General features: G+C 44.9%; 1 protein-coding gene and 1 pseudogene across 3 annotated transcripts; one reads left to right on the top strand and one right to left on the bottom strand.

The window, feature by feature from the left end:
- The first annotated feature begins 32,024 nt into the window (after nucleotides 1-32,024).
- On the top strand, nucleotides 32,025-44,594 carry LOC310780463 (neurotrophic factor BDNF precursor form pseudogene; annotated as a pseudogene). Its single transcript has 2 exons — nucleotides 32,025-32,681; nucleotides 44,475-44,594. The product of its transcript is annotated as a neurotrophic factor BDNF precursor form pseudogene (transcript).
- A 26,057-nt stretch (nucleotides 44,595-70,651) lies between these two features.
- LOC310780836 (1-acyl-sn-glycerol-3-phosphate acyltransferase gamma-like) lies at nucleotides 70,652-121,374 on the bottom strand. Of its 2 annotated transcripts, XM_083641342.1 has the most exons (12): nucleotides 121,323-121,374; nucleotides 120,706-120,826; nucleotides 120,359-120,472; nucleotides 89,096-89,153; nucleotides 86,942-87,172; nucleotides 83,096-83,265; nucleotides 81,752-81,913; nucleotides 79,192-79,345; nucleotides 78,994-79,096; nucleotides 77,565-77,640; nucleotides 73,990-74,188; nucleotides 70,652-73,779 (listed from the first exon to the last, which is right to left on the bottom strand). In XM_083641342.1, the coding sequence occupies exons 5-12, from the start codon at nucleotides 87,117-87,119 to the stop codon at nucleotides 73,688-73,690; spliced, it is 1,134 nt and encodes a 377-aa protein (XP_083497468.1). In that variant the 5' UTR covers nucleotides 87,120-87,172; nucleotides 89,096-89,153; nucleotides 120,359-120,472; nucleotides 120,706-120,826; nucleotides 121,323-121,374; the 3' UTR covers nucleotides 70,652-73,687. The 2 variants fall into 2 exon arrangements, with proteins under 2 accessions (XP_083497468.1, XP_083497467.1); XM_083641341.1 differs by lacking the exons at nucleotides 120,706-120,826; nucleotides 121,323-121,374 and having other exon boundaries at nucleotides 120,359-120,584.
- Between the last annotated feature and the right edge of the window lie 522 nt (nucleotides 121,375-121,896).

A 121,896-nucleotide genomic window follows, 5' to 3' on the forward strand; every position in this document is an offset into this window, starting at 1 on the left:
CCTCTTCCTCCGCCTCTTGCACGCGCTCGTCCTCCCGTCCCCCTCCCCCAGGGGGGAGCGTGTTCAGGTCAGTGGGGGGAACACAACCGTCAGCGATCTCCACCTCGGCTTCCTGCACCGCAATTGTGGGGGGTGTGGAGCAGTCAGGTTGGGCTGGTTCCTCCGGCGTTGACCCCTCTCGCTCACCCGGAGACAGGAGCGTTGCTCTCCCGACTGTAACAGCGTTGCAGATGATGTCCTCTACCGTGGGGGTTGCAGAGCAGCTAGGCTCCTCCGGCGTTAGCAACACCCGTCCATCTGGACACGCAGTCCACACTCTCCTGACCTGAATGACCTCTTCCCCCCGGCTGCACACATTCTCCTCTGGAGACACAATCGTCAGTCCCCTGACTCTAATAACGTTCTCTTCAGCCTGTGTCCCTCCTTCGTCCTCCACAGACTCAGTGCAGTTCCTGGCCAAATGTCTAGGCTTCTTACACGACCAACAGAGTCTCACCTGCCAGCCGCCTGCGCATCTCTCCTCTCTCGCTGTCCTCTGTCCTCTGACAGCCTCCGGACACTCCCTGGCCAGATGTCCAAACGCCCCGCACGACCAACAGACACCCGGGCGCCCCCAGTACCGTTGCTCCACGTACCTGGTTTGCCCCGAATGAATGCTGTGACACCACCTCGCCAGATGACCCTGTGCTCCACAAGTCCAACACAGTCTCTGCGGCTCCTCCGTCCGCTTTTCTCCGTGCTGCGTGACCTCCTGCAGCCGTTTCATAAGCTCCTCTGCCCAGACAGGCGTCGCTTCCAACAGCCGTCTGATCTCCTGCATCAAGCGGGCCTCCACGCCGGCAAGCACCGCGCTGAACTCCTGCTTCAGGCGTGTCTCCATGCCAGCCAGTACCGCGCTGAACTCCGGAGTCGGTAGCTCCTCCCTCCCCCCGTCCAACGACGAGGGTCCACCAACGTGTGCCATTCCACGTGGTGTTTGTAGCAGTTAGCACACCAGCTAACCCCCAGCTAGCACACCAGCTAGCCTCCAGCTAGCACGCACAGCTAGCCTTGCAGCAGTTTAGCAGACACAGCTAACCTTTCAGCAGCTAGCAGACACAGCTAGCCGCCCACGCCTGGCCGATCCTCCAAGGCGTTAATTTTCACTTCTTCTCCGCTCCACTTCTCTCCGCGCTGCCTCTTCACCCGCCCACTGTAGCACTCCAGCCGACTTACTTGAGGGAAATCCAGCCCGATTAGCTTGCAGCTGGCTGGAACCTCCGCGACGAGCAGCAACAGTCCGTCTCTCCGTTCCTCTTTTTTTGATGTTACCGCACGAGGCGAGCGGCAAAGTTCGTAGTTAACACTTCTGTACACCAATGTAATAATCCGCTCCCGGGATCATTAAGTGAGGAGGAGAAGAGGCAATACTTGGTACAATCTTTATTCCCGGTTCACACTCATAGCTTCTAGCTACACACACAGCTCCTAGCTACACACACGTCCTGTCCGCTTCCTCGTATTTCCAGACTCTCTCCCCAGCCGAGACCGGAAGTCCCCTACTACCCTGGCTGGTCCGCTGCCTTCACATGCCGTCGTAATCGCCACCGACATGTCAAACTCTGGGTCGCCACAATATATACAGATCCTTTCCAAAAACAAATTATATCATAGATTCATTACACACAAAGTGAAATATTTCTAGCCTTTATTTGTTTCATTTTTCATAAGTTTGGCCTACAGCTTCAGAAAAAAAACCCAAAACAGTATTTCAAGAAATTAGAATACTGTGAAGAAAATCAGCAGTTACTTCTCAGTTTCCTCCTCCCCCACTTCCCCTTCCCCCCGACTTTTTTTATCCCATTTTTATCCCCCATTAGTGCTAATTTTAATTTATTTATCCTGGTTGCTGCTCCACCCTCTGCCGATCTGGGGAGAGCCAAAAATGGCTCCATGCTTCCTCCGAGACATGGGCAGTAGCCAGCCGCTTCTTTTCACCTGACAGGGGGAAGTTACTTCTCAGTTATGACTGACTTCAGCCTCAGTCCACTCCCTCTGAATCTCCGCCAAATTTTGGAATCGTCTTTGCTTGACAATCCGCTGAAGCCCACGGTCATCCATGGTATTTCCATGATATTCTAATTTTTTGGAAAGGATCTGTGTGTATATATATATATATATGTGTATATATATATATGTGTATATATATATATGTGTATATATATATATATATATATATATACAGTGTTGGGGAGTAGCTTACAAGTAGCGAAGCTACATAGCTTAACTACATTTCTCGGTAACACTTTACAATAACGTACACAAATACTATAGTAGTTACTAGTAAACTAACCATTAACTAATAGCCAGTTAATGAGTAGCTAATGAAAAATTTGGCATTAGTCAATCACTAGTTAATCATAGTTAATGAGTAGGTAGTCATTAGTTAATGATTAGTATCTAATTTCCTGAGTAGAGTAGTTAATCATTACCTAATGATTACTAAATGTCAGCTCGTGAATAGAGTAGTTAATCATTACTTAATGATTCCAAAATGTCAGTGCGTGAATGTATTAGTTAATCATTAGTTAATCATTAGTTAAGGTCACATTGTGAGTATAGTCCTTTTGTGTACCCTATTGTAAAGTGGTGCATCATACTCAGTAGTTTATGAATACTGAATCATTACTTAATTATTACCTGTCCATTAGTTACTCTTTTTGTGTACCCTATTGTAAAGTGGTGCATCATACTCAGTAGTTTATGAATACTGAATCATTACTTAATTATTATCTGTCTATTAGTTAGTCCTTTTGTGTACCCTATTGTAAAGTGGTGCATCATACTCAGTAGTTTATGAGTACTGAATCATTACCTGTCCATTTGTTACTCTTTTTGCACCCTAATATAAAGTGAAAGATATTCTTATCAAATTAACACTCCCTCCAGGTGAGATTTGAACCCTGAACCCCAAGATTGTTAAATTGTAAGTCTGGTTCTCTACCATCTGAGCTAACCAGCTTGTTATTTGGTAGAGCCATACTATAGGTCTGTAGAGTCAGAGACTAAGTATTATGTCCTATCCACATACTACTTTCTGTTCAAGTACTTATAGTTTTTAAGATATATTCCACCCAAATACTACCTTCTCTCCAAATACTTATAGTTTTAAAGGTATATTCCATCCAAATACTACTTCATGTCCAAGTACTTAGGTATGTTTCAGCCAAATACTACTTATGTCTAAGTACTTGTAAGTACTTGGACAGAAAGTAGTATTTGGGTGGAATATACCTTTAAACTATAATACTTGGTATCCGGCTCTACATTCGATAGTATGGCTCTAACAAGCAACAGGCTGGTTAGCTCAGATGGTAGAGAACCAGACTTACAATTTAAAGTCCCTGGAAACCAAAATCCACAAAAACGTTCTAACTATGTTATTTAGGGTCTTATGTTAGTAATTTTGTGCCTCCGAAATTATTATACATTACTTTCAACCCAAAGCCTTAAAATCGCCACTTTTCTACAAGATTCTACAAAGTACTTCCTCATTGAAGACAGCAGTGCGCGAGGTGCTAAAACGCAGGAGCTTATGACGTCATAAGCTCTATATAACCTTTGTACACGTGCGCAATCCGCACCCACCCTCCTTTTGTCCGTTCTTTGCCCCCAGTGACAGCGCTCCCTCGCTGTCCGTCTCCCTCCCACTCTGTGTGCCGTCGTGCGCTATGCCTCTCTCTCTCTCTCTCTCTCTCTCTCTCTCTCTCTCTCTCTCTCTCTCTCTCTCTCTCTCTCTCTCTCTCTCTCTCTCTCTCTCTCTCTCTCTCTCTCTCTCTCTGGACTAGAGAGAGCGAGAGACACAAAGGCTGGTGACGCAGGTTACTCTCTCTCTCACACACACACACACACACACACTCGTGCTGTGTACACAGCACGAGTGCTGTGTAACTCGATCTCTTTCTCCGTTTCCCTCCCCCCTCTGTCTCGCGCTCTCTCTCTCGGAAAACCTGCTGCAGATGGGACACGCCCACACAGTCCGCGGGAGAAATACACTCTAAAAAATAATGATTTTCTCATGAGTTTTGCCACGACTGTCAAACCTAAATTTATATACTTTGCGACGTTCATCATCGTTCAAATTTGGCTGGTGGCTTATTAACATAGGGTCCTGTGATGTGATGAACTCAAAATGCTAAATAATAAAGAAATATTTCTGGTTTCCAGGGACTTTAACAATCTTGGGGTTCAGGGTTCGAATCTCTCCTGGAGGGAGTGTTTGTTTGATAAGGATATCTTTCACTTTATATTAGGGTGCAAAAAGAGTAACAAATGGACAGGTAATGATTCAGTACTCATAAACTACAGAGTATGATGCACCACTTTACAATAGGGTACACAAAAAGAGTAACTAATGGACAGGTAATAATTAAGTAATGATTCAGTATTCATAAACTACTGAGTATGATGCACCACTTTACAATAGGGTACACAAAAAGACTAACTAATAGACAGATAATAATTAAGTAATGATTCAGTATTCATAAACTACTGAGTATGATGCACCACTTTACAATAGGGTACACAAAAAGAGTAACTAATGGACAGGTAATAATTAAGTAATTAAGTAATGAATAACTACCAATTAACTATATACTCCCAAACTGACCATTGACTAACCATTAACTAATGAGCAATTACTCTACTAAGGAACTAACAACTAATCATGAACTAATGATTAACTACTATACTCACAATGTGACCTTAACTAATGATTAACTAATGATTAACTAATACATTCACGCACTGACATTTTGGAATCATTAAGTAATGATTAACTACTCTATTCACGAGCTGACATTTAGTAATCATTAGGTAATGATTAACTATTCTACTCAGGAAATTAGATACTAATCATTAACTAATGACTACCTACTCATTAACTATGATTAACTAGTGATTGACTAATGCCAAATTTTTCATTAGCTACTCATTAACTGGCTATTAGTTAATGGTTAGTTTACTAGTAATTACTATAGTATTTGTGTACGTTATTGTAAAGTGTTACCCATTTCTCAGTAGCTTGGTGGTAGCTTCACTACTTTTGAACCAAGGAGCTTTTTCAGTAGCTAAGCTATTTATAGACCCAAGTAGCTTGTAGCTTCCCGCAAAAGCTACAAGCTACTCGCCAGAGAGCAAAGCATGCAGTGGAGATTTCTGCTGTGGTTTGGATTAAACAGGAGGAGACATTGCATATGTCAAGTGTGCCTGTGTAGCCAATAAAGCACTTCCAGTTCCATTATGACAGACAACAAGTGTTGTTGTCTCACCCTGCCTCTCTTGCAGCAAGACCCGGCACTACTCTGCCTCTGATTGGGTTGGGTTTAGGCATGAAGACTGATGATTGGTTAAGGGTAGGGCAAAATATGTCATGTGCTAGCGAAGTCACATCAGCAACGAACTTTGAAAGATGGCAGAGCCAGAGGGAGCCACTGGCAGTGATGAAGAAGACGTTCTGTTTTTGAATATTGTGCCAGTGAGAGTTTCAGTAAGGTGACCAGATTTTTCAAATGAAAATCGGGGACAGTCCGGCAATCAATATATCATTAAAATATCCAATGTTATTACCCATGAAATAGAAAAGGGGGATGATTCCCGTTTCATTTATTAATAAATTAATAAACAGTGTCGGCTTCACGAAGAGGCCCCTGGTGCCCCCCCCCCCCCCCTCCCCCCCACACACACACACACACTCACACACACACACACACACACACACACACACACACACACGTGTTGTGATGCTTTTATATGCTTTTAACCGCCCGTAAGCCTCCCGCAACCTTCCTGATTGAGTGGTTGGCAGTGATGTCTGTAAAGGGGAGACTCATTTGTAGCCTACTCATAGAATCCATTCTCATTGAGATATCTTGAGGTGAGAGCGGTCAGGGGTCCCCTTTGAAATTTGACCATGCTGGTTTTTCAAAATTAATTATTTCGCCCCCTTCCTTCCCGACAAGGTAGCATGGCATTGTTGCTCCCAATATGCTGTAGATCTTACAGTTTCATAGCCTATAAGTATCTTCACTCTAGATTTAAGATTGAGCCCACTACAGCTAGAGTCATATTGACCACAGACCACAGACCGGGCTGCACTTCACGCCCGGACCACCGCCTTCAAGTCCGGGACGCCAGAACAATACAAGCAGACGAAATACGTCCTCCGAGCTACAATAAAAAAAGCGCGGAGAGAATATGGAAGGCAGCTGGAGGCAAAACTGGACTCCAACAACCCCAGACACCTGTGGAGAGGCCTCCATGCTGCAACAGACTTCAAAGGGGAAAGGCAGCAAAACGCCAACGTGTCACCCACCCTGCCAGACGAACTCAACGCGTTCTACGCCAGGTTCGACCCCTCTGCCAGAGCGCCTCCCCTCATCCCCCCCTCCTCCCCCACCCCTCTCCTCCCCACCGCCCCACCTCCACCTCTCCCCCCCATCACCCCTCCTCCTCTCCTCCTCCCCATCACCCCCCCTCTCTCCTCCCCCCCACCACCCCTCCTCCTCTCCTCCCCCTCATCACCCCCCCCTCTCTCCTCCCCCCCACCACCCCTCCTCCTCTCTCCCCCCCCACCACCCCCCCTCTCTCCTCCCCCCCACCACCCCCCCTCCTCTCCTCCCCCCCCTGCCACCTCTCCCCCCCATCACCCCTCCTCCTCCCCAACAACCAACCCCCCCCACCTCCCACCCCCCACAGACCCAGACCGCCCTCTCACCATCACTGAGGATGAGGTGCGCCGGACGTTCCTGCGCATCAACCCACGCAAGGCGGCCGGCCCGGACGGCATCCCCGGGCAAGGCCTGCGCCCACCAGCTGGCAGGCGTATTCACAGACATTTTCAACCAGTCTCTCTCCCTCCGACAAGTTCCCTCCTGCTTCAAAGCAGCGACAATCATCCCCATTCCCAAGCAGCAGAAAGTGACCAGCCTCAATGACTGGCGCCCAATAGCCCTCACGCCAATAGCCAGCAAGTGCTTTGAGAAGCTGGTCATATCACAGATCCGCCCCACACTCCCCCCGGACCACGACCCGCTACAATTTGCATACCGCCCCAACAGGAGCACAGCGGATGCAGTAGCACACGTGCTCCACACCGCCCTGTCCCACCTGGAGGGGAAGGACACCTATGTAAGAATGCTGTTCGTGGACTACAGCTCAGCATTCAACACCATAGTACCCTCCAGGCTGGTACACAAGCTCAAGGATCTGGGACTAAACACAGCAATGTGCGACTGGATCCTGGATTTCCTGACAGACCGCCGCCAGGTGGTGAGGGTGGGCAACCTCACCTCCTCCCCACTGACCATCAGCATAGGAGCGCCCCAGGGGTGCGTCTCCAGCCCCTTCTGGTACGACCTCTACACCCACGACTGCGTGGCGACTCAAACTTCGAACACCATCGTGAAGTTTGCAGACGACACAGCAGTCGTGGGGCTGATCTCGGGGGGCGACGAGACGGCCTACAGAGAGGAGGTGGGGGCCCTGGAACAATGGTGCCAGGACAACCACCTCTCTCTGAACGTCTCCAAGACCAAGGAGATCATTGTAGACTACAGGAGGGGGGGGGGGCACACACCCCCCAATCACCATCAACGGCACAGTGGTGGAAAGGGTGGACAGCTTCAAGTACCTGGGAGTCAACATCCACCAGGACCTGACTTGGGCCGGCCACACCGCCACTGTTGTCAAAAAGGCCCAACAGCAAATACACAGACTCAGGCGCCTGAAGAAATTTGGGCTAAGGCCAGAAATCCTTACGGACTTCTACAGAGGCACCATTGAAATCCTGCTGACTGGCTGCTTCACCACCTGGTACGGGAACTGTACCACCATGGACCGCAGGGCGCTACGGAGAGTGAGACGCGCGGCCCAGCGCGTAACAGGATGTGAGTTGCCAGAACTGCATGAACTGTATAAACAGCGGTGCCTCAGGAGGTCCCTGAAGATCATCAAAGACACAAACCATCCCCACAACAGCCTGTTCTCCCTGTTACCATCAGGGAGAAGATACAGGGTTCCAAAAGCACGCACAAATCGCTTGAGGAACAGTTTCTTCCCGCAGGCCACGAGACTCCTTAACATACACAAACAGTGAAGTAGCCATACTGTATCGGTCCGTACTGTAGCCGCTACCATTACGTATGTCTAATGTTTAATTGTATGTTTAATAAGGAATATGCTATTTGCACCTGTATGTCAAATACGCCGAAGTTAAAACGCAGAGTTTAATTGTATGTTTAATAAGGAGTATGCTATTGGCACCTGTATGTCAAATACGCCGAATTTAAAATGTTTAAGCACGTTTAAAGTATGCACACGACATGTGCACCTATGTGCAGTGAATATGCCACTGTCTCTGACTTGTCTTATCACTATACTGCCTTATTGCTTGTTGTGTGTCTTGTTGTTTTTGCACTCAATGCCCTGTTATATTTGTACTATGTTGTAAACGGAGTTCACAGCACAAGAATTTCACATGTGATACTTGTACCATGGAGTGACAATAAAAATCTTGAATCTTGAGACGCCAGTAGAAAATCGGGGACATTTTCGGGGACAGCTCCAAAACGGGGACTGTCCCTGAAAATCGGGGACGTCTGGTCACCTTAATTTCAGTGTGTTTTATATAAACAATCAAAATGAGTTTTTTTTTGCCTGCCTATTTGTTTAGTGGAAAGTTGTTCTTTGACAAGAAGTTGATTTCAATGTGAGAAAAAAGTAGCTTTGATGTAGCAAGCTGCTTTTGCCATGTTGCTCGTAGCTTAGCTTGCTACATTTCTCTGGGGATAGCTTCAATGTAGTTTAGCTATATTTAATCGAGAGTAACTGATAGCTTAGCTTACTACATTTTAGTAGTAGCAAGTAGCTTGCCCATCACTGTATATATATACAGATCCTTTCCAAAAACAAATTATATCATAGATTCATTACACACAAAGTGAAATATTTCTAGACTTTATTTGTTTCATTTTTCATAAGTTTGGCCTACAGCTTCAGAAAAAACCCCAAAACAGTATTTCAAGAAATTAGAATACTGTGAAGAAAATCAGCAGTTACTTCTGTTTCCTCCTCCCCCACTTCCCCTTCCCCCCGACTTTTTTTATCCCATTTTTATCCCCCATTAGTGCTAATTTTAATTTATTTATCCTGGTTGCTGCTCCACCCTCTGCCGATCTGGGGAGAGCCAAAAATGGCTCCATGCTTCCTCCGAGACATGGGCAGTAGCCAGCCGCTTCTTTTCACCTGACAGGGGGAAGTTACTTCTCAGTTATGACTGACTTCAGCCTCAGTCCACTCCCTCTGAATCTCCGCCAAATTTTGGAATCGTCTTTGCTTGACAATCCGCTGAAGCCCACGGTCATCCATGGTATTTCCATGATATTCTAATTTTTTGGAAAGGATCTGTGTGTATACATATATATATATGTGTGTGTATATATATATATATATATATATGTGTGTGTATATATATATATATATATATATATATTATGTGTGTGTATGTGTATATATATATATATGTGTATATATATATATATATATACGTGTGTATATATATATATATATATATATATGTATATATATATATATATATATATATATATATATATATATGTAAGGGATAATGTATATTGAGGTGGTGATTACAGGGGAAATAATGACCGACAGGTGATGATTGAGCCCGATGCGCAGCGGAGGGCTTAATGATTCACCTGAAGGTCATTATTTCCCAGTAATCACCGCCTCAATATACATTATCCCGCTTAGAACACGGCCTACAACTAAATCATTCAATAATCTGAGAAATAATGACCGGTGAATCTTGTTGATTGACCAATCAGAATCGAGTATTCAAGAGAGCCGTGTTCTAAATATATATATATATATATATATATATATATATATATATATGAAGAGTTAATTTGCAAAAATATGTGTGTGTGTGTGTGTGTGTGTGATATATGTATAAATTATATATACAGTATATATATACATGTATATATTGTGTTGTGCAGACAGTGCAGTTGATCACTTTTAAAGTAGTTTATGCGTCACTTTTCTGTAGCACTTTTCCAAAAATCGTCCTAGAGCTGCAGTCACCCGCCTGCCCGGACAACCCGATCTCCAAAAAAATTGTAAAATAGCAACGTTTGTGGACAAACGTTGGTATTTTACAATGTCGGCTAAGAAATTGTAAAATGGGAACGTATGTGTCTACAGCGGTGGGCGTGGTTTGGGCGTGTTTTACGGAGATTTTCTGTTTCTAACCCCTCCCCCTACTCTAATCCTAACCCTAAAATCTCAGAACGTTACTATTTTACAATTTTCGAGCCGAAATTGTAAAATAGCAACGTTGGTCCATATCGTTGGTATTATACAATTTTCTGTGAGACTGTGTTGGCCCGGAGAGAGGGTCCACCATCGACGCTCCTGTTTCATCTCCTGGGAATGATCCCGAACCAGCTGCCGCGGATGCTGTCTCGTCTCCCGAGAACGAACCCGGACCTGCTCCCCACCCCCACCCCGGGGGCCACGGTGATGTCTCACCAATCCCGAGGCCGGTCGACACAGCAGGAGAACGGAGGAGCGGAGCCGCGCTTGGAGCTGCCATCTCTCGTTGTCGTTCCCACCCGCCCCCCCATCATCTCCCCCGTTGCTAATTCTTCTTCATCAGACTTTCCGGTATTTGAAACTCTTATTATTGGAGACTCTATTCTGCGTCATGTCTCCGTGGCAGACTGTGAAACCAGATATCACCCAGGTGCCAAGGTGGCAGACATGAGCGATATGCTTCCGCGGATCATACCTGATTTATCTCGGGTTAGCACGCTGGTTATCCATGCTGGCACAAATAACGTTGCAGATGGCAAATCTGAACTGCTTAAAAAAGCGTACACTGACCTGATCGAATGTCTCACGTGGACTGGTAAAGACTATATCATCTCGGGCCCACTGCCGTGTTTATACTCAGGAGACATGAAGTTCAGTCGTCTTCGCCAGCTTCATTTATGGCTTAAAGGGATCTGTGCCTATTGGAATATCCCGTACATTGATAACTTTCTACTGTTCTGTAATAGGCAGGATCTTTTCATTAAGGATGGACTCCACTTAAATAGAAAAGGTGCTAAAATGCTGTCTGCCAACATCAATTCTACACTGGTCTCATTTAGATGGGAGCCAGACACCAAATGACGGGACTCACATCCAAGCCTCCTAACCAATCAGTCTCTCGCACTCTCTCAGCTCGGGCTTGGGTTACTGTTAAACCCAGAACAGTCATATCTAGACCCATTAACTAGCTATGTATCTTCTAGTGCTGATGGCTGTTTTGCTAGTACAAATGGCTGTATTAATAATGACTGTTCTGATTGGGATGCTATGTGTGATTCATATAGTATTGCTATGTGTGACTCGTATAATATTGCTATGTGTGAATCCTATAATATTGCTGTTCTATTCCCGTGTATGGTACGACTGTCTCGCCGCTCTTCAAGACCAAGGGGAGTCACAAAGGGCAATCTGAAAATTGTACCCATCTCTCCTGCCCCTCCTGTCCCCTCAAATAGTCTCATTTTATGGTCCATTCAGGAGTTTCATGCTACATCGGGGCTGAAATTCCTGCATCTCAATGTTAGGAGCTTGCTGCCTAAAATGGATTTTATCAATGTATTAATTAATGATACTTTGCCTGATATCCTTGTCATTTCAGAATCATGGCTCTCTAGCAGAACCCCGGATTCGGATATTTCCATAAATGGGTTTAACCTTTTTAGAATTGACAGGAAGGCTAAAGGGGGAGGAGTAGTGATTTTTGTAAGAGATCATTTAACAGCTTCTGTTCTAACTGCCTCCTCTGTCCCAAAATGTTTTGAGTGTATTATTTTAGATGTCTGTGTCGGGGGCGATATTCACCTTTCAGTAGCTTTCAACATCACTGCCCACCCTCCGCACCGAAATCAGCTTTTGAAGATCTTGGAAAAATATTATCCAACTTCACCGCAGGTGAACTGTTAATGTTGGGTGACCTAAATTCCGATTGGTTATCTGAAACATCTGCCAGTCTGAAACACCTGTGCCTAGAATTAGATCTATTCCAGCTCATCCAACATCCCACTAGACCGAATGTAAAAAACCCATCTAAATCCACTCTCATAGACATCATCCTGACTAATAGACCAGTTAAGTACCCTCTGAGAGGGGTTTTTGCACAGGGAATCAGTGATCATTGCCCCATAGCATGTGTCAGATTGACCAAAAGTTTTAAATCTAGTGGTAAGTTTATAAGAAAACGTAATTTTTTTTTTTTTTCAGATCAAGCCTTTTTACACGATTTATTTTATTCTGACCTGGAGAGATCGTGTCTGATTCCTGACCCGGAGTTAGCATTAGATTATTTTTCTTGTGTTTTCAATCTGATCGCAGACAAGCACGCCCCCTACAAAAAACTGAGAGTAAAAAATCGCTCCAGTCCATGGTTCTCAGGGGTCATCAAATCAGCATTGCGACTTAACTCATTGAGTGCCAAGGACGTCGATCGACGTCAAAGTAAATAGTGACGTAGAGTGCCAAGGACGTCGATCAACGTCAAATACGTTTTTTTGACGGTGGGACGTGGATTAAAGCCAGATCCATCTCCTGTGAAAGTATGGTGGATGTTGAATCTGTAAAAGCTATTTTAGGGACCCATTAGGTGGCGACAGTGCTCTCCAGATTAGAGAAAGGCGAGGAAAAAAGAGAGAAGAAGTAATGGGGAAACGGAAATCGCATCGCATCCGTATGCATCGATATGCATGAAGCATAACGTTAGCTGTGCCTGCAGCAGCCAATCTGCTGCCACAATTTAGCCCCTCCGTGTCCGCTGCGATAGCCCATCCGCATGATCAGCCGTGGAGTTGTTATTATTCTCAACTGGAAGCATGGGAGCCGGTGACAAACACACGCGGAATGCTGTAAAAAAGCTGGATGTAGCGCACCCTTCACTGTGCACTGGGGGGGGCACGCAGAGCAGCACACAACACTGACCCAGACAGACCCAGACAGCAGGACAGGATTGGCAAACGCAAGCCAGAATATCCGATGCCCACCAGCAGTAAATCAAGACCAGCAAGAAGCTGCAACCAGCAAGAAGCTGCAACCAGCAGCGCACGCAGGCGCCAGCGCTGCTGGTTGCAGCTAAAAAATATTATTCTGCCAAACAAAATTCCCTGGCCTTCACTGTTTTATTGAAGGAAATTATTTTTGAGGTGTGACTACATCAGAAAATATTAGCTTCAGAGTCAGTGATGTGCTTGAAATGTTTAATTTCACAAAAGGCTCATTATCTCATCTTCTAGAAAAAAACTGCTGTTTTTGGTTAAATCAAGCTATCTTCTCCGGCTGATAACTAAAGAACGGAAAATGATATCAATAAACCTGTTTTTTCTGATGATAGAAGAGAGTCTCATCGTTCTTTTTGCGTGTTCGGTGTTTACATAGTAATATCACACAATATTCTGTGGGCCTCGAGAAATCACTGAAAAAAGCTCTGAAACTCTGGCACTGGGAGCGTCCGTTCTCCAAAAGTGGCTGGCACTCAATGAGTTAAAGACTCTGCTTGGGCAAATGCTAATTCCACTGGTGATCCTGCAGATTGGCTTCACTTTAGGAAAGTGAGAAAAAAATCCATTTGTATAATCAGAAAAGCCAAAGCGGATTATTATCTAGCTTCTAGCTGTAACACTTCCAACTTCTGGAAAACAGTTAAAACTCTCAAAGCCACACCTACCTCTGCTCTCCCCCCCCAGATAAACATTGATGGTAAAATAATCTCAGACAAACTTAATATGTGCAATACTTTTAACCAGCACTTTGTATCCGCGAGCTATTTGTTTGAGAGGCTCACTGATAACACGGCCCCCTCGACCCCCGCCCCCATTGATGACCGCCCGCCTCCGCTGGCGATCCCCGCCTCAGTTGGCGACCGTCCGCCCTCACTGGCGACCCCCGCCCCTGTTGGCGAGCGACCGCCTCCGTTGGCAACCCCCGCCTCCATTGGCGACCGTCCGCCCTCGTTAGCGACCCCTGCTGGCGAGTGCCCGCCTCCGTTGGCGATCCCCGCCTCCGTTACCGACTCTACCGACTCTCCGCCTCCGCCGGTGACCCCCACCTCCACCAGCGACCACCCGCCTCTGTTGGCGACCTCTGCCTTCGTAGCCGACCGCCCGCCTCCGATGGCGATTTCCGCCTCCTCAGACGACCGCTTTTCCTTTAGACCAGTAAGTAGTCATGAAGTCTATGAGGCTCTCTCCAAATTGAATGCCAGGAAATCCAAGGGTGAGGACGACATTCCACCGTTCCTTTTACGCCTTGGCGCTGACCTGGTCGCCCCCTCAATTGCCCATATATTTAATTTAACATTTGTCACGGGCGAGATCCCGGCCATATGGAAAACTGCTCAAGTTACACCCCTCTTTAAAGGTGGTGACTTGAGCGATCTAAATAATTACCGTCCCATTTCTAAATTGTGCTGCCTAGCCAAGGTGCTTGAAACCTTGGCGAACGTACAGCTCCGTGCATTTCTAGATACATACAACATTCTTCAGCCTCATCAATATGGTTTTAGACCCGGCCATAGCACGGTCACTGCCACATCCCTCGTTTTGAATAACATTTTGAATGGCCTGGATAGCCGCCAGCACTGTGCGGCTCTCTTTGTAGACCTCTCCAAGGCCTTCGATACAGTGGACCACAACATCCTGATTGCTCAGTTGTCCGCCATCGGATTAGATGACCCCTCAGTCAAATGGTTTACTAACTATCTGACTGGAAGGAAACAGTCTGTAATAGCGGAAAATATCAAATCCATTTCATTGGACATCGGGAAGGGCGTGCCCCAAGGTTCCATTTCCGGGCCTATCCTGTTCACTCTTTATATAAATAACATTTTTCTTCCTTCTGATCTCTGCAACGTCCATTATTATGCGGACGACACAATCTTATATTGCTTCGGACCCACCCCGGCACAGGCCGTCTTATCTTTGCAGGCCGCTTTCGATTCATTGCAGCGGGCCCTGTTCGATCTTAAATTAGTTTTGAACTCCACTAAGACAAAGTGGATGTTGTTCTCAAGATCTATAAACAGAAATGATAATTTGTGTATCCGTACGCTTCAAGGCGACCAAATTCAATCAGTACATTCTTACAAGTATCTTGGTATTTGGTTGGACACCAAACTTTCTTTTCATGTACATGTAGAACATCTCACAAAGAAATTGAGGAGAAAAATCGGCTTTTTGTATAGAAACAAGTCTTGTTTTTCACTATTGGCCAGAAAAACTGTTAATAATGTCAGTTTTTGATTATGGTGATGTGATTTACATGTATGCCTCTCCTTCCGTCTTAAAGCCTCTTGATGCTGTATATCATAGCGCTCTGCGTTTTATTACAGGTGATGCTTTCAGTACACATCATTGTATTCTGTATGAAAATGTGGGTTGGTCCTCCCTGTCGGAGCGTAGAGATCAGCACTGTCTCATATTTATTTATAAAGCATTAATTGGGAAACTTCCATCTTACTTATCCTCACTCCTTTCTTGTAACAGTGGAGGTTATCAAACACGATCGCGGTCCTATATCAGACTGTCTGTCCCACGGGTGGAAAGGAAAGACCGCTTTTTCTTGGTTTGCCCCCAACAAATGGAATGTGCTCCAGGAAAACTTAAAAATGGATCACTTGATCCCGCTTGCTTCTTTTAAAGCACTTTTAGAAAGCATTCCTCGTAGGGTGTGTTCATGTTTTCTTTGAAATTATTTAATTATGCTCTTGTTGTTTTTATTGTCTGTCTTGTTAACCTGTAATTTTGTATATGCTGTATATGTTCTTTGTCCACCAGGGCTCCCTTGTAAATGAGAGCTTGCTCTCAAGGGACTCTCCCTGTATAAATAAAGGTAAAATAAACAGCAGTTCAAATATTGACCAGAGTAACAGTGTTACTCTGCCACTAATTTATCTGTAGTTGCTTTTCAGTTTGATACAAAGAGTGGCTCCAGAACCAAAACCTGGGTGATGCAGATGTGGAAGCTCGAGTGGGGAAGCCTGGATGCTACATCACAGAGAAAACAATGGACATAAACAAACAAGCAAGCAAAAAATGCCACTTAAAGGGACACTACCAAAAAACAATGCTGATTTATTTTGCACATAATCTCACACATATCCAAAAATTGTAAACAGTTTTACAGGCATTCATTTAGTTTGACAGTTATTGAGAGTTGTGATTTGTGAATGACAATCACTGGTCCATGACTTAACTCAAATCAACTCTCAATAACTGAAATTAATTAATTAAATGAATGCCTGCAAAACGGTTCAAATTTTTCGGATTATGTGAGATTTTGTGTAAAATAAATCAGCATTGTTTTTCAGTGGAGTTCTCCTTTAATTTATCCACTTCTGACTTGACTTAAGGCCTTTGCTCCTCAAGGGAGCATAGGCCATTGACAAAATGTCCTCCACCTCACTCCATCTCCCCAATTGAGCCCGCTCCCAGACATTTCTGCCTGTACACCTCTTCTCCAGCTGTTCCTGGGGCGACCTCTTTTCTTGTCGGGTGATGTTGCCTGTTTGTTTTTATTGTTAATTAGTCAGTAGTAGTTTTATTATTTAATTAGTCTTTAATTGCTTTCAGCACATTAGTTGAGTTGAGTCACAGTTTTACTTGTATTACTTTTTATATAAAGACAGGTACAGGCTGACTGTTCAGGGGCACTGCTGTACGCATTGTTCTCTCTCCCACTCCCTCTCTGTGTTGCTTTTATTTAATAAATAATTATATTGTTATGTAAACCTGAAATAGTCTTCATTTAACTAGTTCAAGAAAGATTAATTTTGTGATGTTTATCTGGTCTGACTACTCTCAGCTTGGGGTGCTGGTTAACAAGCATTCAACCATAGACCAGCATGTTGTGTTTTGACACCAGCAAGACCAGCATAGCTGGTGTATGCTGGTCACACCATGGCGTTGTGACCCCCATGCCTTTTTTCCTTTTTTAGCCATATTTAGAGTAATATATCATTTTAAATTAAAACAAATGTTGTGTTTTTTCCTTTTTTAGCCATATTTAGAGGAATATCTCATTCTAAATCAACATTAGGATTATACTGTTGTGATGTCATTATTCAGTATTCACTCTTTCACCTGCTCAGCTCTCCTGTCATTTTTCTCATTTTTCTAATTTATTCGGATCCCCATTAGCTTCCACAACAGTGGTTGCTAGTCTTCCTGGGGTCCACATAAAATATACATTACAATACGTTTACATACAAATACAAATACATAAAAACATGACATTTACAATACACATACAAGCATCATAAAAGTTTTAAAAATAGTACGGTAATACACATTACATTAAAGGAGGTTATCAATACAGATTATTAAATTGAGGCACAACAAGCATGGCTGATAGTACGAGTATCATTCCTGTTGTGTAAATTCATGCAATAGCTTCTGTTTCAGAGATCTTTTAAATGGATATTTACCTTTGATGTGTTTCATATGAGTGGGTAATGAATTCCAAAGACTGGTTGCTCTATAAATTATTGCATTTTTGAGTTGATTTGTTCTAGGCTTTGGAAGGTCATAAGAGCATACACTGACCTGTCTAGTATGATGAGTATGCCTTAGACCTGTTTGTACCATTTGCTATAAAAAACCTCTGGTTTTCCATCGACAATAGCATTTCGAGTAAACATAGCAAGACTAGATATTATTTTTGCCTCAACAGTCAGCCATGACACCCGACGGTGCATCTCTCTGACATTGGTTCTGAAAGAACACTGAAGAGCTAATCTTGCAGCTCTGTTTTGTGCGAGCTGGAGTTTCTTAATGTGTTTTTGTGCAGCGCTGGACGAGTGCCTGTGTCACCTGATTCCTTATTGACGATGTAACATAGTGTGAGCATTTTCTAGTCATGGCAATACCCTGCCCCATTTTTACTGCTGTATGGTCAATATGGTCAGACCATGCCAAGTGATTGTCAATTATGACTCCAAGCAGCTTAATTTTCCTCACTTGTTCAATTGGGGTTCCCCCCATAGATAGATTTAAGCACGAGTCTCTTGCAAGCCTTCTACTGGTACCAATTACCATGCACTTTGTTTTACTTAAGTTCAGAACCAATTTGTTTTGCTCTACCCAATCAGACACAGTTTGTAATTCTTCACATAGTACATCATTCAGCTCTTTACATGTTGACGCTGCACAGAACATAGTCGAATCATCAGCATACATAACTACATTAGTCTTTTCTAGAACACAGGGCAGGTCATTGGTAAATATGGAGTATAAAAGTGGACCCAGGCAACTTCCCTGTGGAACTCCACAGAGGACGTCTTTGCTGGCAGATAAGCTCCCATTGAAAAACACTCTCTGCTTTCTCCCAGACAGATAACTCTCCATCCAAGAGAGGGCAGTGTCTGAGAAACCGTAGCCCTTCAGTTTGGCTTTTAACAGAACATGATCAATGATATCGAAAGCCGCACTAAAGTCCAGCATGACAGTACCAACTATTCTTTTGTTGTCCATTTCTTTAAGCCACTCATCAGTCATATGAACAATAGCAGAGTTTGTTGAGTGACCAACTCGATATGCATGCTGAGATTTTGTTATTAGTTCATTACTAAGAAAATAATCTTGAATTTGGTCAAAAACAATCCTCTCCAATATCTTGCTTAGAACCGGTAGCAGACTTATGGGTCTATTAGCTCCAGAAAAAGCTGCTTTTTTATTTTTTGGCAAGGGGATCACTTTAGCTTCTTTCCATAGTGTGGGGCATATGGAGTTGGTCAAACATCTATTCAAAATATGACATATAGGAACACACAGCTCTCTGGCTGCAGCTTTAAGTAGTTTGCCATCCACATTGTCAATTCCTGGAGATGTGTCATCAGAAAGGTGAGACAACATTTTCTCAACCATGCCAGCATCAACACATTTAAACTCAAATGAACACTTTTTCTCCTTCATAATATTCACAATCAAAGCATGTGACAGAGTGCCATGTTTCGGAGCCATAGTGGCTCTTAGTTTTTCAATTTTATTGATAAAAAAATCATTAAAATAGTTAGCAATTTCCAGCGGTTTTGTTATAAAAACACCCTCACAGTCAACATAAGTGTAACCCATGTTTGACTTCCTTTTCATAATCTCATTCAGTGTTTTCCATATTTCCTTGCTATTGTTTTTAGCATCGCTGAGTTTTTGTTGATAATGATCTCTTTTTGTATTTTTGTTCAATTTGGTAACAATGTTTCTCAATTTACAGTATGTCTGCCTATCCTTCAGGCAACCCAATTGATTAGCAACCTTCTTAGCATTATCACGCTGAGTCATCAAAGCCTTCAATTCGTCACTAAGCCATGGGGCTCTATTATGCCTAGCTGTGTGCTTCCTTAAGGGGGCGTGCTTGTCAGCCAACTTAGTTAGTTTTTCCATGAACTTGTTCAAAGCGATTTCTGGATCATTTTCCATACACACTTCTGACCACTGCTCGTCTCTGACTTCCCTCACATAGGCTACAGGTCATGATTGAACTTCTTAAATGACCGGCGGAATATGATCTTATGTCCTGCCTTAGGTACCTTGATCTTCCTTGCAATGGCAACCAGGTTGTGATCAGTAAAGCCCATAGCTATAGAAACAGCTTTTGAGCAATGCTCAGCAACATTAGTATAGATGTGATCTATGCAGGTTGATGAGTTAGCTTGATGATTAGTTGATGATTAGTTACATAATTGTAACTAACAAACACAAACTGTTTTAGCAAAATTCATATCAAAATGACACCTACAAACACAGGTACACAACCCAAGCCGTACACAACATACAAAGTCATCATCTATAATCAAAAAACATACAGAGGGACCTGTTGGCTGGCAAGAACATGTATTTATTAAGTGTCATTGACCAAAATGACCACTAGGGAGCAGCCTCTTCTTGAATATCTCACATTCTCTCCTACCCCTGTGTTAAGGTGACCAGATCTCAGCAAACCAAAATGTGGGACAAATAAGCTATTTTCACACATGAACTCCGGATCAGGTGAGGGTTGCTCCCCACTGAGCCTGCCCCACGTGAAGTGTACCCTTTCACACATGAGGCATGTTGCATTCACACATGAGTAGCACCTCCGCAGAGTTTGTAAAGTAGAGAGGAGGCGGGGGTGGGGGAATTTGGGCATGACCACACAGTTGTGAAAACTAAAAATACATAATGGGCGATAACTGCGTAACGTTCACGGCATATAATCGTTTGCGCATAACGTTAGTAAGTAATTAATTAAACAACCCTACAACTCACGCCCAGATGCATCGATTTCCTCGAGTCGCAAGCACTACAAACAAAACAGGTCTTTGCTATTGAAATAAACCTTGTCTCAAATGTGAGAATGTAGAGCGCCCAAAAACAATATATGCTGTGCTGAAATGGAAAGATGAGGAAACCAATGGTTAACAAAATATAACAATCTTTATTAATAACTTAAGGCACCACCAGCCTTACACACAGGTAAGGGACACAGTCTGCATTCTCAATCCCCCCTTTTGAATGCCAGCAACATAGGCCGTATAGGCTACTCCCGTGTATGGGCTAATTGCCAAAACCACAGCAAATCCACCCCTTTTGTTTAGGGCACTGCAAATGAGCACTGCAACTCACACCACAAATCTCACCCCACAAGGGCACACTAATCAGATTGCACTGCAAACGTCATCACTTAACTGCAAATGTATAGGAAGATCAGGCTATCCGGCGCACATGCGCAGCATCCGCAGGAACATTTAAATAACCCAGCTGCTTCCCCCCCCCCGCAATGTGTGGCTATAAGTGCGACTTTAAAACACATATAACATTCATCTACACATCACATAAAAGACAAGAGGACATAAATCAAAATGTATATTTCTTGTTAAAAGCACTTACTGTCCACAAGTGCAAGACCCCCCCCCGGGGTCTGAGCTTTGGCGCTGGTCCCGGCTTCAACGTTCGCTGTGGGTAAAGCCACCGGTCCAGCGCAGTGAGGCGTCTCCACAAACGGCAGGAGAGCCTCTGCCACAGGCTGTAGAGCGGCGGAGAAAGCACTCCTATAGGGTTCCCTCTAGCTCCACAATGCCCTGCCTACCGCAGGAACCTGGCCCTTTCCACCCACCCAGATACTACCTGTCTTCACCGCCGGCAGCCTTAACCTAACGGCGTGCGAACGGCACCACCCTCCACTACAGTGCAAAAGCTGTTTGCTTGGCTGGGCTTCTGCCCTGTAACGTCCACCAAGTCCGCTCTCCAGAGACAAAAATGCCTCCTCGACTTTGCCTTTTCAATCCCACCTGCTTGCTCCAGCACAGGTGCGATCACTTGCCTCATCAAGGACGGGTGCAATTCCCCCCCACCCCCAAACATACAGCGTCACTCATTACACTCCCCCCTCCCTTAAATGTGACTCGTCCCAGAGTTAAAACATCTCAAAGTCCCTGGACCAGACCGGTGGCCGCCTCTGCCGTCCTTGGCGCGTCTCCTGCAATGTCTGTTGTCCCGTCTGCTGCCGTCCTTCCCTGGCAAGCTGACTGGGGGTCGATGTGCTCCTCTGCGATGTTGATGCTCCACTCTGTCGCGCTCCATCACGGGCGGCCTGGCTGGCGATCTCTGCGTCCTCAATCCCTGGGTCTGCCGGCTGCTGGACACTCCGCGCCGGCCCTCCCATCTGCCTCCCTCTCTCGACCACCCTCTGGCTGGGGACGGATGCACTCTCTGGCCCTGGATCCGCTGGCTGCTGGACACTCCGCGCCGGTCCTCCCGTCTGCCTCCCTCTCTCGACCACCCTCTGGCTGGGGACGGATGCACTCTCCGGCCCTGGATCCGCTGGCTGCTGGACACTCCGCGCCGGTCCTCCCGTCTGCCTCCCTCTCTCGATCACCCTCTGGCTGGGGACGGATGCACTCTCCGGCCCTGGACCTGCTGGCTGCTGAACACTCCATGCCGGTCCTGGATCTACTGGCCGAAGGGCTTCTCCGGACCTTACAGTGGAACCAGGGGCTTGCCAACGGGACCAGCCAGCACCGCCACTGGCTCCTGGACATGGAGGCATAGTATGCAGCCTCTGTGTGTCGCCCTGGTTACTTGCCCCCGTTACAGGGGAAAGGAAAGGTTTGAGCCGGTTGTAATGCAGAATCACCTCAGGCCCTCCCTCAACCAATACTACCCGATATAGGACTTCCGTGATTCTCTCTATGACCTTATAAGGGCCCCTAAATCTCCTCTGCAGCTTGGGACAAATACCCCTCTTCCTAGCCTTAGAGCGAACCCAAACCAACTCCCCCTCTGAGTAATACTGCCACTTAACCTTGACATCAAAGGCCTCCTTCTGCCTACCGGAGGCCCTCGCCTGATGGCCCCTCACAGCTCCCACTACTGTGGACAATGTGTCACTTAGCCTAGAAACGTACTGAGTCGCTGCAGTGAACCTCTCCCCCCCATCAAGGCCCAACATAACATCCACTGGGAGCACTATCTCCTGTCCAAACACCACCTTATATGACGTAAAGCCTGTACTCGAATGTACACTGCTTCTATACGCCAGCATCACGTAGGGCAAAAGCGCATCCCAATTGGTCTGGTTCTCCTCCACAAACATGGACAACATTGACAGCAATGTCCTATTAAATCTTTCCACCATCCCATCAGACTGGGGGTGGTAGGGCGACGTGCGAGTTTTATGAATGTTTAGCAGCTGGCACATTTCTTTAAATACATTTGACTCAAAATTACGCCCTTGATCAGTGTGAATGGTACGGGGGGCCCCCAGTCGACAGACCCACTGCTCTACCATGACCTTGGCCACTGTCTGAGCTTCCTGGTTAGGGAGGGGAAAAGCTTCTGTCCATTTTGAAAAGTAATCCCCAATAACTAGTATGTATTTATTTCGGTTGGGGGTTTCTGGCAGTGGCCCTAAGATGTCTAATGCCACCCGCTCGTATGGTCTTGAGGCCACTATCGACTGGAGAGGGGCACACAACTGCTGTCCAGTTGTCTTGCGGGAACCACAGTCCACGCATTCCCGGCACCACTGTTTGACATCCCCAAACCACCCCGGCCAGTAGAAACGGTCCTTCACCTTGGCTTGTAACTTCTGGACCCCTAAGTGGCCTGCGGTAACTGAATTGTGCAACTGTTCCAATACTTTTGGCACCAGGGCTTTGGGGAGAACAACCTGAGTCTGTTTAGCTGCATCCGAGTTTACAGGTGGTATTCTCACCAATCTAGCATCCTGTACCTGCAGCTGAGCCCACACAGGTGCGAACCTCTGTAACTCATTAGGAGGCCGCAGGCACTCTTCCCCACCCCCCTTAAGAGCAATGACCTGTTGCAACTCAACATCCTCTCTCTGAGCCTGCGACAACTCATCCCCTTCCTCTGGACCTGGGGGCACCACAGGACTGACACACTGTACCGAACCTATGGTCTGAACCACTGGATGTCCCTCCACTGTGGAGGTGGGCGAGATGGCTGGCAGGAATGCAGGCAGCCTAGAGAGGGCTTCAGCATTAGCATGTACTCGCCCAGGACGGTGCACAATCTGGTACTGGAAGTTGGCTAACTGCTCTAGCCACCTGGCTAGCTGTCCCTCTAGGCCCTGGAAGTTATGCAACCACCTCAAAGAGTTATGGTCTGTCCTCAGCACAAATTCCTTGCCCAGCAGGTAGTGCTTAAAGTATTTGGTGAACGCAACCATGCTCAACAACTCCTTCTTGGTGGTTGCATATTTCCTTTCTTCTTTAGTCAGAGCCCTACTAGCATAAGCTATGACATGCTCTTGACCCGCCTCTTCCTGTGACAGGACCGCCCCAATCCCTGCATCACTAGCATCGGTGTCTAGAATGAAAGTTTTGTGGGGGTCAGGATACGCCAGAATAGGGGCAGACATCAAGCCAAGCTTAAGGTGTTCGAAAGCTGACTGACAGTCTCCTGTCCATTTAAACCGCCTACCCTTCTCTGTAAGTTGATGAAGGGGGCGAGCGATCTCCGCAAAACCCTTCACAAACCTACTATAATAAGAGGCTAGGCCAACGAAGCTCCTGACCTCCGTCTGGTTTTTTGGCACTGGCCACTGTCGCACTGCTTCTATCTTTGCAGGGTCAGCTTCCACACCCCTCGCTGAGATTATATGGCCCAAGTACTGCACCTGGGTGGAAAACAAGTTACATTTAACTGGCTTTACCTTGAGGTTAGCGTGGCGCAACTTGGTCAGCACATCATCTAGCCGAGATAAATGCTCATGGAAAGTCCGGCCAAACACTATGATGTCGTCTAAATAGACTAAACAAGTTGTCCACTGCAAATCTGCCAGCACCAGGTCCATTAATCTCTGAAAGGTACTGGGGCTATTGCACAGGCCAAAACTCATCACATTAAACTCAAAAAGGCCTTGACGCGTAATGAACGCCGTTTTAGGTTTATCTTTTGGGTCCATCTCGACCTGCCAGTAACCACTGGCTAAGTCGAGAGTGGAGAACCAACAAGCATTATGCAAGCTATCCAGGGCATCATCAATGCGGGGCAGGGGGTAGGCATCTTTTCGGGTCAAATCATTAAATTTACGGTAATCGACACAAAAGCGGAGACCTCCATCCCGCTTGCGGACAAGAACTATGGGCGCTGCCCAAGGGCTGTGAGAGGGCTGAATAATCTCATTTTCAAGCATCTGCTTTAAATGTTCTGATACCTCATGCTGTAAATGGAGAGGGACACGACGAGGGGGCAACTTTACTGGCCTCTCTCCATCTGTGTCGATCTGTGAGGTGAGGTGAGTTCTGCCCAAGTCATTATCCCCCGAACTGAATACTGATAAGTTGCGGTGTAGCAAGTCACGGATGGCTGGCAGTTCAGGGGCTTCAAAACCTTTCTGTTGTAACCCCAGATGTGCTAGCAGTGTGTCAACTGTCCAGGGTCCCCTTGAACCCCCCCCTGTCTTGGCCACTCCCAATGTTCTGCCTTACTCCCAACTTCAATATCAGTGTGCAGCATACCCACTTTCATTCCTCCCTTTAAAGTCAGCGGCTCATCAGTTACATTGATAACCCGAACTGGTAGGGTGCCCTGTTCCACTCTACAGACCACCCGGGCCACCATGACATCACACTGATTGGACACTGATTCAGCAGGCTCCAGCATTCCCTCCCGACCAGGCCCAAGAGCATTAGCTACCCTACCTGTAATGATGATTTCACTGCGGGGGGGGGATGACTGTGTCAACCGGGACTGTGACGGCTTGTGGCTTCTCTGCATCTGCTGGTACAATGAGGGGAAGTGATTTACCCATTATCCTACATTCCTTTGTGCCAAAGTCTACCACCGCTCCATACTTGCTGAGGAAGTCAAATCCTAGTAGGATCTCCTGAGATGGCACATCAGCCACTAAAAACTCAGCAACTAATGCCAGAGAGTCGAACTGACACACAGTGTGCCACTTTCCTAGGATTCCCATCCCCCCACCATTTGCAGCCGAAACATCCCCTTGGTGCCCAAACAACTCTGACCCCCCCTTAGTGACAGCCAGCCACACCTCCTTTGGGATCACAGACACTGCTGCCCCACTATCCACCAATAGGATGGAGTCTACCCCCCCTACTTTCGCTGCAACGTAACCCGAACCCCCATGTTTGCTAGCAGAGGCCACAGTTATACCAGTGTAGTATTCGGGGGCAGGCAATTGGCCTGCTGTACCGGCCCCCTCTAGTTTCCCTGCAAGTATGGGCAATCACGTCTGAGATGCCTGTTACAGCCACATTCCCAACACCCCCCCCCCCCCTGCATCTTTATACCCACGACTGGGCACTCCACGAGGTGCCGCACTACCTCTGTAGTCCCCATCTGGGCTTTCTGTGGGCCTGGAGGGGATTTGAACCTTTTGGGCCGATTGTATGTTTTTAACAGTGATTTGGAGACCCCGCACCTCCTGTCTCAACTCCTCCACCACCCCCAACAACACCCCCATCTGTTCATCACTGCTGGACTTAGCCACAGACACGCCCATCACTTTGGCCTCCGGAGGCATATGAGTGTGCTCCAGGTTTCTAAGCAGCTCCATTTCTGAGGACAGATCAATGGCATCTTCTAGAGTTTTGGGCTTAGCACCCCGTAAGCTGACCCGGAAATCGCCTGTTGCAAAGTGTAAAATAAACTGATCCCTGGCCAGCATATCCTGAGTGTGCTCATCAGCTGTGGGGTATGCTCTAGTAGCCAGCCTCCTCAAAGCGTTCCCAAACTCCCTGGCCGTTTCATTGGGTCGTCTGCGACGGGCAGTAAAGCTAGCTCTGCTCCAGTCATCACTGTCACATGGTTCAAAACATTGTGTCATTGCTGCTTTTAACAGGTCATAGTTGTTCTTAGCCTCCCTGGGCAGACCACTATACATGTCCCTAGCACGACCTGCTAACAAGAGAGACATAAACTTAACTTTTAGTGCCTCATCCCATTGGTTCACCTCAGCCGCCAAGTCAAACTGTTCCGACCAATCAGACCACTCGCGGCCTGCTCCAGTAAATGTCTCCGGCATGAAGACTGGACGGGGAGTCCCACTGTGTGCTACACGATGCCCAGCACTAGGAGCAGCCGGAGTGCCGTTACCCACATTGCTGTCATTACTACTCCCAGGCAGGACCTGTGGCTGATCACCATCCATTTTAGAGGGCCACACTCAAAAGGCTTATTGTAATTATTTAGAGATACAAGATCCCACCGCTGCCACCAGTGAAATAAACCTTGTCTCAAATGTGAGAATGTAGAGCGCCCAAACACAATATATGCTGTGCTGAAATGGAAAGATGAGGAAACCAATGGTTTAGCAAAATATAACAATCTTTATTAATAACTTAAGGCACCACCAGCCTTACACACAGGTAAGGGACACAGTCTGCGTTCTCAATCCCCCCTTTTGAATGCCAGCAACATAGGCCGTATAGGCTACTCCCGTGTATGGGCTAATTGCCAAAACCACAGCAAATCCACCCCTTTTGTTTAGGGCACTGCAAATGAGCACTGCAACTCACACCACAAATCTCACCCCACAAGGGCACACTAATCAGATTGCACTGCAAACGTCATCACTTCACTGCAAATGTATAGGAAGATCAGGCTATCCGGCGCACATGCGCAGCATCCGCAGGAACATTTAAATAACCCAGCTGCTTCCCCCCCCCGCAATGTGTGGCTATAAGTGTGACTTTAAAACACATAACATTCATCTACACATCACATAAAAGACAAGAGGACATAAATCAAAATGTATATTTCTTGTTAAAAGCACTTAACTGTCCACAAGTGCAAGACCCCCCCCCCCCCCCCCGGGGTCTGAGCTTTGGCGCTGGTCCCGGCTTCAACGTTCGCTGTGGGTAAAGCCACCGGTCCAGCGCAGTGAGGCGTCTCCACAAACGGCAGGAGAGCCTCTGCCACAGGCTGGAGAGCGGCGGAGAAAGCACTCCTATAGGGTTCCCTCTAGCTCCACAATGCCCTGCCTACCGCAGGAACCTGGCCCTTTCCACCCACCCAGATACTACCTGTCTTCACCGCCGGCAGCCTTAACCTAACGGCGTGCGAACGGCACCACCCGTCCACCCGTCCACCCTCCACTACAGTGCAAAAGCTGTTTGCTTGGCTGGGCTTCTGCCCTGTAACGTCCACCAAGCTCCGCTCTCCAGAGACAAAAATGCCTCCTCGACTTTGCCTTTTCAATCCCACCTGCTTGCTCCAGCACAGGTGCGATCACTTGCCTCATCAAGGACGGGTGCAATTCCCCCCCACCCCCAAACATACAGCGTCACTCATTACACTATGTTCAGTCCTAAAATGCATCAAACCTACTAGAATTATACAGAATACAGGAAGCAAGACGTTTTTACCTTCAAAATAAAATAAATGTTGTATTACTTAGTAACAAAAAATCTGAATGGTCGACTCCGGGTTAAAATTTACTTTTCGAAGGGAGCAGATATTCTTCCAGTTTATCTCCGTTCTGTATCTTTCGAAACACACACAAAAAAACATTACACGTGCATTTACTTTATTTAATTGCCATTATTGCGAAGGTTATACCCGGAAGTTTTCGTTTTATACTGCCTGACTTGACGCTACTTGGAATTTGCGGTTCTGCCATTGAATCTTCACAAACGCTGTGTTAATGTTAAATCAAAGGCATGAACGCAACCAGATCCAGATACCCTACCTAGCGATGTCCAATACTGGGAAGCGAGACGACCCTCGTGTCTAAAAATGCTTATTAAATGTGTGTGCTGTGCGAAGCAGACATGAAATCAGATCAGAGCCATGACAGCCAATTGCTGGATTGAAAGGCTCATGATGAGCCTTTCAATCCAGCAATTGGCTGTCGCACACGGAGCAGGTTTGAGCTTCATTTGGAAACACTGAAATGGCATGTTGTTTTTTTTGCTCGCTCATTCACATTGACTATTTATATAATAATTATCTGTCACGCTGGCTTTCTGTCTCTGTCCTCACTGACCTGGCTTCCTCACTGACCTGGCTACTTCACGGAGCTCTGGAGGGGGGGGGGGGACAATCCGCCCCTGTGTGTACCCTAAACCCAAGACTTCCCTCTGGCTAGGAGGAGGCTCGCGGGAGCGCGCATGAGCCACCAAAATGTTTTCACACATACAAGGCCATCCGGATGCCCTCTAGATAACTGCTGAATTCCAGGCATGTGTGAAAGTGGCTATAGTGTGTTTGTGTGGGACAACGTGGGACACATTGCCATTGATGAGTAGGGCTGCAACAAACGATTACTTTCATTATCGATCAATCTGTCGATTATTTTTACACTAATCGATTCATCTTTTGGTCTATAAAATGTCACCAAATGGTGAAAAATGACCCCCCCCAAAGTGGCAGTGGCATGTGCCAGGGCATTTTGACTGGGGTGGCCCAGGTGGGGCACAGACTCAAGCAAGGGTGGCACTGCACGGCATTTTGGGAGGATGTAGACTGCTTTTTCCCCTCGCCAAAGTTTACCCTAACTTTGGAGTTATAATGACATGGTTGGTAGAGGGAGGTACAACACAAGACAGGGAGGTATGAGGGAAACATAATGTCCTTGGCTATGGTGAAATTTCTAAAGAAAGTGTTAATAGCCATATCCCTCTGTGTGAAGAGAGGAGCTGCAGATGGAGGGAGGTCCAGTAATAATTAAGAATCAAATATCTTTTTTCCAGAGTCTTATTGTCTGCCTTCAGTCCAAAGAAGTGCTTACAGGTTCTGCGACTAGCTGGGATATTACCATTCATTCCAAATCACCACTCTCTCTGACTGTGGGAAGTAATTCTGACATCTACAGACAGGCTCTTTGAAAAGCCTTCTATGGACTCACTGGTGTTAGAGCAGGCCGCAGGCCACGAGACTCCTTAACATACACAAATAGCGTAGTAGCTGTACTGTACCGCACTGTAGATGCTACCATTATGTATGTCTAATGTTTAATTGTATGTTTAATTAGGTATATGCTATTTGCACCTGTACGTCAAATACGTCGAATTTAAAATGTTTAAGTACATCCAAAGTATGCACATGACATGTGCACCTATGTGCAGTGAATATGCCACTGTCTCTGACTTGTCTTATCACTCTACTGCCTTATTGCTTGTTGTGTCTCTTGTTGTTTTTGCACTCATATGCCCTGTTATATTTGTACTATGTTGTAAACGGAGTTCACAGCACAAGAATTTCACACGTGATACTTGTAGTAGTTAGAGTATAACTACACTCCTTAAACCCCGTAGTTATACTCTAACTACACTCCTTAAACCCCGTTGTTATACTATAACTACACTCCTTAAACCCCGTTGTTATACTCTAACTACACTCCTTAAACCCCGTTGTTATACTCTAACTACACTCCTTAAACCCCGTTGTTATACTCTAACTACACTCCTTAAACCCCGTTGTTATACTCTAACTACACTCCTTAAACCCCGTTATACTATAACTACACTCCTTAAACCCCGTTGTTATACTCTAACTACACTCCTTAAACCCCGTTGTTATACTCTAACTACACTCCTTAAACCCCGTTGTTATACTCTAACTACACTCATTAAACCCCGTTGTTATACTCTAACTACACTCCTTAAACCCAGTTGTTATACTCTAACTACACTCCTTAAACCCCGTTGTTATACTCTAACTACACTCCTTAAACCCCGTTGTTATACTATAACTACACTCCTTAAACCCCGTAGTTACCCTGTAAGTACAGTGTGGTACCCCGTAATTAGCCTATAAGTACAAACATTTGTCCCCTGCTTCATAATACAGCCCGCAACCCCGTAGTTAGACTAGTACAGAGTACAGATCTTGTTACCCTCTAGTTAAAGTATTTTTTCACTCCTTAAACCCCGTAGTTAGACTATAACTACACTCCTTAAAACCCGTTGTTATACTATAACTACACTCCTTAAACCCCGTAGTTAGACTATAACTACACTCCTTAAACCCTGTTGTTATACCATAACTACACTCCTTAAACCCCGTTGTTATACCATAACTACACTCCTTAAACCCCGTTGTTATACTATAACTACACTCCTTAAACCCCGTAGTTAGACTATAAGTACAGATCTTGTTACCCTCTAGTTAAAGTATTAATTCACTCCTTAAACCCCGTAGTTAGACTATAATTACAGCCCTAAACCCAGTTGTTATACTATAACTACATGCTTATTTGCGGGCTGTATTCTAAAGCGTTACCCTTTTAGCTAACGCTACGTTGTTTTTTCATCAAGGCAATGTCCAGAAGATATGGGTTAATGAGTTTCTGCAAATGCAGATAGATAGGCTACAGTAGGAGCATGCATGCATGTTGTCTGTTTCAATAATGAAAGCATCCTTTACCGAGAACGACGTGCCGACCAATTAAATATTCTTGCTGCGAAATCGGCCTCTTAATGACAACACTGGAATAAATAAGATCGACTACGACTATAGAGGCCATAAAGAATGGACTATAAAGAAATAAATGGATTCAAAACGTTTATTTAGGAAACATAGGCTATCAAACTTTTGTGGGGAGAAATACATTTAAAACTAGTCAGATATGACTAGTTGCCACTTGTAAAATAAATCACCCACAGTGATTGACGACGGTGCGACCACTATTTTGACTGCCTCATAGCTAAAGCTGTTTCCTATCACATTTCTTGTGTTTGATACATGCTACCGCCCCCCCCCCCCCCCCCCCCCGCCCACTGGCAGAAAAAACGGCTCATATCCAGTTGTTTCTTAACAAAGACCCCTCATGTTTAGAAAGGCAAAACCTGAAAATATCCTGTTCTCTGTAGCCTGACATGATCCAGAGTCCATGTTTAAAAGGCACTATAGAAACATGTAAAAGTGCCTTTAACTGAATATCTAGGCTAATTATAGTCCCTTTTGAGCCATGTCTTTAGGCTGGACTTGAATCTATCCGCACTGTTCACTATTTTCAGGTCACTGGGCAGACTGTTCCATGATAACTAATGGTCAGTTCTTAAGTAACTACCATTAAGGATCATTAGGGAACTACCATTAAAGGTCATTAAGGAACTACCCATTAACTACTCATGAACTAGCGAAAGAAAATAATTATAGGCTATATATATAGATTTTTAAGGAAGTAATTATTACTTACTGGTTCGTTAACATGGTAACTAATGCTCAGTTCTTAATTAAGTAACTACCATTAAGGAACTACCACTATTAATGAACTAATCATTATTCATGAACTAATGGTTCTTCCTGACTCGTTCCTCAGTAACTACCCAGTTTATGTGTTACAGCATTATAAAGTGTTGGGATTTCTGCATTTCCCATATTGGGAAATGTTCTTTGACTGACCACCATGCCCTCTCTTCCCTTCCTCCCCTTTTCTGTCTGTCTTTCTCCATGCAGTTCCACCAGGTTAGAGTGATGATGACCATCCTGTTCCTTACTATGGTTATTGCATTCTTCAGCTGCATAAGAGCTGCGCCTATGGAAGACGCCCCGGGCGTCGCTGCGAGTGCATTGGCCTCAGTCACAGAGATGTTTGAGCAAGTGACAGAGGAGCTGCTGGAGGTGGAGGGAGAGGCGGCACAACTGGGACAGGGCGGTGATAAGAGCCAGGGCGGTGGCGGCCCATCCTCTGTAGTCGCCACGGAGACGAAGGATGTCGACGAGTCACGGCGGGTGGAGTTCCTGGAGGAATACAAAAACCATCTGGATGCCGCTAACATGTCCATGAGGATGCGACGAAGCTCCGGTCAGTCGCGGTGCAGAGAGCTCGATGTGTGTGACAAAATTAGCCAGTGGGTGACAGCTGTGGATAAAAAGACGGCAATAGACATATCTGGGCAGACAGTTACCGTGATGGAAAAGTTCCCTGTCCCCAATGGCCAACTGAACCAATACTTTTATGAGACCAAATGCAACCCCATGGGGGACACAAAGGAGAGGTGCCGAGGAATAGACAAGCAACATAGTAATTCCCAATGCAGGACAACACAGTCCTACGTGCGAGCGCTTACCATGGATAGCAAAAAGAAGATTGGCTGGCGGTTTATAAGGATAGACACTTCATGCGACTGCGTCGTCAGTGGCATTTCAGCAAAATCAAGGCATGGGTCTTGCAAGGCATCCGGGGGGGGGGGGGTGGGGGGGGGGGGCGAAAAACCGGACAAGGTTCGCGGATCGGTGGGGGTTTTGGGATGTGTGAAGGGGGTAGGGGATTTCCTCTCCCTCCCTTCATGGAATTTTTCACACCTCAAAACACCCGAAACCATGGCAATTATCTATATAATATATATATATATATATAGATAATGAGTCATCCATCAAAATGCTTAAAATACACTAGAAGAGTTTCCCTCTGATTTTACATAGGATTTGTGGCGAACCGTGCCTATCAGAACCGGGCCTTCGAAACCGTAACCACCCCCCCGAACTGCATGTAAACGAAGCGTAAAGTTCCCAGTTGCTAGCCTGGAAATGATTTCAAGAGCTGCTTTCACACACAGATCGCGCAAAATTGCAGTTCAGAAGGCCCGCAAAGTAATGTTAATTTCGTCTACGAAAACTATGACGAAAAATGTTAGTCGACTACTTTTTTCCCCAAGACTAAGACGAGACTAAAATGTTCAGACTTTTAGTTTCATTGACTAAGACGAGACTAAAATTATAAATACTCAAACTTTTAGTCGACTAAAACTTGACTAAACCAAAAGACGATGAGTTTGAGTAAATATGATAAAAACTAACAAGGACATTTGACACAGGACTAAGGCCCAATCCCAATTCTTTTCTTAACCCTCAATCTTAACCCTCAAGCTCAACCCTCAATCTTAGTAGCCCTCAAAACTAAGTGTTAAGGGCTATCTTGCGACTTTAAAATGGGACAGCCCTTAAAGGCAGATACGTCTTCAGACTGTGGGGGGCAGCAGTATGCCAAAGCTCCGTCCAGTCTGTCAATTCAAAAGGAGAGGAAAAAAGCATCCCTACAAATATTTCCTTGATAATATAGATGTAGAAATTACGATAACCATTGTATTATCTTAGTTTAAATGTCATTTTATGACATTTAATGTCTGCAAATGACATTAAACTAAGCTAATACAATGGTTATCGTAATTTGTACATCTCTATTAACAAGGAAATACTTAACTTTGTAGGGCTGCTTTTCCTCCTTTCGCCGCCATCTTCCATCTGAATGGATCTAGCTGATGACACGCAAGGGATTCTGGGATCGCACTCACCGCCAAGGGTGGTCTTGGAAAATCTTAAAACTGAGGGCCGTACAGCCCTCAAACTCGACCCTTAACTTAACACACGGATAATCGGGACAGCACTAGCACTTCGCGGGAGTGCGCATTTTTGAGACTGAGGGTTAAGATTGAGGGTTAAGATAGGAATTGGGATTGGGCCTAAGACTACGACTACATTTAAAAATAGACGACAAAATTAACACTAATTATAGACTGTTTCCCCCCTCAATGCAGCAGTTCAGGTTCCTGTGCTGCAGCATCATAGATCTAGCTGACATTTAGCTGTCTTAAAAACATTTGCAGTAGTTACAACAGTACCCGCCCAGTCTTAGCTAAGGGTCTTATCTATAGGTGTATGAGGCATTGTGTTCCCAAAATGTACAGCTACTTGCTTGTCTACATTATATCCAGAGAAGTCTGAGTGCTTTCCACACAGCAGAGCCAGCCTCCCTCCATTCTCCCCTCAGCTGCGGGCTGAGCAGGGACTGTAAATACGGTCCACTTGTCTTGCTACCGCCGTACGCCGACACTGGCCTGGGTGGGCAGAATCAACATTAGCTACTTTCCCTGGGAAAGAGTTGCCAACACTGCTTAGAAATACCATTACTAGTGCAAGCGCATCAGCAGATTCAACAGTTTTCATTGACTAAAACTAGACTAAAATGTTAACAGTTTTCGGTCCACAGGTTCCTCCTTGCTGCCGATAGAGAAACAGTCGCCTCTCTGCTTGCTCCTGCTTCTCTGCCAGCTTTTTGCTTTTTAACTACGAAACTTTCTTTTTTCTTTTATCCCCCTGATTTTACTACTACGCCACTTTCTAGTAACGATCTTTCATTTTGAATCGTTAACCTATTTTTATGGAATCACCACTAACAGCACTTTCGGAGCTCACCCAGGCTAAGTATAGCCTAGCATAGCCTAGCACTCCAGAGACTGTCGGACAATATGCCTCATATAAGCTGCTGTGATCATCTTCAAAGGATTGCCGTACTGGAAACAACGATATTTCATCTCTCAAATAACTCACTGCCATCGAGTCAAATTGCACGGAATGTCACGAGCAACGTGAGTACATTATCATTAGCTCTCAGGGATGCTGACTCACTGCTACCGAGTCAAACTGCTATGGCTACCAACCTAGAGCTAGCTGATGCGGCTAGCCTGCCAGCTCCGGAGAAAGCCTGTGCTAACATCGCTAACCAAACTGCGAGCCCGAAGCATAAACAAAGACATATCCCAAAGAGATTAGTGATTTCCGAATCCACAACTACTCCACAAAACCCAGAAATCAGCTCAGCAACAGGCTGGCCCTCCCTAAATTCCAGCCTGCGGTGCTCGGCTCGGCAAGCTAATGGCCTGACACGGGCTCTCCGCACGAGAGATGAGGGTCGTCAACTGCTTAACCACAAACACCAAAACGAGCGGTCATGGACTACTGTCACGAGAGGAGGAACAGCCCCCCCTCCTCCGCTAATGGAATTGCAACTTGAGAATCGTTTTGGCCTGCTTCGATCACCTCCAGCTGACATAGCTGCCCAGCTCCATGAGAAGGAAAATCAGGCTAGCGCTAGCACAAGGCCTCAGGGAAGAAACACTGTCTCAAAGCCCAAGGACACTCAAGCCATAACAACCCTGATAGTAGGCGATTACACCGTGAAAAACATCAGGAGTTGGAGAAACTCCAAAACATACTGCTTCCCTCAAGACGCAATCTCAGACATAACAGGAAAAATCACAGAGCTACTTACATCTCACAAAGCTGTGACTAGGGTGATCCTGCACATTGGAAAAAATGTTATTTATAAGCAAGAATCAGAGAAACTTAAATCTGATTTTACCAATCTGCTGAATATGCTAGCCTCTCTAAACATTGAGGCTTTTATCAGTGGTCCTTTACCATCTCAGGGCACGAACCGCTTCAGCAGACTACTAGGCCTAAGCTCATGGCTTTCCACCGCCTGCCCACTACATAAAGTAAACTTTATTGAGAATTTTAATTTGTTCTGGCAGCGTGAGCACCTCTTCACTACGGACGGGCGCTATCTCAATAGTGCTGGCGAGGCTTTACTGAGTTCTAATCTACTATACACGGTGGACTATTACAAGGTCAAGATCCCTCTAAAGCCTCCCCAAGACAGACAGCCTGACGCAGCGGCCACAGAGCTCTCCTCCAGCCCTGCTCCACCTGCAGCCACTGACCATGCTCAGATCGACGCAGCTTCCGGCCCAGCTGCCGACCCTGCCCAACTGACCAATGACGCCACACCTCCGGCAGTCGCCACACCTCCGGCTCTACAGGTCGCCGCCCCACCTCCTGCCGCCGCCCCGGCCCAACTGACCAAAGACGCCCCACCTCCTGCCGCCGCCCCGGCCCAACTGACCAACGCCACACATCCGGCAGCCGCTGTCCTGGCTCTACAGGTCGACGCCGCGGCTCAACTGGTCAACGCTCCACCAAACGACGACGACTTCATCTTCTCCCCTCCCCTCCTCTCTTCCACCCCCCCTTTCTCCTCCACCCCCCCTTCCCCACTCTTTCCCCCTCCCCTCCACTCTCCCACCTCCCTCTTCTCGCCCCCCACCGCAGCTCAACGGCCTGATGACCCGGCGGAGAGCGACGCCCCCCCAGGTGTTTACCCGGCGGGGAGCGACGCCCCCCCAGCTGTTTCCTTGGAGACCTCATTTTCCCCCCCCTCCACTCCTCCACCTCCCTCTCATCGCCCTCCTCCCTTTCCCCCTCCCTCCACCTACTGCCATTCTCAGCTGGCATGAACAAGCTAATTGAGGAGGTTAATGTTAGTCTAGCTAGCCCGCTCCGCACCTCCAACAAACTGTTTGAGCGGGCTGACGCTGGACTAGCTAGCCTGCAGTGCACCCCTCCGCCTGGCCTAAAAGAACTGGCTAATCAGCCCTCTCCATCTGTCATGAACACACTGGCCGAACAGACTCCTGGCCTAAAAGAACTGGCTAATCAGCCCTCTCCATCTGTCATGAACACACTGGCTGAACAGACTCACGCCAGAATAGCCAGCGCCCCCTGCTCCTCCCCACCCTCAACATCTCCCCCTCCTCGCCCCCCCCCATCCCAAAGACCCCCTCGCTCCAGCACCCCCTGCTCCTCCCCACCCCAAATACCCCCTCGCTCCTCCCCACCCCCAAGACCTCCTTGTTCCGACCCCCCACCCTCAAAACCACCTCCCCCTCCCACCCGCTCACCCTTCCCTCAATCTCCCTGCCCGCCCCAAAGGGGAAAACTGAAGAAAAAAGCATTTTCTGCTCCAAAAACAAGGTCACAGAGGATCATGAAACGATCAGATGTCTAACTATCCCCACCCTGATTAGCTACAGAACAAACAAAGATTATCTCTCAGCACGTCCTGTTCCAGGACCAAGCCTAGTATCTGTTCTCCAGGGACACTCTGAAAAGCATTTACAAATTCAACCTAGCAGTGCAGCTATCAAGGCTGCACTGCTAAATATTAGGTCACTTGTAAGCAAGTCGCTTCTAATAAACGATCTGATTACGAGTCATAAACTGGACCTCATGTTCCTCACAGAGACCTGGCTTGATCTAAACAACAGGGAATATGTTCTTAATGAGTCAGCCCCACCTAACTTTAACTACATTGACGCCCCCAGAGTCGGTAAGAAAGGGGGAGGAGTAGCTATTATTTTCTCTGATGCTTTTCAATGCAAGCAGGTATCGTTTGGCGACTTTTCATCATTTGAATATCTGGCCGCTGTTCTGAAGTGCTCTCCCTCTATTTTACTACTGATTATATACAGACCACCTAAGTACTCTAGTAGTTTTTTTGATGAATTTTCAGAACTCCTTTCTATAATCTCCATAGAACATGACTGTTTAACTATTGCAGGAGATTTTAATATTCATATTGACAACCCCAATGATAATAATGCCAAAGAATTGAATAACCTCCTTGACACTTTTGACCTGTTACAACATGTCTCTGGGCCCACTCACAATCGAGGCCATACCCTAGATTTATTTATCACCAAGGGCTTTGAGTCATCGTTTCTTTCAGCTAGTGATGTTGCTCTGTCCGACCATCTCTGTATTTTTCTTGAACTAAAGATCACCCCTATCGCTCTTACTCGGTCAAAAACCATCAAAAAGCGTTACATCAACGAGAGCACTAGCACACGGTTCATGGAGGCTTTCTCGCTGGCCCCTTCCCTCTCCTCAGCCTCTGTCAATGATCTCCTAGATAACTTCAATTCTAAAACCCTAAAGGCTATTGATGCTGTAGCTCCCATTAGATCTAAACTAATCTCCGGTAAGAAAAAAGCACCATGGAGAAACGCTCCCTCTGTAAATAACAAAAAAAGAGATTGTAGGAAAGCCGAGCGCAAATGGCGGAAAACTAAACTTCACATCGATTATGACATCTATAAAAATAGTCTTCACTCCTACAACCAGGAACTAAAAAATTCCAGAAAATTCTTCTTCTCCGACATTATCAGCAAAAACACCAATGACGCTCGCACTCTTTTTGCCACTGTTGACAGGCTGACAAACCCCCCCCCACAAATTGCCCCTGATCTTCTATCCAATGTCAAATGCAATGAATTTGCGACCTTCTTTAGGGATAAAATTATAAATATCAGACTAACTATTTCCACATCAAGAACAAATGTGGCTCCGCCGCACCCACAGAATAGGTGCTTAATTAACATGACTCAGTTCAATGTCATTGACCACAAGAAACTAGAAGAAACGATACGAGGCCTTAAATCCTCATCGTGTTGCCTAGACACCCTGCCAACAAGCTTTCTAAAAAATGTCTACAGTTGCCTGGCGACCGACATACTGAAGATAATTAATACCTCTCTTCTTACAGGCATTTTCCCAAAATCTCTAAAAACTGCAGTTGTTAAGCCCTTGCTAAAGAAGCGTAGCCTCGACCCCTCTATAATCAGCAATTACAGACCAATATCAAATCTTCCCTTTATTAGCAAAATACTCGAAAAAACTGTCTACCAACAACTCAATACCTTTCTATCCTCCAATGACCTCCTAGATCCTTTCCAATCAGGCTTCCGACCCCATCATAGCACCGAAACTGCGCTTATCAGAGTTATAAATGACATCCGAATGAACACTGATTCAGGTAAAATCTCAATCTTAGTGTTACTAGACCTCAGCGCTGCCTTTGATACGGTTGACCACGAAATTCTATTGGACAGACTGGAAAACTGGGTCGGGCTTTCCGGCACGGTCCTAGAGTGGTTCAGATCTTATCTGCAAGACAGGAACTACTTTGTCTCCATTGGCAACTACACATCTGACCAAACCAAAATGACATGTGGGGTACCCCAAGGATCAATTTTAGGTCCTGTCCTGTTTAACCTTTATATGCTCTCTCTGGGCCTAATTATGCAAAAAAACAAAATAGCTTATCATAGCTATGCAGATGACACCCAACTCTACATAGCCCTCTCATCGGATGACTATGCCCCCATAGAGTCACTGTGTCAGTGCCTTGCGCAAATTAATGATTGGATGTGCCAGAATTTTCTCCAACTTAATAAAGACAAAACAGAGATAATTGTCTTCGGCAAAAAAGAAGATAGGCTCAAAGTTACTGCTCACCTCGAATCCCTATCTCTGAAGCCAAAGGACCAGGTAAAAAATCTTGGCATTATTATTGACTCTGATCTAAATTTCAACTCCCACATCAAGCTTATAAGAAAATCTGCCTTCTATCATCTAAAAAATATAGCAAGGATTAGAGGCTATATGTCCAAACAAGATCTTGAAAAACTAATTCATGCTTTCATTTCTAGCAGGCTAGACTACTGCAACAGTCTTTTCAATGGTCTTCCCAAAAAAGCTGTTAAACAACTTCAGCTCATTCAGAATGCGGCTGCTAGAGTTCTAACAAGAACCAAGAAAGCTGAACACATTACACCAGTTCTCAAATCCCTGCATTGGCTGCCAGTAAATCTTAGAATAGACTTTAAAATTCTGCTAATAGTTTACAAATCTCTCAACGGGTCAGGCCCACACTACATCTCTGAAATGCTTCTACACTATGAACCATCCAGATCCCTGAGATCTTCAGGCACTGGTCTACTAATTGTCCCAAGGACCAAATCTAAACATGGTGAAGCCGCGTTCTCCCACTATGCCTCTCATAACTGGAACAAACTCCCTGAACACATTAGATCTGCCCCTACTCTGCCTATTTTTAAATCCAAGCTAAAGACCTTTATGTTTACTCTTGCTTTTAACTGCTACTAAACTACTGCCTCTCTCGGCCTGTAATTTTAAAAAGATTTTTCCTGTACATTTCCAACAAATGGACTGTACATGTAATAATAATACTGAAGAGTGCCTTGTAACTTATTTAAAACAGAAATAATGTTTCATGTTTGTTAATTTGAGTATATATTTTAACTAAAACTGTCGGCTGTGTTTTTTATGTGTTTTTTATATGTGCATTGCTTTGCTGCTTGTTTTTTCGATTATTTTTTTGTAAAGCACCTTGAATTGCCTTTGTGTATGAAAGGTGCTATATAAATAAAATTTGACTTGACTTGACTTGACTTCGTTGACTAAAACTAGACTAAAATACTTATGGTTTTATTTGACTAAGCTGAGACTAAAATGCTCAAACTTTTAGTTGACTAAATAAAAACAGGATGAGGTTGACTAAATATGACAAATACTAACAAGGACATTTAACACGGGACTAAGACTAAGACTAAATTAAAAAATAGCCGACAAAATTAACACTACCGCAAAGCCAGCAGCCTCGTCACAGAAATTGCTTTCACACACAACCAAGCAGCACCACCACATTCCCGTCCTGGGGTGTGCTTTCAGGTGACAGCCACCCCTCCCGGATTGAAAGGCGAGCAGAGGCATTTCCACCCAGCTCCTCCTTGCCCAAATGAATATTTTCATAGGTTAGTGTAGCCTAGGCTACTGTATGCTGAACAAATTCATTCAACAACCAAACATTGCCGATGTATACCAGCCAACGAAGTGATTAGTGATAAAACACGAAAGTGTTGTCCACATGCAGCATGGTAAGGCTTTCAATAAATCTGATCGACTGGATCACAGATGCACCATCATGTAGCCTATTAGGTAGGTACAAGGCTAATTCTTAGCTTTTGGTTCCAGTTTTTTGTAAAGCAAATTATTCCCATGAAGTAGCCTAATTAGCGTCCATTCTGAAAGACTATAAATGCACATGACTACTATAACGTTAGTAGTTTTTGTAAGGGAATGCACAACTAGCTAGACAGATTGCAGTTCTGGAGCTGGTTTCCAGAGGGAATATCCTCAGACCAACTCGCCACAGACAGCTATAGTCCTCTGAAGCGTATTATTATATCCGTTAATTTTCCCTACTAATGTCAACATCGTTTGAGCACAAAGCCTAACCTACTTATAGGCACGGAGCATTCCTCCTGGCGCCCCTGCTGTCATGATTGTATAGGCTACTTTTTTTACTTTCACTCATGCCTTTCTTATTGCTGCATGAGGTGATTTCCCCTGTAATTTTTTTTATGAATGAGCTGACCATTCGCCCCGTTCCGGCTTGCCGCTCCTACGCTTTCAAGTGGAGGTGGGTTGCCTGGTAACCCAGCGCTGTGACTAGGTCCACTGGCGGAACGAAAGGCGTAAAACAATTACCCACCAACCCGTGTTCACAACTTTCAAATCGGAGGCGCGGATCCGATTTTCCGTGCATTTTGCGGCTTTCAAGGCCGGTGTGAAAGCGGCTAAGCATTGAAATACTCCTTGAAAACTACCGCTGCTGCGTCCATTTCTCACATCATCATAAACTCCTCCCTCCTTGTCGTTTGTCTCATCTCCTGGTTGGCTTGTCTTCGCGAATGCCTGGAAATATCCCACCCACAACTCAATGGAATTCTGATTGGTTAAAACACCTGTCATCAAAATTGTCGTCCCCGTGTCATGACCAGAGCTGTGTATTCGCGAAGGGTTGCTGGCTTGCTGTCAATCAAATACCATTTGCCTGTGGGGGCTGGTCTAAATATTTAACCCCATATTTGCTGAAACAAAGTGAGTCCAAGATCATAGCAATTTAGGGACGTTATTACTGTTATTTCAGTGAATAAAAACTAATAAATCAACAAATAAAAATTATTTATTAGGGGGGGAATTATTTTCTTTTCAATTTCTTCTTGGGCCTTCACTGAATACCTAGAAGGCCCAGACGGTTCCCCTCATTTAGTTGGGCTCAGTCTGTCTTTGTTGACTCAAACTAGTCTGCAGTTGTTGTGGGCAGTTGTTGTGCCAATTAGCAGCATAATCTGTTAGTGTATTATGGGTACAGATTTCTAATCGTCAAGTGTAAACTGCCTCCCGACGCCAGTCGGAGCCACAACGGTTACATCAAACATGTTTGAATTTCTCGCGTTGAGTCGGGTAGTGTAAACTGGTCCAATGACCCGACTCAACTCAACTCATGTGGTGACTTAGCCTCAACGCGAGACTCATCAGTCGTTGAGGCTAGTGGTGACTCAACTCAACTCACACGTGCATGTGGAATCCTGTCAATATCCAATGAAAAACTATGAGGCAATGAGCCAAAAGCAGTCAAATAGCTAGTGTTCATACAATAGATATTTATGATACCAAGGCACACGTGAATAATAGGGAAGCATCAAAGACGCTAGTATAATACCGGTTGCTCACGGTTAAGTCAGAAAGATTTCCCGTAACTTCCCGTTACAAATTTCAAAATAAAAGTATACCATTGCAACCGTTTCGTGTGTGTGTGATCCGAAATACCCTAAGTACCAAAGAGGAAATAAAGGACACATTTGCATAGAAACCTGTTTTAAATTAACATAATGTTGTGGCTTCGAAAAGTCAATTTTAAACCGTAGTGAGTCATGCAGTAATATAGTGGCGCTTTTTTTTAACTAAAATTGTCTAGCTTCCGTATGGTTAGTATGGTCATGTCAGTTTGCTGGTTATTTGTGTTGTGGGTTAAAGGCACCGTCTTATAACTTGAAAGACGTGAGTTTGCTGGGCGCACAGTCCGGTAGTGTATTTTGATCTGTGATTCCAGTCGTGTAATGTATTTCAGTGAGTTTTTCAGTTGTGATAAACAATCTTAATGAAAAAGTCGTGTAGTATAAACTCCCCACTCCCCAGAGATTTCAAAGTCATCTAGTAGTATATCTATCTAGGCCAGTGGTTCTCAAATGGGGGTCCGGAGACCCCCAGGGGTCCGTGGCACTTTGCCAGGGGGCCCGCATAAAGTTTTCAGGAAAATAAAAATAAAAACTTTTTATTTTTGCAAAAGCTTCATAGTTCAAGGAAAATATTTTCTGCTTTGAATCTAAAATGGTTCATGGATTACATTCTATAATCTAACAAACCTATACATTTAAAAGTCAAGCACATTACCATGGAAACAATTAAGCTTAGCCCAAAATCACAAATCAGAATGAGGGGGTCCCCGGTATATTTTCTATATGTAAGGGGTCCTTGGCTGAAAAACATTTGCTAACCTCTGATCTAGGCTAGCTGTCATTGATTGTGTTGCATAGTTGTTTACTGTAGCCTACTGTTGACAAAATGTGATATTGAGTCGCTTTGGACAAAATCGTCTGCTAGCCTAAATTACATAATTTAATGTAATGTGCCAAACAAATATAATCAAGAACTATATCACATCGCTTAATATTTTGACATTCTGAGTGATAGCAGAAGTAGCTCAAGAGTTTGATGTATAGCCTAATATATGCATGTTTAGTTAAAGTTGTGTGAACTGTCGCAGTTTGTTTCCACGCAGTGACGCCGTTTGTTTACAAAAATGCTGATCAGCTGATTCCTCATATAGTCAATTTTGGTGAGTTGTTTCTAGATGCTATAGGACGAATCAGTGTGACGTCACTGCCACCCAAAAATGCGTAACCCCGCGGCAGTTAACTAGTAGCCTATGAGTTGTGCCAAACAAACGTTAAATCTCAAGAAGTATAGGCTACATCACATCGCTTATATTTTGACATTCTAAGTGAGAGCAGAATTAGCTGAAGAGTTTGATGTATAATACATTCATGTCGTGTTAAAGTTGTGTGAACTGTCACAGTTTTAAAATTGGAAACACGGTCAGCCGGCTAGAGTCAGACGGTCAAACTCAGGCTCCATAGGATTCCATTGCCGTTGCCACCCAGTGACGTGGTTTGTTTACCAAAATGCTGCTCGGCTGATCCCTCGTATTCAGACTGAATTGCAAGGATAACCTACATTAGCATGAACAACATTAATATTGAGAAAAATCCTTATGATTATCATGATATTGATTTCAACCAGCCCAATTTTTGGTATTAGCCTATAGAGCCTCCCTGGGCAAAAATCTACCAGTCAGTCATAGTTGACCGTCTGCAAGTTAAATACTAAACAAATGACATAATTGGTAGAATGTAAGGTAACACTTTACAATAAGGTAGCCTCTCAAGCCAGCAGTATCAGTATACATCTAGACTTGATTTTGTAGTATAGTATCACTTGTCCCAGCAGTATAGACAGGAAATGATTAGCTGCCAAACTTAGTTCCACCTCTGTGCAGATTCCTCCGTAGTGGCTCTCCCCCCTTCTCTCTCTCCTCCTCAGGTGTCCTTCACTGGCCTGACTTACACCCCCACCCGCCCGCAGCCCTCGATCCGATCGTCATCGTCCTGGCCACCTGTCTTCACTCTGGCCCATCTACCCACTACTCCTTTGCCTGCCTGACGCCCTCCCCCCCTTCCCCGGCCTCATCATCACCACCAACCCCTATCCTTGCCTCCTCTCTTCTTGGTCGATGCCACCAATGCAGACTCATGGATCCCTCAGATCACCCTCATGGAACTCCTGATCTTTTTCCCCCTTTTCACCTAGCTAATTAGCTAGTATTACCAGAACTTACGAACACTTAAAGACTCAATTTTCTATTTCTTTTTGGACTCTACCTTTTTACATTTTCAACTTTCTTCCCTGATCTTAGGATCATTTAAAGACTAAATGTTCATATTCCTTTTGTTGGACTCATATTTATATTTAAAATTTTCTGTTCTTTTGTAAATTTTATTTCTATAATCTGAAACTCTGTAAATGGTTTAGCCCGGCATCATCTCGGCCTATCCCGGAGGGGGGTCCCCAGATGGGGTCCATAGCTGGGCCCCTACAGTACATCGGCCCTCACAAGGTTCCTCCTCAGCCATCAAGTCACTGAGGCAATCCATGTGGTGGAAAGGTTTCCTTGTGCGCACTGGGGGTGGAGGGGGGCGCCGCTGTGTCCCGGGGTGGGGGTGGGGGGCATCGGTGCTCTCCATCACTGGTCGAGGGATGCCGGTAGGTTAGAATAGCTTAGGTTAGGCGATACATTAGCTACAGCCTAACTGTAGGCTGCAGACCTGTTATAGTGTTCAGGCTAAAATCAGACTAGAGCAGAATAGGACAGGGCAGACTAGGCTGTAGATTAGCTAGATTCCCTGTGTTCTAGTTAGTTCCAGTTAATGGCTAGAGTAGTCAGATTGTCTGATTTGCTCCCCCCTTTTCCTGCTCTCTCCTCTCTCACACCCTAAAGCAGTGGTTCTCAACTGGTGTAGCCTCAGGACCCACTATTTTCCTTGTCATGAAGTCGTGACCCAAATTTCAGATTTTTTTTTAAACCACTCAAATTTATTGCACAAAAAATAGCGCATTCATTTAATACACAATGCCTTCATGCACTGTTATAAACCTCAAATGAACGAAAAAGTGCAACAGAAGTGCAACTAGGGCTAAAAACCAATTGAAATAAGGCAGACTTGAATTACAGGGCTATTAAATGTAAACAAGTCAAACTGGTCATGCTCAGAAAGTCTTGTTTGAACTGTATGAAATATGAAATAAAAGGCAGACTTATCTTGAATTACATGCCTATGTTTTTAAACAAGTTAATAATAATAATAATAATAATAATAATAATAATAATAATAATAAAACAAGTTAACCTGGTCATGCTAATCCAGTTTCAATAGTCTGAATTTAACTAATATGAAATAAAAAGGCAGACTTTTCTTGAATCACAGGCAGGCTATATGCTTTTTAGTTAAACTGGTCATAACTTTTAATTAAACTGGGGCCATGCTAATCCAGTTTCAATCATCTGAATTGAACTAAAATTAAATATGAAATTAAAAGGCAGACTTCTCTTGAATTACAGGCAGAGCATATGCTTCAGCTTGTTAAACAAGTAAAACTGGTCAGGCTAATCCAGTTTCAATAATCTGAATTTAACTCAAATGAAATATATATATATATATATATATATATATATATATATATATTTTTTTTTTTTCTTTTCTTTTTGGGCCAATGTCCGCGACCCAATCAAAACGGCCCCGCGACCCACCTTTGGGCCGCGACCCACCAGTTGAGAAACGCTGCTCTAAAGCATGGCACTCATTCTACTCTAAAGCATGGCATCCCCTCCTTTCCCTGTTCTCTCCACATACTCTCTCTCATACTCCCCCTGCTCTCCCTCCCCACCTCCTCCGCTTCGCGAACTCTCCCCACTATTCTAAAGCATGGCACCCATTCTATTCTAAAGCATGGCACCCATTATCTTTCTCTTTCCCCCTTCCCCTGCTCCTTCCCCACCTATCCTTCCCTGCTCTCCTCCCCCACATTTCCCATTCCCTCCCCACCTCCTCCCTTTCCCTGCTCTCTCCTCCCCCACATCCCCCCGCTCTCCCACCCCCTCCGTTCTCCTGCTCTCTCATCTTTCCCCCTTACCCTGCTCCTTCCCCACTTCCTCTCCTCCTCAACATTTCCCATTCCCTCCCCACCTCATCACTTTCCAGCTCTCTCCTCTCTCACATTCCCCCTGCTCTCCCTCCCCCACTATTCTAAAGCATGGCACCCATTCTATTCTATATTTTCTATATTTCTCCATCATATGATTGTTCAATGTGTTATTATTACTACTGTAATTTGCTACTGTTGTGTCAGCTAGAATTAGCTAGACATATTTTCTGTGAAGCCCTCTGAGACATGCTTGTGAATTAGGTTTATACAAATAAACTTGACTTGACTTGACAAATAATAGAGGCTAGTAGTTACTAGTAAACTAATGAGAAATGAACTTTTAGTTAATGAATAGTTAATGATTAGCTAATGGCCTTTAATCATTAGTTAATCATTCATTAATTATTAGTTGTCAGTTCCTTAGTAGGCTAGAGTAATTACTCATAAGTTAATGGTTAGTTAATGGTCAGTTTGTGAGTATAGTAGTTAATTGTTAGTTAATCATTACTTAATTATTACCTGTCCATTAGTTAGTCTTTTTGTGTACCCTATTGTAAAGTGGTGCATCATACTGAGTAGTGTATGAGTACTCAATCATTACTTAATTATTACCTGTCCATTTGTTACTCTTTTTGTGTACCCTAATATATAATATAAAGTCAAGTCAAGTTCATTTGTATAGCCCTAATTCACAAGCATGTCTCAGAGGACTTCACAGAAAATATGTCTAGCTAAATCTAGCTGACACAACAGTAGCAATTAGTAATAATAACAAGATTGAACAATAATATGATAGAGAAAGGCAGAGAGAAAGGGAGAAAAGGGGGATGGAATGTGGGGGAGGAGAGAACAGGGAAGGAGATGGGGAGGGAACATGGGAATGTGGGGGAGGGGAGAGCAGGGAAAGGGAGGAGGTGGGGGGAGCAAGGGAGGGAGAGTGGGGGAGGAGAGATCAGGAAAAGGGAGGAGGTGGGAGGGAGAGCGGGGGAATGTGGGGGAGGAGAGAGCAGGAAAAGGGAAGAGGTGGGGAGGGAGAGCGGGGTATGTGGGGGAGGAGAGAGCAGGGAAGGGAGGAGGTGGGGAGGGAATGGGAAATGTGGGGGAGGAGAGAGCAGGGAAGGGGAGGGGTTGAGGAAGGAGCAGGGGAAGGGGGAAAGAGGAGAGAGCAGGAAAAGAGTAGTATAAAGTATATAGAGTAGTTTAAAGCTGCAAATTGCTCTCAGCTGACATCAGGTGAGCAGCCGCTGTGAACGACCGATTGATTGTGTAGGCGGAGCTTAGAGCCCCTGTTGAACCAGTATTTCTTAGCATAGTCAGTCTAGAGCGGCAGCCTCTGGGCACGAAGACTCTGGGCATAAACCCCATGGAGTCTATCTGTGGGAGTCCATCGAGGGTAGGCCAGAGAATAGGGCTTCTGTTACTTCTCTACTACTTTGACTAACTACCTGCTCATATACCTAACTGTGTCGTTTCCTCATCCCTGTTGTAACCTCAGCCCATAGGCGCCGTAGACACAGCGTCTTCAGGTGTAGTAACCCAGGTAATCGTTCCTACCCTAAGCGCACAAGTAGTCCTTTTACTATTTCCGGAGGACTCTGGAACTGCCAGTTGGCTGTTAAGAAAACCGAGACCATCTCAGCTCATGCTCTATCTCAATCCCTCCACTTTCTAGCCCTCACAGAGACCTGGATTATACCTGAAAACACTGCTACGCCAGCAGCTCTCTCTGCTGGGTACTCCTTCTCTCACACCCCAGAGCCTCTGGCCGTGGGGGAGGCACTGGTCTCCTCATCTCTCCCAAATGGACCTACACTGTCACTCCTCTCTCTCATCTCTCTATATGCTCTTTTGAGTCCCATGCAGTTGCCGTATCCCTACCCATCAAGCTCAACATTGTGGTAATCTACCGCCCACCTGGTCAGCTTGGTGACTTCCTCGATGAGATGGACACCCTTCTCTCAGTCTTTCCTGAGGATGGTACACCACTCATTCTCCTGGGCGACTTCAACATCCAGTCGGTAACCTTGCAATCTCTGCCTTTCTTGAACTTCTTCTCATCTTTCAACCTCTACCTCTCCCAATCCCCTGCAACTCACAAAGCAGGGAACGTGCTTGACCTGGTCTTCACCAGATGCTGCTCCACCTCCAACCTCACTGTGACCCCTCTTCCTGTATCCGACCACCACTTTCCTTCCCATCTCCCTCCCCACCTCCCACCCATCACCACTCGTCGCAACCTAAAAACTCTCTCGCCTAACTCCCTCTCTTCTGCCGTCCTCTCCTTACTTCCCTCAGCCAGGCAGTTCTCTCTCCTGTCTGCTGGGCTTCCACCACTCTTCTATCCTCTCTCTCCTCCGCCCTTGATTATCTTTGCCCACTCACCACTAAGCCTGCCCGATCCTCTCCCCCTGCTCCTTGGCTGACTGAATCTCTGCGAACTCATCGAACAGTGCTTCGGGCAGCTGAGAGGAAATGGAGAAAATCACACCACCCTGAAGATCTCTCTTCCTACCACCTTATCCACTCCAACTTTACCTCTGCTCTCTCAAAAGCAAAAACCTCCTTCTTCATCTCTGAAATCCAGTCCTCCGCGTCCAACCCCAGCAAACTATTTTCCACCTTCTCCACCCTCCTCAACCCTCCCTCTCTGCTGATGATTTTGTAACCTTCTTTACTAAGAATAATAATAATAATAATAATACATTGGATTTATATAGCGCTTTTCCAAGTGCTCAAAGACGCTTCACAATACAAAAAAATACAATACAATAACTTAAGAATAGAGAAGAAAATAAAGAAAATAAATAAAAGGTGAGAGAGGAAGGAGTTCATGGGTTGAAAGCAAGGGTGAAAAGGTGGGTTTTGAGGGCGTGTTTGAATGATGACAGAGTGTCTGCTTGACGGATATGGCTGGGGAGGGCGTTCCAGAGGGTGGGGGCAGCTGCAGCGAAGGCCCTGTCGCCCCAGGTCCGGAGCTTCGTTCTGGTGGTTTGGAGGAGGTTAGCATCTGCGGACCTGAGGCGACGGGTAGGCGTGTGGAGATGAAGGAGGTCAGAGAGATAGGAGGGGGCCAGGTTGTTGAGGGCTTTGAAGGTGATGAATAATAATTTGAATTGAATCCTCTACGTGATGGGGAGCCAGTGGAGATCGTGGAGGATGGGGGTGATGTGGTCGGAGCGGCGGGTGGAGGTGAGCATGCAAGCAGCGGAGTTTTGGACATATTGGAGTTTTTTGAGGGTTTTGGTGGGTGTGCCGTATAGGATGCTGTTGCAGTAGTCCAGTCGGGATGTGATGAAAGCGTGAGTCAGTGTTTCGGCAGCAGAGAAGGATAGTGAGGGGCGTAGACGGGCAATGTTCCTGAGGTGAAAGAAGGCAGTTTTGGTGATCTGGTTGACATGCGGGATGAAGGAGAGGGTGGGGTCGAGAATGATTCCAAGGTTGCGGACTTGGGTGGAGGGGGTTACAGTGGAGCCGTCAATGTTGACAGAAAAATCCTGGGTGAGGGAATTTGGGCCAATGATGATCATTTCGGATTTGTCACAGTTGAGTTTCAGAAAGTTTTTTTGCATCCAGATTTTAATGTCAGAAAGGCAGGTGATGAGGGTGGAGTGGGTGGCGGCAGTGATGGTCTTGGTGGAAAGGTAGAGCTGTGTATCATCTGCGTAACAGTGGAATTGGAGGCCATGTTTACGGAGGATGTGCCCAAGTGGTAGGATGTAGAGGATAAATAGTAGGGGACCAAGTATTGAACCCTGGGGGACACCGTGGGGGACTGGGGCAGTGGGGGATTTGGAGTTATTGGTGAAGATGAATTGGTGTCTGTCGGAGAGGTATGATTTGAACCAGGAGAGGGCAGTGTCGGTGATTCCAATGGTGGACTGGAGGCGAGAGATGAGGATGGAGTGGTTGATGGTGTCGAAGGCGGCGCTGAGGTCAAGGAGGATGAGGATGGAGAGGGAACCAGAGTCAGCGGAAAGTAATATGTCATTGGTGACCTTTAATAGAGCGGTTTTGTGCGAAAGCCGGATTGGAGGGCGGGGGGGGACAAGGCCAGTGGACAGAGAGGAGTTTATGATGGTAGTGATCAGAGGAGAGAGTGAGGGGAGGCAGGCCTTGACTAGGGAGGAGGGGATGGGGTCCAGGATGCAGGTTGTTGATTTCATGCCAGTCATGATGGTGGTTAGGTCGGATGCTGTGATTTCAGAGAAGGATGAGAGTGGGGGATTTGGAGGCGGGGGGAAGTCGGGTTCCGGATCAGAGACAATGGAGGTGGAGGAATTGGCCAGTTGATTGTGAATGGTGTCGATTTTGGTTTGAAAGTGCGAGAGAAATGAGTTGCATTGACTGACGGTAAATGAGTTGGAGATGGTGTCCATGGGTTTGAGGAGTTTGTTTATGGTGAAGAAAAGTGTCCTTGGGTTGTTGCTGCCAGATTGTATGACGGAGGAATAGTGGGAGGAGCGTGCATTATTGAGAGCTTCCTTGTAGTGCTGTTGGTGGATTTTGTAGACATCTTTATGAACAGTGAGACCGGTTTTGTGGGCGAGGCGTTCAAGCTGGCGGCCCTTGGATTTGAGCTGATGGAGATGGTCGGTGTACCAGGGGGTGGAGTGAGTGAAGGAGACAGATTTGTTTTTTAGGGGAGCGAGTTGATTGAGACAGGAGGTGAGGGTGTGGTTGTATGTGTTAACCAGTTCAGTGGGGCAGAAATTCTGGATGAGGGCGGGGTCAGGGAGAGTGTCGGCCAGTAGGGAGGTTGGTTTTAAGGTTACGGAAGGTTATGGAGCGCTTCTGTTTCACGAGGGGGGTGGGAATGAGAATGTCCAGGGTGATGGCTAGATGGTCAGAGATGGTGAGGTCATGGGTGGTTAGATTGTTAATGGGGAGGCCGGAGGTGCAGATCAGATCCAGAGTGTGTCCTTTGTTGTGGGTGGGGAAATCTACATGTTGGGTGATATTGAAAAAGTTGAGAATGTCCAGGAGTTCAGTAGCTGGTTTGGAGGCAGTCGAGTCGATATGAATGTTAAAGTCACCAAGTAGTAAGATGGATGGAGAGATGGCACAGAGTTGTGTGAGAACAGACAGTTCAGAGGGAAAGGCAGGGTTTGGTTTGGGGCGGGGCGGTAGATGACTGCAGTAACCAGGGGTTTAGGACCAGACAGTTTAAAAACAAGGTGTTCAAATGAGGAGACGGCCGGGATGGTTATTGCAGTTGTTTTGATGTTTTGCCGATGAATTATTGCAATACCACCACCAAGCTTATGGAGGCGTGGTTTGTCCATGTAGGTGTATCCGGGGGGTGAGGTCTGGTTCAGGGAGAAATATTCTTGAGGTTTTTGCCATGTTTCAGTAATGCACAGGAAGTCCAGATTATTGTCAATTATGAATTAATTTACAATGAGGGCTTTGTTATTGATGGACCGGGCGTTAAACAGAGCAACTTTCAGAAGTGGTTGAGTTTGAGTGGGCTGTGGTGCTTTGGCCAGGGGGCGGAGGTTCAAAGCATTCACGTGAGTGTTGTACTGATGACGCGTCGTGTTGTTGTGGTGACGGAATGAGGAAGTGCGGGAGCTGTTGTCGGACCACAGAGATGGGATGTTGTTGGTAGCGGTGGAATTATGAATAAACTTGCGACGGGAGCCTCTATGGATGTAACGTGGCGACGAAGAAAGTGGACGACGTCAGCTTCCATCCTCCGGATACCATTAACAGCACTCCAGACTCCAACCCTGCTTCTCTGCCCCCTGTCCCCAGATTTACTTCCTTCTCACCCATTTCTCCCGGTGAGGTGCTTAAACACATCAGCTCTAACCGAGCCACTTACTGCCCCCTCGATCCTATCCCTTCCTCTCTCCTCCAAACCATCTGCCCTGACCTATCTCCCTTCCTCACTACCCTCATCAACTCCTCTCTGTCCTCAGGTCTTGTTCCGGCTACCCTAAAGAATGCTAGAGTCATGCCTCTGCTTAAGAAACCCTTCCTTGATCCTACTGCTATTCAGAACTACAGACCTGTCTCTCTTCTCTCATTTCTTTCCAAAACCCTTGAACGAGCAGCTTCCGATCAACTTTCGCACTATCTATCCCATAACGACCTCCTTGACCCTCTGCAGTCCGGTTTCAAGGCTTCTCACTCTAATGAGACAGCTCTCCTTGCAGTCACAGAGGCCCTTCACATTGCTAAGGCCTCATCCCTCTCCTCTGTCCTTGTCCTCCTTGACCTGTCCGCTGCTTTTGACACAGTCAATCACCAAATCCTTCTCTCCATCCTGTCTGACCTCGGCATCTCAGGATCTGCAAACTCCGGGTTTGCTTCCTATCTCTCTAACCGATCATACTGGCTCTTATGGAGAGGATCTCTCTCCAGATCCTGCCCTCTTACCACCGGTGTCCCCCAGGGCTCTGTCCTGGGCCCCTTGCTTTTCCTTCTCTATATCAGATCTCTTGGTCATGTCATCTCATGGCTTTTCCTATCACTGCTACGCCGATGACATTCAGCTTTACCTTTCCTTCCCCCCCTCAGACACCCAAATCGAGGCACGCATCTCTGCATGCCTCAAAGACATTGGTGACTGGATGTCTGCCCACCACCTTAAGCTCAATCTTGGTAAGACAGAGCTACTCTTCCTCCCAGGAAAGACTGCCCTCTAGCAGACCTCTCCATCTCCATTGACAATACCACTGTACTTCCCTCCCAAACAGCTAAGAACCTTGGGGTGATCATTGACAACCAGCTGTCTTGCTCGGCCTACATTGCTGCGACAGCACGCTCCTGTAGGTTCTCCTTGTACAACATCCGCAAAATCCACCCGTTTCTCACCAGGAAAGCAACACAACTCCTGGTCCAGTCACTTATCATCTCCTGTCTGGACTACTGCAACGTGCTTCTGGCCGGCCTTCCTGCCGCTGACATCCGTCCGCTTGAGCTCATTCAGAACGTTGCAGCCCATCTGGTATTCAACCAACCCAAATTCTCTCATGTCACTCCCCTCTTCCGGGACCTTCACTGGCTTCCCATCTCGGCACACATTAAATTCAAAACACTGGTTGTGGCCTACAGGGCAGTACACCAGACAGCCCCTATGTACTTACAATCTATGGTCAGGCTCCAAATCTCTCACCGTTCCCTCCGCTCCTCCACCTGCGCAGGACGCCTCGCCCCTCCTCCGCTACGGGGGCTCAAAAGTCCCTCATCCCGTTCGCGACTCTTCTCGTCCCTGGCACCTCAATGGTGGAACGAGCTTCCACCTTCGGTCAGGACGACGGAATCACTGCCGATCGTTCGGAAAAGACTAAAGACACACCTTTTCAGGCTCCATCTGGGCCCTTCTTGAACTAACTTCTTTCTCTCTCACAAAAAAAACAAAAAAACATACCAACTACTTACTAACTTAACTTTACCACTATTCCTTCAGAAGTTGTAGCTGTCATAGACGATGTTGCATAGTTGATTCCTCTATTGCTGACACAAATGTGTTATTGTAAGTCGCTTTGGATAAAAGCGTCTGCCAAATGACGTAATGGGGGGGGGGGGGGGATCAAGCAGGCGAAGGAGTAGCGGGTAATGGGCCAGGGTGACGACGGCTGGCCGGGATGGCGGGCAGGGACGTGAGTCAGGCCGCCAGTGAAGGACACCTGAGGAGAAGAGAGAGAAGGGGGGAGAGCCAGTATGGAGGAATCTGCGCAGAGGTGGAAATAGGTTTGGCAGCTAATAACTTCCTGCCTATAGAGATATAATGGGACAACTGACACTATACTACAAAATCAAGTCTAGATTTATACTGATACTGCTGGCTTGAGACAGCCCACTCAGCAGTTCAGAACTACATTTATTCAGCAGCTATTCGATATTCCGTCCATGCTACTGAGACAACTATTACTATTCTGTTCATTCAAGTTTAAGTCTAAGTTGAACACTAAAGTGAAACATCATATCCTTATACCTAACAAATAAATTCAACACTCGCTCCAGGTTGACCGCTCTAGGTTGAACCCTCGGCCCCAAGAGTGTTAAATTGTAAATCTGGTTCTCTACCAACTGAGCTAAGCAGTCAGGTTCATCGGTAGAGCCATACTATGGATCTGTAGAGCCGGAGACCTATCCACATACTACTTTCTGTTCAAGTACTTATAGTTTTGAAGATATATTCCACCCAAATACTACCTTCTCTCCAAATAGCCTACTTATAGTTTTAAAGGTATATTTCAGCCAAATACTACTTCTGTCTAAGTACTTGTGTTTTAAAGCACAGAACAGCACAGTACTTGGACAGAAAGTAGTATTTGGGTTGAATATACCTTCAAAACTATAATACTTGGTCTTACAACAGACTTACAACCTTGGGGCTGAAGGTTCAAACCTCACCTGGAACAAGTCTTGAATTTATTACATATAAGTATACAGTATGATCTTTCACTTTATATTAGGGGACACAAAAAGAGTAACTAATGGACAGGTAATGATTCAGTACTCATTAACTACTGAGTATGATGCACCACTTTACAATAGGGTACACAAAAAGAATAACTAATCGACAGGTAATAATTAAGTAATGATTAACTACTATACTCACAAACTGACCATTAACTAACCATTAACAATGAGTAATTACTCCACTAAGGAACTAACAACTAATCATTAATAATCATTAACGATACTCACAATGTGTTATGGCCATTTTGAATTTTCCTATAATGTCCATTCCACTGGCCATACACAGGTAGGTTGGTTGGAGTGATCTTACGCAGACCCAAAGACAACCCAAGACAATAAAAGAAACAAGATTTTCCAGACATGATATGTGGTTTAGTTGGGTGGTTTATTGTAGAGAGATGAGCATACCAGTTGTCTCCAGTTGGTTTCCAGTACAAGTTTCCAATGCTGTTCTTGTCTGTGGTCTGTCTGGTCTGTGCCTTGTCTGTCTGGTGAGAACTGTTTGAGCTCCACCTCACCTGTGCCTAATGATCTCCTGTTACCTGTGCCTATATTATACAACTCTGTGATCCCGTGACCGCCACCAAGTGTCCAAAAAATAATAGTGCAACATATCTAAACAAAATAGTATGACATGCTAACACACCAAACTTAAATGGCTCCTACACAATGTGACCTTAACTAATGATTAACTAATGATTAACTGCTATACTCAGAACTGACTAACTAATCATTAATTAATGATTAACTAATGATTAAAGGCCATTCGCTAGTCATTAACTATTCATTAACTAAAAGTTTGTTTCTCATTAGTGTACGGTGTAAGGTACATGCTATTTGCACATGTATGTATAAAACGTCGAATTTTGGAATGTCTGAACACGTCTAACGTATGCACATGACATGTGCACCTATGTGCAATGAATATGCCACTGTCGTATAAGCCACCGACTTGTCTTATTGCTTATAGATGCCTATTTCGTATTGCCTTATTGCTTATTGATGCCTATTTCTTATTGCCTATTACTTATTGCTTGTTGCCTATTTGTACTATGTCGTAAACGGAGTCCACTGCACAAGAATTTCACACGTGGTACTTGTACCATGGAGTGACAATAAAAATCTTGAATCTTGAATCTTGAATCTAGTGGGTTTGTAACTACTAGATTATTTGTGTACCTTATTGTAAAGTGTTACCAGGGTGTATTCACACCTGTGGGTCGTTTGCTTTGTTTCCGATTCGGGGCTTAATTGATACAATTGTTGCATTTGTGCCTTGGTTCGTTTGTGTTCACACAGCCACAAATCAAACGATCCAAATAGTATTGCCAAGCCTCCTGGATTGGCCAGGAGACACTCTGCTAGGCTAATAGCCTCCCGGGATGGAAAAAAGAATTCCCAGAGATTTTATATGATTATAATAATGTGTTTTGTTAGACCTACATTGTAGGTTACGTCGGGCGTGCGTGTGCGAGGAGAGAGAAAGAAAGAGGGGGGGATCGGGAGAGAGAGAGAGGGAGAAAGTTATTTATTTATTTATTTATTTAGGCTATCTATCCAGAATTTGGAGATAGAAGATCAAAGACCCTCGCAACTTCTGTTATTACTATCATGGAGACTTCAGAGGATTAGCCGACACATAGGCTATATGAACACCTGTCTTGTCAGGAATAAAATATTAATAAATAATTTAATAATAGCCTACGGACATTTCAAGGAATACATGCAATCAGTCCGATTGTCTGATTGAACCAGACAATCTTATCACAAAGAAGGCTAGCTCTGATTACCACGATTTGTTATTTAATGGAGACCAGAGGTAAGATGATCGAGTTCAAACTGCTTATGTGATGATGCACGTTTTTTAAACAATAAAAATGTTTGTTCTTCAGGCCATTACGCACAGCGCAGCTGACTATGGCAGCTGTTTTATCCAAAAATGCACACTGTTTCCTGCTTTGTGTCGGATCGAGGTCGGATCACGTTCTCTTGGCTTCTTCTTCTTCTTCTTTTTTGAGTTTTATGGCGGTTGGCAAACATATGTGCATTACCGCCACCTACTGGAGTTTCGGCGGTTGGCAGTGGAGCATTGGAGGTTAAAAAAAAAGAGACGCTAATGCTATCAACACGAATAAGAAGAACTTCCGCTGCAGAGGTCACGTGACTTCCTGTCAGTTGCGGAGGCGTGAGTTCCCCCTACTGTCTGCAGCCAGACCCTTCTCAATCCACGATGTGGAAGTTGTCTCCTTATACGCGGCTGGTGATTTTGGACATAGGTTTTGAGTGTGAAAATGCAATTGGGCCAGACTAATGCTATATTGGGGGACTGTAAGGGAGGTGGACAGTATGTGTGAACATTGATAGTGGTGGCCCAAGGTGTATAATGCCTCCATATTGCACCCCAAACCTGAGTGTTTAGACAGGAAGTGGATTTGAATAAGGAGAGAGTTTTTGTCCATTCCAGAGGTGTATTAAACCATGAAAATCAGTCTGGGCCAAACTGCACTCCACATAATCAGACCAGGGCCGGATCTAGAGGGGGTCAGGGGTGGGCTATGCCCACCCAAAAATGAATTTTGCCCACCCCCCATTTTTTTTTTTTTTAATCTCAGGCGACCCTTTTTGAATTCCAGGCGACCCCACTTAGGGTCGCGACCCGAATGTTGGAGACCACTGGATTAGTTAGTTTAGGGCACCTAACAGTTATAGCTTTAATTTGATTTGAGAAATAACCTCATCCAATGAAAAGAATATTATGGAGTTGATTATTTTAAACTATGGATGAAGGATTGTTGTTTATTTTTTAGGGTAACGAAGTCAATCTGCTTTCAAAGTTTTAATTTCAGTTTGAGTTTGAATAAGACTAAAAGTCTTGTAAATATAGGTTTGAAGGCTAAATGGCAAATAGTTTTTTAGCTATGGTTAAGTCTCACTGCACTAGTCTTTAATTTGATTTGAGAAATAAGGTCATCCAATGAAAATAACTGTGATGGAGTTGATTATTGAAATTATGGATGAAGGATGTTTTTAAGTTTTATGGTAAATCAATCTGCTTTCAAAGTTGTTTTCTTTTCACTTTTAAGACTAAAAGTCTTGTGAATATAATAACAGTTTTGTAAATAGTTAGTTTGCATGTACATAGTTTGCAAATAGTTTTAATAATAGGAGTTTTGTAAACATTGGCCTGTCCCCTGAGTGAAAGTTCATACTTAGGTTACCCACAGCACAATGTGGACACCTAGTGGAACAGTTTAGTGTTAGAATATAATGCAACTTAATCCACATCCCCAAACCGAGAACCTTTGGGCAATCTACCGCCAAAGATGTAACAGGCTAAAAATGGACCTGGTACCAGCTACTGTATGGCTTACCAGCTTGTCGGCAATAATGTTCCAAAGTTAGGCACATTTTTGGCGAGTTTTTTTTTGATATGGCTATTTTCATTGCCCCCCCAAAATGTTCAATTGCCCACCCAGTAACCTCACCCTAGATACGGGCCTGAATCAGACAGTCTATGTCCCTGTTAAAAGTTGTGTTTTGACTGGCCCAAGGCGATTTAACCCTTGAAATCCTGACCTGAAAAAGGTCATAGAGCCATTTTGGACGTAGGTTTTGAGTGTGAAAATGCAATTGGGCCAGACTAAATGCTATATTGGGGGACTGTAAGGGAGGTGGACAGTATGTGTGAACATAACATTGATATTTGTGGCGCAAGGTGTATAATGCCTCCATATTGCAGTCCAAACCTAAGTTTTGTGACAGGAAGTGAATTTGAATAAGGAGAGAGTTTGTGTGCATTCCAGAGGTCTATTAAACCATGAAAATCAGTCTGGGCCAGACTGTACTCCACATAATCAGACATAATCAGGTCTATGGCCCTGTTATTATGTAAGAGTTGTGTTTTGACTGGCCCAAGGCGATTTAACCCTGGAAAACCTGGCCTGAATAAGGCCATAGAGCCATTTTGGACATAGGTTTTATGAGCTGTGTCTTTATGGTTGTCTATTATTCTTATTCGTATTTATTATTACAAATATATTGTTTTTTATCATAAATATGTTTTTTTCATCAATAAACATGTCACAGTAACAGTGGTGTGGAGGTTTTAACAGTGTGTGATTGAAAAAGCTCTGTTCAAAAAGATTGAGTCGTTTTGGGTCGCACATCACCAGCCGCGAATAAGGAGACGCGAATAAGGAGACAACTTCCACGTCGTTCTCAATCCAGGAGGCTTGGCATTATGGGATCAGTAGATCCCATATGGCAATACTATTTGGATCGTTTGATTTGTGGCTCTGTGAACACAAACGAACCAATACACAAAATGCAACAATTGTATCAATTAAGCCCCGGAATCGGAACAAAGCAAATGACCCAGAGGTGTGAATACAAATGTCCTATATCCTTACACACTTCAGGTAGCCTATCAGTTTCATGGTTTTCGCAACAGCAGGAAAAAATATCTGGTCGTTAAGGAGCTTTAGAACACGGCTCTCTTGAATACTCGATTCTGATTGGTCAATCAACAAGATTCACCAGTCATTATTTCTCGACAACCGACCGCTGCTCTGCCACACCTGGATTAATCAGTTGATAAGAGCTTTGTCAGCAAGACACTACTAATTAGGCCAACCAGTTGCAGCTGTGGTGTCTTGTGTGCCAATTATGAATGGAACCGCTTTGTCGTTGAAAACGCTATTAAAAAATCTATTTGAATAATTATTTTTGTCAGATTATTGAATGATTTAGTTGTAGGCCGTGTTCTAAGCGGGATAATGGATAGTGAGCCGGTGATTACTGGAAATAATGACCTTCAGGTGAATGATTAAGCCCTCCGCTGCGCGTCGGGCTCAATATCAGCTGTCGGTCATTATTTCGCCAGTAATCACCAGCTCACTATCCATTATCCCTTACTTATACCATGGTCTGCATGGGTGAATACTCGATTCTGATTGGCTGCAGGGTGTATAAGTAAGGGTTAATGCCCGACGAGGTGTACATTATCACTTTTTAAGGGACGACGCTGAAGCGAGAACCGGGCCGAGGCACAGCCGAGGACCGGTTGCTTCAGCGAAGTCCCTTAAAAAGTGATAATGTACACCTCGTCGGGCATTAACCCACTTATACCATGGTCACTTGCCAACAAAACTTCGCTGAAGCAACCGGTCCTCGGCTGTGCCTCGGCCCGGTTCTCGCTTCAGCGTCGTCCCTTAAAAAGTGATAATGTACACCTCGTCGGGCATTAACCCTTACTTGATCTGCGCACTATGCATCTCTCTCCTCTCTCTCAAATTTGGCTAGAAGCCAAGGTATGGTGCCATCAGAGGTCCTTAGAGCCTGTTTTTGAAGCATCTCGCTACACAGGCTATTTGCTATTGTTTATTGATGGAGTCTTCTATGCCGTGTGTAACTTGTAAACGGAACATTTCTGTAACAGTGTTTCTTTACAACGATATTCTTCTGTGGTTACTTGGTGTTTTTGTATAATGCTTTATTGAATAATTGAATGTACTTCCGGTATGACTGTATATATTGTAGCTGTGATTTCCGCCTTATACAACGCTGAAAAAGGCCTGTGCTGAAACGTCCGTTGTTGTTACTGCCCAGATGATGGAATAAACCTGTGAAAGGACATTTCGTATGCTGGCTTATTCTTGGTTCTAGACATTTGTTTTTGCCCTGAACCTGAGTTTTTATCGATTATTTGAGTGTGCTCGCTATTGGTGAGGTTGGAGAGTGCCATAGGCTACATTGCCATACCAAATTGACTCCTATGTGCACATTGACCATTCAAAGAGGGAGATTGTGTTGCCTATAAAAAGTTTAAAAAAAAAAAGAAAAAAAAAAAGTAGAATGAAGATAAATTGTCTATTTGTGTAGGCTATACAGCAGTGGAGGTCCTAAATGTAGTACAAGAGAGGATGGTCCTTGGTATGGTATTTTTTTAGAAGAGATGGGGGATTTTATATAATTTTTTTTTTTTAATAAAATATCAATCAAATGTGTTTTTTCTTAAATGCTTCGACAGTGACACCTGTACCGCCTGAAGCAGGAGCTCAGCGCGGTACTTGCCGGCGTGGAGGCCCGCTTGATGCAGGAGATCAGACGGCTGTTGGAGGCAACGCCTGCCTGGGCAGAGGGGCTTATGAAGCTGCTACGGGGGGTCGCGCAGCGCGGAGAGAAGCAAAGAGAGTGTTGGACTTGTGGGGGACATGGACACCTGGCGAGGTGGTGTCGCAGCGGTTCCGGGGGACAGACGGGGTACGCGGAGCAACAATACTGGGGACGGCCGGGTGTCTGCTGGTCGTGCGGAGCCTTCGGGCATATGGCCAGGGGGTGTCCGGAGGCTGTCGGGGAGCAGAGGACGGCAGGAGAGGAGAGACGTGCAGGCGGCTGGCAGGTGAGACTCTGCTGGTCGTGTAAGAGGCCTGGACATTTGGCCAGAGACTGCACTGAGACAGTGGAGGTCAGGGAAGAGACACGGGTTGGGGAGAGTGTGGAAAGCCGGGGGGAAGAGAACGTTGTTAGGATCGGGAGAGCAACGCTCATATTTCCAGGTGAGCGGGTGTCGCTACTAACGCCGGAGGGACCGGCACAGCCGAGCTGCCCTACACCCCCCACGGTTGCTGTGCAGGAAGCGGAGGTGGTGATCGCAGCTGGTTGTGTTATTCCCACTGACCTGAACACGCCGCCCCCTGGGGGAGGGGGACGGGAGGACGGTCGAGTGCAAGAGGCGGAGGAAGAGGAGTACTGTTCAGATGAAGAGGAGTTCTGTTCAGATGTGGACCTGGAGGACGACAACATGACCATCATGGATGTCGACGCGGATGAGTGGCAATACAGGCAGGCGGAGGACGTGGATATCGGTCCCGCGTATACATGGGTGGTGGCCAGACGCCGGCCCCCTGTGGAGGAGATTCACAGGTGTTCCGGTGTCACAAAGGAACTGTGGGAGATGTTTACCGACCTGCATCTGGATGAAGACGGAGTTTTGGGGAGGGGGGAACATGGGAAGAGAGGGTTCCGGGCGGTGGTACCCAGCTACCTGCAGGAGTTAGTGTTACGGTGGGCACACAGGGGCCCGGGACCCGGTCATCAGGGGACTGAGGAGGCGGTCCGCGGTGTTCGGGCGCTGTTCTATTGGAACCAGTATGAGGGGGATGTGCGGAACTACTGCAGTGCGTGTGATGACTGTGGGACACAGGGGGGGGGCTGAGGAGAGTCACCCGGCGGAGGAGTGACCCCACTGGGGGGGGGAGAGGGACTAGTGTGCTTCTGGTGGGCCAGAAGCTTTGATGTGAGGGGGAAGTGTAACGGGTTGGGTTTGTGTGCTACTGTTGTGTGTTATACTGTTCTGTGCATGGGAGTTAACACTGGGATTGACATGTCTGTGGGGATTTACGGGGGGTCTGTGAAGGCGACATTTAGCCAATGGGGGGGGGTGAGAGAGGGGTTCACCTGTGATTGGCTGGGGGGAGGGGAGCTGTGAGAGCGGGGGACAGCTCGGCGAGTTGGAGCGTGAGCCTGAGGGGAGACGGCTGTGTTTGGGAAGAGCGGAGAAGCTAGGAGAGATAGCGGGGTTTTGGTGTGTGTTGTGGGGTTTGTTTTGGCGTGGACTACGGCTGACAGTAGCCCCCGGACCTGTGTGAAACAGAATAAAGTGGGTAACTAGATCCTGACTCTCGCCTGGTTCCTGACAATGCTACAGTACAAAAACATTCCCCCCTAGGGCGTTTCTTTCCTTGGTATTTTATCTCATGCTAATCTATGATTGGTTGAAAAACAAATGCATTTCACAGGGAACAGTGAAGCCTAAATCGCCCTCACCAATCACTACTAATCAATTAATGTATTCAACCTAATTGGTTGTTAATTGGATAGATCGGTAAGATTGACATTGTATTGTCCAATGATGAATGAGTCTCTCAACGCTGAATCCAGCTCCCTACTAGGAAGTGATGACATCAAAATTCCACTTTGCTGTGATGACCTGACAGTAATATAGACTTATAGTAGGGTCATCTGTGGCACTTCCGTGACCGTGGAGAGCGAAGGTCCGTTTCTCAATGGATTTGTCATCTAGGAGGGTTAATAAACAAATTTAGCCGGGGTGTATTTTTTAAAAAGGCGGGGGAAATATTTGAGAGACCAAAATCCAAAATGGCTGCTGTGGAAATGAACTTTTTAATGCTTTGACCTACAATGATGCACAATAGATGGTTTCAGAGCTTATTCTGGTCAAGGAATACATATTTGGTGTTTATATAATGATTTGACTTATTTTTTACCTTCAAATCCAAGATGGCTGCCAATTTCGAGCTCTAAAAGGCAGTTTTTTCAAAATCGTCATAGAGCCTTCATATTAGGCTTGAATGACAGGTCTTCTCATGATGAGTTGAATAATATACAGTATAAGTACACAGAAGTAATCTCTGAGGTCATTAAAGTCAATGTTTGTGTGTAAACAACAGTGGTAACGCTTTAGAATACAGCCCGCAAATAAGCATGTAGTTAGAGTATAACAACGGGGTTTAGGGCTGTAGTTATAGTCTAACTACGGGGTTTAAGGAGTGAATTATAAGATCTGTACTTATAGTCTAACTACGGGGTTTAAGGAGTGTAGTTATAGTATAACAACGGGGTTTAAGGAGTGTAGTTATGGTATAACAACGGGGTTTAAGGAGTGTAGTTATAGTCTAACAACAGGGTTTAAGGAGTGTAGTTAGAGTATAACAACGGGGTTTAAGGAGTCTAGTTAGAGTATAACAACGGGGTTTAAGGAGTCTAGTTAGAGTATAACAACGGGGTTTAAGGAGTCTAGTTAGAGTATAACAACGGGGTTTAAGGAGTCTAGTTAGAGTATAACAACGGGGTTTAAGGAGTCTAGTTAGAGTATAACAACGGGGTTTAAGGAGTCTAGTTAGAGTATAACAACGGGGTTTAAGGAGTCTAGTTAGAGTATAACAACGGGGTTTAAGGAGTGTAGTTAGAGTATAACAACGGGGTTTAAGGAGTCTAGTTAGAGTATAACAACAGGGTTTAAGGAGTGTAGTTAGAGTATAACAACGGGGTTTAAGGAGTCTAGTTAGAGTATAACAACGGGGTTTAAGGAGTCTAGTTAGAGTATAACAACGGGGTTTAAGGAGTGTAGTTAGAGTATAACAACGGGGTTTAAGGAGTCTAGTTAAGAGTATAACAACGGGGTTTAAGGAGTCTAGTTAGAGTATAACAACGGGGTTTAAGGAGTCTAGTTAGAGTATAACAACGGGGTTTAAGGAGTCTAGTTAGAGTATAACAACGGGGTTTAAGGGGGGGGGGGGGGGGGGGACATAATGTAAAGAGAACATACCCCAGCAAACATTTTCACGTATAACGACCGTCTGCTGCACGTCAAACCACTACATCTAGTCAGGGTCTAATTATATATCCTAAATGGAAATCTTAGCGACGTAATTCCTCTACTTCCCCACAACGAAAGAAAAAAGATGGCACCTCATGGGGGATGCGGCGCCCGCTTCGCAGTCCTGTGTCTTATCCATTAGGCCACGGAATTAGTTACAAATACTACGGATTTGGTCATATATAGAGATACTTAACATTGAGCACTTGGCATTCTGACATGACATGTTGCATTGATAGGCTAGCTGCCTCGCTAATTCTGTTTCATGATTTCAACCAGCGATGAGACAGGTATATTTATATAATTTACGATAATGTAACCAACGTGACTTTAGCAGACAGCATAGCACATTCAAAACCCACAACACTGCGTTTAGTTACGGCAAGAGAAATGGGACAATACCACAGGATTCAGGAAGTTTGTGATAAATACAAGCCCATAGCAAGAGACACTGCACTTATATGACATAAACGTTTTTCCATATTAAAAAAAGAAAAGGGCGTTCAATAAAAGTCGTCATTGCAGGTGGAGTACACTGTGACTATCTGATCACATAACAGGTAAATTGTCAATCAAATGTCATTTTATTCAACAAATACACAAAAGACACCTACATGTGGTGTTTTCAAAGCAATATGAGATCAATATTTTTTGTTTTGAAGTGACAGTCTAAACGTTACTTTGGAGGAACGTGGAGAGAACGTCAGACTTAGATGGTAGATGCCAAACCACAATTCTATCGTCTGGTGACGTCGCGGTCAAGACGATGTTTGCTGGGATGTGCAGTGCAAGTAATTCTGCTGTGTGTGTGTGTGTGTGTGTGTGTGTGTGTGTGCATGTGCGCGTGTGTGTGTGTGTGTGTGCGCGCGCGTGCGTGCGTGCGGAGGGAGGATACTACTTCTACTAGCAAAGTTTTTGTTTTGTGCAGTATGTGTGGTATCAACCAACCAGACAGACAGACAGACAGACAGGATAGATAGATAGATAGATTTTCAGCGTCCTTCTCACCTTTTTCCACCTAACCAGTTTGCATTCCTGAATAATAACAATAAGGCCTACGACGTGATAAGTACCCTAGCCTACAGTACTAGACACTGTGGGTGGGGCTGTTATGATCATTGTATTCACTGAGACACCAAGAGCTATAAATTAGCCCACAGGTAGCTGAGTAGTTGAGCAGTCTGTGTTCATTATTTACAATGCGTCCTGGAGGCAGGAGCAGAGAGCGCTACAGACGGAGACACTGGACGCCAGAGCAATTACTGGCCTTTATACAGAGTGTTTCAGAGGGGGAATCTGATGGCGAAGCAGAGGAATTGGCATGCGACCTAGAGAGTGATGATGAGAGAGATGATGATGGAAGTGGCGTTGTTATAGAATCTGATTCAGGTTCAGAATCAGAACCTGAGGCGACCACATCCATGGAAGAGACATCACCATCCATGCAAGAGACAGCACGAGATGGTACCGTATGGATTGAACAACCCCCTGGCTGTTCGAGAGGCAGAGCACCAGCGGCCAACATCATGAGAGAACCTCCAGGGCCCACACCTCACGCCAAGGAAAATATCACAAATCCACTGAGCAGTTTACTGTGTTTGCTTGACACAGAAATGTGGGAACAGATTCTAAAGTATACTCAGGCCGAGGCTGACCGAAACAATGCTGATATGTTCAATGTGACAATGGACCAACTAAAAGCATTTGTGGGTCTGGTTTATTTGAGAGGTATTACCGGTGGCAAAAGCCAGAAACTGGACGACTTCTGGTCTGCTGAAATGGGAAATCCTGTTTTCAAGGAGACAATGTCTCGCCAGAAATTCAAAGATATCATGCGCTATCTACGCTTTGATGACAAGAGCACAAGGGCTGCCCGCCTTGTCGAGGACAAATTTGCGATGATATCAGAGACATTTGATCGATTTGTGAAAAACAGCACTGCTTCTTACACGCCTGGGGAGAACATAACTGTTGATGAACAATTGTTCCCCACCAAGGCGCGCTGTCGTTTCACACAGTACATGGCCAATAAACCGGATAAATTCGGCATAAAATTCTGGGTAGCCGCTGATGTTGAAACCAAATACATGTTGAATTCCCATCCCTATCTAGGGAAAGACAACAGTAGGCCACCTGGACAGCGCTTATCGGACAATGTTGTGCTTCGTCTGATGGAGCCATTCCTGGAGAAAGGAATAAATGTAACGACAGACAATTACTTTACCTCGTTACCACTGGCAAACACTCTTTTGGCGCACAAAACCACCATTGTTGGCACAATGAATAGAATCAGACGAGAGATGCCCCCGTGTACAAAGGCACAGATGGAAAGATTTGCCTCCAAGGTGCTGAGGGCTGGACAAGCCACACTCACCGTTTACCAGGCAAAACCACGGAAAAACGTCTGCCTCCTCAGCACAATGCACCAGACCGTTTCAACTGACAATGGCCCCAAGAAACTGCCCGAAACTGTTTCCCACTACAACAGCACTAAATATGGTGTTGATGTTATGGACCAGATGGCACGCTTGTATTCAGTAAAGGGAGGGACCAGGCGTTGGCCTGTAGCTGTGTTCTACAACATCCTAGACCTGGCTGCAATCAATGCACACATTCTGTACAAACAGTGCATGGACGTCAACATAACCAGAAAGAGATTTATTCTGGAGCTGGTGAAAGAGCTGTGTGCGCCTCAGAGAAGGGCCAGGGCTGTGCGATCAGTGGCACCATCAGTGGCACGTCGTAGGCTGCTTGAAACTCCTTCCCCTCCTACCAAACGAAAAAAGTGTCAAGTCGCCAGATGCAGTGGTAACAAGACTTGTGACATCTGTGAGGCATGTAGGCGACTTGTCTGTGGGAAATGTACTAAGCCACCAACACCAACACCAAAGATCTGCTGCGAATGTTGATCAGAAGACAGCCAGTTGAGCCGACTGTGCTGAACCGAAAGATAAAAAGACTGCTGTCACGAAAGACATTTTTCACCTAGTTCATGCAAAGTCAGCTGTATTTTTTTGTTTTATTTTACTGAATGTCAATGCACATTGTATTGTATGCTGCAGTAGAACCTACAAAATAAACCTGAACTTGCCCCAAGTTTCAAAATCAGCTTTTTGTATATTTATTGTTTATATAATGTATTATGTGTTTAGCTTTATTCAACATACACAAACTTGTGACATCTGTGAGGGACCATTTCAAGGTTCAAGGTTTTTAGCAGTGAAATTTGGGCCGCGGCCACTCTTGAGCCAGGTCGTAACACAGACCGATAAATAAATACATACAGACAGACAGACAGACAGACAGGTAGATACAGACAGACAGTCAGACAGACAGACAGACAGGCAGACAGACAGACAGACAGGATAGATAGATAGATCAGACAGGCAGACCTTCTCACCATTTCACACAAAATTACACCCCCCCCCCCCCGGCCAGTACATTTTGCATTTGAATAGAATTCCATCCCTTCACACAAAGGACAGAGAGACTCTCTCAGATTCCACACAAGAAGCGCCATCTAGTGATCATTATGTGCAAATGCACAGCCTCTCATTCAAATGACTTAGGGGTCACTCGACCCCTGTTGTGGCCCTGATAGTAGGTAAAAATGGCCCGGCTTTTCTAGTGTTAAGGAGTCTAGTTAGAGTATAACAACGGGGTTTAAGGAGTCTAGTTAGAGTATAACAACGGGGTTTAAGGAGTCTAGTTAGAGTATAACAACGGGGTTTAAGGAGTCTAGTTAGAGTCTAACTATAATTTTTTCACTCCTTAAACCCCGTTGTTATACTCTAACTAGACTCCTTAAACCCCGTTGTTATACTCTAACTACACTCCTTAAACCCCGTTGTTATACTCTAACTAGACTCCTTAAACCCCGTTGTTATACTCTAACTAGACTCCTTAAACCCCGTTGTTATACTCTAACTAGACTCCTTAAACCCCGTTGTTATACTCTAACTAGACTCCTTAAACCCCGTTGTTATACTATAACTACACTCCTTAAACCCCGTTGTTATACTCTAACTACACTCCTTAAACCCCGTTGTTATACTCTACTACACTCCTTAAACCCCGTTGTTATACTCTACTACACTCCTTAAACCCCGTTGTTATACTATAACTACACTCCTTAAACCCCGTAGTTAGACTATAAGTACAGATCTTATAATTCACTCCTTAAACCCCGTAGTTAGACTATAACTACAGCCCTAAACCCCGTTGTTATACTCTAACTACATGCTTATTTGCGGGCTGTATTCTAAAGCGTTACCACAACAGTTGCTGATTTGCGGTTTCCCATTAAATAGGGTAGGCTACTGAGAATATGGTGTCCAGTTCATCCCATCACATTTTCATAATGAACCAAAAACAATTTTGCACTATAGCCTAACATAAAATAGTATTCTGTATGCAAAGCTAGCAAGGTTAGTTGCTTGAGCTGAATTTAAAGGTCAACTCAAAACAAACAATGAAATTAACTTTGAAATTAAAACTGAATCCTAGGCTACTAAATTTCATCAGCACACAGTAAAGGAAACTTGTCTTTGAACTCAGCTGACTGTCTAGTCCTAATCCCTGTTGTGCAATGTCCCTTTTCAGTGAAGTTTTTGTTTTTGTTAAGAGTATGGACTTTTAATCTTGACCTTGTTGGTAGGCAACGGCCCTTTTTCAGTCAAGCATTTTCAGATGGGATTAGCTCAGTCAGTCTGTGAAGCAGTCAGTGTCAGCACTTGCGCGAGCTCGCTTTTTCTCTAACTAATGTTAACATTACACACTTTAACACATTCACTGCCAGCCGTTTTTTTTTACTGTAGGTAGCTTCTGCCAGAGGGTTTTTTTGGGGATTCTGGCTCATCTTTCAAGACCCGAGGATTCTTTTCTGCTAAGATTTTGTGAACACAAAATATCTCAAAAGAACTAATAGAATGTGTGCTTTCTCTATCTAAAAGAGTTAGTTTGTAGAGTTCATCACTTTTATCATTTTTTATTAAGTCGGCCTGAATGTTTTTTATATCTCATATATATATATATATATATATATATATATATATAAAATTATAAAGTCGGTCTGAATGTTTTTATGATTTTTATTGTCATAAATTGTTTCTAACATTTTTATCATTGGTTCTACATTTTTTATCATTGGTTTTATCATTGAATAAACTAAAAACTAAATCAAACGCTTACTGTGTGGTTTTTGCGGTAAGAGTGGCTCTCCTCTTGACTTTGACCGGCTAGTGTGGCTCTCATGGAGAAAATAGTGAGGATCACTGGTCTAGCTGCACACTAGAATAGATGATTGCCAAAGGCAACAAGGAGCATTGGAGCTGAACAGCATGTCACTGTTCCTCACCAAAGAACCTTCAGACACTCAAAGGACATCATCAATCAATCACCCACAGGTGTTCGACAGTATACAAGACCATGTGCGTCAGGTAGCCTAATCATGGCGCTTTTATGGAAAGCTGGCATAAAGGGAGACAAGTGTGAGAGTACGACTCATGAGGCGCAAGCATCGAGCTGCTGCTGGAGCATATGGAACATTTTGTTCTCATCATTCTCCTTCATTCTTTTTTCTTTTGCTGAATCCACACAGGGCAGGCTTCTTTAATTGTGCAATGCGAAGTCCTTTTCCTGCGGGGTGCTCGCCCCCTCCCCAACATATTGACGGTCAACCTGACATCTAGCAAAGGCCAGTCTCTCTTTATTTTCCCATAGACATTTCGTAAAATGCTTATAAAAACTTTTACTTGGTCAAACCAAACGGTTCAGCAATATTTAGAATCGGGAGAGACCATAGAACATTTCACTCAGACCGAAACTTAAAAAAAACTAGATCAAAAAGATATTTTCTTTACGTTTTGGCCTGAGTGAAATGTTATGTGGTCTCTCCTGTTTCTACATACATCTGAACCGTTTGGTTTAAACAAATAAAACTATTTTTATAAGCATTTTACAAAATTATATTAACTATCCCTTGGATGCGTAATAAGAAGCGATGATGGATTGATGATGGATTGGATAGTGACGGTGCCTCTGTGAAAATGGTGGTGTGGAAAGACGACCGCCCTGTGTGGATTCAGCTGCACCTGCACCCTCACCCCGCAGCGTGGACTAAACTGTAGTGCGCAGAGAAACTCACACAAATCCAAATAACGCAAGAGTGAGAATCTCTTTGTGATTAAATTCTTTAATATTCTTAAATGTTTTAATTGAACAAAACAGATACAAATAGACTTAGAAAAAAAAGACAAATAAATAAAAGCTGACTCAAGAGGTGCCACTAACCAATTTACTTTCAAGCTGAAAAAGGTCATGTAGCAGTGTCAATTTTCTGACGTTATTTGATTCCATTTCGAGAACTCTGAACACAAAACAATTTTGACTATAAATTACAATGGGATTTTTATTTATCTGAATTCAAAAAACCTCCAGTGTAAGAAAATGTTCAAACGAACAAACTTCTCCGGGTCCTTTTTGCTCTTGAATAAACTCCTTTTTTTGCTGAATACCTGTGGGGAGGGGTGGGGGGCTGCACTAGCATCTGATGCTGTGTAACTGGGACCAAAACGAAAGAGTGAAAGATGAATCTCTTGAGAAAAAAAAATCCTCTAGGCTAGCATCCTAAAGCTTTTAACTTGCAGACGTTTGAGGCGATGCAACTCAAAGTACCAGCAGGTAAACAGTGTGGGTTATGAACGAAGATAATGAACTTTAAAGTCTAAGAGCAGATTTTCACTGGACATCTTTAATCCTTTGTGTTCCGACGTTAGAAGCCTACAGCATCGAGTGACTGGGTTTCCAGCTTGAGGAATCGTTTGATCCCCCCTCTTCAAATTCCTTGCTACCCACGGGGGCTCGGGATGCATCTACGCATTCACACCAAATAAACCAAGCAGCTGTCTGTCTCTTAAGGCTTGCATGAATCTGGCCTGGTTCAGATTAACCCTGGGTGCTAGATTAACCTTAGATTAGCCCTAGAAAATAATGGACTAAATGTGGTGGGAGAGCCTTGGTGTATGGAAACCTCTACAGGAGACAAACACAAGCTATCACTGTAGAGAAGTGGTATTGCCACAGCTTCCCACAAAAAGAAAGCAAAAAGCAAAATTAGCCATTCAAACTAAGTGCGGCAGACGATGGGGTGGAAGGGGGGAATGGGATACAAGATACCCCCTCAGTGTCTTGCTTCCATTGCATGTGGGACCAGGTCACATAGGGAGAGGTCCACTCATGTGCTGCAGCAGCCAGTGTGGAATCAGGGTCACAGTAAAAAAAACTACAGGATGGATGATCCGATATGAAATGGATTGAATTGCAAGTGCAGTACCGATGTCTGAGCCTAGGTGTCGCTGTGTTTTCCTATAGCAACAGGAAAACTTAAGAAGAAGGGCGGGGGGGGGGGGAGCTGCCCAGTACAGGTCTGTAAGCAGCTTAAGTCCTTAGTGCTGTGGAGGCCAAACCGACAGCTTCCCGGGCCGACCACTTGGTGGATAAAAAAAACAGATTTTCAACACTTCACTCACTCCGGCGCTCTCCAAACGTGCTATTCTGCCGTGCGCTGCTGTTAACGGGAGGAAGAGGGCGACAGAGAAATAAAGCCTAGGGAAGGGGCGACAGTTGTCTTTTTAAAGGGGCGGCAAACGAACGGTTCTTTGCCTGAGCAAGCTTGAATTAAGGCAAAGGTTAAATATGACTACTGTACAGTTGGGACCCGAAGAAAAGAAAAACACTAACAGCTGTGAGGCGACATGAGGACAGTAGATGGTGGTAGCTGGTAGGTGGCTTGTTTCTGTAAGCTGGTCCCACTGCCTTTTCAACAACGGCAGCAGCACTTCACATTAATTATATGAACTCATTGGTGTACTGCATCTCAACTGTCAACAGGCGCGAGAGGAGGGTGTTATAAGTGTGCTATATAAATTTAAAAACCGGATTGTTGGATTGTTTCAGTGTATGGACTGCCATTGCTGGTCAAAATAAGATCACATTGAGGGTTCAGAGATGGTCGTAATCATTGGTTCGTCTGAAATGCATGGCAACATGCAAGTTTCTATTTGTGTGCAAGCGAGTGAAAATGGGAAGAAGAAGCATTGGGGGGGGGGGGTCGGACAAATTAAATTGGTCAGAATGGCGTGGAGAGGGTGTTGGTACTGCATGCTGCCAGTAGGGGACCTGCAACAGATAGTAGGTGTCCTTGATGAGGACAGTTATCAGATTCAGAGCCCTTACTGTAGTTTAGCACAGGTAGTTACTTACGGTAGTTTAACACAGACACCAGCCTCTCATTTGTTCCTACAAACTCTGTAGTGCTCCTGTCTCTGCTGCTGAGCACAACTTGATGGACACCGGGAACTCATCTTGCTAAAAACAAAAACCTTTATCAAGATGTTTCGCTCTAGCCCAATGACTTGCATTCACAAACACACGTTTCATGGAACAGCAGAGACAGAATATACATTTTAAACCAAAAACAAACCCCCAAGAGGTTAAAATAAATCAAGGGAACCAGGCTGGGCCTCAAGGCACTGGTTCCCATTACAAGTCCCAGTTAGCGGAGGGAAGGAGGGAGATGTACTGTATGTTACGCGAGGTGGCCGCTAAGGTAAACCACATCAGCCTGCGGTTGTAGCAACACGCTAACCGCCCTAGGTGAAGGTTAGGGTTAAAAAGATTAGCTACTGACAGGCTTGTGCTCCGGAAAGGGGCAAGACAAGAGGATGAGCGCTTCACCTCTTCCCCTGGTTGGCTGATAGCTGGAGCATGTGACGGGAAGTGGAGGTCGGTAGTGCGAACTGGGAAATGGGCTAGTCTGCTGCGTGGGGACGAGTGGATTGGCTGTCCGTGATGACCTCAGAGGGGTCAGGAGCTCAAGCTAGGGCGTTAGCAGGGGGAATTTAGGGAGGGTGACGGGTTGATTACAGGGAAAGTAGCAGGCCATACAGTACTGCGTCTCCCCTTCTCATCGTCTAAGTAGTCCTTATGTTCTTTCCTGCACCAGAGAGCTCGGTCCACAGATGCTCTACACTCTTGCTCCCTCTAGTGTCGTTATTAATATCTCTAACTCTGGTCTCTATGTTGAATGGTTTGGCCCCCTGCCCGGCCTACTGACCGACTCGACAGTAGGAGGAGAATGGATGGTGGGGGAGGGGGGGGGAGGACCACAGGGCGACAGGACAGATACCGCCTGCCGCACACAGAGGGCGGTGGACGGGCTCTAGTTCTGTTTCTTGGCCTCCTGGTTGCCGTAGCTGGAGCCCGTTTTCTTCACCTCAGTGACGCCTATGAGGCGGCGGATAGCTACGGAGGCTGAAAAAGACCAGGAAGGGATTAGAGAGGGCAATTCAAATGCTGTACCGTCATTGCTGGACAGGGACACATTAATAAATGCAAAAAAATTGCAATGAAAGGCAAAAGTGCCATCGTCAGCTCGCTCTATCGACTCTCTCCCCCAGAGGAAGAAGCTGCATCGTTTTACATTCTAGCGGGCGGTGTGCTGCCACAGCAGCGTTTACATACCGACGATGAGGAAGATGATGAAGCCGATGATGAGCAGAGGGGAGCCGCTGACGACCACCCCGCAGGCGAAGTCGATGAGGGGCGAGAGCAGCAGGGTGGCCCAGAACAGGAAGTTGAGCAGCGTCCACAACCGGCGGGGCGGGACGATGGTGGGCCCGGGGAAACAGCCCTCCTTCTGGTAGTGCTCCTGCAGGGCGTCCTGAGCACCATGAGCGAGAGGGGATGACATGATGTGTATGTTTTTGTTTTGTCTGACAGAGTAACAGTAACCCTTCTAAAAAAACCTTTTACACCCGCATTAACATGCATCCAGGATGGTCGGACTGTATGGGACAATATGAAAATTCAATATATCCAGGGTTTTTCCTGCATAGAGGATTTTTTATGCCCCCCCCAAAGAGGTTTTAGTCACCACCCAAAGCCAAACAAAATCTGACAATGACTGATTTATTTGAGCTCAGGACAACCCTGACGGCATACTAACAGAAATTAATAATTAAATGGCTTCTTTTCTCAAACTTGTGGTGCTGTAAAAACACATTGCTCCATAAGGTGACAATGACTGAGATTGTATATTTGAGATGAGGACAACTCTGACTACACACATCAACTCAAAACCAAGCATGTTTTACTGTATCAATTTAGAGAATATCAAAGTTAACGTTTGGGCTGCTCCGATCAGGATTTTGGGGGCCGATCACTGATCGCTGGAATCAGTAGCTGCCGATACCGATATCACCGATCATGGCGTCGATTGAAGCCTTCTTTTGATCATGTAGCATTATTTATTTATTTATTTGGCTATTCTTAACATTGTATAATAAGTATTAAAGTTAAGACATGAGAAATGATCATGAATTGACAACTGTTTATTATTGTGAGGCAACATCACTCTCTCTTAGAGACCATTTCAATATGAACCTGAATTGAAGGAGCAACCATTCAGAGTCAGAGCTAATTATAAAGTAAAAATTAACACAGCCTATGTAACAGGGATGCCTTTAGGACCCTGGGGAGTGATACAAGCCGGACAGGTCTCTGCTACTCTCAGCCTGGCCTGGCCACAGTAATTTATCACTCCCCCACAGACAACGTGACCGCAGCTGCACCAGAGAGAGTCAAGTTTAACTCAGCTGCACCAGAGAGAGTCAAGTTTAACTCAGTTGCACCAGAGAGAGTCAAGTTTAACTCAGCTGCACCAGAGAGAGTCAAGTTTAACTCAGCTGCACCAGAGAGTCAAGTTTAACTCAGCCGCACCAGAGAGAGTCAAGTTTAACTCAGCTGCACCAGAGAGTCAAGTTTAACTCAGCTGCACCAGAGAGAGTCAAGTTTAACTCAGCTGCACCAGAGAGTCAAGTTTAACTCAGCTGCACCATAGAGAGTCAAGTTTAAAAAATAACTCCTAATGCAGTTGCGCTTGCATGTGCACGCAGGTACACTGATGCAGGGATCCAATGAGAGAGTAGTCTCTTAGAACAGACGAGTTGGCTTCCGCAATTTTCAAATGCTTCCGCCATACCGTCTGTACTTCGTGGGGGAGAATCATGCACCAACCGGAATGGGAAGTAGAAAGGCGGGTCTTCCGCTCATTAGTCCAATCAGAATTTTTTTAAGGCGGGTCTTCCGCTCATTAGTCCAATCAGAATTTTATTTTGTGGGGGAGAATCATGCACCAACCGGAATGGGAAGGAGAAAGGCGGGTCTTCCGCTCATTAGTCCAATCAGAATTTTTTTAAGGCGGGTCTTCCGCTCATTAGTCCAATCAGAATTTTTTTTCCGTGGACACGCCTGTCGTTATTGGTCGGATTTTGTCGAACTTCCTTCCAGTCTGAAGGTTTTTTCCCAACTTCCATGTGCATGTTCTGGGGGTGTAACGTACAGACTGTATAGCTGCATTCGCCGGATGTAGATGAGACAGTCTGTTTTAAGAGACTAATGAGAGAGAGACAGAGAGACTGGAGGTGGTGTTGTGTGTGTGTGTGATAATGTCCATATTAATTAGCCATGTGCTTCAGCTGCGCTTCCTTGTGTGTATATGTATGTACTGTATAGCGCGTCTTGCATGGACAAAAACAGTGGGGCTGAGAGCAAGTGTGTGTGTGTCTACGCTGACGGAGAGAGGGAGGGAGAGAGTGAAGTCATTTTATGTGCATAGTTAATTGTCTCGCGTGCATCTGATTGCCTTTTTGAGAACTCCGATCAAAGTCGATATAGAGGCAATATCGGTCAATTAATATCGGCGCCTGATCAATCGGAGCATTCTTAATTAACGTCTCACATTTGTATGTTGAAATGTCTATGTCTGAAACTTAAGATTAATCGCAATATTAGCGCCTTTTATTCTGACGATGAGATGCTTGACCATCTAGGGCTGTCCCAGCGAGTCGACGTAATCGATGACGTCGACTACGTAATTACGTCGACGCACGCTACGTGCGTCGACACGTCACAAAACAAAAAAGATGGCAGCGATGGCCGGAAAAAGTAGTCATTTCTGCACTGCAGCGAACATAACATTACACCATTTAACGGTGTTATTCGGCCGTTTAACGTTAACGTACATATTTCCGTTTGCTTTCACGGCTAACATGTAGAAAATTGATTAAACTAACGTTACAGACCATTGTTAGTCTGTTGCTGCTCACGTTAATTTACTGCGTGCATCATTTAGTGCTATTCGGCTTTTTACATTCTTCTGTTTGGGTTCACGGTCATGTAAGATGAGATCAAAACTAACGTTACAGACCATTGTTACAGTCTGTGACTGTTAGTCTGTAAATCGTTTGTATTATTTATTTCCTTACCCCCACACTGATGCAAACATACATTTGGCTGAGTTAGCTGCACAATGCACATTACTCCAGTGATTAAATAAATCCATGTCCTGTAAAAATACTGATCCTCCTCAGTTTAGGGAAAGGGTTCATACATACAGTGATGAATCATGATGATGATCAATTTAATCTATGTGTCAGGTGGTCCAGTATTTTCGTGATGAGAGCAGGCAACTGACAAATAGGCAGGCACTATCTATTATATAATAATAAGATTCATATTAATAATAATAATAATTCATATGATCATATCATAATAACAGACATGGAAATTAGACTTAGACTAATTTTAAATATGTCCCTCCCTACAGTATTATATTATTATTTATCTCTCTCTCTTTTCAGGAAGCAAAGCAGTGTGGAAGAGTTTTTCCCCAAACGAGAATGAGATGGTTAAATAAAATACTGAAATTGAGAAGTTTTTGTTTATTTATTTGTTTTGGGTAAATTTATTGTTATATAATAAAAAAATTAAATAGAAAATAATCGCTAGATTAATCGACTAATCGAAAAAATAATCGTTAGTCGAATCGATAAGAAAATAATCGTTTGGGACAGCCCTATGACCATCACAATTTCACAAGCTGTCCATTCAAATTATATTATTTACATCGTTTACATTCTAGCAAACCAACGCAATTGGTAGAAAGGGAACCTAAATCTGTGACGGTTGCATTTTCTATGCACATCTACGGGTAATGTCATGAAGTAACCACTAAAAAGATGCTCTTTCCAGTTTACCTTCTCCTGGTAGAGCTTGTGGAGCCAGTTGGCACACTCTTTCTCGTCGTCTGGGATGTCCTCCACAGGGAACCGCCTGGAGGGGACGGAGGCAGAGAGCAAAAGAAAAACCTATCATCACAATGCTATAGCAATTTCTGACCACCAGAGGACAACCTCACCTCAACGACCACATTTCTTTCTGCACCAAACACCAGCAACTAAGGAGTTGGTGTGCTGAGTGATTTCAGTCTCAATACCCATCTAAGTCTATGCTACATTCTAAGGCCTTGGCCACACTGATCCGTCAGAAAATGGACAGAATTATTGAACAGACAGATGTCTGTCCGATGAGAACTGAGTCTACGTCAAACCCCTCGCCGAAAGCACCGGGGCTGCTCCGCGGCCGGCGAGCCTGCCTGCGCAGCCTGCGTGCAGCTCCTTGGAAATGTGACTCGATGCAAATGACATGAACAGCGCGAGTATACTATAATGTAGATCATGTGCAGATAACCGGAGAGAAGTATATGCACTACATTCTCCCCTTGGACTAACTTCCAGTCACTGAAATCCTAGTGAAATCACACAATTTTACTTATTTTGCTGGGGAATCCCTTATAGCCTCGTTCACCTCCTCGGCCATCTTCTCTGAAAAGTTGAAACAAATCTCGGAACGCCTCCTCTCGAGACCTCGACTCTGATTGGCTAAACGGACAGTGACTATCCGACCATCCGATACGTCCATCCAGAAAAGGTTCATCCCTCTTCAACTTTCTGTCCATCAAAACATATGCAAATTTTCTGGATACGTACGCTTCTGAGTGCTCCACGGACAGTCGGACAGTTGTCATTGAAAATGAATGGAAGTGAACAGAGAAATGAACGCACACGGACAGACACCACGGATCAGTGTGGCCAAGGCCTAATGCTACATCTAAGTCTATGCTAAGTCGGATCTCTAATTGACTAAACTGCCTCTCTCCTCTTGAGAGGTTTTGTCATAAAAATGATATGCTGGGTTTCTCTCACCTCCAGGCAGTTTTATTTGACTGGAAATACTGTAAGTCTTCGATTCAACTGCGCTTTCAAGGACAAAAGACGTGCTTTTCCCAGCCGTTTTAAAAGGCATGGGAGATTCCAGCGGCAGGCGATCTGTCTCTGTCTCTTGTTCGGCTCTTTACTCTTGGCATTAGGAAGGACTGTCCTCGCCATCAAAAGGAGTTAAATGTGTTCGGCAGGGCTCCAACATCTTGAGGACTCTCGCTGTCTCTCCCATTGTTACGGCACCAATATGGACTTGGCAGGAAGCCAACGGAGGTTTAAAATACATCATCAGTTTGCATTTTGCAGAAACTGGGGAGGGCTGGCAGGCTAATCCATCATCGTTATAATAACCGTTGGATGACTCATAAGTCCATTGAAGTATGGACGTGTTAGCAGCAGCACCCACCTCACGCTCATGTCAGCTTTGTATTGCTTGCCGTTGACGATGCCCAGCAGAGTGGGAGTTTGCTTGTCTTTGAAGTTGAGAGTCACGTCGTAAACAGCAGTTACTATGGGCAACAACAACAAAAAACAGATTAACAGATGAATTAATTATGTGTCTTAAGGATAGTGGAGTGGAGTAGTGAGTGTGTGTGTGTGTCACCTGTGCCCTTGAGACACTGCAGTGTGGTGGTGAAGCCTTTGGTTCGGGGTAGTAGGTGGTATTTGAGCTTGGGGAGGCCTTTGCTCTCTGCGACCTGCATGCTGATTTCATGCTTCTTCTCTGTGAAGCGGGTGCCTTCACAGTACAGCAGAAACTATGGAGGGAGAAGAGTGCATTAATACACACGTCACACGCACTAGCGCCTCCTCAGGTTGGTCAGGGCACCTGTTCGGGGAACTGGTGGGAATAGTGTGATCCTCCCTCGTGCTATGTCCTGTCAGTGAAGCTCCCTCCTGTCAGGTGAAAAGAAGCGGCTGCCTGACGACTGCACTCGTATCAGGAGGCAGGTGCTAGTCTACGGCTCTCCCCAGATCAGCAGAGGGGAGCAGCGACCGGGGCAGAAAAAAGGGGAAATTGGGGAGAAAATGGGAGACAAATCTGGAAAAAAAAAAATACACACGTCTCACACACACAGCTCAAAAAACATCCACACATACTTGAGGTGACCTCCTTTCTCTTATCCCATCCACTACCCTCGTTTGGTTAGCTTGAATTACAGATCAAGCACACCTCACTGAAACACTATGCTAAAAAAAAAGTACCGCAAGGATGATGCATTTTTGTAGGCTTACCCAGAAGTCCCTGCACTTCCTGGTTCCTACGTGTAAAAGTCAATGGGATTTTTCTATGGAATTTCGGTTAAAGGCACAAAGTTTGCCGTTTCATAAACTTTTGATAACCACAGCACTTATTTCAAGCATTCAACCAAAATCTCCCTTACAAAAATCACATTGACTTTTACACGTAGGAACCCGAAGTGCTCACATCCAGGTTTTCCGGACTCGTTTCCTGCGGCACTCAAAGTGGGATTATGGACCGTCTACAGTAAGTATGTCAAAGACTGCGGCCCACTTGTTCGTCTGACCGCACAAAGTGTTGTCATCAGCTGTGGCCTGATGAACGACTTTTAGCAGTAATCAGATCAACTGCTGATTGGCCTAATCCTGCCTAGCAAGCTGGTTAAGGACGGCGGTGGAAACTTGTCCATTAGGAATGTGTCCGGCAGCATTACAGTGACCTATATATGCTGCTCCAGTCTGGCCTCCATGTGGGACAGTAGGGCGCAGCGCCGCCAGGCAAGATGCCCTGAGACTAAGGGCCTCATTTCCCTACAGGGAGAAGAGAGGTTTTTGCAGCGAGGTGAACCCCTCTTCAGTGTTTAAGCACAGTGGGAAAAGCTTGAGTAGTTTGTGGGGTTTTTTGCGCGGGGGGGGGATAAACACGCGGTCTCCCGCCGTGCCATTTTGAATCCAGCTGGTGCACTTTGAGACAGCTTGACTTGACCTGTGGAACACCACTGTGGAGATCAATTCAGGCAGGAGAAAGTGGGTGAAAGGGCAGCATCTGGATGTCCTCACGCAGTGGCAGGAGAGCAGCTGCTCTCACACCAAATCAGAAGGAAATAAACTCCATTCCATTCAGGTGAAGCACTCCATCCACATGGTGCTTGAAGATTCCCAAGTGGCCTGAGGCCGGTCTGCACATGACAGGCTGCCCGAGGCCGGTCTGCACATGACAGACTGCCCGAGGCCGGTCTGCACATGACAGGCTGCCCGAGGCCGGTCTGCACATGACAGGCTGCCCGAGGCCGGTCTGCACATGACAGACTGCCCGAGGCCAGTCTGCACATGACAGGCTGCCCGAGGCCAGTCTGCACATGACAGACTGCCCGAGGCCGGTCTGCACATGACAGGCTGCCCGAGGCCGGTCTGCACATGACAGACTGCCCGAGGCCAGTCTGCACATGACAGACTGCCCGAGGCCGGTCTGCACATGACAGGCTGCCCGAGGCCAGTCTGCACATGACAGACTGCCCGAGGCCGGTCTGCACATGACAGACTGCCCGAGGCCGGTCTGCACATGACAGGCTGCCCGAGGCCGGTCTGCACATGACAGGCTGCCTGAGGCCGGTCTGCACATGACAGGCTGCCAGAGGCCGGTCTGCACATGACAGGCTGCCCGAGGCCAGTCTGCACATGACAGACTGCCCGAGGCCGGTCTGCACATGTGCGGCAGCAGGTACGGCAACGGCACTTGGAACAAACTTGATAGAAGTGGTGTTGCCAAGCTCTTAAAGAGACAGGCGCCGGTAAAAACAAGGGAAAATATACTTTTTAAGACAAGACCATAGTCACATAAACTATTTTTTATTCATTTTTTTATAATAAAAGGCCTATTTGAAAATCATTGCCCATCCCTACTACTGAGTCCAGCCTACTCTCTAAAATCAAACATTGAGGTGATATTCTGAAGACATCAGTTCTCAGCTTTTCTTGCAGAAACTAATTTGGACAGAATACTGCTTACGCTGCATTGTGCAGACTGGGCTAGAGGTGGTTGATTGCAGACAGACAAATCTCCCCGGAACAAAGTGTGAAACCCTATTGGCTCAATGAAATAGGGTCCAACAACCCTGACATTCTCTCTCTCTCTCGCTCTCTCTCTCACACACACACACACACACACACACAACAAAGCCAGAAGCCGTGCATGTACCTACCCACATAAATTCGGGGTAGTCTTTGAGCCTGTCCAGGCCTTTAAAGACAGTGTCTCTGTCCTCCTCCCACTTTCTTTTGCAAAAGACTATCTCCAGGAAGTACCAGGTCCAGCCAATCAGAGGCACCTTCAGCAGCTCGTGCTTGGCCAGCACCTTTGAACTCTGCAGGGTGAAACAAAGTTCTATTCAGCTTTTCTTCAGACAGACAGGTCGATTAAGGACACGTTCTCGTTGGCATTAAGTGGATCTATCTATATTACACACAGTACTCAGAATAGTAGCTCACATCCCTGTCAAGGTATTTCTCCAGCTTAGTTGTATGTATTCTTAAACATGATCATAAATAACCTACATATATTGAAGAAATAAAAAGATATTCTCAATATTAACATGGAAATGCTGAACAGTGTAAGACTAAGCATTGTCAGTGTAAGCATTAGTCATTTGAGTATGTCCCAAGTGTCTGACAAGCACAGATTCAAAAAGTAAAGATTTGGGTGTCCTGCAAATGAACCAGATACTCATTTACACAAACAGAGGTAAATGGTAAATAGACTGCATTTATACAGCACTTTTCTCATCTACCGACCACTCAAAGCGCTTTACAACACATGCTTACATTCACCCATTCACACACCAATGGTGGCAAGCTACCACGCAGGGTGCTGGCACCACCATCAGGAGCAATTTGGGGTTCAGTATCTTGCCCAAGGACACTTCGACATGCGGACTGGAGAAGCCGGGGATTGAACCACCGACCTTCTGATTAGCGGACGACCCGCTCTACCTCCTGAGCCACAGCCGCCCCCCATAGGAGTTTCACTGTAGGAATTCATGACAAATCAATGAATGCAGACAGTGTCTGGCTCTGAAGAACTTTGACCTCTCCTCCCCCCGCAAATAAGCAAATACACCATTTCTACAACACTAAGGGCCGTTACACACCAAGAGCCACGCCGATATACAGCACGAAATTGTGAGGCGAATGTTGACCCACCTGTCAAGCACAGCAACAGATGTGTACCGACATGTCGGAAAGCAAATTTCACAAAAATCTACCTTGGCTTGAAAAAATAAACGCCGCAATATCGCTCGGCAAAACTTCGCCGTTGGCATGCATTGACTGATAATAGGCTGGAAAAATATTGACGCGCGAATTAATCGCACGAAAAAAACGCACTTGGTGTGCAAAGGATCTTAAATCTCTTCTTATTCAGTACGTATTTAACGGGGGAGAGGGGGGTTGAAAGCAAAATGGCCAAAGCTCAACGACTGAATGACTAGTGACTTTTGAGCCACGGGGGAACATGCATGCAGAGTGACATTGTTCGGTGCCTCACTGACCCCCAGGATGCCAAATCTTTCACACATGGTCCAACCGCAGAGGAAGTCGATCTCAAAGTTGTGGTTGAGGATGACGACGACGTGTTCCTTGCCAAACTTGTCCACCGTGGCTTGGTCTGTGTACAGGGTGCAGTCTGTGTCCGACCACCACTCCAGCAGCATCACCAGCTCTGTGCACACACACAGACACACACACACACACACACACACACACAATGTTAGAGAGGCACCAATACCGCTTTATACAATAAGTGTACCAATACCCAATACAGCGGCTAGACGACTATTACGTGATGCGTTTTATGTTTGTGGTTTGTTTGGAATAAATAGAACTGGGTAGTTAGCATGAGCAGTGATAGCTAGCCACCATGGCTAAACAGACAAAGAAAAGAGCGCCACCTACAGAAACTCTAACTTAATCAACAGAACCCCCCACCCCCCTGCACTGAAGAGATTTAACATTCTTTTATTCAGAATGGGAATGTTTAAACAACTGGGTTGGGCAGAATAGTATTATCAGCCAAGTAGGTCAATGCTGTTGTAGATTTTACTCTGTGCTACTCTTGCCTATTTGATTGTCTCTGCATAGGCTTGTGTATTGTGCATAAGTTTGTGTCATATACTCCGAACTGCTTTGTTGTGAAGTGTACAGAGACCCCTTGGGGTGATGTTGCACTATAAATAAATAAAAACTGAACTGAACTGTGTCAAATGTAATGCCAGGATCAGACTACACGATATTTTTTGTCGTTCACGATGTCACCATGTCAGACGAGGCCATCATACTGCCATAAATTCGTGACATGTCTTGGTCGGGAGACTGGCCACACTACAAGTGTATTCTCGCTTAACACCGACAGAGCATCGTATGCCACCGTCATCACGTCGTCTGCTGTCGTCAGCAAGTTCACAGGTCGTCGGGGAGGCGGACCTGTGAACGAAATCTCCCAGCATGCATTGAGGCCACTACATTGACAAGAAATAGCAACCAAATCAGCCTAAATAGGCTAAAGTGGTAGATAGAAATAATGTTTATGTTAGCACAACATGCAATTGTAAAACATTTCAATATTGGGCAAAATAAAACATTGAAATCCAAACACAACCATATGTGAAACATGTATGTAATCCAGGTGCTATATATATCCCTTGCAGAATTAACGTTATTTGGATGAGTGACAGGCTCTGCTGTGATGCACTGTGATGTCCGCTCCAGCCTCCAACTTACTTCATGTGCACGCCCACTATTTTCTTGCCAGCTGCTGCGAGACGAGAAGGAGGAGAAACGAACGTGCAGCCGACTCTGCTGAGCTCATGTTATTTGTAGTGAGCAATGCCCATTGGCCAGGCGTTTAAACGCAAATTAAAACACCCTGGCCTTTTTATCTCTTTTATTCTTTTGAGCGGAGCGGAGCGGTGAGTGCGAGCGGGTGAAATCTGTATCGAGCGGGGAGCGGTCTCCCCAGGACCTGATACCTGTCTTCCGGGGTGTCACACGCTGGTCTTTGATTATGTCACACTACAAGAGGTGAAGACGGCCGATCGTCGTCCCCGACGGTCATATTCGGGCCCGACGCTGAAAATCTGTCGCGTACGACCAAATCGGTCTAAAATCGGGCTGAATTCGTGTAGTCTGAACCAGGCATAAGACACTAGTACATTTTGACAGTATCTTGATTTGTGAGGAGATGGAAATGACTATCTGTATTTTGCAAAGCAAAATTGGTATTGAAATGAAATTGTATTGGTGCTATGCAAAACCTCAGACACTTTTGTGTGCGTTTTGGCAGAAGATTGAGGAGTCTATTGTTAGACAAAAAAGGCAAACTGCCATTACATCAGCTACAATCCAGGGTTTTTCCTGGTTCAAAATGAGGCAGAGGTGGTACTAGAGATTTTAGAGGGGGGAAATTCACAGATTACCGATTGGCGGCCAATATAGTGATTTTTTTTTTTCTAAGATGGAATGAAAATAGACGTTTTCTATGTGGATTGTGAGACGATATGACGAGGCAATCATTGGCTGAGGGGTGTATAAGTAAGTGAAGAAGTGTTAGCCCGCTGAGGAGGCAGCTACCTCCCTTTGACACTCGGGGAAATAAAATGCCCTTGTGTCTTATTCAATTTCAAGCCGTTGTATTCAACGTTCAAATTGTGCCTTACAAATTGAATTTTTGATTTCATGTACCGTAAATTCCGGACTATAAGCCGCGGCTTTTTTCCCGTTTTTTGGCCCCTGCGGCTTATATAACGGTGCGTCTTATCTATGGATTTTTTTCAGAAAAAAAAAAAAAAAATACAAATAAAATCTCTCTTTTTTAGCACTCTTTCTAACTATAAATCCACTTCTGTTTTAATTTCCTCTCTTGCCCTCTTTTCACCACACCGCGGACACTGTGTGCACTGTAAAAATAAACAACGGTGGTGTTGTGTTATGTTGTTTTGTTGAAATGTTACGGTAATACGGTAAATGGGAGCTTCCTCAAACAGCCATCTCTTTCCCGACAATCCCCTCTGTGCGTGACCACTTACATATGGTAATTACGGTAAGCAAACGGCCACTCGGCCATCAACTCCCTCCCCCGACTACCAGGAGAAAATCACAAACTTCGGCGAATTCACACAAAGGAAGATCAAGGAATATTCCATCGAACCGGAGCAGATCATAAATATGGATGAAGTGCCTTTGACGTTCGACCTGCCACTCACTCGGACTGTTAACAAGAAGCGCCCTGGAGGATTCTTTCACCAAAAAAAAGCTTTGCTCGTTCTCGACAGCATGAGAACGAGCAGTAGAAGCAACACTCTCACTTACCATGGGGAAGGTACGCAGAAATTCACACGACGCAGCTTTCAAGTTGAAAGCAGTCAATCTCGCATTAAAAGAGGGAAACAGAGCAGCCGCGCGTAACCTGGGCATCGATGAGTCAATGGTGAGGCGTTGGACGGTGCAGCAGGAGGAACTGTCTCAGCACGGAATATTATAGGAGTGTGAAAACATCCACAATCACCAACGGGTTCCAAAACGCTGGACTGCTGCGGGATGAAGAGGATGACGCCGCCACAGCTGGCGCTGAGGGCCGTCAGAGGCTTCAGAGGCTGTTCGATGCCGACAGTGATGAAGAGGAGTTTGTTGGTTTTGAGTGACAATGAAGGAGAGAGGAGAGTGGTTGACGAAGCCACCCTGAACCTGTTCGTTTCCGACACTGAAGATGAGGACTTTGGTCGTTTCAGTACGCAGGAAGAAGAGGAAGACGAGGATTAGTGACTTGACTTCTCTGGTTACAGGTTTGCTGCACATATAGCCTATTGTTGTGTGATTTTGTCTGGGGATTAGTGACCTGACTTTTGTTTTGTTTTGTTGAAATGTTAATAAATGGGAGCTTCCCCAAACAGCCATCGCTTTCCCGACATTCCTCTCTGTGCACGAACCCTTTCATATGGTAATTAAACATCAAAACACCCGCGGCTTATAGACCGGTGCGGCTTATAGAAGAAAAAAATAGTCAATTTTGGTCCCGCGGCTTATAGACCGGTGCGTCTTATAGTCCGGAATTTACGGTATTCAGAACAACAATATTTTTTTTAATTCAGCAATTCAATTATGAATGTTGATATGGAAATGGTTGAGAACCACTAACTAAGGAATCCATAAAATATTCATTTATAAGCTGAAACGAGAGAATTTTTGTATTTACTTTCTTAGGCTAAACGATTAATCAATTATAAAAAATAGTTGCAGATACATTTTCTGTCAATCGACCAATCGATTGAATCGACTAACTGTATTTGCAGCACTGATTTTTAAATATGAATCAAGGTGTGTAGAGTGTGGTGGTGACTCACGGCTCCAGAGGGAGTAGGCGAGGCGGCAGTTGATTGTGCGGTAGAGCTGCTTGTTGACGGGCCAGAGGAGGCAGGTGCAGAGCTGGATGAAGTTGATGATGAGGCCGCTCACCACAAACACAAAGCCCATCAGCAGCTGCAGGACGAACAGGCTCTTCAGGTAGGCTAGCAGAGCCATGGCTGAGGAGCCCGGAGAGCTGAGTCGGCTCCTCTCCGCACACTACCACCAACCTGACACACACAGGCAGGCAGGCAGGCAGGGAGAAAAGATGAGGCAGTGCCATTGGGAGTAAACAATGAACAAACAAGCGGTGTGGAGGGAATGAGAGAAGAGCAGGGGGGAGAGTGAATGAGAGAAGAGCGGGGGGGAGAGTGAATGAGAGAAGAGCGGGGGGGAGAGTGAATGAGAGAAGAGCGGGGGGGGGGGGAGTGAATGAGAGAAGAGCGGGGGGGAGAGTGAATGAGAGAAGAGCGGGAGGGGAGAGTGAATGAGAGAAGAGCGGGAGGGGAGAGTGAATGAGAGAAGAGCGGGGGGGGAGAGTGAATGAGAGAAGAGCGGGGGGTGAGAGTGAATGAGAGAAGAGCGGGGGGGGAGAGTGAATGAGAGAAGAGCGGGGGGAAGAGTGAATGAGAGAAGAGCGGGGGGGGAGAGTGAATGAGAGAAGAGCGGGGGGGAAGAGTGAATGAGAGAAGAGCGGGGGGGAAGAGTGAATGAGAGAAGAGCGGGGGGGAGAGTGAATGAGAGAAGAGCGGGGGGAGAGTGAATGAGAGAAGAGCGGGGGGGAGAGTGAATGAGAGAAGAGCGGGGGGAGAGTGAATGAGAGAAGAGCGGGGGGGAGAGTGAATGAGAGAAGAGCGGGGGGGAGAGTGAATGAGAGAAGAGCGGGGGGGAGAGTGAATGAGAGAAGAGCGGGGGGGAGAGTGAATGAGAGAAGAGCGGGGGGGAGAGTGAATGAGAGAAGAGCGGGGGGGGAGAGTGAATGAGAGAAGAGCGGGAGGGGAGAGTGAATGAGAGAAGAGCGGGAGGGGAGAGTGAATGAGAGAAGAGCGGGGGGGAAGAGTGAATGAGAGAAGAGCGGGGGGGAGAGTGAATGAGAGAAGAGCGGGGGGGGAGAGTGAATGAGAGAAGAGCGGGGGGGAAGAGTGAATGAGAGAAGAGCGGGGGGGAAGAGTGAATGAGAGAAGAGTGGGGGGGAGAGTGAATGAGAGAAGAGCGGGGGGAGAGTGAATGAGAGAAGAGCGGGGGGAGAGTGAATGAGAGAAGAGCGGGGGGGAGAGTGAATGAGAGAAGAGCGGGGGGGGAAGTGAATGAGAGAAGAGCGGGGGGGAAGAGTGAATGAGAGAAGAGTGGGGGGGAGAGTGAATGAGAGAAGAGCGGGGGGAGAGTGAATGAGAAAAGAGCAGGGGGAGAGTGAATGAGAGAAGAGCGGGGGGGAGAGTGAATGAGAGAAGAGCAGGGGGGAGAGTGAATGAGAGAAGAGCAGGGGGGAGAGTGAATGAGAGAAGAGAGGGGGGGGAAGTGAATGAGAGAAGAGCGGGGGGGAAGAGTGAATGAGAGAAGAGTGGGGGGGAGAGTGAATGAGAGAAGAGCGGGGGGAGAGTGAATGAGAGAAGAGCAGGGGGGAGAGTGAATGAGAGAAGAGCGGGGGGGAGAGTGAATGAGAGAAGAGCAGGGGGGAGAGTGAATGAGAGAAGAGCGGGGGGGGAAGTGAATGAGAGAAGAGCGGGGGGGAAGTGAATGAGAGAAGAGCGGGGGGGGAGAGTGAATGAGAGAAGAGCGGGGGGGAAGTGAATGAGAGAAGAGCGGGGGGGGAGAGTGAATGAGAGAAGAGCGGGGGGGGAGAGTGAATGAGAGAAGAGCGGGGGGGAAGTGAATGAGAGAAGAGCGGGGGGGGAGAGTGAATGAGAGAAGAGTGGGGGGGAGAGTGAATGAGAGAAGAGCGGGGGGGAGAGCGAATGAGAGAAGAGCGGGGGGGAGAGTGAATGAGAGAAGAGCGGGGGGGAGAGTGAATGAGAGAAGAGCGGGGAGGGGGGGGAGAAAGTAAGCAATGAAAGAATGAGAGAAGACAAGAATGTGGCCTGTAATAGCTTGTCGCTCTGAGAAGGCATGCGTTCTTTCAGCTAAGGAAAAAGAAAGACATCAAGGTTTCTTACCACGGTGGGATCCTTTTACAAGCCCCGCTTACACGGACCTTCAGCCAATACTACAGACCTGAGGAAGACAGTGGTATAAGTGAATACATTACCCCATAAAAGGCTATTTCCCTACAGCCGTTAAAATGAAGGAAGTGAGAGGGCAGGTTACTTGTCTTGCTTCATCAAAGGCTTGTTAGCTTCTATTGACCCAGAAGTGTTATATATACACTAGTGTAGCGTCTACCCATCTGAAGTGTTATATATACACTAGTGTACCGTCTACCCATCTGAAGTGTTATATATACACACTAGTGTACCGTCTACCCATCTGAAGTGTTATATATACACACTAGTGTAGCGTCTACCCATCTGAAGTGTTATATATACACACTAGTGTACCGTCTACCCATCTGAAGTGTTATATATACACTAGTGTACCGTCTACCCATCAGAAGTGTTATATATACACTAGTGTACCGTCTACCCATCTGAAGTGTTATATATACACTAGTGTACCGTCTACCCATCAGAAGTGTTATATATACACACTAGTGTACCGTCTACCCATCTGAAGTGTTATATATACACTAGTGTACCGTCTACCCATCAGAAGTGTTATATATACACTAGTGTACCGTCTACCCATCTGAAGTGTTATATATACACACTAGTGTACCGTCTACCCATCAGAAGTGTTATATATACACTGTAGTGTACCGTCTACCCATCAGAAGTGTTATATATACACTGTAGTGTACCGTCTACCCATCTGAAGTGTTATATATACAGTGTAGTGTACCGTCTACCCATCTGAAGTGTTATATATACACACTAGTGTACCGTCTACCCATCTGAAGTGTTATATATACACTAGTGTACCGTCTACCCATCAGAAGTGTTATATATACACTAGTGTACCGTCTACCCATCAGAAGTGTTATATATACACTGTAGTGTACCGTCTACCCATCTGAAGTGTTATATATACACTAGTGTACCGTCTACCCATCTGAAGTGTTATATATACACTAGTGTACCGTCTACCCATCTGAAGTGTTATATATACACTAGTGTACCGTCTACCCATCTGAAGTGTTATATATACACACTAGTGTACCGTCTACCCATCTGAAGTGTTATATATACACACTAGTGTACCGTCTACCCATCTGAAGTGTTATATATACACTGTAGTGTACCGTCTACCCATCTGAAGTGTTATATATACACTGTAGTGTACCGTCTACCCATCTGAAGTGTTATATATACACTAGTGTACCGTCTACCCATCTGAAGTGTTATATATACACTGTAGTGTACCGTCTACCCATCTGAAGTGTTATATATACACTGTAGTGTACCGTCTACCCATCTGAAGGGTTATATATACACTGTAGTGTACCGTCTACCCATCTGAAGTGTTATATATACACTGTAGTGTACCGTCTACCCATCTGAAGTGTTATATATACACTGTAGTGTACCGTCTACCCATCTGAAGGGTTATATATACACACTAGTGTACCGTCTACCCATCTGAAGTGTTATATATACACACTAGTGTACCGTCTACCCATCTGAAGTGTTATATATACACTGTAGTGTACCGTCTACCCATCTGAAGTGTTATATATACACTGTAGTGTACCCTCTACCCATCAGAAGTGTTATATATACACTGTAGTGTACCGTCTACCCATCTGAAGTGTTATATATACACTGTAGTGTACCGTCTACCCATCTGAAGTGTTATATATACACTAGTGTACCCTCTACCCATCTGAAGTGTTATATATACACTGTAGTGTACCGTCTACCCATCTGAAGTGTTATATATACACTGTAGTGTACCGTCTACCCATCTGAAGTGTTATATATACAGTGTAGTGTACCGTCTACCCATCTGAAGTGTTATATATACACTAGTGTACCGTCTACCCATCTGAAGTGTTATATATACACTGTAGTGTACCGTCTACCCATCTGAAGTGTTATATATACACTGTAGTGTACCGTCTACCCATCTGAAGTGTTATATATACAGTGTAGTGTACCCTCTACCCATCAGAAGTGTTATATATACACACTAGTGTACCGTCTACCCATCTGAAGTGTTATATATACACTAGTGTACCGTCTACCCATCTGAAGTGTTATATATACACTGTAGTGTACCGTCTACCCATCTGAAGTGTTATATATACACTGTAGTGTACAGTCTACCCATCTGAAGTGTTATATATACACACTAGTGTACCGTCTACCCATCTGAAGTGTTATATATACACTAGTGTACCGTCTACCCATCTGAAGTGTTATATATACACTAGTGTACCGTCTACCCATCTGAAGTGTTATATATACACTAGTGTACCGTCTACCCATCTGAAGTGTTATACAGTGTAGTGTACCGTCTACCCATCTGAAGTGTTATATATACACTAGTGTACCGTCTACCCATCTGAAGTGTTATATATACACTGTAGTGTACCGTCTACCCATCTGAAGTGTTCTATATACACTAGTGTACCGTCTACCCATCTGAAGTGTTATATATACACTGTAGTGTACCGTCTACCCATCTGAAGTGTTATATATACACTAGTGTACCGTCTACCCATCTGAAGTGTTATATATACACTGTAGTGTACCGTCTACCCATCTGAAGTGTTATATATACACTAGTGTACCGTCTACCCATCTGAAGTGTTATATATACACTGTAGTGTACCGTCTACCCATCTGAAGTGTTATATATACACTAGTGTACCGTCTACCCATCTGAAGTGTTATATATACACTCAAGTCAAGTCAAGTCAAGTTTATTTATATAGCCCTAATTCACAAGCATGTCTCAGAGGGCTTCACAGAAAGTATGTCTAGCTGATTCTAGCTAACACACAGTAACAAGAATATACAGAATAAAGATAACATTTGAACATTTGAAGAAAGCAGGAGAGTGGAGGAGGGAGGGAGAGGGAGGAGGGAGGGGAGGGGGGAGGTGGGGAGAAAATAGGAAATGTGGAGGAGGAGAGAACAGAGGAGGAGAGATGAGGGTGCAGGGGAGGGAGAGCCAGGGTAGGGGTAGGGTCTAGGGTTGGGGGAGGGGAGGGAGTAGGATACGGGCCCGGATTAGGGCGAGGGTGGGGAGAAATGGGAAATGTGGAAGAGGAGAGAACAGAGAAGGAGAGGGTGCAGGGGAGGGAGAGCAGGGGGAATGTGAGAGGGAGGAGAGGGCAGAGAGGAGGAGAGAACAGAGAAGGAGAGGTGGAAGGGTACAGGGGAGGTAGAGTAGAGGTAGGGTCTAGGGTGGAGGGAGGGAGTAGGATACGGGCCCGGATTAGGGCGAGGGTGGGGAGAAAATGGGAAATGTGGAGGAGGAGAGAACAGAGAAGGGGAGGTGGGAGGGTGCAGGGGAAGGAGAGCAGGGGGAATGTGAGAGAGGGGGGAGGACAGAGAGTAGAGGTAGGGTCTAGGGTGGAGGGAGGGAGTAGGATACGGGCCCGGATTAGGGCGAGGGTGGGGGGAAAATGGGAAATGTGGAGGAGGAGAGAACAGAGAAGGAGAGGTGGGAGGGTGCAGGGGAAGGAGAGCAGGGGGAATGTGAGAGAGGGGGGGAGGACAGAGAGGCAGAGAAGGAGAGGTGGGAGGGTGCAGGGGAAGGAGAGCAGGGGGAATGTGAGAGAAGGGAGAGCAGGAAGTGGCAGGGATTCAGGAAAATAGGGGAGAAGAGGAGAAGGAGCAGAGGGGGGGAGAATGAGGAGAGAGCAGGAGAAGGGAGGGGGGGGCGGTGGGATGTGGGGGAGGAAAGAGCATGGAAAGAGAGTGGGGGAGGAAAGAGCATGGAAAGAGAGGAGAACAAGAAGGGGGAAGAAGGGAAGAAGCGGGGGAAGGGGGAAAGAGAGGGGGGGGGGAGAAGATCAGACAACTGACTACTCTAAGCATTAACCAGAGCTAACTGGGACATAGTATCTAGCTAATCTACAGCCTAATCTGGCCTATCCTACCCTGCTTCTAGTCTGATTTTAGCCTGAACACTAACAGGTCAGCCTTAGGCTGTAGCTAATCTATCGCCTACCTAAGCTGTTCTAAACCAACCGGCAGCCCTCGACCAGTGATGAAGAGCACCGATGCCCCCCGACCCGGCCCCCGCCCACATAGGGCGTGGGAGGGAAGGCCAGGCCGGGACACAGCGGCACCCCCTCACCCCCAGTGAACGCAAGAAAACCTTTCCACCATATGGATCGCCGCATGGATTGCCCCAGTGACTTGGCTGAGGAGGAACCTTGTGAGGTCTTTGTGCTAGGGGCCAATTGCTGCTGTAGTGTACCGTCTACCCATCTGAAGTGTTATATATACACTAGTGTACCGTCTACCCATCTGAAGTGTTATATATACACTGTAGTGTACCGTCTACCCATCTGAAGTGTTATATATACACACTAGTGTACCGTCTACCCATCAGAAGTGTTATATATACAGTGTAGTGTACCGTCTACCCATCTGAAGTGTTATATATACACTGTAGTGTACCGTCTACCCATCTGAAGTGTTATATATACACTAGTGTACCGTCTACCCATCTGAAGTGTTATATATACAGTGTAGTGTACCGTCTACCCATCTGAAGTGTTATATATACACTGTAGTGTACCGTCTACCCATCTGAAGTGTTATATATACACTGTAGTGTACCGTCTACCCATCTGAAGTGTTATATATACACTGTAGTGTACCGTCTACCCATCTGAAGTGTTATATATACACTAGTGTACCGTCTACCCATCTGAAGTGTTATATATACACTGTAGTGTACCGTCTACCCATCTGAAGTGTTATATATACACTGTAGTGTACCGTCTACCCATCTGAAGTGTTATATATACACTGTAGCGTACCGTCTACCCATCTGAAGTGTTATATATACACTGTAGTGTACCGTCTACCCATCTGAAGTGTTATATATACAGTGTAGTGTACCGTCTACCCATCTGAAGTGTTATATATACACTGTAGTGTACCCTCTACCCATCAGAAGTGTTATATATACACTGTAGTGTACCGTCTACCCATCTGAAGTGTTATATATACACTGTAGTGTACCGTCTACCCATCTGAAGTGTTATATATACACTGTAGTGTACCCTCTACCCATCAGAAGTGTTATATATACACTGTAGTGTACCGTCTACCCATCTGAAGTGTTATATGTACACTAGTGTACCGTCTACCCATCTGAAGTGTTATATATACACTGTAGTGTACCGTCTACCCATCTGAAGTGTTATATATACACTAGTGTACCGTCTACCCATCTGAAGTGTTATATATACAGTGTAGTGTACCGTCTACCCATCTGAAGTGTTATATATACACTGTAGTGTACCGTCTACCCATCTGAAGTGTTATATATACACTGTAGTGTACCGTCTACCCATCTGAAGTGTTATATATACACTGTAGTGTACCGTCTACCCATCTGAAGTGTTATATATACACTAGTGTACCGTCTACCCATCTGAAGTGTTATATATACACTGTAGTGTACCGTCTACCCATCTGAAGTGTTATATATACACTGTAGTGTACCGTCTACCCATCTGAAGTGTTATATATACACTGTAGCGTACCGTCTACCCATCTGAAGTGTTATATATACACTGTAGTGTACCGTCTACCCATCTGAAGTGTTATATATACAGTGTAGTGTACCGTCTACCCATCTGAAGTGTTATATATACACTGTAGTGTACCGTCTACCCATCTGAAGTGTTATATATACACTGTAGTGTACCGTCTACCCATCTGAAGTGTTATATATACACTGTAGTGTACCGTCTACCCATCTGAAGTGTTATATATACACTAGTGTACCGTCTACCCATCTGAAGTGTTATATATACACTGTAGTGTACCGTCTACCCATCTGAAGTGTTATATATACACTGTAGTGTACCGTCTACCCATCTGAAGTGTTATATATACACTGTAGCGTACCGTCTACCCATCTGAAGTGTTATATATACACTGTAGTGTACCGTCTACCCATCTGAAGTGTTATATATACAGTGTAGTGTACCGTCTACCCATCTGAAGTGTTATATATACACTGTAGTGTACCCTCTACCCATCAGAAGTGTTATATATACACTGTAGTGTACCGTCTACCCATCTGAAGTGTTATATATACACTGTAGTGTACCGTCTACCCATCTGAAGTGTTATATATACACTGTAGTGTACCCTCTACCCATCAGAAGTGTTATATATACACTGTAGTGTACCGTCTACCCATCTGAAGTGTTATATGTACACTAGTGTACCGTCTACCCATCTGAAGTGTTATATATACACTGTAGTGTACCGTCTACCCATCTGAAGTGTTATATATACACTAGTGTACCGTCTACCCATCTGAAGTGTTATATATACAGTGTAGTGTACCGTCTACCCATCTGAAGTGTTATATATACACTGTAGTGTACCGTCTACCCATCTGAAGTGTTATATATACACTGTAGTGTACCGTCTACCCATCTGAAGTGTTATATATACACTGTAGTGTACCGTCTACCCATCTGAAGTGTTATATATACACTAGTGTACCGTCTACCCATCTGAAGTGTTATATATACACTGTAGTGTACCGTCTACCCATCTGAAGTGTTATATATACACTGTAGTGTACCGTCTACCCATCTGAAGTGTTATATATACACTGTAGCGTACCGTCTACCCATCTGAAGTGTTATATATACACTGTAGTGTACCGTCTACCCATCTGAAGTGTTATATATACACTGTAGTGTACCCTCTACCCATCAGAAGTGTTATATATACACTGTAGTGTACCGTCTACCCATCTGAAGTGTTATATATACACTGTAGTGTACCGTCTACCCATCTGAAGTGTTATATATACAGTGTAGTGTACCGTCTACCCATCTGAAGTGTTATATATACACTGTAGTGTACCGTCTACCCATCTGAAGTGTTATATATACACTGTAGTGTACCCTCTACCCATCAGAAGTGTTATATATACACTGTAGCGTACCGTCTACCCATCTGAAGTGTTATATATACACTAGTGTACCGTCTACCCATCTGAAGTGTTATATATACACTGTAGTGTACCGTCTACCCATCTGAAGTGTTATATATACACTGTAGTGTACCGTCTACCCATCTGAAGTGTTATATGTACACTAGTGTACCGTCTACCCATCTGAAGTGTTATATATACACTAGTAGGGGTGGGAATCGTGGAGTAACTCACGATACGATATGGTCACGATACTTGGCCCTCGATAACGATATTATCACGATACAGCGATTCTGCGATAATCGATATATTGGAAGAAATTTAACCTACGATACATCACGATATAACACTTCAGATGGGTAGACGGTACACTACAGTGTATATATATAACACTTCAGATGGGTAGACGGTACACTACAGTGTATATATAACACTTCTGATGGGTAGAGGGTACACTACAGTGTATATATAACACTTCAGATGGGTAGACGGTACACTACACTGTATAACACTTCAGATGGGTAGACGGTACACTACAGTGTATATATAACACTTCAGATGGGTAGACGGTACACTACAGTGTATATATATAACACTTCAGATGGGTAGACGGTACACTACAGTGTATATATAACACTTCTGATGGGTAGAGGGTACACTACAGTGTATATATAACACTTCAGATGGGTAGACGGTACACTACACTGTATAACACTTCAGATGGGTAGACGGTACACTACAGTGTATATATAACACTTCAGATGGGTAGACGGTACACTACACATATAACACTTCAGATGGGTAGACGGTACACTACACTGTATATATAACACTTCTGATGGGTAGACGGTACACTACACTGTATATATAACACTTCAGATGGGTAGACGGTAGGGGTGTCACGATACACTCCGTTCACTAGAGCTGCAACTATCGATTCTTTTAGTACCGTAATCGAGTATTCTACCGAATAATCCATCGATTAATCGAGTAATCGGATAAGAACCCTTTTTTGTGTTTTCAAAGGCTTATCGTAACTATACACCAAAAAATAAGATAAATCTCTTCAAATAAACAACTACATTAGTTTCTTTCTTAGAAAAAACATTTTTATTTTTAAATTGCATAGAACTGGCAGTGTCATCTTTTCAACCTGACGTTTGAGTTCTTCCAGTGTACAGCAACCGTTAAATAATATGAATGAATGGCTTACTACCTAGTTTACATCGTTCATTTACCTTACAGCTGCATGAGGCAACTTCACACATTGCTGCTTCCAAATGGCAGCAGGAGATAACTGAAACATTTGAACTTTAAGACCCATAAATCCTGTAATGTGATGTCAGTAAACTGTGCACAAGCACGCTGGTCGCTGTATGATAGCTTCACAACAAAGGAAAATGGAAGAGTACACACATTAGTGGTTTATATTGGAACACTTTCAAACTTGCATGCAAAAAGGGGGAAACCACAACCAAGTTAAATTGTAGAAAACTGTATTTATTAACTCAAGGTAATTGCACATATTTACTGCTTTAGTTTTAACATGAACCCAACCAGTGCTTTTTTTTTCTTTTTTCTGTCATTATTGAGCGAGGTGACGTAATCTGGGCCTTGCCTTGCTAAGCAGTGCCTAAAAAATAAAATAAATAAAAATAAATAAATGTCTCTACACATACTGGTGTGTATTAAACTAGTGTCTTCTTCAGCTCAAGTCCAAGTCAAGTCCCAAGACTTTGAGGGCTGATTTTTTTATATATAAAATATTGAAAAAAAAAAAATCCAAGTCCCTCACAACACTCTCTCTCCTTCACTGCCTACTTCCTTTAGCCCTTCACCACTTCACTTCCTCTCTCCTTCACTGCCTACTTCCTTTAACCCTTCACCACTTCACTTCCTCTCTCCTTCACTGCCTACTTCCTTTAACCCTTCACCACTTCACTTCCTCTCTCCTTCACTGCCTACTTCCTTTACCACTTCACTTCCTCTCTCCTTCACTGCCTACTTCCTTTAACCCTTCACCACTTCACTTCCTCTCTCCTTCACTGCCTACTTCCTTTAGCCCTTCACCACTTCACTTCCTCTCTCCTTCACTGCCTACTTCCTTTAGCCCTTCACCACTTCACTTCCTCTCTCCTTCACTGCCTACTTCCTTTAGCCCTTCACCACTTCACTTCCTCTCTCCTTCACTGCCTACTTCCTTTAACCCTTCACCACTTCACTTCCTCTCTCCTTCACTGCCTACTTCCTTTAACCCTTCACCACTTCACTTCCTCTCTCCTTCACTGCCTACTTCCTTTAACCCTTCACCACTTCACTTCCTCTCTCCTTCACTGCCTACTTCCTTTAGCCCTTCACCACTTCACTTCCTCTCTCCTTCACTGCCTACTTCCTTTAGCCGTTCACCACTACAGTGTACCTGAACAAGATCAAAATTTGAGAAAGTGACACGTCACCCCCATATAGGCCTCTGTCGTAGAGCTGCAACGATTAATCGATTAATCGATTAGTTGATCGACAGAAAATTAATCGACAACTATTTTGATAATCGATTAATCGTTTTGAGTACAATTTTAAGAGAAAAGGTCTAAATTCTCTGATTCGAGCTTCTTAAATGTGAATATTTTCTGGTTTCTTTACTCCTGTGTGGCAGTAAACTGATATTATCTTTGAGTTGTGGACAAAACACACTCTCAAATGTTGAGGGCGTCATCTTGGGCTTTGGGAAACACTGATCGCCATTTGCTACCATTTTCTGACATTTTATAGACCAAACAACTAATCGATTAATCGAGAAAATAATCGACAGATTAATCGATTATGAAAATAATCGTTAGTTGCAGCCCTACTCTGTCGCTACACTTGTCCAAATGTCAGTAGTGAGTGCCATCATGTTTGGCGTCTTAAGCCTCTCGATCAACTTGCCTTTGACCTCCTCATACTTTTTCTCCATCTTATTCGTGAAGAAGGTCCTTGAGGGAAGTGTGTAGTTCGGGTTGAAACTCGAAATCATCTTTCTGAATCCTTTATCTTCCACCATGGACAGAGGGCGCATGTCTGTCACAATCATATTCAAAATGCTATTGCTGAACTCAGCTGCTTGTTCACTTGAACATGATGGACCCGTCCTTATAAAGCTGTCCATTGTACGCTGTGATCCGCTGAAAAAGAGGTGAAATAATAATTAATATTGATATTTATTAGGTAAGTTCATAACAAAACTGGAGAATGGAGAATTTACGAGAATGGAGAATTTACACACCCTAGACCTGTTGCCTATTATTGACACAAATATCAGAATAGCAAGATAACAGGTCAGGTGGTGTAATAATTGGAGCCTAAAATGCACCAATTAAATAGTTGTTTGCAATCATCATGAGAAGAGTCGACCGGTCTAGGGTGTGTAAATGTACATTCTCCACATACACACTCTTTCTCTCTCACACACACACACTCTCTCTCTCTCTCACACACCAACAGGCTAGTGTGATCACACACACACACACACACACACACACACACACACACACACACACACACACACACACACACACACACACACACACACACACACACACACACACACACACACAACGCTGTTAAATTAGCCGCTAACGTTAGGTTAACGTTAGGTTGAGCTTTGTATTTCTCACAGAAAACGGCAAGCCACATCAAAAAAATGCAGCGTGAATGCAGTTACTAATAGTCATATTGGCAACGTGGCAAGCCAGCAGCACAACTACTACTAGTCTTAATATCAAGTAGCAATCATTAGCATACATTTACATTAGCGTTGTGTATACGGTAGTTAACGTTACGTTACCTTGCTCCGCTCGACGTAGATGCGCTGGTGGATGCGTAGACTGGATGTTTACGGTTCAGGTGCTGAAGCATTGATGAGGTACTGTTGTGATATGCAAGTATCGTTACAGTACTTGCACACCACTGAGTTCGTGTCCTTTTTCAGCGTGAAATGATCCCACACTTTAGACAGTTTCGGTCGCTTTTTCGGCCCTGGTTCTTCCCTTCCCGGCTCCTCCTGTCTGCTTTCTCCGTCGCCTCGTTCCATTTTGCGGGGTCCGCTCGCTAGTCGCTATAGCTGCTCTCTGGTCTGTCTGTGTCCTCACGTGTTTACACAGGAAGAGCGCTGTGCCACACCAGTAAGCGTCCGTGAGAAACAGTCTCTCTAAATGCCGTGTCGAGGCGAATCATTTTGGCCTCGATCAATTTAATTATTCGAGTTATTCGAGGTACTCGAGGAATCGCGACAGCTCTACCGTTCACGATACGATACGTATCACGATACTGGGTTCACGATAACGATACGATACGATACGATTTTAACAATATTTTTTCAACTTGAATAATGACAATATATGACTGGAAAAGTAGTATTTTATTTGAAATGCACAAATACAAAACATGCTGTTGTGGGAAATTGTTATTACAATAACAACTAGAAAAAACATGAGATTGGAGATAAGGCTTATCTTGAAATAGAATTAGTTACACCGTCACTTAGATTTACTTTGAACTAAAAGGTTTCTCAGCAGTATAAATTCTCATTATGCATCTTCAGTTTTTCTTCAAACTCAAACAACAAGACTTTTCTTAATCTATTTTTTATGCATCTTCAGTTTTTCCTGTCAAGTAAACAGTTTTGCCAGAAACTCAATTGAATGGTTTCTCTCCTGTATAACTTCTCATGTGTCTCTTCAGAGACTTGTTCAACTGAACTACTTTCCACACATTGAACTTCAACAAACAAAGACGTTTCTTAGTCTATTTTTTGAAAAAAAAAAAAATTGCGATATGAGATTTCATCTCAACGATACATATCGTGACGTTTTACTATCGCGAAATTTCGTGGGACGATATATTGTGACACCCCTAGTAGACGGTACACTACAGTGTCTACCCTTCTTGACCCAGGTGGGAAATGATTGAGCCTTCATCTACAGTAGGTTAGACTACTGTAATAGCCTTTTCTCTGGTCTCTCCAAAAAAGAACTTAGGCACCTCCAGCTCATTCAGAATGCTGCTGCTAGAGTTCTAACAAGGACTAAGAAAGCTGATCATATTACTCCAGTTCTTAGGTCCTTACACTGGTTGCCAGTAGGGATGTTTATTTTGAAAGATTTCCATAATCGAAAATCGGGAAAATTAACGATCAATTATCGATCATATTAACTCATTGAGTGCCAGCCACTTTTGGAGAACGGACGCTCCCAGTGCCAGAGTTTCAGAGCGTTTTCAGTGATTTCTCGAGGCCCACAGAATATTGTGTGATATTACTATGTAAACACCGAACACGCACAAAGAACGAGGAGACTCTCTTCTATCATCTGCAAAAAAACGTTTATTGATCCCATTTTCCGTTCTTTAGTTATGAGCCGGAGAAGATAGCTTGATTTAACCAAAAACAGCAATTTTTTTCTAGAAGCTGAGATAATGAGCCTTTTGTGAAATTAAACATTTCAAGCACATCATTGACTCTGAAGCTAATATTTTCTGATATAATGACACCTCAAAAATAATTTCCTTCAATAAAAGAGTGAAAACAAAGGAATTTTGTTTGGCCAAATAATATGTTTTAGCTGCAACCAGCAGCGCTGGCCCCTGCGTGCGCAGACCCTACACCTTCTTGCTGGTCTTGATTTACTGCTGGTGGGCATCAGATAGCCTATTCTAGCTTGTTTGCTCTCTATGCATCGAGCCTGCTGCTGCCTGGGTCTGTGTGTACTGTCAATGGTTGTATGCTGTAGTGCCCTGCGTGCCCCACCCCCCTCCTCCTCCTCCTCCGTGGTGGGAGGAGTGTCTCTGCTGCGGTTTGCTCTGAGTTTGATCTGCACTGAAAAGTCCGCTGCATCCCCCCGCTTTTTTACAGCATGTCCCCGGCTCCCAGCTGAGAATAATGTAACTTTTCAGAAAGACGCTGGTGTCGCCGTGTCGGCAACTAAATCATATGGATGGGCTATCGCAGCGGACACGGATGGGGCTCAATTGTGGCAGCAGATGACTGCTGTTCACAGGCACAGCTAACGTTATGCTTCAAGCATATCGATGCGATTTCCGTTTCCTCATGACTTCTTCTCTCTTTTCTCCTGGCCTTTGTCTAATCTGGAGAGCACTGTCGCCACCTAAGGGTTCTGTAAAATAGGTTAGACACATTCAATAGCTCCCATATTGTAAGAGGCGATGTAAGAGGCTTAGATCGACATCCCCCCGTCAAAAAACGCAATTGACGAACATGTTCGTCCTTGGCACTCTACGTTACTAAACGAAATGACGAACATGTTCGTCCATGGCACTCAATGAGTTAATTAATAATTTAAAAAAAAATCTTTTTTTTTTTTTTTTTTTTTAACAAAATGAATGCCTATGGCAGAAAATACGAAAGACAACGTGTTCTCCTCAATGAACTCTTTATTTCAATGTGTCTCCTCTCCAACACTGCTGTCCCCGGCGCATGCCGGTGTGAATTCCCCATGTTTAAAACAGTTTTGTTGGCACAAAGGCCCGTGCCCAGCCAGAAAACTAGAGACTATATGAAGCTCCACCTCACGTTAGTCGGCTGTGCAATGGAGTGGGGCGAGGAGGAACGAATTCCACCCAAACCTAGTCCGCAAAAAAAATAAAAATAATAATAATAATAATAATAATAATAATAACAATAATCGATAAAAATTCCACATGACCGATTCAATTCCTTAACGATCAATAATCGATTTTCGATAATTGATGAACATCCCTAGTTGCCAGTGTGTCATAGAATAGATTTTAAAATACTGTTACTAGTCTACAAATGACTTAACGGCCTAAGGCCCAAAATACATCGCTGAATTGCTCCCACGCTACGAACCGTCTAGACCTCTCAGGTCAGCAGGGTCCGGCTTACTAACTGTCCCTAGGATCAAATCATGGGAAGGCCGCATTCACCCACTATGCTTCTGCTAGCTGGAACAAACTGCCTGAAGACCTCAGATCTGCCCCAACTTTACTTACTTTTAAAAATAGACTAAAGACTTTTATGTTTACCATCGCTTTTAACTGCTGACAGCTGTTTTTTAGGAGATGTATGGCCTATAAAGGTTCGAGTCCAACTATTATAAAGGTTATGGACATTTTTAACTGCTGCGCCTGTTGCTTAATGCACTTTTTATGCTCTTTCTCTGTTGTGATGCTTTTAAATGTATATTTTATCCTCTTATTCTTTTATTTTCTTGTGTCAACCATTTTATGTGAAGCACTTTGAATTGCCTCTGTGTATGAAATGTGCTGTACAAAAAAACTTGACTTGACTTGACCATTCACATTGGTAAGAAATGAGGCCTTGTTCACACTCACAGGCTCTAGTCTAGTCTAATCACGTCAAACAAAGAATGTGGGTGGTGAATGTTGACGTTTTATTTTGTCTTGTGGCTGGCCTGATCTTGACCTGTCAAACAGTGTGTGTTGTGCCTGCTAGCTGAAGCTCTGCCAATGGCCCTGTCACACACATGCATGTTTGTGTGCCGTCAGACAAAGCCAATATTGCCGTCTTGTCAGTGCAAGTGTGTGTTCGTGCAACTTTCTCTAAAGGCGTTTTCTGGGAACGATTGCTTTAATTCGTTCCGTGCCCGAGTACGATTGCACCCCCTCCCAGAGCAACAACAGAGCAGTGCTGCGCGGAGACGGAAGTCCCGGGCGGAAGATTCGCGCTGTACAGGAAGCCTCAAAAACAGGTACGGCTGTCCCAGAGTCTATTTACGTGCCGAAATAGACTCTGGGTTCCCAGATTGAGCGTACAGTCACCGCATTCTACCAGGCACTCGTAACCCCTAACCCTAACCCTGGCATCAATTGTGTGCTTTAAAGTCCCTGGAAACCAAAATCCACAAAAACCTTCTAACTAGGGGTGTCACAATATATCGTCCCACGAAATTTCGCGATAGCAAAACGTCACGATATGTATCGTTGAGATGAAATCTCATATCGTGAAAATTTTTTTTTTTTTTTTTTTTTTTTTTTTTCAAAAGTAGACAAAGAAACGTCTTTGTTTGTTGAAGTTCAATGTGTGGAAAGTAGTTCAGTTGAACAAGTCTCTGAAGAGACACATGAGAAGTTATACAGGAGAGAAACCATTCAATTGAGTTTCTGGCAAAACTGTTTACTTGACAGGAAAAACTGAAGATGCATAAAAAATAGACTAAGAAAAGTCTTGTTGTTTGAGTTTGAAGAAAAACTGAAGATGCATAATGAGAATTTATACTGCTGAGAAACCTTTTAGTTCAAAGTAAATCTAAGTGACGGTGTAACTCATTCTATTTCAAGATAAGCCTTATCTCCAATCTCATGTTTTTTCTAGTTGTTATTGTAATAACAATTTCCCACAACAGCATGTTTTGTATTTGTGCATTTCAAATAAAATACTACTTTTCCAGTCATATATTGTCATTATTCAAGTTTAAAAAAATATTGTTAAAATCGTATCGTATCGTATCGTTATCGTGAACCCAGTATCGTGATACGTATCGTATCGTGAACTGAGTGTATCGTGACACCCCTACTTCTAACTATTAAATGTAGGGTCTTATGTGAGTAATTGTGTGCCTCAGAAAGTAGGAGACATTAGTTTCAACCCAAACCCCCAAAATCGCCACTTTTCTACAAGGTCTGGATTTCCACTTCCTCATTGAAGAGAGTGGTGCGCGCGGTGCTAAAATGAATGATCTTATCACGTCATAAGATTTAATCGAATCGCGCGCACACACACACTCTAGCGCTGTGCACTCGCAGCGGCATAGTCTCTCTTCCTCTCTGTCAGTATGCACCGAACCTCTCTCTCTCTCTCTCTCTCTCTCTCTCTCTCTCTCTCTCTCTCTCTCTCTCTCTCTCTCTCTCTCTCTCTCTCTCTCTCTCTCTCTCTCTCTCTCTCTCTCTCTCTCTCTCTCTCTCTCTCTCTCTCTCTCTCTCTCTCTCTCTCTCTCTCTGGAGACCTGCAGTCACACACACGGGACACGCCCACACAGTCAGCGGGAGAGAAGACAGTCTAAAATCTAATTGATTCTCATGACTTTTGTCATGACTGTCAAACCTTATATACTTTGCGATGTTCATCATCATTCAAATTTGGCTGGTGGCTTATTAACATAGGTTCCTGTGATGAACTCAAAATGCTAAATAATAAAAAGTTATTTCTGGTTTCCAGGGACTTTAACTATCCCGTCAGCAGCATACACAGAAGTGTCTGTCATGTCAACACATTTCTTGCTTTACATATATTTCACAATCAACCCGAGACGAGAGTGGTTATGTTAACAGGATATACTGATGGCTGTCAAATAGCCTGTACGATAGACAATTAGCAGGAGTGGATGAATACTAACAAACAAACAATATATTTGAAATAAATTATCTGAACTACTTAACTTGAGGTGCTTTATCTCATCTGGACAAAATGCTAAGCCAGCCTCCAAATGTGCCCAGAGATCCGAGTCATATTCCTTCAAGTACAACTCAACAACCAACCAACCAACCAACCAACAACTAGAGATGGAACGATATGAACATTTCATATCACGATTATAGTGACCAAAACTATCACGGTTATCATTAAAAGCGGTTATCTTTACATCCCTAGATTCCCTACCTTGAACTAAGCCATAGTTAACACTTGTGGGCAGGTTGCATGTCTTACTGTATGTTGTCCCATGCAATCACTCCTTCTCAAACATTGCAACACAAACAACATGCACAGACAAGGAACCTGGAGCCAATCAAAAGGTGTGCATGATGCACAATAGTTGTCTTCAATCTCAGAGGCCAAAGAAAATAAGTCTTTCTCAATCTTTGGAGTGGAATCACGTTGAAATACTATCACTCAGGTGTGTGTGTGTGTGTGTGTGTGTGTGTGTGTGTGTGTGTGTGTGTGTGCCATGTGCTGGTTCTGTCAATAAGCCCAAACCTCCACAGTTAGCCCTGGCACTGACTTCTAGGGCTCCTGTGTTATGTTGCAGGCATGACCCTTGCTGCCACAGAGAGAGGGACTCGTACAGCAGTTACACTATAGCCGTTTTCCCACATGCGTACCTGAAAATTACCTGTAAGTCAATATCGGACATTTCCCGGAATTTCCCTTCACACCTCAGCGCGGGCATGTGGGAATCTAGGAGCTAAATTGCCTGTATGTTGGGGGGCGGGGGGAGGGGGGAGCTTATTTGGGGGGTCGGGTTTAGATCAATAAGGTGTTTTCGGGTTGTCCTTGGGCTGCAAACTCATTTAAAGTATGCAAATCGAAGTTGTTTCTGACAAGAATAATGTCACGTTACTCCGGGACTGCTCAACCCATGACAGAGCCACTCTCCCCGGCTTGGCAGAGTGAAGAGCTCCGCCCGCGCGTCCCCGCTGCCTGGAGCACAGCGGCTCGTGCTCACGCTCTAAAAGGCAGGCTCCCACACGCTGCTGTCTGGCCAGCAGAAAGTGCTCCAGACTCGGTGTGATAATCCTGTAACAGCATTTGAGCTTATTCAGGTAAGATATTATTATGTATATATATATTATGTAATGACACATTCAGCGATAAACTGTCTACAATGAAGACATGTGTCAAATATGACAACGTGGTGTTCAGTATTTTAAGAGCACAGGTTTTTTTTCATTTCCTGAAAAGTTGGCGATTTGGAGATAAGTGGCTTTCATTGCACAGCGACGAAATGCACAAAGCGAAATGTGGAAGTAGTTTGCTTTGATGTGCGCGAATGACTAGATGATGCAAGCTGGAAGTGAACGTTAAGCAACGTGTGTACACCTCGCCCATGATGAGAGAAGGACCGGTGTCGCGGAAAATGACTGGACCCCTTTCTCACTTCTGTGCCTATCGCGGCATACCGCTCTTCTGACTGGCTCGAAACTGGTGAAATCACCGCGACGACGGGGTCGCGCTTATACCGGCACGACGACTTTCTCACATGCAGGCATTAGACCACGTTCCGGTCATTTAGCGGTACAAAGCGCATGTGGGAAAACGGCTCAAGACACATATCACTCGTGGCTCACATACTCTGGAAGTGTTCCAAGCTACAATATCAAAGAATCAAAGAATGTGGTGTGTAATGCTATAAATGGTAGCGTAGATCAGACGACTGGGAGGCTAAAAGCTGTTTGCAATGTGTTTCTGTCAGTGAGTACAAGTGGTAAATGTGTTCTTGCTTATAGAGTCGAGGGCGAGTGGTGGAGAAAAGGTTGCTCAATCCACTCTTAGAAAGTTACCCAACATGCTGCCTCATTTGCAACCAAGCATAACCTCTCATATTGTGCTACAGCGATTTCAAGCATTTGACAGCACAGCTCTCCCCTGTGACACAGAGGAGACAGCACAGCTCCTGTGACACAGAGGAGACAGCACAGCTCCTGTGACACAGAGGAGACAGCACAGCTCTCCCCTGTGACACAGATGAGACAGCACAGCTCCTGTGACACAGATGAGACAGCACAGCTCTCCCCTGTGACACAGATGAGACAGCACAGCTCTCCCCTGTGACACAGATGAGACAGCACAGCTCTCCCCTGTGACACAGAGGAGACAGCACAGCTCCTGTGACACAGAGGAGACAGCACAGCTCCTGTGACACAGAGGAGACAGCACAGCTCCTGTGACACAGAGGAGACAGCACAGCTCCTGTGACACAGAGGAGACAGCACAGCTCCTGTGACACAGAGGAGACAGCACAACTCTCCCCTGTGACAGAGGAGACAGCACAACTCTCCCCTGTGACAGAGGAGACAGCACAACTCTCCCCTGTGACAGAGGAGACAGCACAGCTCTCCCCTGTGAGAGAGGAGACAGCACAGCTCTCCCCTGTGACACAGAGGAGACAGAACAGCTCTCCCCTGTGTCACAGAGGAGACAGCACAGCTCTCCCCTGTGACACAGAGGAGACAGCACAGCTCTCCCCTGTGACACAGAGGAGACAGCACAACTCTCCCCTGTGACAGAAGAGACAGCACAGCTCTCCCCTGTGACAGAGGAGACAGCACAGCTCTCCCCTGTGACAGAGGAGAAGACAGTACAGCTCCTGTGACACAGAGGAGACAGCACAGCTCTCCCCTGTGACAGAGGAGGAGACAGCACAGCTCCTGTGACACAGAGGAGACAGCACAGCTCTCCCCTGTAACAGAGGAGACAGCACAGCTCTCCCCTGTGACAGAGGAGACAGCACAGCTCTCCCCTGTGACACCGAGGAGACAGCACAGCTCTCCCCTGTGACAGAGGAGAAGACAGTACAGCTCCTGTGACACAGAGGAGAAGGTAACAAGTGAATCACTAACAGGCAGACTTGGAGGACAAGGAGCCATGTCAAGTAGAGAGGACAGTACACATTACAAGCTAGCTGTGATGCGTTATCATGCTTATTTTCCAATTATTTATTAAGAGGAAAGGAAACTGCCTCAAAGATTTGAGTTGGTGGTTATTGTTGTAATCACAATATAATTACTTGATTTTGTGGCAGCCTTTATGAACATTTGGAGTACAAACATTGTTCTCATTATTTTCAGTGAAAACTGCAAGGATGGATCAAATTGTTTCTGCAAACACTTGACGATCTCAAAGTATCTGAGTCCCCATGTTCATGCTGCCCTCCGTCGTGACGTAAAGGGGACTCCTGCCTGCTGCAGCAGGAGAGGAGAGGCTCTAGAGGAGCTGCTGCCAGTAGAGCGATTTTATAACTATGCGCGCGGACAAAGTGTCGATTTTCAACACTCGGCCAAGAAACCCGCACGGAGTAGGCTATAAAAGCTCCAAAAGTGTCTCATTTCCGTGTGACAGTCCCCATGTCTGGCATAATTGATAATTCACACTTTTTTCATTGCTTTTGTGCATGTCGCACAGCTGTTCAATTATATTAGGGCTGCACGATATGAGGAAAAGCTGCGATGTGCGATAACACTGTTCAATATTGCGATGACGATATGACCTGCGATAAATAAATAAATGCTATAAACAAAAATATTAATGGGTAGGGGTGCTCCGATCCGGCTAAGCCACGATCCGATCCGATTCCTATTCCTGGGGTCACGATCCGATTCCAGAAGAAGAATCGATTCTCAATTATGTAGTTTTATATTGCAATAACACACAAAGGTAAATCTAAGACAGAAAATGACAAAGGTATTAATGCTGAACTTCAAATTAAACTTCTGAAGTATTACAGTGAGGGCCTAAATTCATTTTGCAATATGAGTGTGTTAATTTAAGCATACGTATCAGTAAGTGGCACGGGATTCTCAAAGCCTGTGTTGAGGGTCATACGAACAAAAATGCACTCTTGAACCTAAAAAAAATCCAAAACCAACAAGTTAATTATTTACATTTTTACTTTAACACATTCAGTGCCAAGGACGTCTGTGCACGTCCTAAAAAAAAGTAACGTTCAGTGCCAAGGACGTCTGTGGACGTCCTAAAATCATAATTCATATTATTCCATAATTCTGCTGTTTAAGGTCGTACCCAGCCAGTGAGCATGAATCCCTTCAAGGGATCACACGGCGCCACCTTAAACATCGTCACAGGAGCTGCTCCACCCACCTCAGATCCTTTACTTTGTACAGGAGACAGCGGAGAAAGCCGTGGAAACCGATGCATGCTTTCTGCCAGAGCCTATATATTGCTCCGTCTACAGCGAGTGTGGGCTCGGCTGCATCCGCGCTCACAACTGAGCTCTTATGCTTCTATCTATCTCCACACGATTTCCTAGAAAGGCAGCATCCGAAGCCGAACGGGCCAAGCCTTTTCGTTCAGTCGCGTTTGCCAGCGCGCATCATTTCCTTGATGCCCATCAAGGAAATGATGCGCGCAGCAAAGCTGGGATCTGTCCGGGGCAAAAACGAGTCGAGAAAGCAAACTCTGCGTGTGGGAGGAGCCCGCAGCTCAGAGGTGGAGAGGGGGGGGGGGGGGGGGAGAGGGGTGTGTGACACACACAGGCTGCACAGAAACCACACCACACGCCACCACATCAGAAAACACCAGCCAGAGTCCACCCGATCTGTGCTCGAAATTAGAGTGCAAAAGGTATTCATAAAAGGGGCTATAACTTGGAAAGAAAAAAAAAACGACAGAAAACCCATGAAAGTGCACTTTTTTGAGAGGCTGTAATTTCATAATGGAACTGTCTAGAAACAAAATTTCTTCTTTGGAAGAAGCAGGAGTGTTCAATCTTTCATTAAAGTCCAGCCCCGTTAATATAGCCATAATAGAAAAAATTCTATAGCTGTTTTCAACTGAATGGAAGTGAATCTGGCACAGGCTCCAGACAATTTTACTGAAGCGCTGTGGCACTGAATGTGTTAACAGTCATTTCTTACACATGAGATTACTTTTAGCCTTTTAGTCATAACGATTATTAAAAGATATTCCATATTCCAGACTGAAATGTTATAACAGAAGTGGAGTATTGGCCAGAATGACATGAACATTTGGACACTTATTCAGCCGGTATCTTGCATGTTGCGTTCAGGTGCACTGTAAAAAAAATAATAATAATAAATTGCGATAACACTTTTGCGATGTGTTCATCGCGCATTTTCATATCGCGATGACGATGAAAATACGATTAATCGTGCAGCCCTAAATTATATCAGTGCATGCTCTGGGTGCATGTAAACACCAGAACGTATTAAATCACATCCCTTGTAAACAGTTGACCCAAAATCTTCAAAGCGATTGATTTCAATCAGATTGAGGAAAAAGTGTGCATGTCAACACAGCTTAGCTACTGTGTGATGATGATGACCTGCCCACTCTCCTGGCCCTGTCTTGCAGGAGCCTGCCTGGTGGTTGGGGTCGGCTGAGTGCACCAGTGGGTCCAATGTACTCATTGGTCTTAAGAAGACCTTCAATCCATTCAGTCCCTCTCCCTCCTCAGTAGCTGCATTTACATGCACACTTTTTTCCTCAATCTGATTGAAATCAATCGCTTTGAAGATTTCGGGTCAACTGTTGTGTTTACATGGGATGTGATCTGGTGTCTACATGGGATGTGATCTGGTGTCTACATGCGCTGATGCATATATTTAATTATTTAGCCTTTATTTAACCAGGTGAGTCCCATTGAGATCAAAACCTCTTTTTCATAATTGAACAGCTGTGTGACATGACCATGAGACGCAAGCAATTTATTGACACTTTCTTAACGGCCATAAATGCTTTTTCTCGCAGTGAAAAATAAATTCATAGTGTAATTATACCGGTAGGCTGCGTGAGTTAGTCAATATCTTTTAAGAGTTTTTAACAGCCTCACAACACAAGTTGTAATAGCATGGAGGAACCAGTCTGGGAGGAACCAGTCTGGGAGGCCCCAAAACAGCCCTGGTGGAGGGGCCATCTCCCTGAAGGAGCAGTACTGGGAGCCCGGGCCCACAGGTGTGAGCCTACTCAGCCTGGAGGACAGATTACAGACGCTGACTGGATTAAAGCTGCTTACGACACGGCAGCTGCCTCTGCTCTACATCACCTGGATAGATGCAGCTTTTCCCCTAACAAATCCAAATGACCATGACTCGCTGGGAACCTGTGATTATGAAGAAACAGCATCTTAAAACCGGGTTCCCGCACCTTTCTTCCAACGGGCCCAATTGCCTCCTGCATGGAGGCATGAAAGGCACACAGCATTGTTCTGTTCGAGACACAGATCAAGCTTCATTACTGTTTCAACACTGAGGGAGATGATTTATGATGAGAAGTTCAGGCAGAAGCTCACAGAAACAATTAAAATGAGAAAGGCTTGAATTTGTGAACACTTCTCAACTGTGTGGTGTGTTACACGTTAAGTAAAAAAATATATCAAAAGAACTTCAATTTCCATTCTTGCAGAAAGCATATACTGGTAGATTCAAGCACTTGCAATGATTCATGTCTATTTATGTCTATTTTCAAAAACTTTCAAGGCCTTGATCCACCACCCCCTCCCCCTTCAAATTCACAAACTATCAAGGATTTCAAGGACCCATGGGAACCCTGTTGAAATTAGTCGTAAAGGCCACCAGCTGAATTATGGCAAAATTTGGTTGCATCCTAGTAAGGCAACTGTGCTGTGCAGACTTAAATTTTTTCCAATTCTAAACATTCATTTGGCTGGTGAATTTCTGGATAGACCGCTGTGACCAGTTGATAAAAAAAAGGATCCTACCCTGAACATTTTAAGTCCAGAAAGCAAGACGTCGACATGTTCTGACCTACTAAGACTGACTAGAACCATCCTGGCCCGCTGTGGTACAGAGGACAACACGCCTGTCATGAGTCTAACTTACCAGTAGACGTAGTAGGCCATTGCCATGACCACCAACGCCCCACAGGTCCCAGTGAAGATCATCACAGCACTCTGGTTCAACATTTTGGCTCTGAAGATTCCCACCAAATCAGAACCAGAATAAAAGCTCAATCAACGGCCTCTGGAGAGCAGTGGATAGGTCACAGGCTGCCCCGCTCCACAGCCATGATAATCCCAGAGAAGGAAGGAGGGAGATTATGATGATGGCAGCAAGAACACAGCCAGATCCCGCAGGTGGAACTGCCCAATCAGCGCAAGAGTGGATCGTGACCACAGAAGATCCCCGTCACCATACAAAGTGCCAAAGCGGGTGGATTTCCATTATGAGGGAAACCAAAACAGAACCACAGCAAACTTGAGAAGGCCCACTGTAGATTCTCACAAGACTCCACAAACGCACTGGAAGATGGGTGGCTTCTGGTAGGAGGGAGACATACATGGAGGAAGCAGCATCTTACAAGCATTCCCCTCCTCTAATCCACTGGATCAGATTAGTGCTGATTAGCAGGCTACAGGCACCCTGGATATATCACATCTCATTACGATCAACAGAACAAGAAGAGGGCTGGGCTCTCCTGTACAAGAGAGGGAGGAGTTAGAAGAATGACACAGGTACAAGGTGGCAATCCTCACTAGGCCGTTTCGCATAAAACGGGGCAGAATGTTTAATAAAGCTAATAAAGGATAGCTTTACCGCTAATCAACCCACTTTGTATCATTCATTATCTCGGTAATATAAGCACAGGCCCAGTGATTACCTTCTCTCTCCGTTTTCCTCACGGAGAATTCCCATTTCCTCCTCTGGCAAAGCGAGGTTTAATAGTTTACTTGGACAATTCTTAAAGTAGGGATGGGACTATGTCACTATAAGATTGAGGGATATGGGGTTCACGATCCAATACAACCACAACACAACACAACATGATGTTGTAGCCTAATAAATAAGTTCAATGACAACAAAGTCTGCTGTAGTAACGATAAATGAGATGGCTTGTTCATAGGTATGCAGATGACTAGTCGTTTAAATGTTTAAACGCCCACTCCCTCGCTAGTCGGCAAGAGAAATACTAGTCCGTTAAACGAATAATTAAATTATCATCATAAACAATGCGGGCGGGAGCGTTGCGTCTTTACCAGCCAGCAGCCAGAGCTCTGCCACCAGCCACTACTGTAAGCCCCCCTTCTCTATTGCCCGGAGGTAAACAAACCTAGTATGTGTTAGTGCGAGTGGACCATTGGCTGCGTTAGTATTAAATGGAGTAAAAAAAAAAAAAACTTTTTATTTATACAGGGCAGTGTTTCCCCTAGAAAATTTTCAGGCCTGGAGGGATTTCAAAATGTAACCCGACCGCCAACGGTGGGGGCCCTCACTGGCGATGCTAAACCTTTAGCTAACCTGTTCGCATCTATGTTCGCAATGGCATCCCAAGTATCCTCATACTATTATGGGATGCGATGCGAACAGTTGTATTATGGGATGTGCGTTTCCCAGGCAACGACACACGTTGATAAATTTTGGAACAGTGCTGCACGCTGGCACAATGCTCCTAAAAGCAAAATGCTTATTGTTTTGAATGATTTGGCATCTTCTATTACTGTGAACACTGTCAACAACAGTATTGTTGCATTGTAATAATATGCCATAAAGGTTTATTGAAATTTTTGCTTTTCTAAAAGAAAAAAAAAAATGAAGAATGGTAGGGGAAACACTGCAGGGGGAGTCTCACTGAGAGCAATGCTCTCTTTTTCAATAGTGCCCTGTTCACACGCATTCATACCTGGAAGCTGACCAGTACAACCACAATCTGATCTGTTGGCCACTGATCAGCTCGACTAGAGCAGTTGACGTTAAGGGCCTTGCTCAAGGGCACCTCAGTGGTGGTAATGAGCAAGGGGCAAGTTCTGCCTTTTCACTTTCCCCAGCCAGATTGATCCTGCCGGTCTAGAGGATTGAACCGACGACCTTCGGGTCACAAGCTCGCTTCTCTAACTGTTGGGCCAACACTGCACAAAGGAGTCAAGGAACGGAAGGAAGGGAGATGGCATCTCATAAAACCAGCGCAGTGTGGCGCAGTATTTTGATCCAGTAAATGAAAATATGGTTCTATGTAGGCTGTGTCAGATAAAACTGGCATATAATGTTTACCACCATTCAGCACAGGCATGTGGACACCAGGGCCTGATGTTATAGCATTGCTAACGCGCTAGCCAGACAAGCTAACGCATTAGCCGCTTCCACTCCGCTTTGTTGAAGGCAAAGGATTCCAAAAGGTAAATGGACTATATTGAGCCTGAATACACGGCGCTGGGGTGAGTTGTTGATGTTTTCTGATGAGCAATGTTCATAAACAGCGCAAGAGGTTGTGAATATCGATGACTATGATGAACGGATTTAATGCTTTCAAATAGCTCTTGAATACACGCAATATTTTTTGGGACGTTTTAACCTTATAGATTAAATTGCTCTCAATTTTGTCTGTTTTCGGAGTGTTTTCTTACTTATAGACGAGTCGACTAGTCTAAGTTAAACAAAACAGACTAGTCGTCAGGGAAATTAGTCGCCACCTGCATCCCTATTTCTACTTGTCCGTCACAATTTCACAAGATCTTCATCCAAATAATATTATTTTCACTGTATGACATTTTGATGTAAATTTTTTGTTTACATTCTAGCAAGCCAATGTCATTGCTAGAAGGATTTATGGTTCAGAAACACAATTATGAACAATCACACTTTGTCATTGAATTATTTATTACATCATATCATGGTTGATCGTGAAGTGAACCCCACATCATATTGTGGGGTTAGTATATTGCCCCATCACTAACGTTTGGGTTATTAAAACAAGCCAGCGTGGGTTGTCCTGGACTCCTGGTGGCTCAGTGGTCTAGAGCAAAAATAGCATGTCTCTGCGACATCCTGGAGTTGAATCTGGCCCACTAGTCGCATGTCATCTCCCCTCTCTCTCTCCCAGTCTTCCCTGTCTCTGTCCACTGAAACTACCAAATACAAGGCAAAAGAAAAGCATCTTCAAAAAGAAAAAAGAAGGAGAAGAAGAAACTATGTGGCTCATACATGCCAGCAGAGAGACAGAAATAAAACTGTCCAGCCATCGCTGAAGCAAATTGGTCCAAGTCTCTGAGCCTGAGTACAGTCCTAGGGCCTCACCACTGGGCCTAAAAGAAGAGTATGAATGGAGATGAGAATATGTTGTGATGGGTGGACAGTCAAGGTCATTCAGATTCCAAAGCATGAAGAGCTCTGGGTCCTAAACATAGGACTGTTGTACTTGGCTGTGCATGGTTAAGAGCTGGCTGTGCTAGAATGGCCTTGCAGCACTTCTAGCTACACCCCCGCCCCCTCCGTTCCGAGGTTCCCTCCAGACTCCTGGTCGTAGCCGTAGTTATGACCTGGAGACAGCGATGACTGATAAGACTCAAGGATCCAATAGGAGCTTCTTGGTGCCGTCAGCAAAGCAGCGATAGAGGGAGAATAATAGGAGCAGGGGGACGAAGGGGTTAATGGATGTTACCGGCAAGACTGCTTAGGTCTGGAAGCTCCAGTGTCACAAAACATAAACAAGTGGTTAATAATGCTTCCCATAGCTAGATAAGCATGGGATTACTGTGCAAGTTGGCATTGATTTTCTCTGGCGCATATAGGCTTATCTATGCATTGCCTCCCTCATAGTGCTGGAGAGCAACATTTTGACTTGATACGCTGATAAGAGCACAATGGCTGATAGGGGCATGTCATTTCCAGTATGTGGGTTAAACAGACATCTTATTGGACTCCAAAACAGCACAATCAGACATTGTTATATACCTATTAATTAGAATAAAACAAGTACAATTTAAACCGATAACACCTAAGAGTGCTAATGTTGTAGGTGTTTCAATTTGGCCTTTATCAAAACATCATCACAACACATGCATGGCTAAATATGAGTTATGTTGGAATTTTGGGTTAGACCCCAAGTCGTAGTGATGCCACGGTGTGAACATTTTCACACCGAATGATAAGCATGTGACCAGACCGGTATTACCGGTTACACCGGGAAATGTAAACAATAGGATTGTTAGTTCCTACTAGTGCATGTTGTTCCCGGGAACAATAACAGTGAGACACCAGTGGGGTATCCTTAGCAGCTAGACTAGAGCGAACGTTACGTTATATGTATGTTGATAATGATAATACAAGTTTTAAAGTAAGCAAGAGTCTATGCTTTAACCGTCCATTCTGTAGGTTCATAGAGACAAGACGCACGCTGCTGCTGTTTAAAGTACTAACGTTAGCATGGACGCTCACAGTCATACAACACTGGCTGCATCACAACTCATGGCTACATCTGACTCGAGACAACTTTTCAGACGCCCGTGGACTCGTGGAGACACACCTGGAGACTTTTTCTGACATGGGATTAACAATACCAGCAAGCAGCAGTAAGCAGGCAATGACTGAATGCTGGTAAGTCCTCCCTCACGCTAGCATTGATGCTAAGTTAGCATCGACTTTTCGCTGTGGAAAAAATGGGACATTTCCAGAGATGGCCCGCAGTGACAACAGTATGCACACGCATGCAGGCTTAGCTAAGGGTCTTACCTACATGTGTATGAGGAGGGCATCATTTGTGTTCATAAGATGCATAGCGTTAACTCACGTTAGTTGCTGGTCTAACCAGAACAGTGGAGCCACACTGCAGCCGAGAGGGAGCGCTTGTAATTTACACCGGCGCACGCTGAAACTGCAGAGTTTTCCTTTCAATTCTTCCTCCATAAAAACAAAAGGTGTTACCGGTGGGCACGTTATGTAATCGGTGTATCCCCCAACACCGTGTAACACCGGTAACACCTAAAATCGCGGCAAGCCTACCAAGTCGTTTTTTCCCCCCTTTTTTTCTTTAGGACATGCCACCGTTATACCTACTGTACATCCATAAACCCACACAGGAGTGCTGTGAATTATGAAGGGAGACTTAGGCTAAAATAAGATATTTATCCCTGAAGAGAAATTGAACCATTGCACCAGGTGAGAAAGGGACATAAAGTTGCAATAAATAAAGCATATTAACACATTCAGTGCCAGCGACGCCATATGGCGTCATTAGAAATTTACCGTACAGTGCCAGCGACGCCAAATGGCGTCAGTACCTCCAAATTGTTTTTTTGACGGGGGGGGGTCGATCTAAGCTTCTTACGTCGCCTCTAACAATATTGTAGCTATTGGAGGTCGATAACCTATTTTACAAACCCATTAGGTGGCGACAGCACTCTCCTGATCAGAGAAAAAGGAGCCAAACACACAGAAATAGTCACTGGGGAAAATGAGGAAATCGCATCGCATCCGTCCGTATGCATCGACGTGCCTCCATAAACGAGCACAACGCCAGCTGTGCCCCCAGCAGCAGCATCCGCTGTCACAACTGAGCACCTCCATGTACGCTGCAACAGCACATTCACATAATCAGCCTTATTATTCCGAACTGGAAGCATGCCAGCCCGTGACAAACACACGCGGAACCAAAAAGCTGAATGTCGCACACCATTCACTGTGTGTGCGCAGCAAACTCAGCAGAGACTGAGAGCCACCAGACACATAAGACACACCCAGGAGGCGTGTGCAGTTGAGGGGGGGGGGGGGGGGGGAGCACGGAGAGCAGCAGAGCAGCATACACTTCACCCAGACAGACCCAGACATCAGAAAATTAGCTTCAGAGTCAGTGATGTGCTTGAAATGTTTAATTTCACAAAAGGCTCATTATCTCAGCTCGTAGAAAAAAAGGGATGTTTTTGCTTCAATCAAGCTATCTTCTCCGGCTCATAACTAAAGAACGGAAAATGGGATCAATAAACTTTTTTTTGCAGGTGATAGAAGAGAGTCTCATCGTTATTTGTGCGTGTTCAGTGTTTACATAGTAATTATTAAAAAAATTATATGACTGTTTTAAAATGCATTGCGGCCTATGTGGCACAGCAAGCAACCTTTTGCCCAAGGGCCGTGGCACTGAAAGTGTTAAAGAAGGATAGTGTGTTAATCATGCCAACAAAAACATAGAAGATTTACATGCATATATATAGGACGAATCAGTGTGACGTCACTGCCACCCAGAAATGCGGAACCCTGCGGCAGTTAACTAGTATGAGTTGTGCCAAACAAATGTTAATATCTCAAAAACTATACATCATATCGCTTATATTTTGACATTCTGAGTGAGAGCAGAATTAGCTCAAGAGTTTGATGTATAAATATATGCATGTCGTGTTAAAGTTGTGTGAACTGTCGTAGTTTTTAAAATGTAAACAGTCGGCCGGCTAGAGTCAGACACTCAAGCCTCCCAAAGCTCACGCTCCATAGGGTACCATTGCCGTTGCCACCCAGTGACGCGGTTTGTTTACCAAAATGCTGCTCGGCTGATCCCTCGTATAGACAATACAGAGGCATACTGTATTATGCATGCAAGGTGTGCACATGTGTATTGTGTTAGCTATACACATCAATTTTAACAAAGAAATGGAAATTACATTACAATTACTCTGTGACCATGCCAGATTGCCAGTGATAACAGTGTACTGAGGCCAAGACAATATTTCGTGCCATCGATACTCCCTACATCCCTGCTTTCTAAACACTCCCAAGGGCAACACAGTTGTTCATTGTGCAAGCCTGGCCCACAACCCCCTCCTCCAGTCACCCCTACAGGATAATGGGATTAATGAGCCTAGAACCCAAAGTCCCAGTCCCGGGGCGGGGACTGAGACCCCCACCAGAATTGTCTTTGCACTGCAGTTTACACAAGTTCTGTTGCATTCAGACATACATTTCATGACACCAGTCATTTGGCTCTATAATAGCATGGGAACTAAATTAATCAGGAAATACGTTTCCATTTGATATTAATTTTCCTCTGCATCTCTAATTCCACACAGTTCGGCATGATGCCCATTGCCCAAGACTCAAGCCCGGACTAGCTGTGTGGAATAGATCTCAGCACTACCAACGAGCAACTGCCTTTTGCACAAAAAGATTAACAGATCATCATTATCAGCACTGATGAACATCAGACCATCAAGTATTTGGTAACCAAATCTGACTGGAATGTCCACGGTACTTGCCTGTTAGGCTGCTTTGTTAGCTAAAACTCACGTCTAAAGTTAGCCTTGGCTTAAAGAACAGCAGACTTGAGTGAACTCAATTGAACTCCAGTAACCTCTGTGTGGTACGACAAGGTACGTCAAGTCAGCGCCAAAAGGCGCACATGACGACATGACGTGCAGCCAGGGACATATAGCTTCTAGGCTAAAATGGCTTTGCCATCTGCTGTAATGTTAGCTAATGCTACTTGGATAACTAACAGTCGTCAGTTGCACAACTCCACAAATCATGATAATGCATAACTGGACCCTGCTCGTGGCAGTGCAGTGGTGGCGCACCAACTAGCCAGTGTTCCCGTTGACGTTAGCTAGCGACTGCTCTCATCATTTGACAGACATGGCTTGACTTTGGCCGGTGTTCGTTAAGCTAACGTTAGCTCCTAGTGAACGCAAAGTTGCAAATAGCGATATAAGCACATACAACTGAGAAAGGACAATGAACACACCCGTCAAACTACTGCTGGTAAACTAGCTAACGTCAGCTGTACAGCAGCCAGAAGCTGGTGTCAATGGACAAACTGAATAGCACAAGGACAGGGCGAGCTGCTGAACATTAGCCTAAAACGCTGTATAACAGTTAGCCAACGTTAACCGTTCATTTATTTCAGTTATGTTCAGCTAGTTAGACATTGTCATTGTCATTGTTAGTTGGCGTTAGTAAGTTTCCAGAGTACGGTATCTGTAATTTAGCACTAGCAGTTGGCCTGGCTTGCTGCTAACGTTATGCTATGCTAATTATAGCCCCGACTAGCTTAGCTGACAGCACTTTGGGCTTACCTGAAAATAGTCCACTTGGGAGTCTGACGAGTCCCTTGATCTTTTGTACTTTGTTAGATGCCTTCCGACACTACGAAACTCCTCTGGAGACAGTCTTCTTAGTTTGACAGTTTGCTGAAACGCAAGAATGACTCGGTAAGCTTAACGGTTTGCAAGAGTGCTTTTGTTTTCTGGGTTAAAGCCTCACACATGCCCTCAAAGACCATCAGAAGGAGAGATGCTCTAACATCCGGCCCGGACCTCGTTCATCCACACGCACACACAACAATCCAACATCAGCCTGGAAAGACTAGTTGGGCATCAAAGCAGGAAGCAGGGATGTGATGGAGATCAAAACATAAACTCACGTTAACTCAATTCACCCAGAACAGAACGGGGCCGTTTGACTGGCTGGTGGGTGGAGACTTCAGGAGACCCTCGAATCACGTGAATCCAACATTTTGGAGATAATCCCCCACCCCAGGATGGCTAGTAGGAATCATTGAGATTAAAAAAAATATATATATATATTAAATTCCAATCTTAATTTCATTTGTTAATTTATTCTTGTTTAGATTTCTTTAGGCCTATCAGTTTTTGAGAAATAGACTAAAGAACTGTATAGAATAGGCATTAGAGATGCCATTTCAAAGCATGTGTATTTAACACTGTTTCATTTGTTTATTCATGTAATGTAGGCTACATGTTTTAATGTTGAAACGGTGAAATAAATAATTTGGCTATAAGAGCTTAATTTAAAAAAGAAATTGATATCTGCTGCCTGTCTCATTATTCAGACAAATCCATTATTCAATAGCCTAACATTGGAAATTAAACTCTTGCACAGTCTCTCATTGATCTTGTAGAGCCCCCTTTGCCTATCCAAAAAAAGGTCACTACGGTTGCTATAAAGTAGGCTATGTTAGACGCGTGCAAAAATGAGGAAATGTCCAATGTTTCAAAACAAAGTGATTTATTTACTCACAGTCCGTATGTTCCAATAACAAACAAAACGTATAGCAATTCCTTTGTGATAAGTCTAAGTCCAATCATAGACAAACATAAAATGCAGGTTAATTCATTCGATCATAGACGCACGGTCAAAAACTTGTTTGCTTCTCCCAAAATAGCAACAGCTGTACCAGGTAATGGGTTGATTATATCACCTTGGCTGCTTTGCCCAAATTGACAGCGGCACTGCTCCCCCAAGTGGTGGGAGGAAAACCAAAATAAAAGAACAGCAAAAAATGGCTCTTACACACCGGCCCCTAATTGGTGCTGGCAGAAGACAAACCAATTCTTAATAAATTATAGAAGGAGCCATTATATTAGAAACAAACAAACAAAAATCTGTTTTAAATAGTCCATTTTATGAGAACTTCTTATAATCCATAACCAGTGTTTCTTTGGCTTAGAGACATGGATGAGTTCCATTGTTATTCTTCAGATGCTTCACAAAGAAGACAAATCTTTGTCACTGGTCTTTCAATTATGCTGGTCTTGGTTTGGAGACGAACAGAACGTACCAGTCCTTGCTTATCAGGAAACGTCTGAAGTAT

This window comes from Poromitra crassiceps (genome assembly GCF_964638095.1).
Source record: "Poromitra crassiceps genome assembly, chromosome: 8".
In the NCBI taxonomy this organism is placed as follows: Eukaryota; Metazoa; Chordata; class Actinopteri; order Beryciformes; family Melamphaidae; genus Poromitra; species Poromitra crassiceps.

Excerpts from the sequence above, each read along its gene's own strand:
- LOC310780836 (XM_083641342.1), bottom strand. The coding sequence starts at position 87,119 with ATGGCTCTGCTAGCCTACCTGAAGAGCCTGTTCGTCCTGCAGCTGCTG. Across the intron at positions 83,266-86,941 it reads CGCCTACTCCCTCTGGAGCC|AGCTGGTGATGCTGCTGGAG; the intron begins GTGAGTCACCAC and ends GTGTGTGCACAG. Across the intron at positions 79,346-81,751 it reads ACTACCCCGAATTTATGTGG|TTTCTGCTGTACTGTGAAGG; the intron begins GTAGGTACATGC and ends CTCCCTCCATAG.